General features: G+C 43.5%; 1 protein-coding gene and 1 non-coding gene across 2 annotated transcripts; both read left to right on the top strand.

Annotated features, from left to right (window-relative positions):
- Positions 1-12607: 12607 nt before the first annotated feature.
- Positions 12608-12682, top strand: Trnas-cga (transfer RNA serine (anticodon CGA)). Its single transcript has one exon. It is a non-coding gene; the product is annotated as a tRNA-Ser (tRNA).
- A 60495-nt stretch (positions 12683-73177) lies between these two features.
- On the top strand, positions 73178-129974 carry LOC126481206 (uncharacterized). Its single transcript, XM_050104807.1, has 4 exons — positions 73178-73215; positions 117663-117804; positions 128863-129042; positions 129503-129974. The coding sequence occupies exons 2-4, from the start codon at positions 117663-117665 to the stop codon at positions 129883-129885; spliced, it is 705 nt and encodes a 234-aa protein (XP_049960764.1). The 5' UTR covers positions 73178-73215; the 3' UTR covers positions 129886-129974.
- Positions 129975-144179: the final 14205 nt, after the last annotated feature.

The following is a 144179-nucleotide window of genomic DNA, read 5'->3' as shown; positions in this document are numbered from 1 at the left end:
ACCTTCTTTGCACCCGTGTTTTTCTTTCCAAATTCTGTGACTGTTCTTTTAGAGATGTCCATTCCTCTATAACTGTACTGGCTACTGAGCTATTCCTTAGAGAACTTCAAGCGTATCTCATCATCCTTAGTATTCCGTATCCCATTTCTTTGCGTGTTGATTGTTCCTGACTTCTTTCTTCAGCCTACTCTTCATCACTACCAGATTGTGATCTCAGTCTAAATCTGCTCCTGCGTACATCTTACAATCCAGTACCTGATTTCGGGGATCTTTGTATGACTACGATGTAATCAAACTGTGCCCCTTTCCAAGCTGAAATTTATTAAACAATTCAATTACTCTTTCTCCTCACTCATACCTTCTCTCAAGCCCATATTCTCCTCTAACGTTTTCTTCCACTCCTTCCTCTACAATTGCATTCCAGTCCCACATGACCTTTATGTACTGCCTTACCCTTTAAATGTCCTCATATACTTTCTCTACCTCTTCATCTTCAGCTTGTGACGTCGGGAAATATACCTGTTTATTGTTGTCGGTGTAGGTTTGCTGTCGGTTCTGATAAGAACAACCCTATCACTGAACTGTTCACAGTAACACATTCTCTGCTTTACCTTCCTATTCACAACGAATCCTACACCCATTATACCATTTCCTGCTGCTGTTGATAATACCCTATATCCATCTGACCAGAAATCATTATCTTCTTTCCATTTCACTTCACTGACTCCCTCTATATCTACGAACTATGAATAGATTGAGCCTTTCCATTTCTCTATTCAGATTTTCTAGCTTCCCCACCACGTTCAAGCTTCTGATATTCCACGCCCCGACTCGTAGAGCTTTATCCTTTCATTGGTTATTCAATCTTTTTTTCATAGTCACCATCCTGTTGGCGGTCCCCTCCCGGAGATCCTAACTGAGGTTATTCCGGAATCTTTTGCCAATGGAGAGATCATCATGACATTTTTGCAATTACAGGCCACATGTCCTGTGGATACGTGTTATGTATCTTTAATGCAGTGGTTTCCATTGCCTTCTGCTTAGTCATACCTTCGATCATTGCTGATTCTTCCGACTTTAGTGACAGTTTCCCACCCAAGGGCAAGAGTGCACTGAACCTCTGTCCCCTGCTTCACCGTCTCTGACAAGGCCGTTGGCAGAATGAGGGTGACTTCTTATGCCGGAAGTCTTCGGCCACCAATGCTCACTATTAATCAAAGTTCAAACTGTGGCCGGTTTCGAAACCGCGACCAAAGGCATTTTCATTACTACTCACAGACGCCAGCTCTAGACCATAGGTGCCTTCAGTAGACCATGGGTGCCCCATTTACTAACCCAAAACCAACTGTGTCCTTCTGGCCCATTGATAATCCCATTCGCTTACGCAACTCCCATCATCTCCTGCTGTAGAAGATGCTATGAGACTCCATAACACCGTTTCATATAACATTCACCCATACCAGAAACCACACATCCTACAACATATCTCCCTCGCAGCCCACTCCATCTTCCAGCTCAACACCATAGACATCTAGCCCCATACATATGTTTCGTCTTCGTAAACATTTGCAGTCTTCACTCACCATAAAGCACCATACACATCATAACTGTGCGACAGCATTATAGCGAAAAAAAACTATTTATGCACCCTCCCTCAACATGAAGTCCATGCCTTTATCCCCAACGTAATCTTCTTCTAGTGCAATTATACCATACGAATTTTCCTATATCCCAGACGACACAGAAAACCCACCTCCATTGGCCCGATGTAGGGTTTCTATTGTTCACCTGAAGAATACCGACATTTGTTCACAACTATTCTTGTATAACACTCCTAATGAGCATCTTATCATAACACTTTCCTTCACAATCTTAACCAGTAATTGTGTCACTATATGTGTCCAACCTAATCACCCCATTCTGTATCGTTTCTTCACCAACATAGATCGCGCAATTTCCACCTACATTATTCCCACAGACCTAAACATCCCCTGCCAAACTCCATTGATGACATAGATTTACTGACTCCCTTCAAGATGACATAGTCCCCATCCCACAACAGACCTGTCTCAAACATAATTGCACCCCAGATATTATTTTGCATTTCATAACCTCCATGCCTCCTTGAACGCTTTACTGGAGACGTCGTCGACCCAACTGGAAGGTATCACTTGCCTGTCGATTATCACCTTCTCAATACTGCACGGCCTTATATTCTCCCCAACGCCTATTCAAAAATTATCCAAGACCACCCCTGCAGGAAATGGAAGGTCTATTGCAAATCCATAGACACTGAAATCGAAAACCATACCTTAACTTTCAGATACACCGATGGTATCTCACACTCCATTTCCTTACTGCACCGTATCTTGTTAGATGCCATATCCTCTGACATTCCAACCAAATTAATCTATCCACACTTCACAACACCCCCTCCGCAAATTCTGCTCCTACTCTGTAAATACACTTATACCGATCCTATCTGTAGACTCGTGACTGTACACGCTCACATGACATCGAGTAACGCAGAGATATATCGGAAATCTACTATATCCAAAGAAACACCAGGCTGTACCAACATCAACACTACACTACCCATAAAATCCTTTAAGTACTGAAAAATTTTCTACCATATAACTAGCAACAACCTTGCTCTTTACGCTCCATCCCGAAACAATTGTTATCCTTTCCCGTCAAGCAGATATTATCATTTTGCATCCTACTTCACTGATACTTTTACAATCTTTGATGACCTTCACTCTGAATACTTCTTATTACCAACAGTCCGTTACATCATCGACACAAACGTTTAAAAAATGAGATTGACAGGAAGAGCAACATTACCAAGCAGGAATGGCTAGAGGTCAAATGTAAGAATTTAGAAGCATGCAAAGGGTAGAACGTTTTATTTTACTTTTGACTTGAGCATAGCTGCTCCATATTCTGACTATTGCTTTTTAGCAATATAATTTTACGTAAGTAACCTTTGTGAGTCACGAAAAATTGTCGTATTGATTAATGTTTTTTTGTCTTACGATTTTCTATGTGTTATTTTATAAGATTTAGCAACATTTCACTGTGAAGAAGACACCCCTAGTAGGTGTGAAAACCTAGGTCAATGTACCTACCGTCTATGTCCTACTAGTTGGCTGTTTAATACGTACTATGTTGAGATTAAAATTTAAAAACAGGATATATTCTGCTAGAATATATAAACATATAGGCGGAGGCAGCCTTCACTGACTAGTTAATGCTACTTGCAAATAGCGAATGCATGAATCAACAAATGTACTTATCAAAAGAACGCAGACAGCTGTTGAAATATTGACGTGCTGCAGATAGTTCAATTCATGACTGGATCCTAACCTGCTAGACAGAGCTAAGACTGCGGCCGATGTGACATAGGATGGAGGGGAGGGGATTGTTGTGCTTGCTTCTGCTTACCACAGGTCGAAGTGTGTTATCTAGCGGAAACTGCACAATGAAGTCGCACGGTGATTGAAAATCGTGACGCCTATACGCGAGCGACATTACTGTCTTCTTCTCAAAATAATGAGCAGGCATACTGTGTGTAGTCTGATAAAAGATAGCAAGTACCAAGACCGTCGGAACAGCCTTGCCGCTACCGTTGGTCCGAACAGAAGATGGCAAACTGCAGCTGCGCTCTGAGGTTTTCTGATTTAGGAACGTCCTCTCACTGCTGAGCTATTGATCTCAATAAATAAGGCCATTACCAACTGATCAAAAGGGCAGTGCCAACGGACTCCCTGTTGGGAGTTACTGCACCGACGACATCTTTTGTGCATAGCCTTTTCCCACCCTGCCTTGACGCCAATCGTCGTAATACATCTGTTTTAGTATCGCTGCGCCCCCTGGAGGAAGAAGAGCTATTTGAATTTTGGTCTGAATTTAACGGTTGCTTCCATCTTGAGCAAATAATTAAATCTTTTCAGAATGATGGTATTTGAATTTAGATTCTGGAATACTGTTCTTAAATATGTATCGAGTCTAAATATTATGTTGTTTTTTTTACCTCTGAATTTTCAATCATCGGTAAATTTGCATATTATTAGGGAACAACGAAATAAAATTGATGACTCGATAACAAGTTCGTTAGTGAGAGCGTCATTATAAGTGGGCACGGAATCTACAATTATACAGGGTAATACAAAAAGGTACGGCCAAACTTTCAGGAAACATTCCTCACACACAAATAAAGAAAAGATGTTATGTGGACATGTGTCCGGAAATGCTTAATTTCCATGTTAGAGCTCATTTTAGTTTGTTCTTCCACCTACGCTCAATGGAGCACGTTATCATGATTTCATACGGGATGCTCTACCTGTGCTGCTAGAACATGTGCCTTTACAAGTACGACACAACATGTGGTTCATGCACGATGGAGCTCCTGCATATTTCAGTCAAATTGTTCCTACGCTTCTCAACAACAGATTCGGTGACCGATGGATTGGTAGAGGCGAGCCAATTCCATGGCCTCCATGCCCTCCTGACCTCAACCCTCTTGACTTTCATTTATGGGGGCATTTCAAAGCTCCTGTCTACGCAACCCCGGTACCAAATGTAGAGACTCTTCATGCTCGTATTGTGGACGGCTGTGATACAATACGCCATTCTCCAGGGCTGCATCAGCGCATCAGGGATTCCATGCGACGGAGGGTGGATGCATGTATCCTCGCTAACGGAGGACATTTTGAACATTTCCTGTAACAAAGTGTTTGAAGTCACGCTAGTACGTTCTGTTGCTGTGTGTTTCCATTCCATGATTAATGTGATTTGAAGAGAAGTAATGAAATGAGCTCTAACATGGAAAGTAAGCGTTTTCGGACACATGTCCACATGACATATTTTCTTTCTTTGTGTGTGAGGAATGTTTCCTGAAAGTTTGGCCGTACCTTTTTGTAACACCCTGTATGTATTGTTTATTAATTTTCACCGGTTTCTTTCGTTGTTAGCGATCTCTCGTGAACGAAAATCTGGCTGTCCCGATGTCTCGACATCTGACAAGCCTTTCGAGGTTCGTGACGTCACAACCGTTTGGCTACACTGTCTACCACAGTTGAAAATAATTTAAAGCAACAGCAACAGACTAAAACTACTTATATATTGTACTGACGACTTGGATTTCAATCATCAACCAGCATCACACGTATCAAAGCCTTATCTGACTTATCCTTAGCCGGTCGTTGTGGCTGAGCGGTTTTAGGCGCTTCAATCTGGAACCGCGCGACCGCTACGGTCGCAGGTTCGAATCCTGCCTCGGGCGTGGATGTGTGTGATGTCCTTAGGTTAGTTAGGTATAAGTAGTTCTCAGTTCTAGCGGACTGATGACGTCAGAAGTTAAGTCCCATAGTGCTCAGAGCCATTTTGAACTCATCCATAACTTAATTTTTTACTGTCCTGCTCGCCTCTTCGTGCTCCGCATTCATCTACACCCTCCCGTGTGCATCATCTACCAAACAGTAGAGTTCCCACTGAATCTCAAATTATGTTTGAGATTCCCAAGTTTCAAATAACTGTTTGGCCGTCCTAAATAGGTTTCTCACAGCAAGTGAAATATGGGGAACGTTCATAAACTTACGGCTTATTTACTTTCCCTGCTATCTGCTTCCCTGAATAACGACGACATAACTCGACACGTATATAGGATACCCAAAACTTTTAGCGTCAAAATTATACATAAGGGACAGTATCCTAAACTGAGTACTTTGAGATAAGTGAATACTTACATTTTAGTTACATATACAACTTACCTGATAGCAACAGGCTCGTAGGAAGCGTTAAAGCTGATGAGCGCTAGCCTCAATGCGTGCTTTATATACCTGTCGTCTGTTGTGCAATGAGACAGGCAGCTAGAACGCTACCAATCAGTTTTGCCTACGATTTCCAACACCAACTACTCCATGTAATCTCATAGGAAAAAATCCGTGGATGTGTCACAGCGATCGCACTATCACCTCTTCTACCATTTCAATTGTGAAGGTATTTGTTATTCAGGTTCTCATGGATGATGCATTGTCATGTTCATTTCAGACAAACACGACGTATCGATTTTAATCACTCTAGACATTTCAGATGTTGGAAGCACTACCACAATTGAAATAGGCCTCATCTGTGAGCGATACAAACTGTATTGCACCACACTATTGTGCTGGATACTCCATCGATGGAACTCAGCTCTGGAGTCATAAGCATGCGGCCCCACCATTTGCACACGTTGTTTATGATAGACAGTTGAACAGAGCTTTAGCACTACTCTCCACATTGTATTCTTTGGAATGTGTATTTAAAGGGCAAGCTGAAGTTTGTTTATAACCATCTACCACAGGATTCAACACCATCTCCCAAAATACTTCCTTGTCAAGGACCATGGCCAAGTTTCTGTGGCTTCAAGAGTAGCAATGCAACTGGCGTTCTGGATCAAATTTGACCATTGACTCTCGGGTTGTCTACATGCAAGGGCAAACACATAAATTCATGTTTCTCCACTTTCCAACATCACACCCCTTTCCTATGACATGCGCCTACCCCCAGCTCCCAACGCCTTCTGCCTAAGTCAACAACCTTTCTCTCCCTCTCCTTTTTGTAATCCGCCTCCTTTTATTGGAAATAGACCATTCAGATAATGTCTAAGCAAACAATCATATTTAACGCAGCCACAGCTCAGTATTTTACTGACGTATCAGCTCACCCAATCAGAATCCTCAAATCCTTTCTAAGCCACGTCACATTTTTGGAAAGAGGACGAGCAGAGAATTTACTTTGGCAATGATACTCTGGTCATAACATCATACTTGTGCAGTGGTATTGACAACCATCGCCAATGTTAGATCGTTTCATCGTTTTCCTTACCCCAGTGCCTTAAAACGGTGAAACATTTTACTAAGATCAATTTTAAAAAATGTTATTGGCTTATTTCAATATATTTTCTGTTTTCAATAGAGTTATAGTGAACAATATGTGCCTAAACATATGTGTTGACCTTTGTGACTTACAGATACTATAATGCTCTAATTAGCCTTATTCCACATTTTGAAGTTTTTGAGAATGTTACACATTGAAATATGCTTTTGTTATCTCTAGAAAAAACTTACTTTCTTCATTTTATCACTTAGCCCAGCAATTTCCTTGCACATAAGAGATTAAAATGTATTTCTGAATGCAAAGTGTCCTCTGATTTTAATACATGTTTACTTAAATGTGCTATTAATCACATACACGTTTCCTACTCAAACATTTTCTAAAACAATGGCAGCAATGTATTGTCCACTTACCTCTTTTTGATAGAGGTGTTTCAGTAACGAGTATTTTAGTCCATCCTGAAAATGACTGCGTCTGTAGGTCATTTTACACTAGTGACTCTCATGTTTTGGGGAACATGTAACACTTCAGTGTTCGATTTAACAAATTTTAGGAAAACACAACTGAATGAACATTAGTTGACACTACGATCAAATGTAAACAAATAAGTGAATCAGTTTCGTGTATGATGCTTGAGACTCCACAGCAATCTGCAGCTCTGCAAGGTGGACGAAGCAGACTCAACCAACCCTGAAAACAAACATTTGGTCCCCGCGCTTTCTTTTAAGAGGTTACTGCAGAAGCTAACTTCTGAGTCAACCTAAATACTGTGTGACTCTCGCGTCAAAGAATGTAGTGTGTCAGCATGCCAATGATCTTATTGCCGCAAGCACAGAGCGGAAACAACTCATAACGCCTCAGTTTGTGCATGATGCTACTATGTTAGCTATGATGAAGGAAAGGATGAAAAGCAATTCATCTTTAGTTTAGTCTTCAATGATTTAACAGTTTCAGAGCACTAGCTTTCTCAATTACTTTTGTGGGTAGCGGATGGGATAATGATAAATATTTCTTAAAAGTACTAGAAGCAGTTTGGGAGAGGGAAACAGAATAACTACATTTATGGGCGATTAAGTCAAGGTATCAGACGTGTACCTAGAATCAGTTCTGGAAGGGTTACAGTTTGTGATTTAGGTTGGTTTTCAAAACATGCGTCGTCTTCGGCGTCTCTGCTGGTGGAAGGGGGCATGAGATTGACCCCTACTCTCCTCCTCCTCTCCCCCCCCCCCCACTCCCCCCGGCCCAAACACTTTCGTTGTTGCTCAGTATATAAGCTACTTTTACTTCAGATTATCCATGTCTACAGCTACTTTCTTTCCCTAGAGGTACGGTTTGTCACTACCAGCAGTTTCAACATACCACATCTGCCTAGGATTTTCACAATAATAACAATAACAAAACATAAAATGTTTGCTATAATTATTTTAACTTGTTAAAATCAGTGCTCAATACATCGCTATAGCTTAACATGAAAGCGATTGCATTCAAGAGAAATACATCGCTTGAAAAGTACTCGTCCCAAAACTTGAGAATCACATACATGGCGCAGCAGATATAAGAAATATAGCAGTAACAAACTTTTACAGTTTTGACGACTTCATGATTTACACGATATACAAGTGTGGTTTCGCCATTTTCAGTATTTCAGTTACCGTCAAGAAAACGAAAACAATTTTGCAGGCTACGACTATGCAAGTATTTAAATTCGGGGAAATACTATTTGTTTCGGTCGTTCTCACCTACGTTTGGGAAAATTAATTTTTTTCTGGGCCTCTTACCCTTAGTGGAAGGTCTTTCCCTTTCTGTCATGACTCACTCAACTTCCTCGTACTCGTCAATATGGCAGATTTGCCGTTGGCAATTGGTACCGTCAGCCTGTGACAATGTGCCTGTAGCTGGTCGGAATCTCTTCTACAGAAGGCCGGTCTGCCCACCCATCTCCCAGACAAGCGGTTAAAAAGCAGGTATCCTTGCCAGTTTCGAGACCTTTACTGTAAGTGCCACTTTATTCACCATACGTTGGCTAAAAAGTTTGGAAACTGACGTATGTAAATATACAGGTTGTTTAAGAAACGTATCACATGTTAATCCGAGCGGTTGTTTTGGTAAAAACTAGAAGAAGAGTTGTGATAATGATATGTTTGAATACCAGTAACTATCGAGGTATGGACCAATCTGTTCTCTCATTTCTTACGTAGAAACAGACGCTTTAGGCAGTGTTCAATGTGGTTACCAGGCATACTGACACAGTCTTCAGCTCTTCTTTACAGTGATCACGTACTCTTTCAGACACATCTTCTTTCATTCGAATGGTGTCACATACATATGCCCGTTGTCACTGGGTTAAGTATACACAAAAGCTTTGAAATGTCCCAATAGCCAGAAATTTAACGGGTTCAGATCCAGTGAATGGAAAGGCCGTGCTACCGTACCTCGTCGACCAGTCCATCGCCCATGAAACGTTGCGGTGAGGTACTGTCGCATGATCCGTAGGAAACGGCATACTTCCCCGTCATCCATAAGCCACAGTCGTTTTTCTACAAAAGTAACGTTATCTAACAGCGCTGGTAACTCATCGCGCAGACATCAATGATAGACAACACCTGTTAATCAGTTTGGCAAAGTGTATGGCCCTCTCCATACATAGGTACTGAAGAGAGCCCTGTGCCTTACCATAATTGCTCGAAGATTTGTAGCTGCGTAATTTACTGTACCATATCATTACCTACACCTCAGAATAATATACACTCCTGGAAATGGAAAAAAGAACACATTGACACCGGTGTGTCAGACCCACCATACGTGCTCCGGACACTGCGAGAGGGCTGTACAAGCAATGATCACACGCACGGCACAGCGGACACACCAGGAACCGCGGTGTTGCCCGTCGAATGGCGCTAGCTGCGCAGCATTTGTGCACCGCCGCCGTCAGTGTCAGCCAGTTTGCCGTGGCATACGGAGCTCCATCGCAGTCTTCAACACTGGTAGCATGCCGCGACAGCGTGGACGTGAACCGTATGTGCAGTTGACGGACTTTGAGCGAGGGCGTATAGTGGGCATGCGGGAGGCCGGGTGAACGTACCGCCGAATTGCTCAACACGTGGGGCGTGAGGTCTCCACAGTACATCGATGTTGTGGCCAGTGGTCGGCGGAAGGTGCACGTGCCCGTCGACCTGGGACCGGACCGCAGCGACGCACGGATGCACGCCAAGACCGTAGGATGCTACGCAGTGCCGTAGGGGACCGCACCGCCACTTCCCAGCAAATTAGGGACACTGTTGCTCCTGGGGTATCGGCGAGGACCATTCGCAACCGTCTCCATGAAGCTGGGCTACGGTCCCGCACACCGTTAGGCCGTCTTCCGCTCACGCCCCAACATCGTGCAGCCCGCCTCCAGTGGTGTCGCGACAGGCGTGAATGGAGGGACGAGTGGAGACGTGTCGTCTTCAGCGATGAGAGTCGCTTCTGCCTTGGTGCCAATGATGGTCGTATGCGTGTATGGCGCCGTGCAGGTGAGCGCCACAATCAGGACTGCATACGACCGAGGCACACAGGGCCAACACCCGGCATCATGGTGTGGGGAGCGATCTCCTACACTGGCCGTACACCACTGGTGATCGTCGAGGGGACACTGAATAGTGCACGGTACATCCAAACCGTCATCGAACCCATCGTTCTACCATTCCTAGACCGGCAAGGGAACTTGCTGTTCCAACAGGACAATGCACGTCCGCATGTATCCCGTGCCACCCAACGTGCTCTAGAAGGTGTAAGTCAACTACCCTGGCCAGCAAGATCTCCGGATCTGTCCCCCATTGAGCATGTTTGGGACTGGATGAAGCGTCGTCTCACGCGGTCTGCACGTCCAGCACGAACGCTGGTCCAACTGAGGCGCCAGGTGGAAATGGCATGGCAAGCCGTTCCACAGGACTACATCCAGCATCTCTACGATCGTCTCCATGGGAGAATAGCAGCCTGCATTGCTGCGAAAGGTGGATATACACTGTACTAGTGCCGACATTGTGCATGCTCTGTTGCCTGTGTCTGTGTGCCTGTGGTTCTGTCAGTGTGATCATGTGATGTATCTGACCCCAGGAATGTGTCAATAAAGTTTCCCCTTCCTGGGACAATGAATTCACGGTGTTCTTATTTCAATCTCCAGGAGTGTAGATTACTTGTACCAAGTAAAACGCCTCATATCTCAAACGGTATTGGTTTCCAGATATAAAGTGTCTCTCAAAAATTCTGAGGCATCCAAAAGGGAAAAGCGAAACGAAATGGAATTTCAAGGCTTGAGAAGGTAGGTGATATTACTGCAGAATCAATGAAACATAGAACCTGGCAGTATGACATCGGTTCCGATTTTTACTTTGCTTTCTCTGGCCTGGATCCATGCACTGATGAAAGAGAGTTATAAAGCCGTTATATCATCTCCTCAGGCAATCTGGCATACGTTTGTTGTAAATGGTACTTTTTACCTTGGCACTTGGGTTGGGATGGAATTGCGTCGACAGATGTTACATCGGGGAAAGATCCGAGAATTTTCCGGCCAAGGGAGTATCTCGACATCATGGAGACAGTTTATAGAGACACGTGACATTTGTGGACGAGCACTGTCCTGTTGAAAAATGGCACTATGATACTGTTGCGTAGGTGGTAACACGTGAAGATGCGGGATGTCCATGGCGTACCATTGTGCCGTCAGAGTTCCTTCAGACGCTACCAGCAGTGACCTGATTTCATACCTGGTGGCTCCCCATACCATGACGCCTCTGCAGAATACTGCATGAGTCCAGACTTTCCCACGGTCAAATACTCGCCGGCTATAGTAGAAGTCCAGAAACGCGATTCGTCGCTGAACGCTATGCGACACCACTGATCAACAGTCATGCTTCCTGGGCAGGGCACCGCTCCAAACACAGACCTTTGTGTGAAACTTCATTTAAATTACCAACAGCTGCTTATTTTTATTCTAAATGCTGCCGGTCCAGTTAACCATTGTTAAGCTGAAGCAAAGTGTAACCAGCTTGTCACTGCAACATATGAAGCAAACACTTTCGATGTGGGTGGAACGATATAGCTTCTGCTACAATACATAATCTCCAAAAGACATAGATATACAGGGTGGTCCATTGATAGTGACCGGGCCAAATATCTCACGAAATAAGCATCAAACGACAAAAACTAGAAAGAACGAAACTTGTCTAGGTTGAAGGGGGAAACCAGATGGCGCAATGGTTGGCCCTCTAGATGGCGCTGCCATAGGTCAAACGGATATCAACTGCATTTTTTTTAAATAGGAACCTCCATTTTTATTACATATTCGTGTAGTACGTAAAGAAATACGAATGTTTTAAGAATGAAATTTTCACTCTACAGCGGAGTGTGCGCTGATATGAAACTTCCTGGCAGATTAAAACTGTGTGCCGGACCAAGACTCGAGCTCGGGACCTTTGCCTTTCGCGGGCAAGTGCTCTACCGACTGAGGTACCCAAGCACGACTCACGGCCCGTCCTCACACCTGTAATTCCGCCAGTACCTCGTCTCCTCCCTTCCAAACTTCGCAGAAGCTCTCCTGCGAAACTTGCAGAACTACCACTCCTGGAAGAAAGGATATTGCGGAGACATGGCTTAGCCACAGCCTTCGCAGGAGAGCTTCTGCGAAGTTTGGAAGGTAGAAGACGAAGTACTGGCGGAAGTAAAGGTGTGAGGACGGCGCGTGAGTTGGGCTTGGGTAGCTCAGTCGGTAGAGCACTTGCCCGCGAAAGGCAAAGGTCCCGAGTTCGAGTCTCGGTCCGGCGCACAGTTTTAATCTGCCAGGAAGTTTCATGAATGTTTTAGTTGGACCAGTTTCTTCGGTTTGTGATAGACGGCGCTGTAATAGTCACAAACGTACAAGTACGTGGTATCACGTAATATTCCCCCAGTGCGGACGGTATTTGCTTCGTGATACATTACCCATTTTAAAATGGACCGTTTACCAACTGCGGAAAAGGTCGATATCGTGTAGATGTATGGCTATTGTGATCAAAATGCCCAACGGGCTGCTCAGTATCCTGGACGACATCATCCAAGTGTCCAGACCGTTCGCAGGATAGTTACGTTATTTAAGGAAACAGGAAGTGTTCAGCCACATGTGAAACGTCAACCACGACCTGCAACAAATGATGATGCCCAAGTAGGTGTTTTAGCTGCTGTCGCGGCTAATCCGCACATCAGTAGAAGACAAATTGCGCGAGAATCTGGAATATCAAAAACGTCGGTGTTGAGAAAGCTACATCAACATCGTTTACACCCGTACCATATTTGTATGCACCAGGAATTGCATGGCGACGACTATGAACGTCGTGTACAGTTCTGCCACTGGGCACAAGATAAACTACCGGACGAAATGGTTCAAATGGTTCAAATGGCTCTGAGCACTATGGGACTTAACATCTGTGGTCATCAGTCCCATAGAACTTAGAACTACTTAAACCTAACTAACCTAAGGACATCACACACATCCATGCCCGAGGCAGGATTCGAACCTGCGACTGTAGTAGTCGCGCGGTTCCGGACTGAGCGCCTGAACCGCTAGACCACCGCCGGCAATTACCGGACGATGACAGATTTTTTGCATGCGTGCTATTTAGCGACGAAGCGTCATTCACCAACAGCGGTAACGTAAACCGGCATAATATGCACTATTGGGCAACGGAAAATCCACGATGGCTGCGACTAGTGGAACATCAGCGACCTTGGCGGGTTAATGTATGGCGCGTCATTATGGGAGGAAGGATAATTGGCCCCCATTTTATCGATGGTAACCTAAATGGTGCAATGATTGCTGATTTCCTACGTAATGTTCTAGCGATGTTACTACAAGATGTTTCACTGCATGACAGAATGGCGATGTACTTCCAACATGATGGATGTCCGGCACATAGCTCGCGTGCGGTTGAAACGGAATTGAATAGCATATTTCACGACAAGTGGATTGATCGTCGAAGCACCATATCATGGCCCGCACGTTCACCGCATCTGACGTTCCCGGATTTCTTTCTGTGGGGAAAGTTGAAGGACATCTGTTATCGTGATCCACCGACAACGCCTGACGACATGCGTCGGCGCATTGTCAATGCATGTGTGAACATTACGGAAGGCGAACTACTCGCTGTTGAGAGGAATGTCGTTACGCGTATTGCCAAATGCATTGAGGTTGACGGACATCATTTTGAGCATTTATTGCATTAATGTATTTACAGGTAATCACCCTGTAACAGCATGAGTTCTCAGAAATGATAAGTTCACAAAGGTACATGTATCACATTGGAACAACCGAAATAAAATGATCAAACGTACCTATGTTCTGTATTTTAATTTAAAAAACCTACCTGTTACCAATTGTTCGTCTAAAATTGTGAGCCACGTGTTTGTGACTATTACAGCCCCATCTATCACAAAGCGAAAAATTGATCCAACTAAAACATTCATATTTCTTTGCGTACTACACGATTATGTAATAAAAATGGGGGTTCCTATTTAAAAAACGTAGTTGATATCCGTTTGACCTAAGGCAGCGCCGTCTAGCGGGTCAAAAAAAATGTGTGTGAAATCTTATGGGACTTAACTGCTAAGGTCATCAGTCCCTAAGCTTACACACTATTTAACCTAAATTATCCTAAGGACAAACACACACACCCATGCCTGAGGGAGGACTCGAACCTCCACCGGGACCAGCCGCACAGTATCTAGCGAGTCAACCATAGCACCATCTGGTATACCCCTTCAAGCTAGACAAGTTTCGTTCTTTGTAGTGTTTTCGTTTGACGCTTATTTCGTGAGATATTTGGCCCGGTCACGATCAATGGACCACCCTGCATAGGAGATATGTCCATCTTTAGATATATGTGCCTTTTGGAGGTTATTTATTGTAACAGAAGCTATGTTTTTCCACCTACATCGTAGTTCTTCGCTTCAAATGTCGTACTGACTATCTGGTTACGCTTTGGTTCTACTTGATCATGGTTAGCTGAACGAAATCCATAGCACTGAGCATAAAAATAAACAGCCGATGATCATCTACAATTAGGTTTCGATATTATTTGACAACTGTAAAGCTCCACCTCATCATAAATCCATATACCGCCGATTTTGTTGTAAAAGAGTTACCATGTGCTTGGTGCACAATACGGCGATCCTTCCTTCTGGTGGTCAGGCGTGGTCGACTGGAATGTTGATACGAGTATACCTGCCCTCAGGTTTACAACCAGTCCAAAATGGGGCCACTGTCACATCTGAGAGCGTCACAAATCTGGATACTGCATGATTCGACCGGCCGACCAAATCGAGACCCACACACTGAGACTCCTTTCTGATTCTCACAGCTGCTGGTAACGCTGTCTCACACGGGTACACGGTATCTCGCTGTCCTAGACAGTGATCAGTAAACATCTGAAGTTGTTCACACCCCTTACACACTGCCAGGCCAGATATTAACACAAAACACTAACAACACTAATGCATTCTAGTGGCCGTTCTACCTGCCTTAAAAAACTGCAACTCGCATCGCTTTCATATCCACTGATGGTGTTCATGTGTACGAAGCTACACTGACGAGTCAAAGAAACTGGTACACCTGCCTAATATTGTGTAGGTTCTCCGCGAGCACGCAGAAGTGCCGCAACACGACGTGCTATGGACTCGACTAATGTCTGGAGTAGTGTTGCGGGAACTGATTCCATGAATCCTGCAGGGTTGTCCATAAACCCCTAAGAGTACGAGAGAGTGGAATTCTCTTCTTAACAGCACGTTTCAAGACTCCCCAGATATGCTCATTAATGTTCATATCTTCGAAGTTTGGTGGCCAACGAAAGTGTTTAAACTCAGAAATATGATCCTGGAGCCACTCTGTAGCAATTCTAGACTTGTGGGGTGTCGCATTGTCCTGCTGGAATTGCCCAAGTCCGTCGGAATGCAGAATGAACATGAATGGATGCAGATGATCAGACAGGATGCTTACGTACATGTCACCTGTCATGGTCGTATCTAGACGTACCAGGGATACCATATCTCTCCAACTGCATGCGTCCCACACTATTACAGAGCCTCTACCAGCTTGAATAGTCCTCTGCCGACATGCAGGGTCCATGGATTCCTGAGGTTTTCTCAATACCCGTACACATCCATCCGCTCGATACAATTTGAAACGAGACTCGTCCGACCACAGACATTAACAGTCCAATGTCAGTGTTGACGGGCCCCGGCGAGGCGTAGAGCTTTGTGTCGTTCAGTCATCAAGGGTACGCGAGTGGGCCTTCGGCTCCTAAAGCCCATATCGATTATTTTCCGTTGAATGGTTTGCACGCTGACACTTGTTGATGGCCCAGCATTGAAATCTGGAGCAATTTGCGGAAGAGTTGCACTTCTGTCACGTTGAACGATCCTCTTCAATCGTCGTTGGACTCGTTCTTGGAGGATCTTACTCTGGTCGCAGTAATGCCGGAGATTTGATATTTTACCGGATTCCTGATATTCACAGTACACTCGAGAAATGGTCGTACCGGAAAATCCCTATTTCATCGCAACCTCGGAGATGCTGTGTCCCATCGCTCTTGCGTCAACTATAGCACCACTTTCAGACTCACTTAAATTTTGACAACCTGCCATTGCAGCAGCAGTAACCTATCTAACAACCGCGCCAGACACTTGTCTTATATAGGCATTACCGACCATAGTGCTACATTCCGCCTCTTTACATGTCTCTGTATTTGAATACTCATGTCTATACCAGATTCTTTGGCGCTTCAGTGTATATTGACATGTTTTGTGGGTGCTTCAAATTTTTTATTAGCCAGTGTGTAATTATAGGAACTTTTCTCCTGGTTTTGACCAAGACCACCTCTTGTAGGAGTGCGTGACACTTCTCGTGTATCCCCTGCATAAATTGTTTAACTAACTCGATTTTTCGAGGTGTCATGACCCGCATGACCCTCCCCTTGCGTCGGCGCTTGCAAGGAACTTACCGCCAGCAGCGAAAGGCAGAGATCCGTTGTCAGTAACTGACCCGCCTCACGGCCGTAATCAGTGTATCGGTCGTCGTTAGAGTGCACTTCCTTGTCGGGACCAGAACAACTGTGACGGTCTATCGCGTTCTGCCGGAGCGTGACCCGCCCGAATTCCGGGCAGCGAGGCGTAACATCGCGCCGCGCTGTTCTGGAAATGCCGCAGGCTACAGCGGTTGGCTGGCGCTCGACCGTAGATCTCGGGTTTCTCAATTTACGGCCTGTTCCCAGTTCACAATCTGGCAGGCCGAGGCTGCGTTGAGGCTCCTTAGAGTCTGCACCCTTCCCGCCTTAATGGACCAGTGAAAGCAACGGCGCTCTTCCTCAAACACGGTGGCGACCTTTGTTCTCGGGAGCCGATATATTAAGACCGCACGCTCTGCCATCGAGTCAGTCGCAACATACATACGCCATCGCTGTACCGAGCTAGTGGTGCTGAAAGGTCGCTGCGTTGAGGAGAACATGCAAAGTTTCCGCGTGCATGCGAGTATTATATGTGCCATGTCTGTAAACTGCAGTTTCTTTTTTGTAAAGCAATTTATCAATAACTTTAATTAGTGTGCATAGTGACATGACAACAAAAATTAGTATTTAGAAGCATAATATAAAATTAGCCTTGTGATGTATTTTGTGTTTCTTCCATCACGTGAATGAAAAGTCGACACAAGAAAGTATTTCAGTCTTACATGATCATTGTTGTAGCCTCCTCTTTTTTCCTTCTTCTTCCTTTTCTTCCTCTTCTTAGCTACAGTGGTGTGAGCATGTGTCCAGCCGTTTCTGAACTAATTCTGCATAGTTCTTATGGAATCTTATTGTTTGATGTTCTGACTCTATTTATGGGTAATAATCGTTGGAAACAGCTGACCGATCGTGAATTATGTAAGCAGCTTCGAATCCGATCATCGAGATTGCGGTGTTGGTTTTGGATCATGCGTCTCGTAGATTTTGTGGCCTTATCATTTCCGTTACATCTGTGCGATTTCGGTTGTGTGATCTACTGTTGCAAGTCTCATTCGAATGCAAGACCAGGTTTCACACGGGGCCCCGCATGTGAACCTGTGAGTTAGCTTATCAAATAGACCACATGTATGACGGGTGAAATGTTGTTTAATTTTTCTCTGTTTGCTGTTTCTTCCTTAACGATCGTATACCACATGGACAACAGCACATTACTGTGTAAATTACTCCAGATAATATTCTAGTTTTTCTGAGAGTGGGTTTCCTTTTGATAATTTTTCTTGCTGTTCTTCGTATGTACGTATGTTAAGATAAGCAGCGGATCGTGCTTCTTGCTTCCGTAGCTGAACTCGAAAAAAATGTGTTTAATATTTGTTAAGGCACTTGGTATCGTTCTTATGGCTGTAACCTTAGTGGCTCCCATCTGTTGATTAAGATCTTTATAATGCTACATTTCTCGATTCCCGTGCTTTTGTGCACGCAGTTCACCAGGAGAAATCCGCATTTTTGCCTTACCTCCGTGGAGTATAGAACACACTTAGGGTTGATAAACCAGCACAGCGCTCGTTGGATGGTGTATGCTACGGCAATAGGCGCTGGAAATATTTGTACTATGTATCTCAGATAACTTAATAATGAGATTTTTACTGTTTGCTCTTTCTGTAACAAGTTCACTTGCCTGTCGCAGTATGAGTTTCGGTCAAGTTCTGCTTAGCATGTCTGTACAATTTTGTATTACCATTCATACTTCGAAGGTGGTGTGAAAGCTTCGCGATCTGGCACAGAGATGACACAGATATCAATTAAATTATGTTTATGGTCTACATGTACGTCCGTACTCCGCAAGCCAAGTCACTGTGTGCGGTGGGAAAACTACTGGTATCGTTGTGTGTTCCCCGCTTCCCTGTTCCATTTGCGAGTGACGCATGGGAAGAATGATTTTCTGTAAATCTCCACACTGATTCTAATTTCTCAGACTTTCTCGTCGTGGTCATTTCGTGATACTTACATCGAGGAACTAATATGTTGCCCGACTCTTCTCAGAAAGTATTCTCTTAGTGCTGTCTCCTCGAAAAGATACTGGACTCAGTCTACGCAGAAAAGCACCGTACTGCCTACGTCTCAGACCCAACATGGTGAAAATTAAATACCAGAGGGGGTATACAACACGGACTATATGTTATGTATGCGCCTTTTTACACAAATAGTTCCCAAGGGGACGCCCGTCCACCAGACGTGAATATGAGCAGACACAGAGTTCCACTCAAGACAGTTCTGAGGCAGTATTTTAGACACTGTCAGCACTCATTCACAGTCTCCACCAAGAAGAAAGACACTGGACCTTATACAAGTAATGTTTGTCATCGTTCACTGGATTTACCAGCGTTTAGTAGAGATCAGTGAAGTGAACACTGAACTACAATACCGCGCACAGCCATCACACATCAGTTAAATAAGGTAAACCATCTATCAATAGATTACAGTAAATCGTTGGTAACCTATGTTGTCATTTATTTTTGTCACAGATGTTGCCTAACTCTGTTTTGCCCTGAGACGAAACTGTATAGTTGCTGGATGCAAGCAAGCCACCTCGTAACAGCAATTATTCCGGTAATTGAGGTTCTTCTACTGTGACATATAGATGTTTGACGGCACAAGCATTTATGCATTTCAATAGCAAACCTTCCCGTGATGCACAACTTCTGTCTTGTAGCGACTGCCAATGGAGTTTGTTGAACACCTCCGTAACATTCTCGTGCTGGCTATCCAGTAACGAAACGCGCGGCTCTTCGTCAAATCTTGTCTGTCTGTTCTGTTACCTGGTTAGGGTCCGACACTGTTGAGTAATACTCAAGACTCGGTCGGACAAGTGTTTTGTAAGCCCTGATTTCATGGATTAGTTACATTTCTTTAAGATTCTTCTCATTAATCTCAGTCTGGCATATGTTTTTCCTACTGTTTGTTCTATGTAAGCATTCCAGTTATGGTAGAACTGGATAGTTACTCCTAGATATTTTAAGATAGATACTGTTTGCAACAATTCGTCGTCAGTATAATTGCACCGTAGTGGCTTTCTTTTCCTATGTGTGCGCAGTATGTCATATTTATTTAGCTTCAGGATCAATTTCCAGTCACTGCACCAGTCATCGGTCCTCTGCAGGTCTTCCTGTAGTTCGCTTCGGTCTTCTGACGTCGCTTCCTTCTTGCAGACAACCGCATCACCTGCGAACAGCCTCACGGACCTTAGCACACGCTGAACAACAGTGTCCGTTAAGTGGGAACTTAATATGCCGAAGTTTTCATTATACGCCTTTTTAAAGTATTCATATATGACTCTTTCAAATGGATAAACTGAGGTAAGAGCTGATATAAAATTATTTGATTTGGATAGTTTATCGTCAATGGAAATTAATTCATAAATTTATAGAAGTCTGACCTCTAATTGTAACAATTAGTAATCCTACAGAAGTGCTCAATCTCATCGGACTTCTATCTAAAAACAATTTCGTGAAGTCCGTCACAAAACTCCAACCACAGATGGAAATACTTAAAAACGGACAATAGTTTACTGAACGCTCCGCAACTAGGAGAGCTCAAGTGCATAGGATCATATTAGGACAGGCTAACAACAGCCATCAAAAATGGTTCAAATGGTTCTGAGCACTATGGGACTTAACTTCTAAGGTCATCAGTCCCCTAGAACTTAGAACTACTTAAACCTAACTAACCTAAGGACATCACACACATCGATGCCCGAGGCAGGATTCGAACCTGCGACCGTAGCGGTCGCGCGGTTCCAGACAGTAGCGCCTAGAACCGCTCGGCTACCCCGGCGGCACAACAGCCATCGATCGTGTATAACGGAGGGTGCTGTGAAGTCACAAGATTATTTTCCTGAGAAGAGAAAGTAACAGAAACGAAAAATAGTAACTAACTCACTCGAAGAAACATGCTGCGAATAGAAAACTTCAAGAAACGTCTTTCAGGACAGGAATTATATACCGAGCGAGGTGGCGCAGTGGTTAGCACACTGTACTCGCATTCGGGAGGACTACAGTTCCGGCTATCCTGATTTAGGCTTCCCGTGATTTCCCTAAATCGCTCCAGGCAAATACCGGTATGATTGTTTTGAAAGGGCACGGCCGACTGCTTTTCCCATCCTTTCTTAATCGGGTGGGACCGATGACCCTCCCCCAAACCCGCCAAAGGGATCAGGGGTATTCTTCGGCCTCCTACATATCCACCCCGTAGAGATCGCGCAGTTAAAATATGCTCTTACGGAGAGGTACATGGAGTCATTCTTCCCATGCTACATCCGTGACTGGAACGGGAAGAAAGCCTAGCTTATAGTGCACGCATATTTAGCAGTAAATCACAGAGAACAGATTCAGCTTCAGATGAAGAAATAGTAGTAAGTATGTATGTATATGCTGATGTCATACCCATGTCAGACGAAACTGTGCTGTACATTTTACGTGAAGATTTATCTACGAGAATGTTTTCTTTGAGTTCGGTCCGCATTTGTGGAAGCTAACTATAATCCAATACGAAAAAGATTGTTCCGGCCATTTTCAAAAGAATCCAACTGAATTTCATTTTTAACTGGTCAGTTGTCGATTTATGGGTCCTCCACTTAACGCCAGAAATAGAACGCAGTCAAAGCGATGAGTGGAACCAGTTGCTTCGCGCCTAAAACGTAGAGGTGGAAGTTTATTGCTAGTGTTTCGTGGTATATCAGTGGGTTCTTTATTACAGCACAGACTGAAAGAACATTGTGAAATACACTCAAATACACTGAAATACACACTTGAATTAAAATAATAATTCATCCTGCCACAATGCTGATAGGTAAATGGAATTTACTTCTGATCCCACACCTTTGGCTGTAAATGTAGAAGTTAGGGCAGCCGAAAATGGATATTTTGCAGATCATCAAAATACCACTTTCAGCTGAAATCTGCTCACTGTAAGAAGTTGGACAAAGTGCACTGAGCTTAAAATGGAACACAGAAAAGCAAATTCGCTTTTTAACTGCAACAGTATTTCTGCGCCAGTCCGAGATATGTTCTCCTTTCTCTCATACGTAAAATAAATTGGCAAATCTGAAGCACCGTGGTACACACACGTACGAAAATGCTTGTCAATAAAGTGAATGGTTAAATTTTGAGTTCTGTGATCGATATTGTTTAGTTGAAAGAGACTGTCCTTCAGTTCCTTGACACTGATCTTCGGATGGGCCAAAAAAAATGACATAATCGAGGTAAGCCAAGTTAAGCTCATTTTATTCCAGTTAGGTCACTGAATTTCAAAGTAGCTACTGTAGATTCTTTATTGTTTACAAAACGCTGCTGAGCTCTTTTTTTCGGTTGTTTATCAAGAACATTCCATTCAGCTGAAACAGAGCACATTTCGTTCCAGTGGGGCAGGTCGCAGGACAGGTGTGCACGATTGCAGACTTACATCACGGATGCCGAAGTTTTGTATAATTAAGGAAACATCACTGTTGGAATTAAGATAGGTACCTCCACCTGTCATCTTCATTCGCTTGCACAAAGCACTTTTTACAGGTTAACTGTCACGATCAGAAAGTAAAACACATGATTGTGATAGTAGACCAAATACATGACTTGATCCAAAACTTCCTTGCAGACAAAATCCAATACGTCGTATTAATTGGAAAACGTTTCCAGTAGCGAATGTAACGCTTCCTATACGTCAGAGCCTGTGATACGTACGGTCTGAATCGCAATACACTTACAAAGGGACCTAAAAATAAAAATAAAAAATAAATTGAAAAATCGCCAGCGAATATTAGGAGATTTCCTAACGTCGCCAAGTGCAAAACATTTCGACCTTGGAACGAGATGCCAGTAGCTGCAAAGCCGCAGATGCATGCCTCGTTAGTAGCAGCTTTTTTCACTCTCAACTAAATTCTGTCTTTGTTATCAAATCAAAATGTTAATTAAGAAACATTGAATAATAATTAATACAAATAATATCTTATTTTTAACCACTAACCCGATGAATGTAAATTAAAATTTTGTACAGGCACGCGAAATCTCTATTCGTTTAATAAAAGCTTTTTACATACAACACCTTAAAAGTACTAGTCAATCTCTAGAAATAAGAAATACTTTACTTTCTGGGGTATGTTATAAAAACAGCTACCACCTACAAAACTGGTGACATTATTATTTAACACTTTTTATCGTTTCTTGTCATTTTGTTCATTACCAGATGCCTGCACTGTATGTACAGGACGAGCTGTTAACCAGCTGTTGAATGCTTTGAATTCCAAGGTGCCGGGGAATGTGTCCTAGTTGTTTCGAGGGCTTGCATTTTCCCGAGTAGCACAATCTCGCATGTTTTTCTAATAGCAGTCTCGATTGTCCACAGTTAGAAGTTTATCACTATTTGCTCTTATACACTGAGAAACTTGATTTTATACTAACATCAAATGTTCTGCATGCACTGGTAGCAAGCCTGATGAGTTACTCTCAGTGTAAGCAAACTTAACGTAATGCGTACAAACAGACGAAGTGATCTATATCTTGCATGACTGCACTGCACCACATATAAAAAGTCAATCAAAAGTAGAACTATATCACACGCCGCAACTGTAATTACAACTATTACACATATTTCGACGGAAGAGAAGATTTCGTATGAAGTTTAATTAAAATAACTAATATAAAATTAACTTATGGAGGAAGCTGCTTATAAAATTTTCATCCGATCTACCTTTGAGTATACACTGAAGGCTTTCACGACATAATGTTTTAGCTGCTGGCTAGTCTTCCGGGTTGTATGGCAGTGGTCCAAGAAAGTATTTGGTTCCTGATGTTTCGTTCAGAGCTGTGCTGGACATCTTCGGAGATGCTCCTGGTGATGCAAGATTCAGCGTCACCAGGGTCACCTCCGAAGATGTCCAGCACAGCTCCGATCGAAACATCTGGAAGCAAAAAATTTCTTGGACCATGCATACAACCAGGAAGACTCGCCAGCAGCTATTTTTGAATAATTGTCTATATATAGCACTCCTTTTTCATCAGTAATTAATAACTGGAATTAGATCAAACAGTTTCCGTAAGAAACAAACAACCAGAGTAGTGCTATCTGTAATCTTATGTACCCGTGGACAAACAAACCGAAGTGAGCTTCCCTGATTATCAACTGCAGTATCCATACTGGTTCCTAGGAACTGTTCCCTCTGCGAAAATAGGTCTTCATATTTGAATGCAAAACATATTTAATCTACTCCTAACGCCCAGTCTGAAGGCTTTCGAGAGGGAGTGGACTGCGCAAAAATATTGGTTCGTTTATTTTACTTCTCCTCACTTTTATTTCCATCGACAACAACAGGAACATTATCCATGCATCCATCATAGACTGCAGTGCATATCGTAGCATAGAAATATAGTATAAGGAAAGAGCATTGTCGTTACTTAGACTTCCCGATGAATATTAGTACGAGCGTTGCACAGTGGATGACTAGGCTTCAAAACGTAACAAAGGATTATATTAGCATAACTACACTCTCACTGAATGGAATCTTTGTTGTAATTTAAACATTGACGTCTGTACTAAGAGAGTAAAACTAGACATAACAATAATTTACTTGTACTTCGAAAATTGATCTGCCTTCTGTCTTACTATGATCTGTTCCTGCTCTGACGTGTAGCTGCAACACTATACTGATGAAAGGGATATCACCCTGTTAGGTAATTATCAGACAATATACGAGCTTGTGTTACGAAATCGAACAGTTATACAGGTGTTGTCCAAATCGTCAGAATAACAATACGAATATGTCTCATTGTCAGAGGCAGGTATGGTCGAGACATTTTAACGCTCCGTTAGAATATACATCATCCAGTGGAATCGCTATTCTTGTTATCCAAGTGTCCAAGGGATGCAAGCAACTAGGATGAAACCATATCGCACCTGAAACTCCATTTCGCGAGGGTATTTTTTGATTGTTAGTGCCTAGGCTTGAAAATGTCGCTCTTTAAGGCAATGGATGTAATAGTATCACAAATCTTCCTTTTACTTCGAAAGGTATGCACTCTGTATGCATACGGGGTGGAGTCATCCCAGGCCGGCCGGTGTGGCCGAGCGGTCTGAGGCGCTTCAGTCTGGAACCGCGCGACCGCTACGGTCGCAGGTTCGAATCCTGCCTCGGGCATGGATGTGTGTGATGTCCTTAGGTTAGTTAGGTTTAAGTAGTTCTAAGATCTAGGGGACTGATGACCTCAGATGTTAAGTCCCATAGTGCTCAGAGCCATTTGAACCTTTTTTTTTTTTTTTTTTTGAGTCATCCCAGATGTGAAACGGAGCCTTCCGGATGCCATGAAGAGCGCAGCGTGCAGACAACTGCAGGTGATGCCTCATGTCGGCATGATGTGAGTCGCTTTCGGGCGGCTATCTGAAGTGATAAAGGCTACCAGTCTTTCTTGCAAGATGAAGGCTGATCTCTCCATTTGTAGCGGATTTTTGGTACAGAACTAAGTGGAGGGTCTGAATGAGAAGCTTAAATGGTTCTGCGACCGCGTAGGCTGCAGATGCCTCGTCTTTCGCCATAATGAGGTGAGATTTCGGGTTCCGCTAAATAAGTCAGGGACTATTACAAACAGGAGGCAGCTAGCTGGGTAATTCGGCTGTGTGGAATGGACTGGGCAGCTTTGTAGGTTAGAGGTTTCGGGAAAGTAAAGAGAGGGTTTCAGTGTTAAAAGGTGCAGGGAAAACACAGGACGAGGGCAGACCTAGCAAAAGTTAGTGTGGCAGGTGTAAATGGCCGTAGCAGTATTGCGGAAGAAGCAGAGCTCCAAAAGCTTGTAGAAAGTACTGAAGCTCAAATCATTGTAGTTACTGAAAGCTGGCTTAAGTCGGAGATGAGTTCAACCGAAATTTTTACAAAGGACCTAACGGTGTCGTGAAAGTATAGATTATATACAATTCGTAGTGGAGTGTTAATTGCTGTTAGAAGTAGTTTACCTTATAGTGACATGTAGTTGATAGATCTTGTGAGTTAGGATGGGGAGAGGCTATACTTGACAATGGGAATTAACTGAAATATTCTCACTTGTATCATTACTGTCCTAACGCAATATGACAGTGCCCCTCCATCGCCTAGGAGCAATATCCGCGACAGACAATGATTCGGATACGAGTCTCCGTCAGACAAATAGTTTTATCGTTGCATGAGAAACGCTTCCAGGGAAATTTACGCCCATGCAAAAGTCTGTGAAATTTGCAGCCAGTGTTCTGCAAAACTACATGTTTACAGCCTACGTGCACCACGCAAGCCCTCGTCCATTGATAACGCTTCCCATATCTATAATAATAACAAAACGGCTTAAGGTTGCCTTTTTGATTGGGAGAAACTTAACATAGATAACTTTGAAGAGCAAACAGAAATGAGGGACAAAATACAAAGAGAGAGGCGACTCCGTGTTTTAAATGGAGACCGACGTTTCAGAAAGAAAGTTTAACGAGGAAAATGAATTTGCTACTAATGCCTGCTTTAACACTTACAATAATCTGCTTGGCTGTGCCATCCACTGCGATTTATTTATTCTACAGATGGCTGCTATGGCTGTGCCCCCAGCAACCTAAACATTCTGCTGCCTCTAGAGCGCGCCGTCAGTGATAGAAAGAAAGTTCTACTCTATGCTCTCCTACAGTCGGATACTGCACTGGTTTTAGCTGTTTTAATTTGGTAGAAAGAAAGTTCTACTCTATACTCTCCTACATTCGGATACTGCACTGGTTTTAGCTGTTTTAACGTTTAAATCCAGCTCTCTTTTACGACGCAAACCCTGGTCCTTTAAAGTACGTCAAGTTACAAAACTCATGGGATAGCGATATGCACATACACAGATGGTGGTAGTATTGCGTAACAAGCCATAAAAGGGCTGTGCATTGGGGAGCTGTCATTGGGCTCAGGTGATTCATTTGAAAAGTTGTCCGACGCGATTATGGCGGTACGACAGTAATTAACAGACTTTGAACGCGGAATGGTAGTTGGAGCTAGACGCATGGTGCATTCCATTTCGGAAATCATTAGGGAATTCAATATTCCGGAATCCACAGTATCATGAGTGTGCTGAGAATACTAAATTTCATGCATTACCTCTCAGTACTGACAACTCAGTGGCCGACAGCCTTCGCTTAACGACCGAGAGCAGCGGCACTTGCGTAAAGTTGACAGTGCCAGCAGACTAGCAAACACTGCGTGAAGTAACCGCAGAAACTAATATGTTAGGATAATGCGGCGAAATTTGGCGTTAATGGGCTATGGCAGCAGAGGACTGACGCGAGTGCCTTTGCTAACAGAACGACATTGCCTGCAGCGCCTCTCCTGGGCTCATGACCATATCGATTGGACCCTAAACGACGGGAAAACTGTTGCCTGGCCAGGCGTGTCCCGATTTCAGTTGGTTAGAGGTGATGGTGAGGTTCAAGTGCGGCGCAGACCGCACGAAACCATGGATTCAAGTTGTCAATAAGGCACTGTGCAAGCTGGTGATGGCTCCATAATGGTGTGAGCCGTGTTTACGTGGAATGGATTGGGTCATCTGGTCCAATTGAACCAGCTGTCCTCGTTTGAAACTATTCAGGGACTTCATGTTCCCAAACAACAATGGAATTTTTATGGATGACGATGTGCCATGTCTCCGGGCCACAGTTGCTCACGGTTGGTTTCAAGAACGTTCTAGACCGTTATGGGGAATGATTGGCCACCCAGATCACCCGACATGAACACCATCGAACATTTGTGTGACATAATCGAGATTTCAGTTCGTGGACAAAATTCGGCACCGTCAACATTTTCGCAATTATGGATGGTTATAGAGGCAGCATGGCTCAATATTTCTCCAGGGGACTTCCAACAACTTGTTCAGTCTATGCCACGTCGAATTGCTGCATTGCGCTGGGCGAAAGGAGGTCCGACACGATATTAGGCGCTCTCTCAATACTTTCGTCACCTCAGTGTATACCCCACATAATACATAATTTTAAAATTCGCATATTGCAGATCCTGTAGATGTGCGGCTGATCTAAAGACGTAGCAAACAGAACCCAACAGGTCGTTCTTAATCATAAGACATCGACAGATGCCAAAGCGGCATCCAGCGCATCTCAAAGACATGTGACTGGAACCTATTGTTCACAACATGCGCGAGAGGACTAGAGTATGGAAACACCAACGCACAACACATTACCACGCGTAGCAGAGTGCAGGAAAACCATTGACATTCAAAAAAGTTTCCAGTCGTCTTAGAATAGATAAATACAGCACTTGTATGGTTTTCGTGCGGTTCTTATAGAATTCTCCCTGCGAAACAGTGAAAAGTTTAGGTAGTGACGATGGAGGTGGGTAGCGCTTACTCACCCTTCTCTCCAAAGTAGTCCACAAAGGCTTAATATTATTTAATCTGGTGACTGTGATGAGGAGGAGGGATTCGACAATTACCCAAGTACTCACAAAAACAGCCCTCGAAGATGAAGCTGTGTAATCAGGGGACAAGTTGTCTTGGAACATAGCGTCACCATTTTACCATAAGATGGACCTGATCAGCCTTTATGGTGTCATAATCTTTGGCAGTAATGTGACCTTGCAGAGTAACTACGGGTCTTATGGATAAGCACACTGCGGCTGCCCAAATCATTACCGAAACTCGGACGTGATTGCTTCATGGAACTTAAACTCGGCCAGAAGCTGGGAACAGCTTGAAACAAGTCTCATCCGATCAAATGAATTCCTTCCTTGCTCCATTGGCCAGCTTTTATGGCTTCGGCACTACGTTTTACTGGCAAGGGCTTTTGCATCGCTAATGTGTGCTCTTGGAATTCAAACCGCGCTGCAGTTCCCAGCTTCTGAAGCTCCCTTCGTGTTGTTCTATTGTTGACATGGCTTGATAGCGTGACATTCAGATATGCAGTGACTTTCACAGCAGTCGTCCTCTGTTGTGACTTTACGGATAATGTTTTCCCGCTTTCGCTACATCCAATACAAATCTTCGATACAATGCCTCTTGAAACAGCAAATACTTCGGCTGCCTTGGGTACGGCCCCACCGGACTACTACCAATAATTTGCCCACGTTAGAATTCAATTAGTTTAGACACATTGCAACTGCACAGAACACTGTTGTGACGACATCTGGCACTATCACAAGTGCAATTCGTGGTCATATACAGCAGCACACTTTGTAGACTTGACTAGCACCTACATTTATGTTCAACCATGCATTTCTCCGGGTGTTTTCGTATTTTTATCCAACCGCTGTAGGTGTGTTAAAAAAACTGCCACATATGTTTCATAGGGTTGCGATGCATCAAACTGTGAATACTGTGTAGAGGATAAGCTTCATCTGTCATCTGGAACACAAGGGGAAAGGGAATCGTAGAGTTTATTTACTAGAAGTTCCCAGGAAATCTCTCTCTCTCTCACTGTATGTGTGTGTGTGTGTGTGTGTGTGTGTGTGTGTGTGTGCGAACGCGGGTAGCGAGAGCGCACACGCGCCAGCCAGAATCCCTGGAGCTTCTTCGTGGCGGCAGGGGCCTTGGACGAATGCCGCCGCGGCATTTTTCAGGTCTGGGGTTTACCCATCCCGCGGCCGCATCCCTGAACGCGAGGGAATCTCGCTCGCTGCTGCCCTTTGTAACAGAATGCAAGGCCGGCCGTGTCGATTCCTTTATCAGCGGCATCTGGCTCGCTAGAGCCGCAGCGCGGCCGCAGGGCGTCCACTGGGATCGCCTCTGACCGCGCCAGACACCTCTCGTCTCCCTGACCGAGTGGGCGCACCCCGTGGGAGGGCGATCGTGTGCACCGAGGCCTTGTTAGAAGACAGTCGCAACCGCGAAAGATGTGAAACTCAGTCGTCACCTATATGTTGTCGTACGAGGGGCGTTCCATAAGTAATGCAACACATTATTTTCTCGCCCATTTTCAGTTGAAAAAAATTAGGAATTTGCTGTGCGACATTGTGGAATACTACCGGTTCAGCCTTTATAGCTTCATGAAGTTTCTATAGTTGGTGGCCCTATAAGTAGACTCAAAATGGCGTCTGTGTTTCCAAGCAGAGAGCTGTCATTGAGGGAGTTTCCCTCTTTTTTTTCGCAGATAATCATAGGCACTTGCCGAATCTCTAAGGAGATCTGGCAGTGAAAAAAGCACGGTGAGTCGTTGGGCAAACCATCTATCTTCGTCGCAACAGGGTCGCGCAAACCTGTCCCATCTCCAACCTGCTGGCCAGCCGCACACGTATGTGACTCCTGCAATGTTGGAACGTGCGGACACTCTCATTCGAGGGGCCTAATGGACCAAATACGTCGCTGTTCAACTGGACACCTCTGTTGGTGCTGACACAATCGTCCACCGGTTGGAGTACTCACAAGGTGTCTGGCGCTGAGTTCCTCGCGACCTAACAGAAGACTGTAAAGAGCAACGGTGGACCACCTGTGCCTAATTGCTTGAGCGTTACGAGGCCGATCATGACAATTTTTCCTTGAACATAATCGCAGGCGATGAAACATCGGTTCACCACTTCGAACTGGAAACAAAACGGCAATCCATGGAGTGGCGCCACATCACTTCTCCTCCGAAGAAAAAGTTCAAAGATACACCATCAGCCTGTAAAGTCATGGCGACACCCTTCTGGGACTCTGGAGCAGTTATTCTGGTCCTCCCTCATGGTGAAACGATCAACTCTGAAGCGTATTCTGCTACCGTCAGGAAGTAGAAGAAACGACTTAAGCGTATTCGTCGCCACAAAAATGCGAACGATCTCCTTCTCCACGACAACGCAAGGCCTCACGCAAATCTACGCGTCCAAGAGGAGCTCACAAAACCTCCTTGGACTGTTCCTCGCCGTCCTCCCTACAGCCCGGATCTCGCACCTTCCCACCTCCATCTGTGTGGCCCACTGAAGCAAACATTCTCGGAAAGCAGTACGTGGATGATGGTAGCAAGACGTTGATTCCGACGTCGACCAGCAGATTGCTATCATACGGGTATACAGGCCCTAGCAATAAGGTGGTCTAAGGCCGTCCCATTGAACGAAGATTATGTTGAAAAATAAGATTTTGGAGCCCAGGAGTGGGGAATAATACGGTATATTGGAATCCTGAATAAAACCAACCTGTTTTCTGAAAAAAGTGTGTTGCATTACTTAATGAACACCCCTCATAGGTCAGACTGTCTTACTCTTGAAACTTAATGCCTGTGATGATTCGCACTTCAAACTTGATACCGAACACACAACAAGCCATAGAAAAATCATAGGACACAGCCACGGACAAATTCAATAGATCAGGCACACACCAACTTACTTGCAGCTCGTGTCAGCCAGTATGCATAGAACAGACACTTAAAAACTTGAAAACAAAATATTCATGACAGTTCAGAGCTGTAATAATTAGCAGCTAACACAGCACATTTGCAAAATATTTAACAACCCAATATAACCGTCCACCTCCGTAGCTCAGTGGTCAGCGTGTCTGCCTGCTATGCAGAGGACCCCGATTGGATTCCTGGTGCTGCCACGGATTTTCCTTGGACGGAGTACTGGAGTGGAGTACTTGAATGAGACGTAGCGGCTCCAAGATCTGGAAAGCCCTCCATACAGCATCCAAATGACGCCATTAACAGACGATGAGACGGCGGTCGTTCTCTCCCGAATGGACAGTCTGTGCCACAATATAGAGCTTTGCTTTGCCATGACCACTACCTAACTCAAATAGACGCAACATATTACAAACGACTACAGTATAACTATGGACTATTCAACACATTACAGGTGCTACACAAAAAAGACGACACATATAAATATGTTAAAAAGAATAAATAAATAATAATAAACAAGAAAAAATGAATAGGCCTATGAACATGCACAGAAACAAGCATACACACACACACACACACACACACACACGCAGAGAGAGAGAGAGAGAGAGAGAGAAGCAAAGAGACAGTGAAAGAAAGAGAGAGAGATGAAGTTCAACTGAGGCGCTTTTTGTGAAATTTCGAAGTTTTAATCTGTGAATGTATTTAAGCAAAAATACGTACCGTGTTTTGCGTGTACTCCGAAAATAAGTGAGCATGTTGATGAAGACAGGTACCACAAAAACAAATGCAAGTAACCGCAAAAAATAATCGTGAAGTATTTCGTGAGACAAAATGATTTTCATAGATAAAATGATTCGTTAACTTGTCACCAAACCTCACTGTAAGATTATTTGCTAGCAGATAACGAACTATAGAATAATATGAAGTTGATCTCACAGAACCTAACATAGTCCTAATCACAACAGACTTAAAAGTCCTAGATCTAATTTTTGTTGCAATAGTTATCACTTAAAACAAGTTTTCGTTCCAAATACCTGAATAAAAGTAACCACAGGCGATGGCGCAAAGTTGCTGAAATATGAGCATTTACAACTTTTCGCAGCGTAATGAACAGTCCATCAAATTTCGGGCAGGCAGCCGCACAAATAGAATTTCTTCCATTGATATTTCGGCCGCTTATCGTCCGGCCATCCTCAGAGTGAGTCGCAAGACTTGCAACTCACTCTGAGGATGGCCGTGTATAAATAACATTAAAAAAAAATTGTTTTGTCGAGAAATTCACTCCATATTCTCTTATTTCTCTTGATTTCATTTCTTAAGTTAAATATGTTTCGCTGGTCTATAATATCGTTGTTTATTAAAACTCCTGCAAGGGTACAACCTATTACAGCCACGAGGATATCATATCAGCCACCTAGATCTTACGTTCTTTTCAGGTGTAAATGACCCCCGACTCACACCCGATGAGGATGGCCGTCAACTTATAACACTTTATCCGCATTATTGTCCTCGTCTTCTTTTTTAAATACTTGTTTGTTGCCCCAAATGTATTTCTAATTTGAACTACTTTCTTGTCTATGCCCTTATCACACTTATATGCGACACCATATCCCAGACAATTAGAACGACTGACATGATTTCTATCATCTCTGCTTCCGTTTTTATGAGGTGCTTCGTTATAAAAATCCTGCCGTTCTCCTTCTTTAAAAACATATGATATACTCTGTATAGAGAATTCAGAGTATTCTCTTTGTCTGTTTCGATACCTACATTGAAACTGACTTTTCATCCAGGCGACAAATAGGCAATCTATATGATAAAAGTGTGATCGTAATGCTACGAGAGTCGTTCAATAAGTGATGCCCCACATTTTTTTCTCAGAACATATTTATTGTTAAGAGCCAGAATTTGGTGACAATGTACATCAGTATGTCTCGTCCATGTCCTATTTTTCTGCGTAGTGTCCATCACGTTCTATGGCCGTACGCCAACGTTGTGGAAGAGCATGTATTCCCTCCCCGCTGGTAAAGTCTCTTGTCCTGTAGGCGTAGCCATGTTTCCACTGCATAACTGACACTCTCGTCATCTTCAAAGTGTGTCCCCATAGAGAATATTTAAGGGGCCCAAAGAGATGGAAGTCCGAGGGTGCCAGGTCTGGACTGTAGGGTGGATGAGGCAATGACGGCCAACGCAGTTTGGTGATATGTTCTCGGGTTCTTAGACTGTTTTGTGGGCGTGCATTATCGTTTTGGAGCAAGATTTCCGTTAGATTCTTGTCCGATCGAACACGTCGGAAACGGTTCTTGAGTTTATTCAGAGTCTTCACGTGTACCTCTGAATTGATGGTTGACCCTCTTGCCATCGCATCCACGAAAATGACTGCATCACAATCCCAGAAGACTATCACCATGACGTTTCCGGCAGAGAGGGTTGTCTTGAATTCCTTCTTTTATGTTGAATGCGGATGATACCAGTCCATTGACTGCCTTTTTGTTTCCGGCGCAAAGTGGTGCACACAGCTTTCGTCTCCCGTAACGATCCGTGGCGGAAAGGCCTCTCCGTCGGTCTCAAAACACTCCAACAATTCAGATGAAATGGCCTTTCTTTGAACCTGGTGGTCCTCTGTGAGCATTCGTGGAACCCATCGTGAGCACCTCTTTGAATAACCGAAAGTCTCGATCACTGCAGACGCACTTCCAATGATGACCGATAACTGTCGAGTTGTGATGCGCCAGTCGGCAAGAATAATGGCATACGCACGATTCAGCATGTCTTGAGCAGTGGCTATGACAGGACGTCCCGAGCATGGCTGATCATGGAGCTCTGTTGTTGCATTTCCTGAGGCTGTAGCTTTCTTTACCCATCGCCCAACTGTACTCCTATCAACCGCAGCATCGCCATACACTGCACATAAACGATTATGGATGTTCACCACGGTTTCTTTTTCTGCACACGAGAATTCAATAACAGCATGCTGCTCGTAGCGTGAGTCGTACGTAGAGACCATTGTGACGGCTCTGCCATTTGCCAGAACGGTTCGAAACTTCGCCGGCGCACAGAACAAATATCAACTGTGAAGCACCAACAAGAACGTTTGTCTATGTATATCAATGGATTTTTAAAAAATGTGGGGCATTCCTAATTGAACGATCCTCGTAAATTCCTGTCAGACCTCAAAATCACACCAATGGCATTCCTTAAACAAGATCATAGCCGACCTTTTCTTTACCCATGCAGCTAGTTTTCTTATTATAGTAACATCGTAATTGAGGGGACATTAAATTCTAAAGTCCCTTCCTTTAGACAACAAACTGATTCCATTCATCTACTGCAATTCTCTTTCGTCTGGGTACAATCTCTACAATCTAACAAAAGGGCTTTTGATGTGTCTACAACACGCTACTCGCTTCTTTTAATTCCGACATAACTGGAACGACAACTTTCCTTTCTTACGTAAGTGCTACGGTTGAATGTTCACAGACGTACTGACGGCACGTAAAGCGGAGTTTAAAAATGCGTGCGAAAATAGACACACACGTACTGATGAAACGTGAAGCGCAAAAGTTTTGAAATGTGCGTGTAATTGCTCAGACAACAATCTGCTGGACTATGGCAATAACCATAAACAGTTGCGCCGCGAAGGAGTAAAGAGACGACCACAAAGCTTTGACAATGACGTTGCGAAACTGGAGGGCGGGACAGTAGGCACTTAAAAACTCTTTTAATTACAACGACTTCGGTCCCCCATGTAAAAAGATCGCCAAAATTAATTTCACCAACTAAAGAAGCGAAAGCAAATAAAAATAACGAATTCATTGTAACGAAAGTTCCCTCCGCTGCTGCTTCTTTCGTAGCTAGTAGTTGCTCCAGCTCACTGTTCACAGATTCGAGGCTACCTGATCTCTAACCCTTTCCAACCAAATTGTTACAGTTTGCATGCACTCGTTTCTGCACATACTCTGAGATCTCTTCATTTTGTATTTCAAATGCCCACTTAATTCTTAACTTACGATCTTGAAGGAAGTCTGTCACTTACGGCAGTAATCTCCTTATGGCTATCTTATTTTGTCCATCATTTGTAATGTTGTTTTCCCGTTACAAAAAAAAAAATAGCTCTTAGAACTACGGGACTTAACTGCTGAGGTCATCAGTCCCCTAGAACTTAGAACTACTTAAACCTAGCTAACCTACGGACATCACACACAACCATGCCCGAGGCAGGATTCGAACCTGCTACCGTAGCGGTCGCGCGGTTCCAGACTGAAGCGACTAGAACCGCTCGGCCACTCCGACCGGCTTTCCCGTTACAGACTCGCTTCATGTCTTCTACTGTACCTGTCCCAATTTTGATAGTGAACTACTCGTATGAAAGCTGTGACATCATTGTGTGTGCATACAGATAATAAACAATGCATCAGCCATACCATGCTGTAACTCGCCATTATAGTGCCGCCCTTGATGCTCGAGACCTGAAATGGCTTTAGCTGAGAGCCTACATGAAAAGTTCTGTGAATAATGTTCTTTGAAAATTTTATTGATTATAAAGACTTCATACGCCTTAACACACGAGTCAGCTAAAAGCGATAACAGTGAATATACACTGATCAGCTATTACATTATGACAACCTACCTAATAGCCGGTATATCCACCTTTGGCACGGATAACAGCGGCGACGCGTCTTGGAGTGGATGCAGTGAGGCAATGAGGCCTTGGTAGGTAGCTGGAGGGAATTAGGACCAGATCTGCACACACGAGTCACTAAACTCCCGTAAATTCCGGGCACAGGGTCGAAGAGCTCTGATACCACATTCAATCACATCCCAGATGTGTTCGATCGGGTTCAGATTTGGCGAACTGTGGGGCCATCACATCAAATGGAACTCACCAGTGTGTTTCTCGAACCACTCCATCACACTCCTGGCCTTGTGATATAATGGATTATCTCGTCGAAAAACACCACTCCCATCGGGAAACAGAATTTTAATGAGGGATGTACGTGGTCTGTAATCAGTGTACGACACTCTTTGAGCGTCATGGTGCCTTACACGAGCTGCACTGGACCCATGGATGCCCACGTGAATGTTACGCAAAACATAAGGCAGCCGCCGCCAGCTTGTCTCCGTCCCGCAATACAGGTGTCAAGGAGCTGTTCCGCTGGAAGACGACGGATTCGCGCCCTCCTATCGGCATGATGAAGAAGGTATCGACATCCATCAGATCATGCAACGCTCTGCCACTGCGCCAAATTCCAGTGACGATGGCCACTTGTCCATTTCTGCCGTAGTTGTCGATGTTGATAACATCGGAACATGCGTGGGTCGTCGGCTGCGGAGACCCATCGTTAAGAGTGTACGGTGCACTGTGTGTTCAGATACACATATACTCTGCCAGCATTAAATTCTGATGTTAGTTCCTCCACAGGTCGCCGTCTGTTCTGTTTTACCAGTCTGCCCAACCCACGACGTCCGGCATCTGTAATGAGGAGTGGCCGCCCAACTGCACGACGCCTGGAAGTGATTTCACCTTGGTTTCGTCACGTGCTGAAGATAGTCACAACAGCACCCCTCGAACATCCGACAAGTCTGCACGACTTGCAGAAATGCTCGTGCCAAACCTCCGGGCCATCACATTCTTCCCTCAGTCGAACTCAGATATATCGTGCGCCATCCCCATTCACACAGTCAGCCCACTCACAGTCACCGATACCACACGCAACGTGCGTATGTCTGACTAGCAGTCATTCCTCGATAGGTGACGCTGCTAGCGCGTGGACGGCTTTATATCGATAGTAGCTTTGTAGCCATAATGTCCAGGCTGATCATCTTATTTGAGACAAGACACAAACTGCCGCGTGACTGCTTTTGGTTACGTGTGCCAGGTGTTTTATATTATCTATTCCATGTGGCGATCAGCTGCTTCGTAAGTGTATCTGTCCATGGAGCAAATCAACAGTGCAATGCTATACTACGATAAACGTGAGCGGCACTGATACACATACGAGGGACGTTTGAAAAGTCCGTGCAAAAATAAAAACTACTTACGTGTTTGGGGTAAAACATTTTTATTTTTCGACGTAGCCTCCTTTCAGACTTCTAAACTTCGTCCAACATTGTTCTAATTTGTTGATCCCTTCCGAATAACAGGAATTGTCCAAGTGTGCAAAATAGCTATTAGTTGCTGCAATCACCTCCTCGTATGCATAAAATCTTTGTCCCGTCAGCCATTTCTTCAAATTGGGGAACAAATATTACTCCGAGGGAGCCAAGTCTGGAGAATAGTGGGTGGGGGATGTGAAACGAGTTGGAATCCTATTCCCATTAATTTTGCGACCACAACAGTTGAGGTGAGTGCTAGCGCTTTGTCGTAGGGGAAAAGGACTTTCTTGCGGTCCAATCGCCGGCTTTCTCTTGCAGCTCGGATTTCAAACGGTCCAGTAACGATGAATAATATGGACCTGTAATAGTTTTACATTTTTCCACTCGACAAGTATTATCCCTTGCGAATCCCAAAAGACAGCGCCATAACCATTGCGGCCTAAGGAATGGTCTTCGCCTTTTTTGGTGCAGATTCTCCCTTGGTAACCCATTGTTTAGATTGTTCTTCGGTCTCAGGTGTATAGTAATGCATCCATGTTTCATCCACAGTGACGAAACGACGCTTGAAGTCCTGCAGAATCTTCCTGAACAGTTCAAACCATCTTTGCAACACTACACACGGCTCCGTTTTTCGTCAAACGTGAGCAATCGCGAAACCCATCTTGCGGATAGCTTTCTCATGTCCAAATGTTTATGCACAATATTATGTACCTGTTCATTCGAGATGCCCACAGCACTAGCAGTCTCACGCACCTTAACTCTTCTGTTATCCATCACCATATCATGGATTTTATCAATGATTTCTGTAGGCGCAACCTTCACAGGGCGTTCAGAACGTTCAGCATCACTTGTGCCCATATGACCACACCGAAAATTTTGAAACCTCTTATAAAAAGTTCTAATCGAAGGTGCAGAGTCAATGTGTTTATCAAGCTTCTCTTTAGTCTCCTGAGGCGTTTTGCCATTCATAAAGTAATGTTCAATCACCACACGAAATTCTTTTTCGTCTATTTTTTGACAATCATTCGACTTCCTTGGTTCACACGAATGCAAAACACAAAGAAATAGACCAATATGGCTGCAACTTGGTGTGCGTTCTTTCCAAAGATCCTACTAATTATACATTACCTCTATACGCGCCGATGGTGCCATCTCTCGGACTTTGCACGGAATTTTCAAATGCCCCGCGTATCTGGATATAGCTGTCTTCTCACGTGGAATGCCCTCCTGTCTTTCTTGTTGTAGGAGAATAGTATTCCGTAAGTATTAGCACGATTCAGGTCGTGGTTAAAGCAAACATAATTTTAAAAAAACTGCTCTTTCTTCTCGTGCAAACTGTTGGATAAAATCACTGCATGTGTTGTTTGTCAGGTATGGCTATTATCCTTACGACTTAATGCACAATAAAGTTCGTAGAATGTTTTCTAGCCATTTCGCACAGAAATATTTCATGCTTTCTACTACATTGCCTCCCATTTTTACAGTTCAGTAACTGGATGTTCGTTTACATTCTACCCTTAAATACGTGTCTCCTTTTTCTGTTCATTCTTCAAACAAATTCTGAGAATAGGGAGCTCTCTTCTCTTGTCAATATTTCCTCTAAGTCCTCCGTAATTTCAGACAAATGCGCTGCCATGTCTGCGAGCCTTAGCATTGGTACCTGCTCCCCTTGAACTCTTTCTTATGTTCCGAAATATTTTATTTCCTTCGTTGACCTCTGAAAGAATATGTTGAACGACAGCTGAAGCCATATCTTAGACCCTTCTGAACAATAATTAGTCTTTTTTAAATTCCCAGTTTCAGTACCCCCGCTTTGTTCTTGTAGATGTTGTAGCTTACTTTTCTGTTACTGTACTGTGTTCACATTCATCTCATGCTTTGGGACGTCTTATTCCAAGTTCCACTGGCGAATTCTTTCTATAGGTACATAAATGTTTTGATATCATTATTTACTTTTATCCTCCCTATTATTAGTAAGCCCAAGCAGAGAATAGCTTCAGTGGCACTTCCTCCTTCCCAGAATTCAGCAGGTGTCGATTGCCACATGTGGCTTTTATCCTTACGGCGTACTTTACAATATAGTTCGAAGAATGTTTTCTAACCAATTTTGCGCATAAATATTTGATTCCTTCTGCTGTCTTGCGTGTTAGTTTTGCAGTTTAGTAACTGACTATTCGCTTATACTCTACCCTTTATCCCTGAGATGTATCACCTACGAATGTTGCCACTTGACGTCCTTTGCAGGGAAGGCAAGCTTCCAGTGTCTCTGTTCTTGGATAGGCCTTTATCGTCAAAATGCTGTCTGATAACCGTTTTCCCTACATTTTCACCCTCACGGCAAAAAATAGCGACGGTATCATGTCACTGACCGACTACATTCTCGTTCCCATTATACCCGTTCCCACCGGCATGCCGTAACAGTTTTCCTTGGTTTAGTCATACAAAACGGAAGTCGTAACCAAAGGCCTCTCTGTTTCTTTTCTATTTTGTTATACGTACACCTATCGTAAGGATGTACCTGCCATCCACATGATCCACGCTTGTTAATCCAAACAGTGCAGCGTTTGCCATAATTTTTATTGTGACCGGGATTTCTGGCACATGAAAGAGCTGTAAATAAGAACTGATAGCCTGATAAACTGTTGAACATTGTCCTTTGTCGGACCATATTTTCTGAAACGTCCTGTGTTGATATATGACTTTGATCTTTGCGTCTTGGTTTAAAGTAACAGTTTCTATCGGGAACAACAGTTACAATCACAAGGTAGGTCAATAATCCTTACTAACACAGTATTTATCAAGTTTGCTGAACGTCCATTTACGCCCATTATGATGTTCCGGAGCGCACATCGTCATTTCGTACGCAGCAAGAAGTTATCGAACGCAAGTAAACGTGGCACAAGTAAGTATGTTACTCATCGCAAGACACGACCGTTGCGAGGCCTCGCACAGCTGTCTGTCGTCACACGTCTATTCTAGCTTGAGACGCCGACGGTTCAAGGACAAAAAAACCCGCCGCAGAAGAAGAATACCACGTTGTCCTCTGCCTAGCAGCAGGCATAACAGTTCACTGCAAACAGAAACGAGAGGTGCGGCGAGGGTGGGGTTACAGACATTTAAGAGGAAAGGCCTTGCTGATGACAGCCTTATCATACCTCAAGGATGTTACGTTTCGTGCTCCACCGGTTGTATCTGCCATAAACTAATATGGTTCAAAATGGCTCTGAGCACTATGGAACTTAACTTCTTAGGTCATCAGTCCCCTAGAACTTAGAACTACTTAAACCTAACTAACCTAAGGACATCACACACATCCATGCCCGAGGCAGGGTTCGAACCTGCGACCGTAGCGGTCGCATGGTTCCAGACTGTAGCACCCAGAACCGCTCAGCCACCCTGGCTGGCCCAAAAACTAATATTCAAAGTTTTCAAAAAAGACACTAGTTAATTGTAGGTTTTTTTCTAAAGACCAGTGCAAGCTAGATTTTGCCTAGTACTGTAAATAAGATGACAATAATACAGAAAGCGACAGTGAATAAAACAGGTTCGACTAATTATTTAATGTATAGGATAAGGTCGAAAAGGGACCAAACCAGCTAGCGAGTGCGACGTACAGAGTCTCAGGAGGACAGTTGACACTGAGGACATAGGGTGCAGGAATTGATAGGCTTAAGATGTGATGTACCACTTGACGTGCATTTTCTCTAGGATCTTTCTTTTTAGCTTACATATTTCACCCTCTACCCAAATGAGCAGGGCAGAAGACTGTTAATTATTAAACTTGGTTCTTCTCAGCCAGACCTCAGAAAACTGGAAGTGGGACAAGAAGATTTCTAATTGGGAGTATCTGCAATGGGATTTGCCTTTACTACCAAGAAAACTCTCCCAGAAACGTTGGTTGAAAGTAATTTTTATTTCTACTGAGATAAAGCTGTCACAGACAAAATATCTTAGGTTGGCACGTAAGTTGGTAGCGTTTTTGCTTTGCAAGTCGGTATTGTAATTTTTTTATTTGTACTTCACAGTTGGTAATTGAGCACAAATATTGTAATTTTGTCATTTGTAGATAGTGAGTGCAGCTGCGGAAGCTAGAAAATGGAGTGCCAAGTGGAGAAAGCGGCACATTTCTGACATGTACTTCTGTTTGAGCTCAGTAGAGGGATGACGGCAAGGAGCCAACCAGGAACATTTACGACGACAATGCCACTGGACAGAGCGCGATGAGAAAATGGTTGTCTCGGTTTAGGCAGGATCATTTTGACGTTAATGATACTCCGCGTTCAGGAAGACCTTCGGGGTTTGATAATGATCATTTCAACGCATTAATTCACAATGATCCACCTCAGTGTACTCGAGAACTGACATATGTGATGAACTGTGATGATTCCACCATCGGTCGACATTTGCATGCAATGGGGGAGGTTCGAAAACAGGATGTATAGGTGCCCCTTGCTTTAAGCCAAAAATCACAAAAATCATATGTGCATCTCTGCTTGCTCGTCATCAATTGGCTCGTAAACAACACTGACCATCCCTATTTCGTATCATTACTGGTGACGAGTATTGGTGTATTTACGATAAAATAAGGAAAAGAAAGGAGTGTTTGAGCCTGAACAAAGCAGCAACTCTCCGTATCCACAAAAGGTAATATTGTACACCTGGTGCAACAGCGACGGTTTGGTGTACACGAATTGCTTCCCCGAAGGGTAACGATCGCTGCTGACATTTAAGGTGAACAGCTGAGATGTCTTACAGACGCAGTCCAAAAACAACGACCAGGAAGACTGTGTGAAGCGATGCTACTCCACGATAACGTCTGCCGGCATTCTGCTAGACTGACAAAAAGCAGTACACAGGAGTTGAGTTGGGAAGTCATTCTGCACTCGCCTTGTCCATATGATCTTGTGCCCTCAGATTTTCACCTTTGCCGCTCTCTATCGAACAACCTTGGAGGAACTTCCTTTCCGGATCAAAATGCGCTCCGAACATGGATCGACGAGTTCTTCAGCTTAAAACCACGTGATTTCTACAGTTGCGGAATCGAAAAGTTACCCGAGCGTTGCCAGACTGTTATAAATAGCGAAGGAGAATATACACTACTGGCCATTAAAATTGCTACACCACGAAGATGACGTGCTACAGACGCGAATTTTAAACGACAGGAAGAAGATGCTGTGATATGCAAATGATTAGCTTTTCAGAGCATTCACAGAGGTTGGCACCGGTGGTAACACCTTCAACGTGCTGACATGAGGAAAGTTTACAACCGATTTCTCATACACAAACAGCAGTTGACCGGCGTTGCCTGGTGAAACGTTGTTGTGATGCCTCGTGTAAGGGGGAGAATTGCGTACCATCATGTTTCCGACTTTGATAAAGGTCGGATTGTAGCCTATCGCAATTGCGGTTTATCTAATCGCGACATTGCTGCTCGCGTTGGTCGAGATCCAATGACTGTTAGCAGAATATGAAATCGGTGGGTTCAGGAGGGTGATACGGAACGCCGTTCTGGATCCCAACGGACTCGTATCACTAGCAGTCGAGATGAGAGGCATCTTACCGCATGTCTGTAACGGATCGTACAGCCACGTCTCGATCCCTGAGTCAACAGATGGGACGTTTGCAAGACAACAACTATCTGCACGAACAGTTCGACGACGTTTGCAGCAGCATGGACTATCAGCTCGGAGACCATGGCTTCGGTTACCCTTGACGCTGCATCACAGAAAGGAGCGCCTGCGATGGTGTACTGAACGACGAACCTGGGTGCACGAATGGCAAAACGTCATTTTTTCGGATTAATCCAGGTTCTGTTTACAGCATCATGATGGTCGCAGCTGTGTGTGGCGACTTTGCGGTGAACGCACATTGGAAGTGTGTATTCGTCATCGCCATACTGGCGTATCACCCGGCGTGATGGTATGGGGTGCCATTGGTTACACGTCTCGGTCACCTCTTGTTCGCATTGACGGCACTTTGAACAGTGGACGTTACATTTCAGATGTGTTACGACCTGTGGCTCTATCCTTCATTCGATGCCTGCGAAACCCTACGTTTCAGCAGGATAATGCACGACCGCATGTTGCAGGTCGTGTACGGGCCTTTCTGGATACAGAAAATGTTCGACTGCTGCCCCGGCCAGCACATTCTCCAGATCTCTCACCAACTGAAAACGTCTGGTCAATGGTGGCTGAGCAACTGGCTCGTCACAATACGCCAGTCACTACTCTTGATGAATTGTGGTATCGTGTAGAAGCTGCATGGGCAGCTGTACTTATACACGCCACCCAAACTGTGTTTGACTCAATGCCCTAGCGTGTCTAGGCCGTTATTACGGCCAGAGGTGGTTGTTTCGGGTACTGATTTCTCAGGATCTATGCACCTAAATTGCGTGAAAATGTAATCACATATCAGTTCTAGTATAATGTATTTGTCCAATAAATACCCGTTTATCATCTGCATTTCTTCTTGGTATAGCAGTTTTAATGGCCAGTAGTGTAAATTGATGCACTGATGCCTAAAGTCTCCGTTATGTGTATCTGTTGCGTTTATTAAACTTACCGAAAAACGCTACGAACGTATGCACCAACCGAATACAACACAAGCATGTTCTCTGTTGACTGTGTGTGTGTGTGTGTGTGTGTGTGTGTGTGTGTGTGTGTGTGTGTGTGTGTGCGTATGTTTCTGTGTGCCTGTGTATGTATTTCTCTCTGTGTGTGTGTGTGTGTGTGTGTGTGTGTGTGTGTGTGTGTGTGTGTTTGGTTGGGTGGGTGGATAGGTGGGTGGGTGTCTGTCAAAGAGCAAAGCGTACAATAGTGCCTCGCCTTAGGCTGTGGAGCGATGGTTTGTATTCCTCGGCCGGTGATTCCAGTTGAATATCGAAATCTAGGTCCCTAGACACAGCAGCATTTTCGGATCATTCAGTTCCCGCAGCGCATTCGAGGTTTGCTGTCATCTGATGTACCAGGAGAAAGAGGCGACACGAAAAGTTATGAAAGCTAATTCGCCTCTTACAATGTGCGAACGTCTATGAAACATCTCGTATCCTGCCGCACTGTTTACAGCCCACTGATGCATGCACGCAGCTCTCTTGTCATTTACTTTTTGTGTACGGCTCTAGTCCCTTAGCAGTTGGCAGAACTACACATTACACTTCGTAACGTTGTTTTCGGAACCTTTGTTTCATCCACTGGGCACTTAGACACGGTACTTAAAAAATTACTTTCCTTTTAAATTTTTGTTATGCAAGAAAAGAGTCTGAATATCTTGATACGTCTCGCAAGAGATGGACATTTGTCTTTCCACGTGTGGAAATAGGGTCTTGATCATCACCACCCATCTCTCTACACAATAAATAAACCAATCCGTCTACCCACACACCTCAGGCGCCCTACAGAGATTGCTCTACGACTAAAAAGCTGGCGATTTCACAAAAGAGCGTGACTAACGCTGATAAAGTAAGTGATTCAAATTAGGAATTAAACATCTACGCGGGGTAGTCCTAGAGTTTTAATTATTGCGTCAAAAAAATATAGTTACGTAATTGCTTTTTCTTTGTTTCCACCTTCATGTCTGTAGCCCTGGTAGACATTAAAATTCGAGTATTAAATTACCGTATAACGCCGCTAGACGAGCCAAAACAAAATGGTACAAGCCACTGATATAGAGTACCGTGCGGCAATTCGTTTTCTACATTTGTAGGGGGACCAAGCTGGAAAATTCCATATAAAGTTAGTTCAGGTGGACGACAGCAACGCATCATAGCATGTCACAATTATCATGTGCGTCAGGAGCTTCCAGTAAGGTCAGACCGGAGCGGCAGATCACCTCACTGTGATGCACTGGGAACCGCAAGAAAACTGGAGGCGCTTGTCCTCGAAGCTGGCGTATCACAATCAATATGATATTGGAAAAAGTGAAATCAGCCACTGATCAGTTTTTGATATTTTAAACACGACAAATATCGCCGTCTGCTTGGTTCCGCAACAGCGCACACCCACTTGCACCGAAACGCCCTCCGATTCACAGCAGCAGATGAAATACACCTCAAAGATAAAAAAGTAGAAACGACACACAACAAAGAATTATCCAAATGGGACGTAAATCTGTAGATATGATGTACATACACAAACAAATGATTACAGTTTTTGAAAAACTGGATGATTTAATCGAGAGGAAGAGTTTCACAAGCTGAGGAAGTCAATACGGCGCTAGTCCACCTCTGGCCATTATGAGAGCAGTTATTCCGCTTGGCAACGATTAAAGTTCTTGGATGTCCTGCTGAGGGCTATCGTGCCAGATTCTGTACTATTAACGTGCCAGGATGTCAAAATACCGATTCATTTGAAGGACCCTGCCCATAATCCTCCAAATGATCTACATTGGCTAGAGAAGTTTGAGTTGGCAATCACGAAGACAATCAGTAGAAGCTTTCACCGCATGCGGGTGGGTATTATGTTGCTGAAATGTAAACCAAGAATGACGTGCCATGAAGGGCAACAAAATGGGGCATAGAATATCGTCGATGTACTGCTGCGGTGTATGAGTGCCGCGAACGATAACCAAAGGGGCCTGGTATGAAAAGAAATGGCAGCTAAGATCATCACTGCCGGTTGTCGGGCTGTATGGTGGGTGACAGTCGGGTTGATACCCCAACGCTGTCTGGGGTATCTCCAGACACTTCGTCGTCGGCCCGGGATCTCATTGATTGGAGTAGACATGTCTTCAGTGATGTGTCCTGCTTCGAACTGAGCCCTGGTGACCAGCGAACACGTGTCTGGAGACGGCCCGGACAGTGGTGGAATACCAACCTGACTGTCGCCTGCCATACGGCCCAACAACCAGGAATGATGGTCTGGAGTGCCATTTTTTTCCATACCATGACCCCTTTGGTCATCATACACGGTACCCTTACAGTACATCGGTAAGTCAACAATATTCTACTCCCCGCCTCGTGGCAAGCCATCCTGGACTTACATTTCAGCAAAGTAATGTCAGCGCGCACACAGCGAGAGTGTCTACTGCTTGTCTTCGTTCTTGCCAAATCCTATCTTCGCTAGCAATGTCGCCGGATCTCTCCCGAGTTGAGACCATTTGGAGCATTACAGGCCGACCTCCCCAACCGTCTCGAAACTTGAAAGACATAACGCGCGAATTGGACACAGTTTGGTAAAGTATCCCTTAGGAGGACATTCAACAACTCCATCAGTCAATGCCAAGCCGAATAACTGCTTGCATAAAGGCCAGAGGTGGACGAACGCATTATTGACTTGTTCAGTTTGTGAAGCTCTCTCTCTTGAATAAATCGTCCATTTTTTCTGAACTTGCAACCATTTTTTTCTCTGTACGTGTACACTATATCTACCGATTTTTTAGAATGCTGGGCAAATATCATTATGACCAGAGAGAAAGAAACAAAACAAGTAATGCGCATGGCAAAGACCCAATCATCATGAGGCAAGGTGCCGCTCAGTGTCTTCTGGACTGGCGTGGTATAGTGCTACCAGATTATTTTCGTAAGGTGCAAGTAAGAACAGTAACAGAAGCAAATTAAGGGAATGTTTTTGCTCGACAGCAACGCCCCAACCCATACAGCACACGACGCAGCCACTCATGCTTCTCTGGGCTACAAAATTTTAACTCGATTCTGACATGACATCCAGTGACGTCTGACTCCTTCTTTGGATCCACGACAGGTATTTCCAGAATGACGACGAGGTGATTTTGGAAGAGAACATTTCTTGAGCAACCAAAATCCAGGTTTCTACACCCAAGATCTCCGAAAAGTCATACATCGTTGGGAGCAAACTGTTCCATTGAAAGGTGAATATGCTGAGAAAGCCTGACACCAACTTTCATGGTCGCAATTTGACATTTTTGAGGTGATAAGTGATACATCCGTTTCCACGGAGATATACACTAAAGAGGCAGGTAGTCACAGTATACAATTTTAAATCTCCAACACAACGTGATGGAACTGTTTTGTTAATCCGACCCAAATACATGTCTCATGGAAGGATCCATGCAGACCTACTTTCGGCACGTGACCCTGGGATGCAGGAAAAGTTTCGGTACGTCAGTTACCTCGACCGTCGCCATGCGTGGCACCTGTTGGCCTGGCCGGGACACTTTTGACGTCACCTGATGGTCTGGTCGCAGAGTTCCTGAGTTGAGAGTGCCCGCCGTGTCTGTTCGGTATGGGCGGAGCTTATGGCAACCCAAACGACGTACATGTTATGCGGGGTGCCACCAGCGCCTGATGTCAAGGGCACCACGGCAATAAGTACGAGGGTAATCCCAAAAGTAAGGTCTATTTTTTTATAAGTACATAGACCTGTTTATTTCTACAATGGTTTACATAAATTTACAGCTTGAACATTTAGCTATTTTTCGACATAATCACCATTTCTGTCGATGCATTTTTGTAGACATGTATTGTTAGGCTGCCTCAAAATTCAATGTTGCCTTTTTATGTCAAGACATCATAAATGAGAAACGTCAGATATATTTTTAAACTCTCATCTGCAAATATAGTATCACACTTCCAGTTGTTGCTAAATAGCATATTACAGCATATTCTACATCTCTAACCGACGACTTCTTAGACTCACAGATCACACAGTGAATGAACAGCATTAACACTGCAGCAAATAGGACATATATATTCCGAGTACGAAGCGATTCGCTGTTGAAATGTCGTGGGTGTGCAACAGGGAGGGTGTGACTTCGGGCTCTCAAATCTCCCATTTGGAAGCTTACACTAAAGTGACAAACGTCATGGTAAAGCGATATGAAGAAATACAGATGACTGTACTATTTCGTACTCAAGGTATAAAAGGGTGGAGTTGCCATTTGTTTTCAGGTGACTCATATGAAAAGGTTTCCGGCCTGATTATGGCCGGACGACGGGAATTAATAGACTTTGAACGCGGAATAGCAATTGGAGCTAGATGCATGGGACATTTCATTTCGGAAAGCTTTAAAGAACTCAACATTCCGAGATCAACAGTGTCAAGAGTGTACCGAGAATACCAAATTTCAGGCATTACCTCTCATCACAGACAACATCTAGGCCGACGACCTTCACTTAACGACCAAGAGCAGCGCATTTGCGTAGAGTTGTCAGTGCTAACAGACAAGCAACGCTGAGTGAAACAACCACAAAAATCAGTGTGGGGTGTATGAAGAACATATTCATCATGACCGTGTGGCGTAATGTGGCGTTAGTGTTCTTTGACAGCAGACGACGGAAGCGCAAGCCTTTGCTGACAGTATGACATCGCCTGCAGCGCCTCTCCCAGCTTGTGACCATATCGGTTGGGCCCTAGACTGGAAGACCGTGGCCTAGTCGGATGAGTCACTATCTAAGTCGGTAATAGCTGATGGTAGTGTTCGAGTGTGGCGAACACCTCATGAAGCCACCGACATAAGTTATCAACAAGTCAGTGTGCAAGCTGGTGGTGGCTCCTTAACCCTAGGATGCATATACAGGGCCTCGGAGGCCCTTGTATGTCTTCATTTTTTTTTTTAATTCTGTAATTTTTTGTTTGAATTCAAACTGCTTTCCAGTACTCTTTCACTAACACTCTGACATTCCTCCTATCAAGACTGAACCAGATACCTTTTTAAGTTTTTTATATAATTCAATACGTTTACCCATACACTGTGAATGCATAAGCAGGGCTTCAGAAGCCCTCACACATTTATAAATGTTCTTTAGCCTATATTGTCTTCAACATTTGTTTGTGAGCAGTTATTAATTCAACAATAACTGTAGTGGTATTTCCAGCAACAGGAGTGCCAACAGCAGCAGTAGCTGTAGTAGTAATAGCATAACTAAAAATTATACACACTACTTTCACATATTGGCGATGTCGGTGTATTATTGATCTTTTTACCATCAAATGTTTTATTATTGCATAGTATTGTTATCCTGTGCTGCTCTTCTCAGCCTCATTGTTACTGTAGTTTGTTTGTTGCTGCAAGGCCCATATTGTTACGAGCATGACTCGTTTAGTGCTGCACAAGCTGCTGTTAGAGACACACGCCTTTTGCTATGGCTTCGACACGCAAAGCAAAAGAGTCAGTACGTGCAAATGCAGCTAATTTTGAAAGTGTTGTGGCTCAGTGGTTTGAAGAAGATGATTCTTGCCAGGAAGGAAATATTTTTGAAGATGCAAGTAGTGAAGAATCAGCCAATGAACCTGCAGATGTGAATATTGAGGCAGATGACAGTCCTTCCGATAATATTACTTCATCAGAGTCTGACAATGACGAACCACCACAAAAAGGTATAGAAGACCACATATACATTAGTCGGAATGGAACGATTTGGAAATTAGATCCTCCTGCAACTTTTCGTTCGCCTGTCCATAATATTGTAAAGAAGGCACCTGATCCAGCCCGTGGTTTGAAAACCTGTAAATCTAAGGATGCCTGGGACTATTTCATCTCCAAGGAAATACTAGAGGAAATCGTCAACTGCACAAATATTGAAGGCAGAAGAGTGGCTGCTTTACGCGGTAAAACGTGGAAAAACGTTTCGCTTGCTGAAATGGAGGGTTTTCTTCGTCTTTTACTGCTTTCTGGAGTTGAGAAGAGTTGGGATGTCCCTTTTAGAGAATTATTCTTGGATGAAAAGGCAAGTCCTACATATAAGGCCACCATGTCAGTAAATAGATTCGAGTATATAAGGAGAACGATTAGATTTGATGGCAGGCGTACCCGTGAAGCTCGATCTGCAGATGACAAACTTGCAGCTGTTCGCTATGTATGGGAACTATTTCTTGACAAGTGTAGAAATAGAATGATTCCCAATGATTCGCTCACAGTTGACGAACACCTAGTCCCATTCCGTGGAAGATGCAGCTTGACCCAATATATGCCCTCTAAACCAGCCAAGTACGGCATAAAAATATTTTGGTTATGTGATGCTACATCTGCATATGCTTTAGACAGAATTGTTTACACGGGAAGGAAGCCCCATGAACCTATTCAGAAGAATCTTGGATTGAATGTAGTGAAAGATCTTGCTAAAAGCATTGAAGGATCATCAAAAAATATTACGGTTGACAACTTCTCTACTAGTGCGCAGCTGGCAGAAGAGATGCTTCGGAAGCAAATTACAGTGGTGGGAACAATCAAACAAAATATACCAGAAATTCCTAATAAGATGAAACCATATGCCTCAAGAGCGATTCATTCCTCTTTGTTTGCATTTAGAGGTGACATTACAATGGTGAGTTATGTTCCCAAAAAGAAAAAGTCTGTAGTTCTCATTAGCACAATGCATCACGACAGAAACATTGATGAAACTCATGCAAAAAAGAAACCAGCTATAATAAAGTTCTATAACTCTACGAGGGGTGGAGTAGATCAAATGGACCAGAAAATTCGTTATTAGACTTGCGAGAGACAAACAAGAAGATGGTCATTTGCATTATGGATGAATATGATGGACGTAGCAGCAATGAACAGTGAAATTTTGTTTTCCGCCCAACATCTGACATACCGTAGTGGAAGAAGTGATAAAAGGCGTTTGTTCCTAGGAGATTTAGCACAGGAAATGGTAAGACCACTAATGGAACTTCGTATTCAGATCCCTAATCTTCCAAAGAAAATCGTTGATGCCATGCAAAGATGTGGTGTTCAAAAAGATGTCATATTGCCGAACCAACTACTTGTTTCAAGAAAAAGAAGAAGAAGCAATTATCGTTCATTTATTAAACACAGGAAAAGTGCTTTGACATGCATTAAGTGTAAAACCAACATTTGTAAGGAACATAGTGGCGTTCTTTGTGCTTCTTCTTTGTCACATGTTGAAAACTAAGAAAAATGCAATTTTATGTGAACAATGAATAATAACTTTTTGTCAAAATATTGCCTATATACATAATATTGTGAATAACGAGTATGTTGTAATTGAAGAAATTGGTTGTAATAAAAGTTATAAAATGTAAACTGCAACTTATAAGTGAATTAATAAAATTATTTGTATATGTTGTATGCAAATGGATGTAACTGATAAAAATTCACTCTTAGAGGTTTCTTTTTAAATTAATAAAATGTGAATCAGGCCCACCAGATCCTGTTACTGTATCTTAGGAATCTTCCAATATGACAATAAATTTGACAGAAATAAATTTAACTCCAAAGAATGGTTATATGAAAAGAGGAAAATTTTAAATTATGGCAGGGCCTTGGAGGCCCTGCATATGCATTCATGTGTGTTTTCGGCACCATGCATCCTAGGGTTGGTGTGGGCTATGTTCACATGGAGGAGGCTCTGTAATGGTGTGGGCTGTATTTACATGGAATGGGCTGGGTCCTCTGGTCCAACTGAACCGACAGTAGGCTGGAAACTATTATGTTCGGCTACGTCGAGACCATTTTCAGCCATTCATGGACCTCATGTTCCCAAACAACGATGTCATGCCACGGGGCCACAATAGCTTGGCGATTGATTGCAGAACATTCTGGACTTAAACGAATGATATGAGCACCCAGCTCGCCCCATATGTATCGTGTTGGACATTTGTGGGACATAATCGAGAAGTAAGTTCGTGCTCAAAAGCCAGCACCGGAAACACTTCCCCATTTATGGACGCATTCGACATCCAACGATTTGTTGAGTGCATGCCAAGTCGAGCTGCTGCACAACTCCGGGAAAAAAGAGGTCCTACACGATATTAATCTGTATCCCATGACTTTGTCACCTCAATGTATGTGTTCGGGAAGCCAGCAGTACTTGGTAACTCGAATGTCCGGCGGTATTTAGGGCACACCTCATCACCACACCCAGTATTCACCTGGTATCATGTTACCAAGTGTTTACAGAACCGTAACAAGCACTAGAGATAAAAGGTAAGAGAAGTTGGTCCATCAACGCAATCTGTTACTGTCCCTTGAGCCATTAATCTTATTCGTGCAACCGTTTTAGTTTGTGGCGTCGACTCTTTGGGAACGTGTTCGAGCAATTATTCTGGAGCGTTACAGCGAACGACCAACAGCCTTCCAATTGGATGTAGAGGGGAGGGCATCACGGCTGCTTCGAATTTAGTGTCCTCATAGCTTCAGTTGTTATCTCAGGACATTTGCAGTCTCTCAGATCACGTAATTTCTCCAGCTTATTATTGACACAATTTCCAGCGCAGTATCGCCTAATCACAAAACGCTCAGAACTACCGTTTATTTTTCCCGTCGCAGTGTGAAACTCTGCTTCCTCGGTCTTTTCTTTCGTCAGGCATGACGTCGACTGAACACACATACATTATGGTCTGTGAATAATTAGTCTACCGTCCCCACATACAGGAACCAACGTAGAGACAGGTTTGATAACATATTGCAAAAACCACGTAATATTGATATTTTGAGAACTGCTTCACGGTAAACAAATACAAAAGGTTCAGCAACCTTCTAATGTGTAATAAATACCTTGTATGTAATGAGGTGGAGTTAAAGATAAAAAACATTTTGCTGGGCAATTCCTTATACTCCCTAGAAGAGAATTTTCATAAATACTCTTGAAATCAATATATTAGGTTACTTTATATTTAATATCAGCAGTGTAATACGAGGGGAATTCAAAGCGTAAGTAACGCATTATTGTTGCAGGCGAAGTAACTTTTATTGATTACTACACTACACTTCAAAGTGACCCAGGTACATGACGCTATTTGTCAACGTAGGCAATTAGTTCCCGCAAACGACGATCGGAACGTTCTACCATTCGTTCAGTTCCTTCATCGCAGAATCATTCGAGAGTCACTATACGAATGTCATCATCTTCGGAAAATCTCTTTCACCCAGATGTCCTTTCGCCTTGCCGAAAAGATGGAAATCGCATGTGCAAGATGTGGATTTTCCGATCAGCATCACTCATGTCTGTGCAGACTTTCTCCAGTTGTTGGCACCATTTCCCTACAACTGGACGTAACATGGCATTTGGTTCATATACCGCCAGAATTTCACGTTGAATCTGTGTACAGTTTAGATGTTTTGTCGACAAGACTCGTACTGACCCCGTATTTCAGCTTCAGAATACTTTTCCAATTGCCGTGCCACTTCATTTGCACACTATAATGCACCTGTTACCCGTGCCACAACAGAACCGTGTCCACAGGAAGCTCGGAACAGGTCCTCTCTTCTGACAAAGAAGTCCTCATGCATAATCATACTTTATAATTTTGACTCGTTCTTTCGTTGTGGTTACATACAATGCACATCTCTGCCTTCTTTCCACATCCCAGGGACTTATGTCCGTGTTATTCATGCAGGATATCAAACAGAGGCTCCGTCTATCCTGTGACGGTTTAGGCTACATATTTCTGGACCTGGGTTATGAGGGGAAGAACTGTAAGATTCCCATTGACAGGACTGAGTTATAAAGAGAAAGCAGCTACTTGGGTAGCAGGGTACGTATGTAGTGCACAGGGATATTTTTTAGGCTAAGTTATAGTTCGAGGGTCTCTGACACACGTCCACCAGTCAATAGATAGAGAACTCAGGTCGCCTACAAAGTAACGACACTTCGAAAATTATTTTAACCGCAAATTACCGAAGCATTCCTAACAAAATCCATAAATTAATGGTCTAGAGTAACATCCTCGCATTCAAATTATGCTCAGAACCAAGAACTGAGAAGTAGAAAGCTCCGCAGTGTTTAACAAGACATGGAACGTATACATTAAGGGAGGGAGCGCTCACTTCAGTCGAAAAAATATTATGCCCGTCGAGGTCGAAATTTAATCTGACTACAAAGTTCGTTGAGGGTGAGTAACCGTGTAAGTGAACTAAAATTCGCCGTCGGATGTCTTTACCGTCACCCGACTCCGATCTGACGCTTGCAGAATAATTTTTAAAAAAGTCTACTTTCAGGACTGTGGCATTGTCCCTATAATGTAATGTTATTTAACGTTAAATGACAAAGTACACTGTTTTTGTTCTACTAATTTTTGTTCATTTCTAACCTGCTTTCGGCACATTAGGCCAACTTCAGGAAACAACTGACTACCGTCTGGAAAGGATATTTCTTCTCACGTAACCAAACATAATAGTTTCTTAATGTTGAAATTATACTTTACACAATGGACAATGTTACGCACAATAAATAATTAAACTACATATTATTACAGGTTAAACGGATTTTTCGCCTGAGGTAGATACTGTTAAGCTGAGTACTCTTCATTAATGTTGTGCAACAAACACGTTTTTTAACAATGTAAACTAAACTCTAGGTAATGGACGGCATTATACACAATAATTAGAATACACAATCTTACAGTACTAGTTGGAGTAAAGTTTAGTCTGTGGTTTGCAGGTGGTACGGACAGACAGATCTGGCAGCAGTAAATTTAAACGCTTTCTCCGATAAATGTCGTTACCAGCTAGTTCTACAACCCACACGCAATGAAAATATTTTATGCCCCCTCCCTGCAAACAGCCTGATATTATCGACGATGTCAGTATAGAGACAGGGATTAGTAATCAGATGCCGTCGTAGCCATGAGGCCTACCAAAATTAGAAAATCAATCAAGAAGGTTACAAAAGTTTCTATACTGGAAAAAGAAAATAAATAGCTGTTAGCACCCTACTTAACAATAAATGGACATCATTTTGTTCAAATATAATGGACGTAGAGGAATCATAGGCAAAGTTTAAACTGATTTTAAATCGAGCTCTGGAGAAGTATGTGCCGAATAAATGGATTAAGAATGGAAAAGACCCGCCGTGGTTTAATAACAAAATTCGGAAAAAATGACGAGAAAACGGAGATTATTTAACTCTCTAATCAAGAAAGAATACAGAAACATCGCAAGACAAGAATTAGCAGAAATTTGTCAATCTAAACAGGATCAATGCGCGAAGGAAAGAACATTTTTCAACGTCTTACGTTTGCGTAAGGTCTTGCTGAGAATCCTAAAAAATTCTGGTCCTTCGTAAAATCGTTAAAAGCGTTTGACTCAACCTGTATTTACCACGACTCTCTCACTCGGTTTAGGCTATATATTGCTCTCACTCAGAGGAAAATCCCAAGCGACTAGAAAGTAACTCAGGTGACTCCATTATACAATAAGAAGGGTAAAAGAATGCAAAATTACAGACCAGTAGCCTTATCGTCGTTTTACTGCAGCATTCTCTTTAGCATATTATAAGTTCGAATGTAATAAATTTCCTTGAGGGGGAAAAGATTCAGTACGAAAATCAGTACGGTTTTAGAAAGCATCACTCGTCCGAAACTCAGCCTCCCCTCTTCCTGCACGATATTCTGCGAACCACAGAAGGACAACAGGCAGATACCATAATCGCATATTTCCGGAAAGCATTTGACACAGTGCCACACTGTAGATTGCTCACGAAAGTCCATGCACACGAAATAGGCTCTCAGATACGTAAGTGGCTCGACCTTCTCAAGTAAAGCCAATATTGTTCCTGTATGAGCCGGCCGCGGTGGCCGAGCGGTTCTAGGCGCTACAGTCTGGAACCACGCGACTGCTACGTTCGCAGGTTCGCATCCTGCCCCGGGCATGGATGTGTGTGATGTTCTTAGGTTAGTTAGGTTTAAGTAGTTCTAAGTTCTAGGGGACGATGACCTCCGATGTTAAGTCCTACAGTGCTCAGAGCCACTTGAACCATTTTTTTTCCTGGAGGGGGTAGTTGCGTGCACCAGGGAAGTATGATAGAGTCGCCCTTGTTCTCCATACACATACATGTTAATGATCTGACGTACAGGGCGAGCAACAATCTCTGACAGTTTGCTGATGGCGCTGTAATATACGGGAAAGTGTAGTCATTCAGTGACTGTTAAGATAATGTGATAGTTGTTGAACCAGATAAGAGTGAAAATAAATCAATCGCCGTGAATCATTATCTCCAAAATGGTTCAAATGGCTCTGAGCACTATGGGACTTAGCATCTGAGGTCATCAGTCCCCTAGAACTTAGAACTACTTAAACCTAACTAACCTAAGGATAGCACACACATCCATGCCCTAGGCAGGATTCGAACCTGCGACCGTAGCTGTCGCGCGTGTCCAGACTGAAGCGCCTAGAACCGCTCGGCCACACCGGCCGGCCATTATCTGCATAATTTTCGTTCTCTACTTACGTGTTACGTCCCCAGCAATGTACGTTTAACGTGAAACTTCCTGGCAGATTAAAACTGTGTGCCGGACCGAGACTCGAAATTGGGACCTTTGCCTTTCGCGGGTAAGTGCTCTACCAATTGGGCTACCCAAGCACGACTCGCGCCCCGTCCTCACAGCTTTACTTCTGCCAGTACCTCGTCTCCTACCTTCCATACATTACAGAAGCTCTCCTGGTAGAGCACTTGCCCGCGAAAGGCAAAGGTCCCAAGTTCGAGTCTCGGTCCGGTACACAGTTTTAATCTGCCAGAAAGTTTCATATCAGCGCACACTATGCTGCAGAGTGAAAATCTCATTCTGGTACGTTTAAAGTGTTATTAACGAAGTAGAAAGAGAACGTTTCAGAGTAATACCCGGATGATCTTGTCTCTGCCAGTTGCACTCGCCACTCAGTCTTCGCACCAGAAGGACAAATTATGCCACTGGAAATGGCTGCCAACAAGCGTCTATTGCGGCACGATACGCAGAGGAAGCAGTACTGTTGAAATTATCGCCGACTCGTTTAAGTAGTATTGCAGTGCTGAGTTCACACTGACTAGACACATCCAGAAAGCTTCTAGTCTGTTGCAAGGTAATGTACCTCGCAACCAACCAGTCGTGGTTTCTCCACGGCGCTAATTAGAAATTCCAGCGCAGTATTTTGATGAGTTCTGCGACAAGGCGAACAGCAGAGCGTCTCCTCAGTAATGAATTGTCCCCGCGGTTACACGGGGATCACTGACTGCTAGCGACTTGCGTCCCCGATACCACGCAGCGAAACTGTGACGAATCTAACACGCGCAAAGGCAAACGTTGTCAATTATTCTGTGTCACGAGTAATTATTTAATGAGCTCTCGAAGACTGCGTAATCTTCGAAAACGTGCTTATTCACTGAATGAAGAGCTCCTTTCTGCAGAAACAATTGACAAAATAGTATTGTGACGTATCCGTACATTACTACTTTAAAAACTGCCTCGCACAAAACTGTAGTTACATTAAAATAAATACTCTAGATGTTATCCTCAATATCTACAGCGCCAGAAGTACACTGAGGTGACAAAAATGACTGCATAGTGACAAGCACATATGCAGATGGCGATAGTGTCACGTATACACGCTGTAAAAGGGTAGGTGTTTCTACATCTACATCTACATGGATGCTCTGCAAATCACATTTGAGTGCCTGGCAGAGGGTTCATCGAACCACCTTCACAATTCTCTATTATTCCAATCTCGTATAGCGCGCGGGAAGAATGAACGCATATATCTTTCCGTAAAAGCTCTGATTTCCCTTATATTATCGTGGTGATCTTTCCTCCCTATGTAGGTCGGTGTCAACAAAATATTTTCGCTTTCGGAGGAGAAAGTTGGTGATTGGAATTTCGTGAGAAGATTCCGTCGCAACGAAAACGCCTTTCTCTTAATGATGTCCAGCCCAAATCCTGTATCATTTCTCTGACACACTCTCCCATATTTCGCGATAATACAAAACGTGCTGCCTTTCTTTGAACTTTTTCGATGTACTCCGTCAGTCCTATCTGGTAAGGATACCACAGTATTCTAAAAGAGGACGGAGAAACCTAATGTAGGCAGTCTCCTTTGTAGATCTGTTACATTTTCCTAGTGTCCTGCCAGTGTCTTCCCCACAAGAATTTCTCTGTGTTCCTTCCACTTTAAGTTGTTCGCAGTTGTAATACCTAGGTATTTAGTTGAATTTACGGCTTTTAGATTTGACTGATTTATCGTGTAACCGAAGTTTAACGAGTTCCTTTTAGCACACATGTGGATGACCTTGCACTTTTCGTTATTTAGGGTCAACTGCCAATTTTCGCACCATTCACATATCTTTTCTAAATCGTTTTGCAGTTTGTTTTGATCGTCTGATGACTTTATTAGTCGATAAACGACAGCGTCATCTGCGAACAACCGAAGACGGCTGCTCAGATTGTCTCCCAAATCGTTTATATAGATAAGGAGCAGCAAGGTGCTTATAACACTACCTTAGGGAACGCCAGGAATCACTTCTGTTTTACTCGATGACTTTCCGTCAATTACTACGAACTGTGACCTCTCTGACAGGAAATCACAAATCCAGTCACATAACTGAGACGATATTCCATAAGCACGCAATTTCACTACGAGCCGCTTGTGTGGTACCGTGTCAAAAGCCTTCCGGAAATCCAGGAATACGGAATCGATCTGAAATCCCTTGTCAATAGCACTCAACACTTCATGCGAATAAAAGGCTGGTTGTGTTTCACAGGAACGATGTTTTCTAAACCCATGTTGGCTGTGTGTCAAAAGACGGTTTTCTTCATGTGAAAAGCTTTCCAATGTGATTATGGGCTCACGACGGGAATTAACAGATTATGAATGCGGAGCAAGTCGCATAGGACATTTCATTTCGGAAATAGTTAGCGAATTCAATATTCCGAGAACCACAGTGTCAAGAGTGTGCCAAAAATATCAAATTTCAGGCGTTGCCTCTTCTCACCACGGGCAACGTAGTAGCCGACGGGCTTCTCTTAACGACCCAGAGCAGCAGCGTTTTCATAGAGTTGTCAGTGCTAACAGACAAGCAATACTGCGTTAATGGGCCATTACAGCAGATGACGACGCGAGTGCCTTCTCTAACAGCACGAGATCGCCTGCAACGCCTCTCCTGGGTTCGTGACCATATCGGTTGGACCCTAGAACCTAGACGACTGGAAAACCGTATCCTGGACAGTTGGCAAGAGCTGATGGTAGAGTTGGAGTGTGACGCAGACCCTACGAAGCCATGGAGCCAAGCTGTCAACAAGCCACTGTGCAAGCTGGAGGTGGCTCATAGTGGTGTGAGCCGTGTTCACATGGAATGGACTGGGTCCTCTGGCATGACGCTAGGCTAAAGGAGATCCGACACGATATTGGGAGATATACCATGGCTTTCGTCACCCCAGTGTATTTGGTCGTTCTTTAGGGTCCATCAAAAGCTGCCAATTATTCCGAGAGCATCACTTTTCACTTTTGAACTACATTTTAAAGTATTACAAATGCTGTGCCACAAAGAATGTCAGTGACACTCAACTCAGTGTCCAGACACTCGTGGATGACGCAGTAACTGGAATTTGACAGTGGTTAAGCAAAAGCAGAAACGCTCGTCTACTAGAAGAGATATCAAAACTCTTCCCCAGTTTACTTCTAGCACCACTCCAAACAGGTGTGTCGTAGATATGAGTGTCACTGGTGATGAGAAACAGCTGAAATTAAAGTAGAAGAAAGTTCCAGGATACGATGCAACCCGTGTCATATTCTATACTGATTTCACAACTTAGTTATTTCCCGTTTTAACCTTTACACACCATTGAACGAAAAACTGTGCCCAGTAATTGGAAGGAAGCAGAGGGCGGATCCGTGCACAAGAAGCGTAGCAGAAATGATACAAAAAAAAAAAAAAAAAAAAATACCGCAAAATCTCATTCTCGTCTATGGCGTTGTAGAATCCTAAAACATATTCTGAGCTCATACAAAATGCAGTATGTTGAGTTGCCGAGCGGGGTCTGAGGCGCCTTGTCACGGTCTGTGGGGCTTCCCGCTTCGGAGGTTCGAGTCCTCCCTCGGGCATGGGTGTGTGTGTTGTCCATAGCGTAAGTTAGTTTAAGTCAGATTAAGTAGTGCGTAGGCTTAGGGACCGATGACCTCAGCAGTTTGGTCCCATAAGACCTTACCACAAATTTCCTAATTTCCTTTTAAGAGCGCGATCTCCTCTATCCGAACCAGTATGAATTCCTAAAACTTCGATAATGAGAAACCCCTCTTGCGCCTTTCTCACATGACACCCTGAAGGTCGTGTATCAAGGAAATCTGATAGTGCAGTTTTCCTTGACTTCCCAGAAGCATTTACTCGGTGCCACACCAATGTTGATTAACAAAAGTATGATTTACGGGGTATCAAACAGAATTTGTGGCTGGATTGGAGATTTGCTGGTAGGCAGGACGCAGAAGTTGTCTTGGATGGAGCCTCACTGACAAAAGTAAAACTAATTCCGAGTTTGCCCCAGAAAAGTGTGTTGATTTTTTTTCATGTTGTACATTAATAATTTGGCAGACAATATTGATAGCAGCATCCGACATTTTTGCAGCAGATGTAGCTGGGGAAGGTGCTGCCTATTGCTCTGAACAGTGCTGCTGCCTGCCGGAGAGCGGTCAGACTAGTTCTGATTCAGACCATCTTTGTTTTCAGTGAGTATGACAAAGCAGACGTCTTCCGCTATTTTTTAGTAAAAACTTCTCTGATTTACAGTTGTCTGATATAAAGTCATATATATTATTATTTTTATCTCACTTATATGTAGAGTAGTAATTTGTTTCATTTAGTCTGATAGTTTCATCAGTAAACCAACAATGCCGACACAGCATGCGATCGAGGAAAGTGGCAACACTATTGCTCATGAAACGTAGCCAAGGTGTTTATCCATGTAAGAGCTATTTTCTTCTGTACACCACTCTTAATACTATATATTAGTTTGACTTCTAAATCCTTTTACATGGAAAATTATCGTCCATTCATTCTATCCCTTTGTGACGATTTTGAATTAATTAATTTACCTTATTTACAACCGTCTCAGTTCTGTTATATTTGGCCTAATACAAAAATAACAAGTGGTTTCCTGCAGCCACTTCGTACTGTTTCAGGTATTAGGACATTTAGATGCCTAGAAAAATGTCTGGAAACCAGAACAAAAACGGGACCCTACTGTAATGGCATTGGCCGCATTACCCCTTATGTCGGGAAAAGTGATCGTCATGTAAGCCTTAAAAGTGCATATAGTTCCTGTATAGTATTTTCTTTCTCTCCTAAAAATATTTGGTATGATACTTTACTATATGTGTAACCCGCGAACTTCTATCAATAGCCATTTCTATGATGAAAATTCAGTTTATCTCACAGTGGAACCTTCCTGACTGTTTGAAATAAAAAAATAAAAATAAAAAAACTGCACATTTACCAAGCCAGATCATGACGACGTTTCAAAGTCGTGCAGAGATTGGCAAATCGTTTTAAATGGTCAGAAACGTAAAACTGTGCCCCAAAACGCAAAAAATGGTGTCCTCTGATTACAATACAACTGAGTCACAACTAGTTAGACTAATTATAGTATATATGGTGGCATTTATACTGTCTTTCTTCCCGCGCACCATAGGTAAATAGAACGGGAAGATATCCTAATATGTGGTACCACGCTCTGACATACACTGCATAGTGATTTGGAGAATAAGTATGTGTTTGTAGATGTAGATGTAAACTGGATAGAAAAATGGGTAACAACTTGCTGCGTTTTGCACATGCTGCTATCTCTCTGAGACTGAAAAATCGAAAACTATTTAAAATCGTTGGCTGATGATAATTGAAACCCATCGTGATAAAATTCCAGTGAAACCAATGCGCAATACTTTCTTATACAGTTCTTTTCGCTTTTGGTTCTCTCTGGTACCTCTTGTCGTCTCGAAGACGAACTCAAGGGAACACACATTCGCACTTTGCTGCTACTTTCCATCATACATCTGTGTCGCCAGTCCAGCTAACACCTGTGCAATATATGTGAAAAGCTTTTCTCTGCATTTGCCACGAACTTAGCTATTCTTACGAACACCACGAAAGATAACCAGGCTAACACATCTATAGGTTTTGGAATCATCTACACTTAGCTTCAAATACAAGGTACTTCAGGAGGAGAGAAGCGCGTGGAATAAGTTAACTGTGTGGAACACTCTATTAGGGAAAAAACTAAAAAACTTATGTTTCATCCTAAGCGGTCGTCATGTAGGCTTTGCTTACCTGAAGATGCACAAAGACATGGAGTCAATGTGGTAACTGTAGGGTACAGCAGAAGGGGCGCGTTTTCTGGGCTCCAGTTCCTGGGGGGCGTAATATTGTGACAGGCGAAAAAATGAAGGAATGGCAAAAGAAAAGCGGAAAGTGGGAGAGCGAAGTAAGGATGTCGTGGAAGAAGAAGAAGAAAGAGGAGAAAAAGATGGGGGTGAATTGTGGAGCAATAAAGTATAAGGTGACGAATATGTATGAAAGAGAATCTTGAGGATATTAAAAAATTACATTAATTGCATGCAAACTTCAAAGCACTTTGTACATTTACACACTCAATACAGGCCATATACCACAACTTCTTACGCTTGAACCTTTGTGTCTGATTTATAACTGGATATCCGCTTCTTGCAGAAACCGGGCTATGCTGACATAGAGTGAAATTTTCACTCTACAGCGGAGTGTGCGCTGATATGAAACTTGTGTGCCAGACCGAGACTCGAACTCGGGAGCTTTGCCTTTAGCGGGCAGTTTTAATCTGCCGGGAAGTTTCATATCAGCGCACATTCGGCTGTAGAGTGAAAATTTCACTCTAGAAACATCCCCCAGGCTGTGGCTAAGCCACGTCTCCGCAATATCCTTTCTTACAGGAGTGCTAGTTCTGCGAGGTTCGCAGGAGAGCTGTGAAGTTTGGAAGGTAGGAGACGAGGTACTGGCGGAATTAAGGCTGTGACGACGGGGCGTGAGTCGTGCTTGGGTAGCTCAGTCGGTAGAGCACTTGCCCGCGAAAGGCAAAGGTCCCGAGTTCGAGTCTCGGTCCGGCACACAGTTTTAATCTGCCAGGAAGTTTCAATACTGACATAGTCCGTTGTGGTCAGCTGTCGAAACAGGTCCGTCACAGATGTAGGTTAGGGAATTCTTGCTCTGAACAAGGCCTTAAAAATCTTCGAGCGTTTGTCTGCCATATCATGAACACCCTGTGGTATCACACGGCAGAGATCTGCAATCTCAGTCGGGTGAACTTCGCAGTATGGAGATGGCTGAACTTTCATCCTATAAAGAGGTGAAGGATAACAGTCGCGACTTTCTTTATGCTAAGCAAAACAACACAGCGTAAGCGTAAAGAGTATATTTTGCGTTTGTTGTTTTGTTTGTTATAGTTTTGTACTGATCGACGATGAAACAATGAAAAAGGAATCACTTTATTGTTGCAAGCAATCTGACGTTGAACCGTGCGTTCTACCATATTTTGAACTGAATTACGAAAAACAATTATTGATATGTGTACCATTTACTTCACTGAAAAGTCATGATCATCAATACAAGCGAATAAACAGGCTAAACAAATACAAGTTTCAAAAAAAAAGGAAGAAAGAAAGAAACGGGAAGATGTTAGCAGGCGTGCAGTTCCGCTGTTTGACTTGGGCGCCAGTTACTGCATAGTAGAGTCTGCGAAAAAAGGCCATTGACAGCTCGCAGCGCCGTTTCCAGCTGAAGCGTAAACAGCTTCAGGCGAAAACAATAGCATGTGTATAGAGATGCGATAACATTGAGGCGTTGCCATAGAGACGTTTGCAAAACGCATTACGTAACTGTTTGAGGCAGAAGAGTGAAGCAGCCATCCCAAGCCCACTGCTGCAGTCAGACAAGGTTTTTCGCCATCTGTCAACGTTTCTCGCCGACTCTGCTGTAGTTATGCATCTGGATGGAGTACTCGAGCAGCTGGTCTTATTGCCCTGGTTGCCTGAGTTAGCAACAGTTTATTAGTACAGTTGGTATTCTGTGCAGCAATACTCCACACAGTGTTGCTGACGCGCACACATGGTGTACATTTACAGTTACTGCATGATGCTGCGATTGATCTTGTTAGAGAACACAGACGAAAATATATCAAACGAATAACAGGCAACAGAACACTGTCTGGCGTCCCTTACGCGTTGTATGAATGCGGTTCTCTTTTCAGTCTTGTGTGGTATAGAAAAACCGATGCCATCAAAATGTGAACGAAATGGAAAACATTACTAGAGTATTTGAACATGGTCCGAAAAGTAATTGTTGAAGGTACAACCAGATATTCCAAAAACAACAAAAGACACAAGAAAGATTAGCACTAGCAGCGTGTCTAGTACGTTAACGAAGAAGATAATATTAGATGTATAAGTAACTTTAATGATATATTTGTTTTACTGCCATTGTTAAGTGAGGAATCAACACTTACCCACGACTGAACTGCGGGGGGTCGTAATTCTCACACATGTCCAAATGCTAACACTACTGTATCTCGAAATGTTATTCAGCCTTGTTCTTCAGATGACGTTTAGGACAGAATTACTGATTATCAATAACTTATTGGTCGAGCTATTATAGACAATCGTCCCAACGGACAGTGATGTGAAAACTGCTTCACTATATGTTGCCGGAATACTTGGAGGATGCTCTGTGGACTTACAAGGGCCGAAATACGTGGACTATTCGGTAAGTAAGTTCCGATTGATAGCGCAATGGAAACCACTGTGAAAATCAGAAATTTTTGTTTTGCAACAGTTAGCTACAGCTTCCAGCCATTGCTCTACGCAGTCACCACTCCGACTTAGACATTTATCGTAGCGTTGAACCAACTTTCCAATACCCTCGTCATAGAAGGCAGCCGCCTGTGCTTCCCGCCAATTCTCTACGCTCATCTCTAGCTCGTTGTCTGTGCGAAAATGTTGTCTTCATAGCCAGCGGTTAATGTGAGCAGAGATGAAACACAGAGGGAGGCAATTACGGGCTGCAGTGCGGGTGATCAAACACTTCCCATCGAAAACGCTGCAGGAGCATTTTCATTGCCCCTGCAGATTGCGACCGAGAGTTGTCACAAAGTAGGAACCGTATGACAGTTCTGTAATGTGTGCTGCATAACATCAGGCGAAATCTCTCACCAGGACCTCTTACTTGGTGGGAGACAGTATTTTCTACGCGTCTTTATGTGCTCACCATGCGCTCAGAACTGAAAAGAGCGATGTGATGTAACTGACAGGCATACTAGAGCCACTGTCGAACACATATGTGCAAAGCTTTATTAGATTTTCACAGTGGTTTCCATTTCTTGACCGATGGAAATTACTTTCCGAATATCCCTCGTATTATAGACAATCGTCTGAACGGACAATGATGTGAAAACTGCTGCACTATATGGTGCCGGAACACTAGGAGAATGCTCCGTCGATTTACAAGGGCCGAAATATTACTGCAACAGACTCATGGCTGTGTCCATAGTCACTACCTGTGATACAGTACTGCCGTCAGACTGATCGCAGTTGCGCACCCGAATGTTTCCATCAGATTGTCGATAAGCAAACGAACAAAGTCAGCATACAAAAGCTGAAAACAATGGAGAAATTATTCTCCGGCGCTTTAAATATTTCTGTGCACTTTACAGATGAATATCCACATCCTCAGTTAGCAAAATAGTCTCTTACAAGTTGCAGAAAGATGTATTTTACACCATGAGTGGTAAAGGAAAATTGACAGTAGAAAACAGCATGTTAACGTCAGCCCTGTTCCTACTCGAGACTGTAGAAAGAGTTGTTGTTCAGAAACGATTGAGATAGTGCACATACACTGGTGTGCAAAATGTAAGGACGAAATCAACTTTCGCATGTAACATAGTTCGATGAAAGTTGGATCACACGTAGAAAGAAATGTCACGGTGTAATAAAGAAAGAACTGAAAAAATTACGCAATGAGACGAAAAGGAATAACACATTTATTCAAAGACATGAATCATACCAAAGCTACCGCGATTTGTAATTGTCCCCTGGACATCACAAAAGGCGGGACATGGCTTTTAATAGGGTCTGTCACCTCCATGGACAACAATGTATTCTCTACAACGTGTACACATGTTAGCCAAATTGTCGGTAAGGCTTTCTTGTGGTAGGGCGTCCAATTTCTCCACCAGTGGAGATGACAACTGCTGCAATACGTCTGCACATCGCGTCCCCCACGTGGTCGATCGGTTGTAAGTCGGAGGGCGGGGGAACAGGCAGGTCAGTCCAGCCGCCGAATATCCTTTTGTGCCAAGCGGTCCTCCAGCTGTGCTTTGCGATGTGATCGCGCACTGTTATCCATAAAAATGAAGTCAGCGCCGAAAGCACACCTGAAAAGACGCACATGGGGAAGGAGTACAGTGTCACAACAAAGTCGATCGTGTTCAAAGATTTGGAAGTCAGTACACCCATGCAACGTTATGCCTCGCCACACCATAACACCTGGACCACCCAAATGATTATGTCAACAATGTTCCCGGGTGCATTACATTAAATCTGCTCTCATCTGAGAAGAGCGTGTGACCACACTGCTCGCTGGCCCAGTCATTGTGCTCTTGGAACCATCACACACTGTGTCGCCGATGTGCAGGTCTCAATGGTATTCAACGTACTGGCCTCCAGGCAAAGAGACCACCCTATATACAGACGCCGTGCCACTGTGGAGAGTGAGATTGCATACCTTGTAGTCCTTTGAAAAACTGGTTGCAATTATATCCACAGTTCGACGAGGGTCCCTTCTTGTCTCTTACACAATGTACAGGTCATCTGCTGCTGTATTTGACCGTGGTCAACCATCCCCACTCCTCGTAGTTCGCAACGCTCCCCGTGAGCGTGAAAAAAGACTGTGAATAATATCAAACTCCTGGGCTACACCCGTCACACTTTGTCCTTCTTCCAGTTTCCGGATGATTCGTCAGCGTGTGACATCATTCAAATGTTCTCTCCAGGCCATGATGTAATGAAGAACACCACCACAGTGAACATTATTATGCAAACACTATATCGTGGCCGACCGGTGTGGCCGTGCGGTTAAAGGCGCTTCAGTTTGGAACCGCGAGACCGCTACGGTCGCAGGTTCTAATCCTGCCTCGGGCATGGCTGTGTGTGATGTCGTTAGGTTTAAGTAGTTCTAAGTTCTAGGGGACTCATTAGTCCCATAGTTGAGTCCCATAGTGCTCAGAGCCATTTGAACCACTATATCGTGGCAGCTTTAAGTGAGGAGTGTTTTGGACTGTGGTTGCGTAAGACGCCGGTAGAGGTCGGGCCTGAACTCCCACTGCCAACCGCAGGAAACAGTTGCTCTGTAGCCACCACCAAATGCCTCGTGTACAATTTACTTTGTGTTGTGGGTTGTTTGTTTTCTTATTTTGAAATGAGTGAAGAGACTAAGCCCTTCGAGATGGTGGGGGGGGGGGGGGGCTTGGTCCGCGGCAAGTCGCTGTTTCCGTTTGTTTGCGGCCACGGTATTCTTTCCGCATAATAACCGCTCGCTGATTAACTCACACTGTCTTTTCCCGTTGCTTCCAGCTGCCTCGTGTTGCTGGGCCAGCTCCATCTGGCGCTGCAGTCACGCTCACCTCACACCATTTGGCGTCCAGCTTTCTGTACGCTGCCGGGGAAACCTCTGGCAAGATGCTTGCCCACTTCCATTCACATCCACCGAGTTGTTAACATGTTATGTTGCTTTACCTAGCTGGCACTTAAGTTTTGCAGAGCAGTGTTTTTATTCGATATTTTACCAATAGATTGGGAGCTTTATTACATGCCAAGGAATAACCATTTCCTCCTGAGGCTCCTAGTATTTAAGACCACACAACGATCTCAGCACGCAACAAAGGCACGTATTATGATATTATTACAAAATCCATGAGTTACTGAGAGTCGTAACTATTAAGACCTCTATACTGTGTCACAGTCTATCGAGCCTTTCCATTGGCTTGCACGCCAAATTAATCCTCTCATAACTCTCCCCGCACGAAAGGAGAAAGAGCGCATTCGATGAATAAAAAAGTCTCCTTGATAATACGGCTCATCCTCTCTTCTACTGAAAGCCCTGTCTCTTCCCCCTGATACACAGAATTTAAAACATGCGTCATTTCACTACTTCACTGTCGCAGCCAAAATTCGTGCTTCTTCTCTTTACCGGTACCGCGATATCACGCCTCATACCGTCTTTCATGTGTGCTTTTCGACTGTCATTAAGTTAAGCTTATATCCAGATTGCACAATTCCGCTTGATTCGACGTTCATACATTGAATATCATCGGCCATTTTGTTGTGTTCATCCGCCATTAATTTTAGGTTCAGCGCCGGGTGCGCGTCGAATCCGATCCTGCTCCAACTCCCGTCTGGATCTAATCTCTGTTTTTTTTTTTTTTTTTTTTTTTTTTAACCTGTGGGGCTCATTTACCAAGTTCGCACCACTGTCAAAAATCACAGTTTATTTTACACCATACAGCAACAGCGTGCTATTTTAAATCTGAAGACGACAAAACAATTATTTAAAGGGAAGTGACTAATAAGAATACCTCTTTAAGATAGTTATATTTCCATGCAGAAGGCCCGAATGAAAATATTAAAATTATCAAAACTGTAAAAAAAATAAAAATAAAACAAAAGAAAAAAGCTTCACGATATTTTTACTGTCAGAAGTGCTAGTACAGCAAGGTATCCAGGAGGGTCTCTATGAATTTTGGTAAGAGGTTCTAGCAGAACTGAACTGAAGCTCTGAAGAAAACTCGTGACTAGTGTTCAGATAGCTCAACAAGTAAGAACACCGCTCGCGAAGGAACTCAAACCTTCTGTCAAGTAGTAACTCAGCTGAGAGTGATGGTTTACGTGTATGTGGATTTCTATGAAGGAGGCACAGTACCTTAAATCAATAAAAAGACAAGTGTAGGCAAGAGAGGCAGAACAACATACACGAAACATCACTTTAAAATACCAATATCAATATTTGCTCTCGATAATCGTAATAGATTCGCGAAACTCGTCGTGCTACGCATGTAAAAATGTAGCTAGTACAGCGGTTTATTATTTAAATAACGCTGTAGAACTTAGCTGAATTTAAAAAAATATACTGTTGCGTAAAAATATCAGAATCCACAGTAACCAGTCTGAACTTCAGACAGCAGTAGTTTCCAAAAAAAGAAACTGATACTTATGCTGGCTAACTGGTCATCACATCCCATAATCAAGGATTTTGGGGAGGCTATTAGCACCAACAAAGAGATCGTAGTAAACGTGGTTAAAGTTTCTTCAGTACCCTTTACAGGTCACGAAATGTCGTGGGTAAGGGGATAACGGATTTTGTATATTGCATATTAGCAGACGAAATAGATAAGGCTATTAGACATATACAAAAGCTAAAAGTCTAGGAACGATACGTTAGTGAAACAGATGATAAAATCGAGGAAATGTGGAGAATAAGAAACTTGCAGAATTCTTCTTTGAATTTTTGGAACAGAGAAGGTGGTACTGAGCGTCAGTGGTATCTAATTTTTAACTGCTTGCAACAATTGTGTTTCCTAAACAAGAAAGAACTCCAGACACATTACGATTTTTCAGTGGTATACCTAATTTTTACATAATTGTTGAACTGAAGCTAGAGTAATAAATAAGCTGGGTTGGAAAATAGATCTAGCATGATGAATCAACTGCGAGTTGTAGTCCAGTCTCTCTAGAAATTAGCAATGTTTCTGATTTCTATAGCAACGTTTTAGTTTCCGTTATATCATTTCAGGAAACTGGAAAATCTGAAATGTGAGAAGATTTAGATGTTTTCACCGAAAGTGCTTCTGCTGCCCTGGAAAATGATTATGTGAAACTAAACGTGTATAATGAAGCTATTTACATATGCAGATCTTATCTGAACCATCACATATTTCCCTATGAGAGATGTTTATCTGCTTTGATGGAAAAAGAACTTCGACAGTGAAACGACGAATTAAGCAAGGCTCCTACGAGATCTGGACCAAAAATTAACTGTATATTTGATTTATAGATGATGTTGTCACGCAATAAACTCACTATTTTTCTACATTTAAATCGGGTCGTAGTACGTCATGTAGTTACTACGATGTAATGGTAAATGGATTAAACTAAACTGGATTGTCTTTTACTGTTAATCTGCAGCATGTGAGCACAAATGTTAAATCATAAAACAAGCACAAGATGAAAATAATGCAAGTGCTAACCATACACCAAAACAGTCGCTCTTTTGCTTACTATCACATGCTGAAAACTCTTTTTTTCGATAGCTTGAACACTTTATGCAATATTATCACACTTTTTAGTTGTTCTGTTTGCTGGTGTAGTCATGTAATCAGTTGTCTAGACACTACAGAAGGCCAAAATTTGAATGTCATCTAGATTCATGTCAGTTTTTGTTGTACTACCGAGCTAGCACTCTGTAGCTTGACATACTGTCAGTTGTAACTATCTTCGGTAGTATTGTTGAAAGGTTGAATGATTGGACAGACTTCAAAATGTGATAGTGTCGATTATGCACACATTAGGAGAAAATGTGCTATATTGTACAACTGCTTCTGAGATTCAGTTGCTGCAAAGTATCAATTACGCGAGCGGCGCAAGTCATAGTTAACAAACAGACCAAAATCTGTTTTTTGTTGAATATAAATACAGATATATGCGGCCAGTCACTTACATAATACTTGCACACTTCTATTAACTACTTTTCGAGCCTGCACATACTGAACGTTGGCAGATTTCTGTTGGCATTGTTTGTTGTAAATGGTATTTAACAAGTTTTCTTCTTGAGGACCAGCAGCATCGTATATGCCTGGTAACAACATGATTATTAAAGTAGATTTACCAAATAGCTGCTTAGAATAAGTAATCTTTATTCACGACGGACTGTTTCGCCTTTATCGCCATTTTCAAGTACGTCTAGATTGATGTGACGTCCAAAAACGTATAGCGTGGAAATGTCGAACTACTGTCAATCGTAATTAATAGTTTATTTTCAACATGTTGACAGCATTTACCTTCTTATTAAAACAGTGACAGTTATAAGACAATTCACTAACGACGTAACATGGACGTCACATCAATCTAGACGTACTTGAAAATGGCAATAAATCCGAAACAGTCTATCATGAATAAAGATTACTTATTGTAAGCAGCTATTTGGTGCATCCACTCTATGGCCGATATGCAATTTGAAAATAAAAATTGCCAGGTGTATGCTAACACCAATACCACCCACACTGACGCAAGAAGCAACCTCCAGTACCCTGTATAACGATACAAAAAAGTGGAAATTTGTGGTAAGGTCTTATGGGACCAAACTGCTGAGGTCATCGGTCCCTAAGCTTACGCACTACTTAATCTAGCTTAAACCAACTTACTCTAAGGACAACACAGACACCCATGCCCTAGGGACGACTTGAACCTCCGATGGGGGAAGCTGATAACGATACAAGCTTGAATATGTAACTTCTGCATGTCTCTCCTGAACTAGTTAATAGAAATAAACAAATATTTCGTAAGTAAAGATGGCAGTTATCTGCATTTATATTCTGTTCTACAATATGCATGATTTGTTTCTTATTACTGTTATCACTTTTGAGACAATGTTCAAAAATGCATCTACCAACTCCACAGAATTTACAAATTCGTGCACACACAAACTTTGTTGCTAAGCGGAGTGGTCCTTTTCCTTCAGGAACACTCATATACGAGGGTCGTTCCGCAAGTCATGGCTACTACGGTATATCTTGCGATAAACATGAGAGTTCCACGATGTACATTGATGGTTCAAATGGCTCTGAGCACTATGGGACTTAACATCTGAAGTCAACAGTCCCCTAAACTTAGAACTACTTAAACCTAACTAACCTAAGGACATCACACACATCCATGCCCGAGGCAGGATTCGAACCTGCGACCGTAGCGGTCGGGCGGTTCCAGACTGAAGCGCCGAGAACCGCTCGCCCACAGCGGCCGGCATGTACATTGAACCAGTACGGCAGTGTGTATCTGAAAGTCAACGTAAAATTGAGTTTCAGTACAGGAGGTCACTTTAGAGGTTGAAATGAAACACTCGCGTTGGAACTCTGAAAATTCATTGTGCACAAGTTCAGAATGCACAAAAATGAATCCAAGTCAACTACCGTGCTTCAAAACAGTGCCCCATGTATACACACAGCGTTTCCAACGATGGGGAAGGCGTTGTGTGACTCCTGTCGCCGAAATGCCGCGAGGACATTAGCACTGTTTGAAAAGCGCCTCCCACACAATGGTTACTCCAGCTGTGGAATGAAATTCAAGTCGCATGAGCTGAGCAGGGTGGGTGCGAAAGTATCCATCTTGTAGCACGGCCAACATCACATCGAATATTTCAGGCGCTGGTATCAAACCATCCTCGCATGCGGTCGCAATCTTTCGGCTGATTTCGGTAATGACGTATTTACTGCGATTACGGTGATTTCACACGTTCGCACAATATACCATAGCTGCCATGATGGCCCTCGTACCTACCACCTATTCAGAATTTAGAAGAAAAAAAAAGAATACAGCACACGGTACGATGTGGTTATGGATTAACGTCTGCTGCGCTAACGGAGAGCACTAGTGCCTAGGCAGTTGGTTTTGTCCGCACTGAATACTGTTTGACGTTCCCTAACTAATATCAGACCCCACTCCGGTCTCTTCTATCCGTTGACTCCCTCGGGTTCTTGAACCGTGGGTGACCTTGCGGTCTTACCGGGAACGAATTTTTAGTACCGACTGACTTCCAGGAGCTCCGCCGCCGCAGCTATCCTGGTTGCAAGCGGCAGGAAGGGAGGAGGATACACGGACTGACATTGAATGAAGAAAAGTGAAAGTGCAGCTGAAGAGCTCTCAAGGTCAGGAGCTCGTGCAGACGCCGGTACTGCGGAGGCTGCCGCCGAGGATGAGTCGGTAAACTCCGCGTCGTCAGGAGGGAGGTGTGGGGGGCAGAGGGGAGTGGGGAGAGTCTAGTAGGCGGGAGGGGAAGAGGATGATCCGCGGCGGGCGCCCTCCTCACCCTCTTCCTTTCTCCCGTCTGCAGCCTTCCGCGCCCCCCACCCCACCCTATATAAACACACGACTGCGGCGCAGCGCACGGATTTTCTAACCGCCTCTCGTCCCGCGTTCCATCAAGGTAAGTGGATGCGCTAACGCGGCTGGCGTCGATGCAGTCAAAGACCTTTTTTTTTTTTTTTTTTTTTTTTTTTAGAAGAACGGCAACCAATCGCGATGTTTTTTCATCTTGAAAATTTTATTCGTCCATAAGTTACCTTCTGCGCCCCATAAGACATCAAATGCCAAAATTTACAGAGAACAACATCGAAAAAAATTTGCTATCACCGCAAAAGTTGTAATGATGATAAAGACAGACACATTTAGATGCAGTCTGATTTTACAAGAAAGACGAAAATATTTTACGACAATTTTTATTATTAGTTACGTGGCGTTGAAATTTTATGTGTCGTTTTTAACATAACATTCTCGTCCCCACACCACATAAGCAGTACTACATAGTCTGACAAATAATAATTCGTTGTCATTTCACTTAGAAGCTTCCATCTAAATGTATTTAGTACCACCAGCACAATAATATTTGAAATTATTTGCGGCATGACCACCTCCAATCGGACTAACTATAGTGAAGCGATGATCTGTTTCAACTAATGTTCCTGTTCATAACATACGTACTTTTATCGATCTCAGGCCAAGAAGATAACGACTTCGATTCACAGTTTAAAAAAATCCTACTACCCTTCCCGACTATAAATACATACTAGCGGGAAATTACAAAATGTCTTTGCTGTACAGGTTTCACGAAAACTCATCAGTTTTTTTTTTAGTTAAAGTTTAAAACAAACTGAAAAAATATTTTAACAATAGAAATCAAAGTAATGGTAAAGTCTTATTCCTTCAATGATTCTCAAACGGCGCTACAGCAATAATCAGCAACATTAATGTAATATTGGCGATGATCACGTAATGTCTGTGCTGAGGTTCTGGAGACCACTTCAGCTTTTTTAGTTAAAGATTAAAGCAAACTGAAAAAAATTTGAACAATAGAAATCAAAGTAATGGTAAAGTCTTATCCCTTCAATGATTCTCAAACGGCGCTACAGTAATAATCAGCAACATTATTGTAAAATTGGCGATGATCACGTAATGTCTGTGCTGAGGCTCTGGAGATCTCTTTAAAACAATACTACCAAAAGGGTTCGGCTATGGCTGAGCTAGTCAGCAGTGTATAGCAATGACTTAATGACAAAAAGTGAAAATACTGTTTGCTGCACCGTTTTGACTCCTAAGTTGAGAATTCTGACTTTCAGTACTGTCATCAGGGGATATAACAGTGCAGCAGGCCAACTATTATAGCGTTTGTTTACGATTCTTACACTTTCTTTTGAAAAAGTAAGAGAACACAAACCATCATTCCGTACCATTACGTTCCACATGCTTCACATATTTATTCACCCTCGGCTTTCACACGGTCCAAGTTTCATTTTCACACGTACACCGTCAAAAATTCGTTCTTCATTTCTATACGTGTACTTCGATTAGAAAATCCAGTTCCTGAAAAAAAAAATTCTTCGCCTAAACCAAGTCGATTCTGATATCCGTTATGTTTCGTTAGTCTTTCGGAATACAGCACTTCCAACACCACATTCTTTTTCTTCGCTGTTTTCCGTTTATTTCTCAGTTTTTCTGCTCAGCAAGTGTGTCTCGGCGTCGCGGTATGCTCTCACTTTCCTCCCATCAGCGCAGCCAATGTCGAAAACTAAATCCGTACCATGACCCTCGTCTTTATTGCATTTATGACACATCCACGCCTACAGCACCAGCCCAGCTTTCACACGGTCCAACTTTTATTTTCACACGTACACCGTCAGAAATTCGTTTTTCATTTCTATTTCTATACTTCGATTAGAAAATCCAGTCCCTGAAAAAAAAAAGTCTTCGCCTGAACCAACTCGATTCTACCGAGTTTACCTTTTGACACCATTTTCTGTGTGCTTTGCTTTGATTCCAGTTCATTTGTGATTTCCTCTGATACATTCGAGGCTTTGTCAGAACAGTTTGCCTATAATAGCATCAGACTGAATTGCCTGACACATCTCTCTGAGAGAATTAAGATTCTGAGTCATCTCTTCTTGTGTAAATGTTCTGCGCAAATTGAGAGTACTGCCTGCGTGTGTTTCTTGTGGATTTTTATTTACAATCGCTGCCATTACTGCAATTTAACAATACCATCTGCAAGTAATAACCATTATGAGCGTTTGGCGTTTATGTTCCCAAACCTACATCTATCAAACATTAGCCGTCCTATGCACTAGTCGAAAGTAAACAAGAGTGTATTAAGCTCTATACACAGCTCGCTTACAGAGATATGCTTTCAGGTGCTTGACCTCTGAGAGGGTTTACTAAGACACTGGAATCGTATTCCCGAAGGAAGGCGGTTCAAATCCCCTTCAAATCATCCAGAACATATTTAAGATTTCCGTACGTTCCCTAAATCACTTAAGATGAATACCTGGATGGTATCGTCAGTTTGTGACAATTGTACGGCGCGACACTTGTGCGGAGATGGAACGTGTTGACATTTCTGTGGAGGCTAAAACACTTGAGGTGGTTCTTTGCTTTCACATTCGTTGGCTTCGCCAAGCCACAACGAAACTGTCACATTCCAACCCAAACAAGCTCTCACCCGAAGCTGGGGAAAACCAGCAGGTCGCACTTTTTCAACCTTCTAATGCCCTAATTTACTGGAGCCATAGTGGCATCGTCAAATGCCACTACGACACCTGTATGTTAGGACAAGTTTTTATAAAACAGATCTGAAGATGGTCATTGCTGACCGAAACCGGTAGTCCGAGGACCTAAAAATTTGCGACCATAGACGTGAAATAAAGGAAATTTATTCAATTTTCCGGGTCACCGTTCAGTTCGCGATCATGTCGCAGCTTGTGTCCTACTAACAGGTGTCGTAGGCAGCAACACACCGTGCTACACTGCTAAATTCGTACTGTGCCTGTATGCTACCTGCAAAAGCCCGCTTTTCCCAGCAGGAGCATCAGGTTCCTCAAAAATATCACTGGTGCCACACACCGAAAGGTGTCTCGGGGAGTAAAGGTGCCTTCCTTAACCCGAGTTTGTGTTCTGTTGTCGGCGGGACCTAAAACTTTGACGTTCCTTCTTTTTCCTTGTGTGAGCGTACTGAACACAAATACTCATGTGGACTCGATTATAGGCCACGCGGTTAGAGGCGCCATCTCACCAACTGCGCGGAACCTCCCGCAGGAGGTTCGAGTCCTCCCTCGGGTATGAGTGTGTGTATTGCCCTTAGGGTAAGTTAATTTAAATAGTCTGTAAGTCTAGGCACCAATGACCTCAGCAGTTTGGTCCCTTAGGAATTCACACACATTTGAACATTTTTTTGACTCGATTATATGACTCTGATAAAGGGGTGGGGGGAGGGGGAGGAGGGAGTGAGTGTGAACATAGATAAACAACCACGCAAATGTCACCTGAAGATGGGATCGTTAAATCGCGCAACTGGTTGCGAGAGCAAAATAAACACTGTGTGAAGCATGTACAATCGACTCCACGAGGGCGTGCTGAAAATTAATGCTTCCGAATCTTTTATGTGAAAACTCTGAATCCTTTTTAAATGAAACCAGCTTTATTAACATTCTACATCTTTAATCCTCATATCTACATATTCATTTCCGAATAGTCACGCTGGCAACGAACACATTTCTCACAGTGAGAGATCAGGTTGTTGATACCGTCACTAGAGAATGTTGACGGAGCCACAATATCACCTCTGCTTGCACAGCCTTATCACTATGAAAGTGAAGTCCTCGAAAGACGCAAACGAGATGAGGCAAGTCGGGACTCCATCGACGATGATCGATGACTGTGAACCCAAGATTTCTCTTTATTGCAGATCTCGCAGGGGTCGTGTGTGGTCTGGCATTGTCATGTTAAGGAGAGGATGCTGCATGTGTGGACTAAATCTTCAAATTCTCACACACCGACATAGTTACGTTACATACCTCCACGCTACACACTGCAATTCGGAACCCTCAAGCAGCAGAGGGCTGCAAACATGTAAAAATGAAGAACGAAGAAGTAGAATGTTAATGATGTTTCTTCTATTTAAAAAGCTTTAAAATTTTCATAAAAAATTGAGAGGCATAGCTTTTCAGCACGCCTTCTTGTATTAAACTTCACCGTGAAACCTTCCAAGGTTGTGAAGACGCTTCGACTTACATAAATTATGTAATTGTTACATATAGCTTTATCACTCATCAAGTAATCGAACTCAAAAGATAGTAAGTCACCATTTAAAAATCGCCTAGTGTATTGTTTCCCATCCCCATTTAATATCGCGGGAGTGCACTGTCTTTCATTCACCGGTCGTTCGCTTAGCCCCACGGTTAACACACAGCTGCGAGGCACGAAAGCGTCCTTAACACCAATACCGAGCCGACGAGAGAGGCCGTTTCGCGCACTGAATCACTAACGTAATGACGGCGCTAACAGCAATTATCTTGGCCCGGTTCGCTTCTTACCGCCTCTTTACCAAAATATTGCACGATAAAAGAACCCGTGATCATTGCACGAGCGTCACAATGCTTCGACTACGCTGCAAGGCAGTCGGTTCAGTGGCAACGAGATGAAAATGTGGCTCTCTGCGTGGAGGTAACAATCCTCGTTGTAGGAACTTTGCCAGTAAAAGGAGGAGAGATCGCTAAAACTGTTCTCCATTGTTAAACCATGTGTTACTATCCTCAGTTGAAGCTCCAGAGGTCTCTGCAGCATACTGTGAGGAGAAAGTATAAGTCACGCTTGGTGGCGATCTGCCCGTTGGCTGGACACGTTGAACCATTTGGAAAACTTGATGTTCTTCCCACATTTCGGCATCAAGTTTCACCTTCTGAGCGTGCCTGGAAAAGTCTCGGGGCGTTCTAGTTGTTTAAGAATGACAAAGGCAGATGAACAGAACTTTACAAACACCTCTTTGGCATCAGTTTGTTGCAGAAGTATCTAGTACATCTTGAGCTAGTATATAAAGGCTTTTTCTTGCAGTGTTCTCATTTTCTCTGCACGGATTAAAGGGATTCCGTAGGCACTGACTGTGTGAAACCGACTCACTCTACTCGTTTACGAGCTGAAGAAAATGGCAGATAGCGGAGCCTAGGTCGATGCCGAGTTTGTTGACTTCTGCAGAGCTGTCGATACAGTTCCATATCGTTGTTTAGTAAATAAAGTACACGTTTACGGAATATCAGGACAATTGTAAGAAGACCAAATGCAGTGTGCTCCTGTCATGAAAACAATACGTTTTTGCCGCACTCGAGATCCAGAACAACCAGCATGATTTTATCCCTGATTCTTTTGCCGGCCGCTGTGGCCGAGCGGTTGTAGGCGCTTCAGCCTGGAACCACACGACTGCTACTGTCGCAGGTTCGAATCGTACCTCGGGCATGAATGTGTGTGATGTCCTTAGGTTAGTTAGGTTTAAGTAGTTCTAAGTCTAGGGGACTGATGACCTCAGATGTTAAGCCCCATAGTGCTCAGAGCCATTTGAACCATTTGAACCTGATTCGTTTTAGAAGTTTATGTTTTATTTGTCCTTAGTACATGGATAGCTCCCAGTATTATGGTACAGTGTTGCTCTAACTCTTTGGCATGTAGCTCACTTACAGTCAATTCGTGTACACAGACGAGGGAAACGAATACTAGGGCTTAATGTCATGCCGAAGGCGATAAAATTACAAATAAAACCGATGCTTGGACTGGGCAAGGGCAGGAAATCGATGTAGGACTATCCTCGTTAGGGTAACTGTTTCTAACTTTGGTCTCGGATGGTTTGAAGACGTCTAACTCTGGATCGCTGGTTAGGTATCTACCAGCTGAAAAAGAAATTGTTTGACTGCTCGTAGGCAGTCAGAACCATCAACGGTATAGGAATAACCACCGAGACCGATTTATACTGAGACAAATTCATAAGTGTAGACATGAGGAACTTGGAAGCCAGAATGAGATTTGCCTAGATGAATTTAAAGGGATACAATTCGTTCACGAATGTTATCTACAAATCCCTTGTTCGACGAAATCTTGAATTGTTTTTCGTCAGACTGAGGCCATTTTCAATTGAATTAATGGCAGAGATAGGGACGATTCAAAGAAGAATTGCGCGATTCGCTGTGGACCTGTTAAGTGAATGTGGGGCCATCACATGCTCAACAAACCAGAGTGAACAGGCGACAAGAAATCCGTAGTGCAAGACGGTGGATCATAACCTGAAAATTCAGAGTCCATTTTCCAGTACACAGTAATTCTAAAGGCATATTACACCTTTCAATTTAATGAATATGGCACACCATGTACCTTCCACCACACACCATACAAGACTTGTCGAGTACTGAGGCAGATGCAGATGCCGAACAACTGCATTTGAGATAACTCACTCGTACTTCACGTGAAATACAACCCTGTTTGAGTTGAGCCAACCTTCCCTAATTGGAAAGCTGAACAGCTTCTCTGAATCTCCAGTCGCTAGGGCGTAGGATCGTTTACAGCACTTGAGATTCTTTGTCGCAAGATGGCAATACGTATTAAGTGCTTCCTATCAAATAATCTGAACCGAACAAGCCAAAAGAAAATCAGCGCTTGGTTGTACTTTGTACAGATGGTTCGAGAGAACAAGCAGTCGTTGTTCCTTTGCACAGTCGTTAATGTCGACTGGAAACTTCACTTACAGTAGTACGTAAATAGTGGCTTCTTTGTGTTTACCATACTTGAATGTATCAATAGAGACGACAGAGACGTGAATAACGTCTTCTGTTGTGTCGAAAAATTGATTGTTAGATAGTAATTAGTATTCCACGTAAGTTTGCATTTAGTGTTTACTGAACGCGAGAGCGCTCCTGTTGAAGCCAAGTACTACAGTTTAAAAATATTAAATGCTGACTGGAAGGCTTAGATTGTTTCACTAAAATCAACGGGTTTGGGAAGTGCAGAAAAGCAGAGTAGAGACGAAATTATGCGAATTTTGGGGAAAATTCCAGGAAGATAATTTTAAAAACATGTATTACTTCTTCTTCTCGTTTTCGAAACATAACATACTTTGTTATCTTTGGAAGGGTTTTCCGATTTCTATCTTTTCAGTAAATGACTTTCCTAGAGCACTATAGTCGTATCCTGAAGTGACCAACAAAAATCTATAACCGCTTCCGTAGAAAATGTTGCTATAGGACACCAGCAGTGGAACAAATTTTGTTCACCACACTTTTGCCAAAAGGGGAGGAATAGTGTAGTTACGTAGTGGCTGTTCACCGCACTGTTGGGCTGTCTGCTGGAACCTCTCCCAAATCACCCAACAGCGTCTCGTCAAGTGAGGACATGTGATACTGGCTCTGATCGTCGGATGAGGACTTCAGATAAGAATTTTATGTCCCACCATTCACAAGGAGGGAGGCAAGATGAATACACCACATTTCGCTTTCCCCCTTCTCTTACCAAAAACACGAACACAATGTTTAAATTAGCCATTTATTGGCTGAGCGTGAGCAATAGTCATTTGTAACAAGAAATTTTCCTTTCAGCTATAATCACGGATATCTATTTCAGCTGTTACGTTTCGATGTTTGTCTCCTCTTCAGCTGGCCAACCTCGTTGTCTCTCTTGATCCGTCTGGGGACATCATCTGCAGTAATCTTCTGCAGCCAACCAGCAACCAGCACCTGCATGTGCAGATGCGGAAGATAACTGAAGACGATGCTGCCCCCGCCTTCCCACCCCCGTCCACCCTCCCACCCCCCCAACCCCCCACCCCTCGCCATGGACCACGATCCACAATGGATCTGGCTGTGTGGTGAAGAAGACATAAACATCGAATAATAACACCTGAAAGCGAGCTGTCACAGTCATTTCAACAGCTACATTTAAGATGGGATGTCATGCGAGGAAAGGTGTCTATGCATGAAAATGAAAATCTCCCCAATTAATGTGCCTATCCCTTCGTGTTAACTAGCTAATGATCCCATAGAACAACTGTCCTTTTTTATGGCAAGCTTTGTTGACGACTACTTCCTTACATCGCATAAAACCAGAAGAATTTCATGGTAGAGAAGCAGTGAATAAGAGATTGACAGCACCTACACTTTGCTGTTTCGAAACACAATTTACACGGTTAGAACCGCAAGCGTGGAAACGACACAGAGCGTTGGATGTAGCTCCTTCCTGGTTTCATTTTTTAGCTCATACTCGGCATTAACTGTCCCTCACGACTCAGGATATGCGTTTAGCCGCGGAGACTGCAAATTATACAACTGTATTTTCAGACTTTTACGTAATACGGTTTTACAATCCGCTACATGAATGAATATGGTACTAAAAACCTGTGGTTTCGTGTTTTAATGCGGAAGTTAAGTGGTTTCCCTCACATCTGTCTACGCTTAACTTCGTGCGTGATTTCAGGGCTTTTACCTCTTGTTTGGTCTTGTAGATGACATGATGCAGGTAGTGACATCATCAGTGGCAAAGTACTAGATCTGACACTGTTCTACAGAGCAAACAGTCGTTAGGACAGAGAAAACCACCAGCAACTTCAGAGCGAATTGTCAGCCAGACTAAAACAACATACATCCCGTGTTATTTTCCAGCCTTGTTCAGTGCTAAATTTTAAAGCCACAGTCTTCCTAAGTCATTTGTAGAACTGGTAAGAGTATTTGGAAATCCCTTTTATTTAAAGTAGGTCTAAATTTTTAGAACGTAAAACAAGTTGCATAGTGCGGGGAACTTAAGTTTTACTCTACATAAGAAGCTCTAAGCCGAACTACCAAATCGACAGTGAGTATAACTTGAAGGCAAATGCTCTGCAACAGCAAAAATTCTATGTCAAAGACATTTTTCATTGCAAACAATCTCCTACTATCCACCGCATATATTATGCATGGACAGTGAACCCCAAGCGAGGTGACACAATGGTTAGTGCATTCGTGAGGACGACAGTTCAAACCCCCTTCCGGTCATCCTCATTTAGGCTTTCCGTGCTTTCCCTAAATCGATTCAGGCAAATGCCGATTTCCTCCCCCATCCTTCCCTAACCTGAACTTGTGTTCCGTCTCTAATGATCTCGTTGTCGACGGGACGTTAAACTCTAATCTGCTCCTCCTCCTCATCGACAGTTAAGTATTACGTAACTGATGAACCTGTCCTTCTGTCGCCCGCGTCTCGTGGTCGTGCGGTAGCGTTCTCGATTCCCACGCCCGGGTTCCCGGGTTCGATTCCCGGCGGGGTCAGGGATTTTCTCTGCCTCGTGATGGCTGGGTGTTTTGTGCTGTCCTTAGGTTAGTTAGGTTTAAGTAGTTCTAAGTTCTAGGGGACTGATGACCATAGATGTTAAGTCCCATAGTGCTCAGAGCCATTTGAACCATTTTTTGTCCTTCTGTTTGGTGACTTTGCAGATATCGCGCCTTTTCTAGTACATCCTCCTCGAGGTGATGGTTAGTCATAATACTTTAGCTTTACAATACTGAGAAGAAATATCAAGGCTTTTCTCCTCTCGCGCATGTCCCGTTATCTGCAGTTTTGCTTACTGAAAGTGCAGAAAGTATCTTACTTAAGGCTCGTTCCTTCAATTATGCGATTTTGCTCAAGAAGGATACAGAGAAACGTGTTCTTAAACCGACTGTTTAAAATAAAGAAGAAACAGATCCACGTCGTGAAAGTTGTAGTGCACATGGTGGCGCTAGTTATTGCATCAGCTCACCAAACGAGATTTCGGAAAGACAGCAGCCAGTTAACTGCTACGTCCACCATCATCCAAGCTAGGACTACGTCTGTGATTATCTTGTCGACGATGTGACGTTAAACACAAATCTTCCTCCATTTCTCCATTAACATACCAACTTCGGACGCCTGTTGGCGTTGTGGGCAAGTGAATCAGTAGACTAGTAGCGATGTTTTCACAGAGTTTTGCACTTAATTATCGCTCAGCACGTACACACATGAGAAAAGAGCTCCTCGCGAGGTCGTGAAAGTCCGACGGATCTCTACCGAATGCATGTCATTTTTTGTCCTGGGGTGTCATGCAGATGTGGTTTGGAGGGGCATGTGGTCATTACACGACTCTCCCGGCCGTTCTGCAGAATGTCCAGGCCGTGGAGCCGCTACTATTCTATTCAAATAGCTCCTCGGTTGGTATCACAAGGCCGAGTCCGCCGGTCCTACCACCCACGAAAAATCCTAGGCAGTACAAGGAATCAAACCATGGTCCTCCGCATAGCAGCCATCGACGCTGACCACTAAGCTACGAAATCGACTTACGTACACACATATAGCCTCGCAAGCAACTAGTGCTGTCGTATGTACCCTACAGTTTGTGTGAGTACTAAATCCGAATGAGTACTAAATCATAAACCCTTCCATCGCTAAACACAGTGATGAGCCAAAACATTGTTACCGCCTGCTTAGCAGCGTGTTGGTCCACCTTTTCAACGCAACACAGCAGCGATTCTACGCAGCATAGTTTCGATAAGTTTCCGGAGGTATGTGGCAGTAGATACTTACGAACAGGCCACACGTTTCACGTAAATTACGGGCCGGTGGTATGCGGACGTGGAGCTAATGCTTGACAGCGTCCCAGGCGTGTTCCAAATGGTTCAGATCGGACGAATTTGGTTGTAAGATATCAACGTGAATTCATTATTATGTGCCTCAAATCATTGTAGCATGATTCTGACCATGTGACGCGGACAGTTACTTTTCTGGGAGAAGCCACCATCGTTGGGGAAGACGCCGAGCATGAAGGGATCCAAAAGGGCCACAATAATGTTCACCTGATCCACAGCTGTCATGGTGATTATTTATTTCTAGTTTCTGCTACCAGTCACTTTTTTATTTTATGTTTAATCTAACATAATACAAAGCGTTTCGAACATGTTCTGTCCATCTTCAGGCGTTTATACACACATACATACATACAGAGAAATGGTACTTAAAGTTAAACAGTCTTAAACTAGATTAATCTAGAACTCTTTGTCCATTGTCATGGTGCCTTTGATTACCTCCACAAGTCTCATGTAAGCCCAGATGAGCGTCCCCTATAGCATAAAGCTGTCTCCACCGACCAGCGTCCGTGGCGAGGTTTATGTATCGAACAGCCGTTCGCTTGGATGAAAACGTGATTCATCCGACCACGTGACGTGTTCCCTTTGATTCACTCTCGATCTAGACGATCCTGTAGCCATTCCACCCTGTCGTCAGATGTTCCACAGATCAGCAGAACCTGTCCGTCTCTACAGAGCAGGCAACCCTCCGACCTCCACGTTATGTGATGAGTTGAGGTCCAACACCTCATCGCCTGTTCGTGGTTTCAGACACTTTGCATAGATACTCAAGGCAACAGAATGCGAATAGCCGACGGCCTTATCTGTTTCCGAGAAGCTCGTTCCTAGGTGCTGAGCCACAACACTCTGTCCTTCAAATTCGCTCATGTCAGCGAATTTCTCCACCTGCCGCCAGTTTAGTCGCCAGAATGTTTCCCCACTTGTCAGTGGCCTGTTTGTGTACTTCCCTTATGACACTTCACGCGCCCACAGTGAAACCAAGCGGCAACCAGTCTTGCGACGAGCAGTTGTCGTAATGTTTTGGGTGATTACTGTATCTTAACAGCGAAACAAGTAAATCATTCTGAAACGTTTGCAACGTCAAAAATAGTCCCCAAGGAAATATAAGGGGCGTTCAATAATGCAGCTGGTTTTATTCAGGATTACAATACACCGTATTATTCCCCACTCTTTTGGGTAAAAACCTTGTTTACCAACACAATCTCCGTTCAATGCAACGGCCTTACGCCACCTTACTGGGAGGGCCTGCATGCCTGTATCGACCCACTGTACTAGTCGACGTCGGAGCCGATGTCTTGCTGCATCAGTAACATCCGCACCATCCACTCCGTTGGAGTGCATCCCTTTCATTGGGCCAAACAGACTGAAGTCGGAAGATGAGACATCCTGCCTGTAGACTGGACGAGGAAGAACAGCTCAATGAAGTTCTGTAAGCTCCTCTCGGATGCGCAGACTTGTCTGAAGCCTTGTGTTGTCCCGAATAAGGAGAAGCTCGTTTGCATTTTTGTAGTGACGAGTACACCGAAGTTGTTTCTTCAATTTCCTGAGGATAACACGATACACCTCAGACTTGATCGTTGTACTATTAGGGAGGATATCAAACAGAAGGACGCCTTCAGAGTTCCAGAAGGCTCTCGTCATAACTTTTCCTATTGAGAATGCGGCTTCGAATTTCTTCTTCGGAGGAGAGGTGGTGTAGCGTCATTCCACGGATTGCCGTTTTCTTTCCGGTTCGAAGTGATGAACCAATGTTTCATTGTCTGTGGCGATGCACGACAAAAGATTGTCACGAACAGCCTTGTAACGCGCAAACAGTTCCGCACAGAAGGTCCTTCGTTGCTCTGCTGTTGGGCAGCGAGAAACCCAGAAACACGCCTTTGAATACCTCAACTGGTGGACGAGTGTGACAGCACTACCAACTGACACGTCCAGTTGCGCAGCGACGTGTCTGATTGTGATCTGTCAATCACCTCGAATCGCAGTGTCCACGTTCCAACATTGCAGGAATCTCAGCTGTGTGCGCCCGGCCGCCACGCGGGAGGTCGGACAAGTTTGCGAGACCTTGTTGCGATGATAAGAGACGCATCACCCACAGACTCACCGTGCTTTTGTTCACTAACAGGTCTCCGTAGACATTCTGAAAACTCCTACGAATATCTGCGGCGCTCTGGTTTTCCGCCAAAAGGAACTCAGTGACAGCTCTGCTCTGTTTGTGTACTTCCCTTATGACACGTCACGTGCTCGCAATGAAACCAAGCAGCAAGCAGTCTTGCGGCGAGCAGTTGTCATAATCCCTTACAGACTCCATTTTGAAGGGTACGTATAGTGCCGGCACCTATAGGAAATTCATCAAACTCCAGGGGCAGAGTGGGAATATTTCACGACGTCCCACTGTAAATGCCACATTTTTTCAATTCAAAATGGGCGTGAAAGAAAATGTGTTGTATTACGTATTGCGCGCCCCTCATATATAGCAGTAGGCTCTTGCAGCAGCGGCCTCAGACGTTACTGTGCTAGCCAGGCCTCGCCTTTGCTAGAAGCTCGCAGTAGACGCGCCTCAAGGTAGCGTCCCGGCCTGAGGCGCAGTCTTGGCAACAGCCGGCGCGCACTTTCACCGCCGCGCGTGACGCAGCCAGCGACGCCGTGCGTCCCGTTTGCGGACGCCTCGCCACGACGCCCACCGCAGGCGCTTTCGTAACGGCGCCGCGTCCGCCGCTGCTGGGGTCACTAGCACCTGCCGCCTGGCTCGATCCTGACCCCCATTTTCAACCGCCGACACTCGTCCCCTAGCAACCGGCCCCACTTTCAGCAATCGTTTTGACTCACGCGCACCTTCTTATGAGGCTTTGACGATAGCGTGCCGTCAAGTCACATTATTACTTCCACGTAGCAAGCATACAGAGCAGCCACCGTGGACACCACACCTACGGGAGGAATGACTAAAATTTAATCGCGTTTTACTGGCCGTGCAGTGACATCCCAACAAAATCTTCTTTCGGGCCAGTGCTCTTACCCGATATTTTTCAGGTCTGTGAATTCCATCCCAGCAGCTCACTTTTGGATACTCTACAAAACACTAACGAATGGCTGCCACATGCTTGCCATTGCACTCAAAATGTTTTCGAGGAACAAATTTCTGTAGACGGGAAATCAACGTACTTTTAGCGCGTACCAAATATGACGAATACCAGCCAGGATAGAAGAGCGCGTTAACAGGCCGTTTCCGGGATTCGGGGAGATTCGCCGGCCCTATAAAGACGACCTGGAAGATTAGCGACGGGGGCCGGGGTACCGCCCATACTGGATGTGGTTTTTAGGCGGTTTCCCATATCCGTCTAGGCGAATACCGGGCTGGTCAGTCCTGCTTCGATTCCTGGTACTTCTAAGGAATTTTCCTTGGTGGTACGACTGGTACAGGGTAAACTCAGTCTCGTACAAACAGAACTGCTCCATTTATCATGTAATATTACTGCGAAGCACTTACCAATTTTCCAGAAACAAAGCTTCGTATATATGTCACACCGAGAAATTTCCGTGCTTCCATTCGTTCCCTACATCGAAAACTCAGAGGAGATTTCGAAAAAAAGAATCAAAGTCTTTTCAAAGGTGATAAAGCTTCTAAATTGACTGAAACGGGGATTCTGGTCCAGCAGTAAAGATAAACGTAAGAAACCGTAATTCTTCCATCGTATTCCATTCGTTTTCTTATCAAAGTAATCCACGTAAGAAAGTTAGTTGCGCTAAAGAACAACGGAGACAGTCATTATTGTTGACAAAAAAGGGAATTGAATCACAGCTCAACTAAAAAAGAAAAAGAATTGAAAATAATTAGAATCAATAACGAAAGCCATCTGCCAAATTTTCAAAAAAATGGCTCTGAGCACTATGGGACTTAACTTCTAAGGTCATCAGTCCCCTAGAACTTTATTTATTTTATTTATTTATTTATTTATTTATTGTTCCGTGGGACCACATTTAGGAGAAGTCTCCATGGTCATGGAACGAGTCAATACATGAAATTATAACACGATTGTAGAAACAGATAAAATGAAACAAGTCGTTAGTTTAAATAAAGAAAATCAAGAATGTAACACTGGAATTTGCTTAATTTTTTATCTCTTCCAGGAGCTCCTCGACAGAATAGAAGGAGTGAGCCATGAGGAAACTCTTCAGTTTAGACTTAAAAGTGTTTGGGCTACTGCTAAGATTTTTGAGTTCTTGTGGTAGCTTATTGAAAATGGATGCAGCAGAATACTGCACTCCTTTCTGCACAAGAGTCAAGGAAGTGCATTCCACATGCAGATTTGATTTCTGCCTAGTATTAACTGAGTGAAAGCTGCTAACTCTTGGGAATAAGCTAATATTGCTAACAACAAACGACATTAAAGAAAATACATACTGTGAGGGCAATGTCAAAATTCCCAGACTATTGAATAGGGGTCGACAAGAGGTTTTCGAACTTACACCATACATAGCTCGAACAGCCCGTTTTTGAGCCAAAAATACCCTTTTTGAATCAGAAGAATTACCCCAAAAAATAATACCATATGACATAAGCGTATGAAAATATGCGAAGTATACTACTTTTCGTGTTGAAATGTCACTTATTTCAGATACTGTTCTAATGGTAAATAAAGCGGCATTTAGTTTCTGAACAAGATCCTGAACATGGGCTTTCCACAACAGCTTACTATCTATCCGTACGCCTAGGAACTTGAACTGTTCCGTCTCGCTTATAACATGCCCATTCTGTCTGATTAAAATGTCAGTTCTTGTTGAATTGTGGGTTAGAAACTGTAAAAACTGAGTCTTACTGTGATTTAGCATCAAATTATTTTCCACAAGCCACGAACTTACTTCATGAACTACATTATTTGATAATGTTTCAATATTACACACAAGATCCTTCACTACCAAGGTGGTGTCATCAGCAAACAGAAATATTTTTGAATCACCTGTAATACTAGAAGGCATATCATTTACATAAATAAGGAACAGCAGTGGCCCCAGCACCGACCCTTGGGGAACGCCCCATTTAACAGTGCCCCATTGGGACTGAACATCATTACCACTCTCAATATTGCGGAGGATTACCTTCTGCTTTCTGTTCTTAAAGTAGGAGGCGAACCAATTGTAAGCTACTCCCCTTACTCCATAATGTTCCAACTTCTGCAGTAATATTTTGTGGTCAACACAGTCAAAAGCCTTCGTTAAATCAAAGAAAACACCTAACGTTCTCAACCTTTTATTTAATCCGTCCAAAACCTCACAGAGAAAAGAGAATATAGCATTTTCAGTTGTTAAGCCATTTCTAAAACCAAACTGTACGTTTGACAGCAAATTATGTGAATTTAAATGCTGCAGTAACCTTGTATATACAAGCCTCTCGATAACTTTAGCAAACACCGATGGCATAGAAATAGGTCTATAATTGTCAACATTATCCCTGTCTCCCTTTTTATAAAGTGGCTTCACTACCGAGTACTTTAATCGGTCAGGAAACCGACCACTGCTAAAGGAAAAGTTACAGATATGGCTAAGTACTGAGCTAATATACGTGGAACAATACTTCAGTATTCTGCTAGATACCCCGTCATATCCATTAGAGTTCTTGGTCTTTAGTGATTTAATTATTAACTCAATCTCCCTCTTGTCAGTATCATGGAGGAGCATTTCAGGTAACAGTCTCGGAACACTTTTTTCTAAGAGCGCTATATGATTCCCTGTTGGGACTAGGTTTCTATTTAGTTCACCTGCTATATTCAGAAAGTGATTATTAAGTACTGTACATATATGCGACTTATCAGCAACACGGACATCCCCACTACGCACTGATTCTATATCCTCGACCTGTCTCTGCAGACCAGCCACTTCCTTTACGACTGACCATATGGTTTTAATTTTATCCTGAGACTTAGCTATTCTATCTGCATACCACATACTTTTTGCCTTCCTAATAACTTTTTTAAGCACCTTACAATACTGTTTGTAATGGGCTGCTGCATTTAGATTTTGACTGTTTCTAACGTTTTGATATAATTGCCACTTTGTTCTACAAGATATTCTTATCCCTTTAGTCAGCCACCCAGGCTGCCTGTTTGTGCTAGTACCCTGTTTTAAACGTTCTAACGGAAAGCAACTTTCAAAGAGCACGAGAAAAGTCTTGAGGAAAGCATTATATTTATCGTCTACTGTATCAGCACTATAAACATCTTGCCAATCTTGTTCCTTGATAAGGTTTACAAAAGTCTGTACAGCAACTGGATCAGCTTTCCTAAAAAGTTGGTAACTATATTTAACATGTGTTGAAGCACAAAAATCTTTTAGACTTAAAATTTGTGCATCATGATCTGAAAGGCCATTCACTTTTTTGCTAACAGAATGCCCTTCTAATAATGACGAATGAACAAAAATATTGTCTATGGTTGTTCTACTGTTCCCTTGCACTCTCGTTGGAAAGAATACGGTTTGCATAAGATTATATGAATTAAGGAGGTCTACCAGCATCCTTTTCCTTGCACAATCACTTATACAATTAATATTGAAGTCACCACATATAACTAACTTTTTGTATTTCCTATAAAGTGAACCAAGAACCTCCTCTAGCTTTAGCAAAAATGTTGTGAAATCGGAGTCTGGGGATCTATAAATAACAACAGTAAGAAGTTTAGCTCCACTAAATTTAACCACACCTGCACAACATTCAAACACCTTTTCAGTGCAGTACTTTGAAACATCAATTGACTCAAATGGGATACCGTTTTTCACATACATGGCTACTCCCCCACACCGCAAAGAGCTCCTAGAAAAGCTGCCAGCCAACCTGTATCCTGGTAAAGGAAGCCTCTGAATTATCTCCTTATTTAAGAAGTGTTCAGATATACCAATAATTTCAGAGTCAACATCTATAAGCAGTTCACTAACTTTATCTCGAATACCTTGTATATTTTGATGAAATATACTAATTCCCTCATTAATCGGATACCCAAGCTTTGTAGAAAGTGGTTTCTTTGTTAGACAGACTTCCCTTAAGCAGGAATACCTATCAGCTGACTTCAATCTAAAAAAGGTACAGCTCTAACACCCACAACTACCGGAATTTTCCCATGAGTGATCCCACCACCCCCACCTATGCTGTCACCTATAAGTTTTGCCAACCTCCCCTTCCCATACCTGTTGAGGTGCAGGCCATGTCTAGTGAAACCCGTCCTACTGATAGACTCCACCGACACCACTGAAATGTGAACTTAGAACTACTTAAACCTAACTAACCTAAGGACATCACATACATCCATGCCCGAGGCAGGATTGGAACCTGCGACCGCAGCGGTCGCGTGGTTCCAGACTGTAGCGCCTAGAACCGCTCGGCCACCCCAGCCGGCCCAAATTTTCAGAAAACTGCCGTATCACTTACACAAAACACACGCAGGAAAGAAACTACTCTTAAATAACCAGGGCAACAGGACAAACAACTCACTGTTTACACTATCTGATAACATCCTAGACAATCATTCTGATAGGTAACCATCAATCGCTTTCCTTTCCTTACTCCTCCCCAAAAAAATCCAGTCAGCCACCAATCTCTTACCACCCATGTACCTTCGAAAGGTACAATATACTTCTCACAAACACATATGCTATCTTAACCCCCCCCCCCCCCCATCATCTCTCTTCTATGGATATAAATAAAAAAGCTCAAACACGCAGACAGACACACACACACACACACACACACACACACACACACACACACACTTGCATACACAGAATCAGATAAAGCTAACACAAAGTCAAGACTGTTTGCACTACTTACACAGATAAACGACACACCAAAGACCTCGAATAAAGGATGCAGTTGTGTTTACTGTTAAAGTGACGCCAGTCACAGTGAATTTAAAGTGTAAATCACGGTATATGCAAATAATTTAGTGAAATACGAAAATTTTTCCATCAAACGTATTAAGAACATACAAAATACCGGAAAAGTGCGACTTTCTAACTGTTACCACATGAGTGAAAGCAGTTTAGTAATCAAGAAGTGAGAAATACTTTTAATTGAAAGTACCCCTGCGTTTTAAATTAAAATATATGAGTGAATTTTTTTTTAATCTAAACTGAATACCTGTAAACCAATACCATATTACATTCCAGTTTAACCACTGATGACCCCTTGTTAATACAGGCGAAACGCGACTGGGTGATTAAATGCATTCAGCTGCAACGTGCAAAAGGCGTGTTTAAAAATGGTTTGTCCAAATTTGAATCTTAAGGCTAGCCTTTTCTGGGATACAAAAGATGGATTACCTTTCAAAAGGTGAAACAATAACTGTTCGGGACAAACAGCGTGGAAAAAGAAATCGTGAGGAGGTCCTTTAGTTTCATATAAATGAAATCATCTTTCATCAGGACAATGCACTTGCTCACACAAAGACATTTCAAGTATAAAGTACTGCAACATCACCTTATTCGCCCAATTTGGTACAATTTGAATTTCAGCTGTTTCCACGTCTAAGGAAATATGTGGTTGAAAAAAATTAGTACAATGAAGAGATGAGTAATTTTCCAGGCCTTGGTGAATTTCATTTTAGGAAAGGAATCTACGCACTGCCAAAACTGGGAAAAAGAGCCTTGACCTAGAGGGTATTTTAAAATTCATGTTGCACACTTCTAGAAGCTATAGAGGGGACTTAGTAGATCATGTTTTATTTAGGAACCCATGTCCAGAAACGTCATCCAACAGGGTTACAAAACGTCAAGGTTATAGGCCCCAGCGCCTGTAAATGTATGATTATAGGGTGAGTCACTAACTGTTGCTACCAAGAATAGCTCCGAAGGTATGACAGGGGCTCAAAAGTTTGTGGGAGAAAAGTTGCACGGGACATGCATATGACGGTGGTTTTTTGTTGCTGGGTGGGGTCGCTTCCGAGATATGAATGTCAACATCGTTTTTAAAAATGATATGCTATAGTTTGGTACTAATTTTCTAATAGCCGCTATCGAGATGAATCCAATGATGTGCAACAGTAAGGTCTTTGAAGGTCAACGAAGGTCACAAAGGTAGCGTGAACGTCCATTTACAGAACGTGTTCGAAGTGATGACCATTGGTATCAATTCAGTGCATCAATCTTACTATCATGGATTGAGTGGTATTGCTTATCACATCGGCACTTATCGAAGCACATGCTCTGACATTTCTCTCTGGCATATCTTCAGGTGAAGTTGGAACGTCTTTATAAACAATGTCTTTTACGAATACCCACAAGAAAACATCGAGAGGCGTCAAGTCGAACGAGCTGGCCACGACACATCTCCTTCGCGTCCAATCCAACGATTTGGGAAATGTCTCTGCAACTCATTTCTAGCCGTCAGCCAAAAATGTGCCGGGATCTATCGTGTTGATATCACATTCTGTCTCTTGTTCCTAATGATATTTTTTCCAATAACAGATCTAATGTTTCTTGCAGGAATGTGGTGTAATTCCTACTATTAAGATTTCCTTAAATGAAATAGGGGCCTATAATTCTGCCCTCCAGAATCCCACACCATACAGTCATCGACCACGGTTTTTTGTGTGCATCTTGCCGCAGCCAATATGGATTTGCAATTGTCCAGTAACGCATATTATACAAATTAACATTTGCATGGTTCGTGAATGTAGCCTCGTCAGTAAATAACATCAAATTAATAAACCTCTGAATCTGAAGTTGAGCCCATCGGCAGAATTCATTGCGACGCATACAATCCGTACCAGTTAATTATTGGTGGAGACTGATATGGTAAGGGTGATATTTATGGTGCTGCAGAACACGAACAACACTACTCTGGCTCATGCCAGATTCCCTTGCCATTTGGCGCGAACTAACACAAGGATCTCGACCCACAGTGACAAGCTTCTTATTTCAGTTTCCTTGTTAGTAATTTTTCTTTGCCGGATATGTTTTCGATGCGGTAAAGATCCAGTTGTTCTTATTTATCATACACATATTTAAATGTACGACCTGTAGTGTGAGTACGTTGAGGATATCTTTCAGCGTATAAGTCTTTAGCTCTCACTGAATTTCGTTGGCGCTCTACGTAAATGAGAAGCATATCGACTTGTTCTTCGAAGGAATACGTCATTTACATTCGCCTGATTCGACGATACTAGTCTTACCGTTCCCATTAGTGTTGTATTGCGAAACCGTCGAATGGTGTTTACATGTCAATGGCACGTTAGATGGATATGCCGTATTCGGCGAATATTTACTATTTCCACAACATACGAGAGAGAATTGTCAGAGCATGTGCTCTGACAATGTCAGAGCAAGTGCGGAAGTGATAAGTAATACCATTCAGTCCATGATAAGAAGATTGCATTGATACCAATGGTCATCACTTCGAACACCTTCTGTAAATGGATGTTCATGCCACCTTTGTGACCTTCGTTGACCTTCAAAGACCTCACAGTTAATGTCATTGAATTGGTCTCGATAGCCGCTATCAGAAAATAAGAACCAAACTAAAGCACCCCATTTTAAAAAAAAATAAAGTTGATCTTCATATCTCGGATGCGCCCCCACCTAGCAACAAAAAACCAACGTCGTATTGTAGCTCCCGTTGTCCCATGCAACATTTGTCCCACTAACTTTTCAGCTACCATCATACTTTCGGGGTTATTCTATGTGGCAATAGTTAGTGACTCACCCTGTGTGCAGAGTGATTCAGTGATGATGTTACAAACTTTCAGGGGTGACGGAGAAGGATAAATTTATCAGTTTGAGGTAAGAGTCCCTGTATCGGAAACGAACGAGTTGCAATTTATAAGCGAAAACCATTCCGTTACGGCTGGCATTACTGTTGTTGCTATCGTAGGGTAGACAACTATCAGCGGTGGTGGTGTGGAACAAAACAAGGCAAAAATATCCACTAAACATGGGCTCTAAAATGTATACCTGAGGAGCTGTGAGCACTAGTTCATCTTCGCTACTGTGAAACACATCTCCTCTACTGAGGATATACATTTTAGAGCCCATGTTTACTGGACATTTTTTCCTTGTTTTGTCCCGTGCTGCCACCTCTGACAGTTACATACCCCACGGTCTTAGCAACAACAGTACCAGTACATGTGTTCATTGTCAGAGGTATCAGAACGGTTTCAGCTCACAGCTTGCGACTCGTCCGTTTCCGGCAGAAGGGCTCTTATCTCAAATTGATATATTTGTCCTTCTCTGTCGTTCTTGAAAGTTTGTAACTTCATCGCGGAATCACCTATACACACATACACATGCGCCGGCACCTATAACTTTGATGCTTTGTAGCGCCGTTGGATGACATTTCTGGACATGGGTTCCTCTTTTAAATATGATCTACTAAGTCCCCTCTACAACCTCCAGAATTGTGAAACACACTGTAGAAGGATTATGTCAAAAAACAAGTGCATTCTTTACGAATTAAAAAACAGATCTTTCACTACCGGGCTGAGGAATATTTTCCGAGCCATCTAATGTGAAATCTGTGTTGACACAGCGCACTCACTGCCTTCTAGCACTGTCTTCCGGAGACAGCAGTTAAATGGTAGGCAACTGGTTCCCAGCTGACAGGGAACTGCACACGTTGTTTTCTCCGCGGCGCGGCACGGCGTCGTAAAAGAAAGCAGTGCTCTTGTTGGCTGGGTGCCATTGCCCTCGCTTCCGCGGGAGCACGCCGGAAGGCCTGCGGCAGAGCGTGGGACCCCGGAGCGGCACACAGCGCTGGGAGGGTCGCGGATTCGTTGCTTAGAGTTATCTCATAAAACGCGATGTGGGCGTCACCTCAGCGGCGCCGGAGAAAGTTAATCGACAGCTCAACGGCGCTGGCGTAACCAGCAAACGCATTTGTCGCGTCTCGTTGCTTCGCTAACAGCTCTCCACAGTTAGCCCATTATGCAGCGAAAGTCCGCTGATTGTATCTCTCTTACAGCGGTTACTCCCTTCGCGCGAATATCTGGTTTCCAAAAATAATGAAAACACTTGACAATATATAAATACACTAAGACAAAAAAAAACGAAGCATCATGAATGAATTATCCGAATGTGACGAAAAACGGTAGATGTAATAAACAAGTACTGACAAACAGATTGTTAAAATGTTAAAAAATGGATGATTTATTCAAAAGAAAGAGCTTCACAAATTGACCAACTTAACAGCGCGTTGGTCCACCTCTGGCCCTTACGCAAGTGGTTAAAAAAATGGCTCTGAGCACTATGGGACTTGAATGAGATTTTCACTCTGCAGCAGAGTGTGCGCTGATATGAAACTTCCTGGCAGATTAAAACTGTGTGCCCGACCGAGACTCGAACTCGGGACCATTGCCTTTGGCGGGCAAGTGCTCTACCACTGAGCTACCGAGTTCGAGTCTCAGTCGGGCACACAGTTTTAATCTGCCAGGAAGTTACTATGGGACTTGTCGACCGCTGTGGCCGAGCGGTTCTAGGCACTTCAGTCTGGAACCGCGCTGCTGCTACGGTCGAAGGTTCGAATCCCGCCTCGGGCATGGATGTGTGTGATGTCCTTAGGTTAGTTAGTAGTTCTAAGTCTAGGGTACTGATGACCTCAGATGTTCAGTCCCATAGTGCTTAGAGCCATTTGAACCATTTGAACTATGGGACTTAATATCTGAGGTCATCAGTCCCCGAGACTTAGAACTACTTAAACCTAACTAATCTAAGGACATCACGCACATCCATGCCCAAGGAAGGATTCGAACTTGCGAGCGTAGCAGCCGCGTAGTTCCGGACTGAATCGCCTAGAACCGTCCGGCCACCGCGGCCGGCGCAAGTGGTTATTTGGCTCGCCATTGATAGGTTGTTGGATGTCCTTCTGAAGGCTGTCGTGCCTAATTCTGCCCAATTGGCGCGTTAGATAGGCAAAATCCCGAGATGATTGGAGGGGCCCTGCCCACAATGGTCACAAACTTCTGAATTGGGGAGATATTCGGCGACCTTGCTGGCAAAGGTAGGGTTTGGTAAGCAGGAAAACAAACCGTAATACACTGGCTGTGTGCGGACGGGCGGGCATTTTCTTGGCGAAATGTAAACCCAGGATGGTTTGCCATTAAGCGCGACAAATCGGGGCGTAGAATATTGTCGCTGTACTGCTGTACTGTAAGGGCGCCGTGGATGACAATCAGAGAGGTCCTGCTGTGACATTAAATGGCATCCCACACCATCGCTCCTGGTTGTCTGGCCGTATGGCGGGCTACAGTCAGGTTGGTATCCCATCACTGTCCTGGGCATCTCCACACACGCCTTCGCTTGTCATCGGGGCTCACTTCGAAGCGGGACACGTCACTGAAGACAGATTCCATGCCGAAAACGTTTCTGGGGACGCCCTGGACCCCGGTGGGATACCAACCTGACTATCGCCCGCCTACTTCCCGATAACCAGGAGTGATGGTCTCGGGTGCCATTTCATTTCACAGCACGACCTCTTGGGTTATCATCTGCGGCACCCTTACAGCAGAGCTGTACGTCGACGATGTTCTGCTCCGCGTTTTGATGCCCTTCACAGCAAGCCATCCTGAGCTTACATTTCACCAAGACAATGTCTGCCCGCACACGGCGAGAGTTTCACCTCTTTGTGTTCGGGCTTGGTAAACCCTATCTTGGCCAGCAAGGTTGCCGGATCTCTCCTCAATTAACAATGTTTGGAACTTTACGGGCACGGCCCTCCAAGCATCTCGGGATTTTAAAGATCTAATGAGCCAGTTGGATAGAATTTGTCGCAATATAGTTCAGCAAGATACCCAACAACTCTATCAATCAATGTCAAGCAGAATAACTACCTGATCAGGGCCATAAGTAGGAAAATACGTTACTGACGTGCTCAATTTGTGAATCTCTCTCTCTCTCTCTCTCTCTCTCTCTCTCTCTCTCTCTCTCTCTCTTCAATAAATTATCCGATTTTTCTTAAATTGTAATATTTGACTATTCATGTACATCGTATCTACCCTTTTCCGTTCCATTCGGAAAATTCTTTCCTGGTGCTTCGATTTATTTTTTCTTTGCTTAAAGCTAAATAATTTTCTTCGTGCCTACTACCAACTAAGAAAACGATTGAAATATATGCCATAGATTCATAGGTTTAGCATAGTACATGAGAAATGTGATTGTCTCAAGTAAAATATTGCATAAAGACGTTATCTATGTTAAGGGCTAGAGGTAGAAGTTCTGAAGATAATTGTTATTGCAATGAAATGAATACCCCTAGCTGCGTACAGGCGTTGATATAAGTCAACGGGGACAGTTGAAAATGTGTGCCCCGACCGGGACTCGAACCCGGATCTCTTGCTTGCATGGCAGACACTCAATCCATCTTAATTTTTTTTTCGATGTAGTTCGTTGTGTTTGGTCTGAGCGGACGTCACAAGTTGATCGTTGATTCCTTGACTCAGCTTTTTTGTTACAGAGAGCACTCAGCCCTCTAACCGAACGCGCTGAGCTACCGTGCCGGCTTTCATTATCTGCTCGAAAGCTGCCGTTTCTTCTGTTTGTTTTTGACTATATATATATATATATATATATATATATATATATATATATATAATTATTATAGTTATTTAGCATACAACACACAAATGTGATGAATGTAATCTACATCTAGGCGTTTCAGGAGTCAGGCTCTCATTATCTGACTACCTGAGTTCAAGCTGTCAGATACACGTACTTAAGAAGCACAATCTAGCCATAAAATAAAATAAACGTATTCAGACAAGAAAGTCCTTGTCTTACTTTAAAATCGACAGCATCTAATCCGCTGTTTTGCTTATTTCATGACAGCTTTGTACTTTAGGAGTACGTAGCTTGAACGCAGCCAACCAGATGATGGGAGCTTGACTGCCGAAACGGCTAACTGTGGTTAACGTTCCTCACATTTGTGTGTTGTAGACAAAGTAACGACGACAAAAATACTCTACAAGTTTTTCATATCGGGCGCCATAGCCACAGATTTATTAAAAGAGGTCTTCATTTTGCACTTTGGTTGTTTTATGATGACATTTACTTTCAAACTGTCAACAGATATCGGCGATGTGCCACTTTCAAGCACTTCCTTGTATCCTTTGTAAAATTATGAGAAAATGTGGAAGCACCTGAAAATGGCACAACGCCGAAATCTGCTAATAGTAAGAAAATAGATGACTCTCATCAGAATACAGCCAAAGTGGAAAATAGATTGTGTTTTAAAATGCTAGTATCTGTAGGATCCACGAGTAGCAGTCTTTTTATTATACGTTTCATTCTGGCAGTTCGACTGATGGCCTATTGTAGTGTGAGGGACATTCGATTCAAATATCAAGAGGACCGATAGTTGTGTGAGTTCCAGTTCGCAATATTTGGGATAAAACATTTCCGGCATCTACCTTACAACCACGGGAAACCTAGTGAAAACCTTTGCCAGAACTTCGGGTGGAAACTATTTTTAATTTAATTCGAGTCAGTACAACCCAGGCGAAAAATTTGGTAGCTGAGTGAATCCGAATTCGTATGTCTCTGCCACTCTTATTGTGAAGCTGCTATGACAAAGAGGACTCCGAGTATCAAGACGTCTCCAGAGAGCACACCAAGCGTGTTACGTCAGAAGCAGTGTGAGAGATTCGTGTTGCCACTTCTGCAACAAAATTTTGCAGGTAGTTACACAGTGATAAACGCAAGCAAGGAGACGATGTCAGCTGCACAGTAGCTTGTCGCACACTTCCTTCACATTCTGCTTGCAGTGGTATCTTCAGTCTTTCACTCGGTGCTCTATGCTAGTCTAGACGTACCGGAGCGGATAAAGTGCGATCCACGGAATAATTTATCCGTCTCCCCTGATTCTCCAAGCGCCCTTCACACAATTTGGCAGATGGTTTTTTCAATCATTCATCTTTCGCCTGTTTTTGATTTCTATAATTTTGCCCCCTTACTTTGCTTCCTGTGTCAGGTTAGCAGACTAGTCATCAATATTCCATCGCAGGTTCCCTATCTAATGGGTTCCAGGGGAAAAACTAGTGATTTACGGTGTTTCTTAAAATTATTTGCAGAATTTTAAAATGTAAAATGCTGTCTTTTCATTAAGAGGTATAATTTTATGTTAAAGGTTTAACACAATAACTCAAATATGAAAGTTAAAAACTGTGCTTATGTTTTGAGGCAGCGAAACACGTGGCGTCCAAGTTATCCAGACTACATTCATCTAGCATTTGAGAATGAAAGCACAGAGCGACTTCCAACAAACTTTACAAATAGTTTCAAACCTTTTCGAAAGTTCTTCTTCCTGACATCCCACCTTCTCTCCCACTCTACCCCACCCCCTCCCCCCACACCCACACACACGAAATAATGCAAAGAAAAATTTCATTGCTTTCGCTGTTCGTGGAGTAAAACTACAGCATCAGGCATGATATTTTCATTTATTGCTTCTTTACTAGTAACTCCACTCGGAACACATTTTACTGACAGTATCAGCGGATAGCGCTAAGTATCCTTGCGAAATTTTATATTTGTACAACACACAGTTCAGGACGTATGACATCATAAACACTGAAATGAGTGAAAAAATACATTTTTTATGTAAAGGAAAGAAGCACAAATTACACAGACTGTACTCATCCAGGTTTTGGTAATGGGAGCACTTAGCAACCTCCGACAAACTTCAAACAAAGCTTTTCTAAACTTTTTCTCGCTTTCTTCGCTGAAAAATATTGAAAGGAAAACAGTTTAACGCTTACTAAATGTATGCTATTCCTGTCGTAAAATTACAGTTTTGCGTCTTTAACCACGAGGGTTTTACTGCAATTAAATGTTTAACACATTAAGTCATCTGAAAAGTACTCAAACTTGAAGCCCCACACTGTCCAGTACCCTGGATAGTCGTTACATAATGGTCAGAATGGTGTTTGGTGTGTAATTTCAGGACCAGTTGTGGTTTGATCACTCTGTAGAAAAGAACGTTTGTATTTACGTTCAATCCGCGAAACACACTAGTCGCATACTAGAAACAGCGCGAGTGTCAATGACACCCAAGCGTACTTCCTAAAAGCATAAAGCGCCACCATTGTCCACAACATGGGTTGTTTGCTGTTAGAGACACCCTTCCACGAAGTGAGCTCTGTGTGAAGGAGCTGCCCTTGTAGAACGAAATCACTGCCTACTCCGTCAGGTGTGGAAGCGCATGTCCAAAAACTTGATCTTCCTTGTGGAAGCGCTAGTCACAGTACCACGTGGAACAACGTAGAGATCCAGGACACACACACAGTACTGTCTCAGAAGAACCCCTTTCACGTATTTTTGGAGGATTATAACGAGCTTGTAGTTATCACCAAGTCGAAACATCTCAGTTGCCAGTTTATGTGAGGTAACAACCCCTCCAGCAACACAGATTTTTAAAAGCTATTTATTTCAAGTTATTTTTGTTGTGACTTGGCAAGACAGCCAAGCCACTAGGAGGTGAAGCCGAAAGGCACGCGTTTAAGCTCACGCAGGCTGGCGTGAGGTCTGGAACAGTTAAAGGAGGTGACACTAGTAAAAAAAAAAGGTACGTGGTTTCTGGAATACTTAACTTTAATCCATAATTGGTGAACATCGGTCTGACGGTACATGCATCACAAGATAAATAGCAATTGATAATGGCGCCTTGCTAGGTCGTAGCAAATGACGTAGCTGAAGGCTATGCTAACTATCGTCTCGGCAATTGAGAGCGTAATTTGTCAGTGAACCATCGCTAGCAAAGTCGGCTGTACAACTGGGGCGAGTGCTAGGACGTCTCTCTAGACCTGCCGTGTGGCGGCGCTCGGTCTGCAATCACTGACAGTGGCGACACGCGGGTCCGACGTATACTAACGGACCGCGGTCGAGTTAAAGGCTACCACCTAGCAAGTGTGGTGTCTGGCGGTGACACCACAATTTTGCAGAACAAGCGAACCGTATCTTGAAAATCAGCCCAAGGCAAAACTGTACCAGAAACTTTAGGGAACTCCTTCCTATAAGTTAGACCGGAACAATATCATGCAGAGAATGACAGTACAGCAGACCTGCGTACGTGTTCGCATGTTGTTGCGAACATTTCTCCCTACGACGAGACGTCATCTTGATTCACACGTGGGGGAAGCCTCGCACGTTCAAACCACCTTGATGCAGCCGTTTGCGCACAGAACTTATAATATCCCAGTATATTTATCGCTATCAAGGTAAACCGTAGTTGGGATGGCGGTGTCCATTCGGTATCACTGTGCGTCGCACACTTCGCTTGTTGATGATTAAACAGTTTTATAATAATAATGTAAGACCAATCGAAGGACGAGCATGTAACTACCTTGTCAGCAATGACAGGGGTCGTCCTACCAACGTGGCTGTCACACCTGTCTTCCCTCACTCCTACGACTTCAGCTGCGGTCGTGCTCCAAAACATAAAAATGCCTTCCCCGTACACAATTTTGCAGCGACGTTTGTCTGTATCTGCAGTTACCTGCAGCACTACTGCGACTAGAGCGTACCCAGTTTTCGTGAAAGCTGCTCTGTGTTTCCACACGTTTTGAAATCAATATAATAATCTCAGAGAAACCTAATTCTAATTTTTCACCATAAATGGCTATTGCGATCGGTTCTAAAGAGGTCAACCCATACTTTTCAATAAAAAGAAATCTGAATATCTGTGACGCAGTTTTAAAAGGTGGTCGAAACAAATGAGCATGGTTTTCCGGCGTCTCGAGGTGATAATCCTTTGAAAAGTATAACTAGATACATAGCGACAATGAAGCAGAGATATACACTCCTGGAAATTGAAATAAGAACACCGTGAATTCATTGTCCCAGGAAGGGGAAACTTTATTGACACATTCCTGGGGTCAGATACATCACATGATCACACTGACAGAACCACAGGCACATAGACACAGGCAACAGAGCATGCACAATGTCGGCACTAGTACAGTGTATATCCACCTTTCGCAGCAATGCAGGCTGCTATTCTCCCATGGAAATGATCGTAGAGATGCTGGATGTAGTCCTGTGGAACGGCTTGCCATGCCATTTCCACCTGGCGCCTCAGTTGGACCAGCGTTCGTGCTGGACGTGCAGACCGCGTGAGACGACGCTTCATCCAGTCCCAAACATGCTCAATGGGGGACAGATCCGGAGATCTTGCTGGCCAGGGTAGTTGACTTACACCTTCTAGAGCACGTTAGGTGGCACGGGATACATGCGGACGTGCATTGTCCTGTTGGAACAGCAAGTTCCCTTGCCGGTCTAGGAATGGTAGAACGATGGGTTCGATGACGGTTTGGATGTACCGTGCACTATTCAGTGTCCCCTCGACGATCACCAGTGGTGTACGGCCAGTGTAGGAGATCGCTCCCCACACCATGATGCCGGGTGTTGGCCCTGTGTGCCTCGGTCGTATGCAGTCCTGATTGTGGCGCTCACCTGCACGGCGCCAAACACGCATACGACCATCATTGGCACCAAGGCAGAAGCGACTCTCATCGCTGAAGACGACACGTCTCTATTCGTCCCTCCATTCACGCCTGTCGCGACACCACTAGAGGCGGGCTGCACGATGTTGGGCCTTGAGCGGAAGACGGCCTAATGGTGTGCGGGACCGTAGCCCAGCTCCATGGAGACGGTTGCGAATGGTCCTCGCCGATACCCCAGGAGCAACAGTGTCCCTAATTTGCTGGGAAGTGGCGGTGCGGTCCCCTACGGCACTGCGTAGGATCCTACGGTCTTGGCGTGCATCCGTGCGTCGCTGCGGTCCGGTCCCAGGTCGACGGGCACGTGCACCTTCCGCCGACCACTGGCGACAACATCGATGTACTGTGGAGACCTCACGCCCCACGTGTTGAGCAATTCGGCTGTACGTCCACCCGGCCTCCCGCATGCCCACTATACGCCCTCGCTCAAAGTCCGTCAACTGCACATACGGTTCACGTCCACGCTGTCGCTGCATGCTACCAGTGTTAAAGACTGCGATGGAGCTCCGTATGCCACGGCAAACTGGCTGACACTGACGGCGGCGGTGCACAAATGCTGCGCAGCTAGCGCCATTCGACGGCCAACACCGCGGTTCCTGGTGTGTCCGCTGTGCCGTGCGTGTAATCATTGCTTGTACAGCCCTCTCGTAGTGTCAGGAGCAAGTATGGTGGGTCTGACACACCGGTGTCAATGTGTTCTTTTTTCCATTTCCAGGAGCGTATATTAGAATCTAAAGCTAACTTTTTGCCACCTTTACCGTATACTAGTTAACAGCGCCGATTATTCTAGAGTCTGTTCAGAATAGCTCTCTAACTGTTATTCAGGAGACGAACGTCGAATGTGTACAATCAAGTTTCACTTCTCGACAGCTGTCGGTGTAACACTCCCAAACTTACCGATAGATAACGCAGTGAGATAAGGTACAAGGGTCTCGAAAAATGTGTCGCATTTTCCTACAGATGGTAGTATTGGTCGAAACTAGAATAGAATTTCCTAGAATCATAAGTCTGTCTGGCCTCACAATCCCATCTTTATATTAACCAGAAGTAGACACGAGATACAACGCAGCATGTGGTTATCACGCATCCTGGAACATCTTTCAGCCCTTCTTCGCATTAAATCATGCACTCTTTCAAACACACCTAGCTCGATACGGTTTGCGTCATATACATTGGTCAAACGCTCCTGTAACATCTTCACGTTCTCGATGGGTTGTGCATACACCAACGCCTTTAAATATCCCATAGCCAGAAGTCCAAAGAATTCACGCCTGATGAACGAGGAAGCCTTGCTACTGGACTTCGTAGACCAGCCCATCATCCATGAAACCTTGTGATGAGGTACTGTTGCGCGATGAGTAAAAAATAGGGTGGTTCTCTGTCATGCAGAAAACCAGTCATTGACTTTCTGCAAGGGTAGCGCTCTCCAAATAGCGCCGATAATCGATCGCGCAGAACTCAGTTATAGACAGCATCTGTTATCCTGTTTGGTAAATTGTACAACTCTCTGAGTCTGTCGTGGACAACTGCTGCCCATACACTGTCTCTGAAGCGACAGCTATGCCTCGCCTCAAAGACTGCTCGAGGATTTCCGTCTGCCCGCAAGTCAGTACTGTCGCAATTTTCCATGCCATATCTTGTGAATCCTACCTGTACGTACACATTACTCGACACAAGTAAAACGGCCCATCTCTGAACACGTATTGGTTTCCAGACATACAGGGTGAGTCAGCTGCCCCCACCGCTGTCGATTTATGCAACCCGCCATGTTTTATCTGGTCTTCACAAACCACGCGCGAGATTTTCATATTCTCTCGCTCATATGCTTCAACTATTAGCCATAAAGAAGAAATGAGCAGGATATTTTTGCAGGAAATTTAACGTTTTCACTGAAGGCCACGGTTTTCGAGTTTACAGTCGCAAATATTTGTTCTGTGGTAGGAAGGAGAGCCATGAACAACATACTAGAAATCCTGACCAATGGGGGCCGAATGCGGCAATGGCGGGAACAGTGAAGGAAACGTTTCTACGTTTTTCTTGAATAACTCGGAAACTACGTATCCCAATACAACATTTAACTACGTAAGTTTGCCACAAAAATATCCTGTACATTTTTTTCAGTAGGACTAGTAGTTTACGCGTGGCAAGCGAGAGAATATGAAAATCTCGCGCGTGGTTTATGAAGGCTAGCTATAGATTGCGAGTTACACAAAACGACGCGGTGAGGGCAGCTGAATCACCTTGTATAATTATCGGACTTTCTCTTCTAGTCTTGACCAATGCTATATCCTGTACGTACATGCGACACATTTTTTAAAACACCCTGTAGACCTTGTTGATCCTACAGCTACAGCACTGAGGTACTTAACGTCTCCAGAGTGGCTCTTTCATTCTGCAACGAAGCGTGCGCTGTCGTGAAACTTCCAAACAGATTGAAACTGTGCGCTGGACCAGGAGTAATCTTTCCTTGACTCATGACTCAACTTCATATCGTCAGTCCTGGCAGAACCTCTCTGAAGCTGTGAGGGCTGGTGCCGCTAAAACGGAACCTTCTAATGACTCTTGAAGCAGAGGCTAAAGCGAAAGGACCATGTCATACAAAGAGTGCAGTGTCACGGAGCATCTTGTATGCTAATTACTCGGTGCTTTCTTCGGTGACTGGCTTTTTCTCTTTTGGTCACTTTTTTCTGTTGTTTACAGCAGTAGGAAGAGAGGAAGAGACATGGCGTAAGCATTATCCAGAAGAGGGAGAGAGGGAGGGGAGGGGACAATCTTTAATACAACGGACTCTTGCCCATCATCGAGCGAAGCGGTTCAGTGCTTAACACATTGGACACGTATTCGGAAGGATGGGGGCTCAAATCCGTGTCTGGCTATCCAGATTTAGGTTTTCTAGGGTTTCCGTAAATCGCTCAAAGCTAATGTCAGAATGATTCCTCTGAAAAGATGTCACCAGTTTTTGTTCCTAACCCTTTCCCAGTGAAAGCCTTCGCTCAACCACTAGTGATCCAGCTGTAGCTCGAATGCTCACCCCTGACATTCCTTCCTCCTTCGGCTGAAACGAGTTTCAGATTCTCGTAGCGCTATTGCGTTGGTTGCCTAAGTCTCTTCATACGAACGCTGGGGTGGTTCAACAGGCCACAGCCAACCGTATCCCAGTTCTCATTCAACTGAGCTATTTCTCTGATGCCTAATACGCTGATCTGCAAAACTCAACGTCGAAACTAATTTTCACGTGATGTGTCACTGCTAGGTGACAAAGCACGATGAAGCTTGGGTCATAGTAGAAAAAACTGCCACAGTGTAGTACAGAAGGCAACTGAAAGAAACACACAGCGACACATTTATTTCAAGACAATAATGGTAGTTCAGTAACAGCGATTCATGAAGGTCTCCCGGACGTTACAAAGGACGGGTGATGATTCTCACTAAGGTATCAGATCACCACACAGGGCAAAGCAAGTCCTGCATCGCGTTTCCATGCTGTTCACATGGTCGGTAAGTACCGGGTGATCAAAAAGTCAGTATAAATTTGAAAACTGAATAAATCACGGAATAATGTAGATATAGAGGCACAAATTGACACAAATTGTTGGAATGACATGGGGTTTTATTAGAACCAAAATAAATACAGAAGTTCAAAAAATGTCCGACAGATGGCGCTTCATCTGATCAGAATAGCAATAATTAGAATAACAAAGTAAGACAAAGCAATGATGATGTTCTTTACAGGAAATGCTCAAAATGTCCACCATCATTCCTCAACAATAGCTGTAGTCGAGGAATAATGTTGTGAACAGCACTGTAAAGCATGTCCAGAGTTATGGTGAGGCATTGGCGTCGGATGTTGTCTTTCAGCATCTATAGAGATGTCGGTCTATCACGATACACTTGCGACTTCAGGTAATCCCAAAGCCAATTATTGCACAGACTGGGGTCTGGGGACCTGGGAGGCCAAGCATGACGAATGTGGCGGTTGAGCGCACGATCATCACCAAACGACGCGCGCAAGAGATCTTTCACGCGCCATGTGTCGGACATTTTGTGAGGTTTTTTTTGTTCTAATAAAACCCCCTGTCATTCCAAGCATGTGTGTCAATTTTTACCTCTCTATCTACATTATTCCGTGCTTTATTAAGTTTTCAAATTTATACTGACTTTTTGATCACCCTGTATTTCTTGTGGTGGGGCTTGCCATTCCTCCACCAGCGCTGCTGACAGCTACTCTATGGTCACTCGTGCATGTGGACGAGCCGCAATAGTTTTCCAAACCCATTACACATGTCCATATAAGTTGAGGAAGGGGAGGCTAGTGCATTCGCCGAATTTCCTCTCGTTCAAAGAGCTGTTCCACCTGCGTAGTACGATGTGATCGCGCATTGTCATCCACAAAACTGAAGTCATAGCCGACTGCACATGACATACATGGGGAAGGACTACAGTGTCACAGTGGCGTTGACTGGTGAGCGTACCTTGTTGAAAGATTTGCAGATCAGTATGCCCATGCAGCATTATCCCTTCTCACAACATAACAGCTACGCCAGCAGAACGATCAAGTACGACAATACTGGACGTAACCTCATGCGGCTAGAGGCAGGGACGCGTGATGTACCAAGGAGCATTGTCGAATATGATCCTTTTGGTGATTCAGGTGTTATAGTGTAGGGAGTCATGATGTTTCGTGGGCGTACTGACCTCCGGATCCAATTAGAGCAGGACGCACTCACCAGTCAATTCATTGTGTCACTTTACTTCTTCCCTGTGTGCGTCTTTTCAGGGGTGCATTCGCCCCTGACCTCATTTTTATGGATGAGAATACGTGACCTCATCGAACAGCGCGGGCGGAGATCTTGGAATGGACTGGCCTGCCATCCTCCAACCGAGCATGTGTGGGATGTAATGCAGAGACTTATTGCAGCATATCTACATGCACGAGCGACCATCCAGCAGTTTTCAACCAAGCAGATGAAGGAACGGAACGCCCTGCTGCAAGAACTCTTAACCAGTCTTCTGCTCAGCATGGGAGGTCGTTGCCCTCCCTGATGATCACACACCCTCTTAAGAACCATGTCCGTTCATCTTTGTTATCCAGGGGACCATGCTGAATGGCGGTGACTTCAGTGTAATTGCTCTATTTGAATATAAGTGTCATTTGCGATTGTCTCATTGTGTATTTCTTTCGATTACCCTCAGTACATTACTGTAACAGTTCTTTCCATTTATGTTGCAAGGTTCATCGAGCTATGTTACTGGGCAGTGACACATCACGCGGATATTACTTTCGTCCTTCACCCTTAGCTATTATGGATGTTGTCAGGAAGACAATTACTTTTATTTTTTATGTATACTTTTATTTTTTATGTATAAAACAACTTTTTTGGTGAATATATATTTACATGAATTCCTGTTATTCGTTGCACTTCTTGGAAACAGACTTTCTGGAAAATTGCATTTTTTAAACAGTGCAGAATTTAAAACACTTTCAAAACTAAAACATAGAGAAATTTACAGTTTATTTTTATTTTATGTATTACTAAAATAACAGCACATAGTTACCTCTCTAGCCACTCACAAATTATCATCAGGGACATGTTATTACAGATTCGCAACAAAACTGTATGGAAAAACACATTTGAGTTATGATAAATTTTATGTGGAATCAGCTTTGAGTTCACTACTCATCATTTCAGCCTTAGAGCGATTATTCCACCCCATAATTCTATCAAGGAAGAAATTTCGCCAAATTTTTATATTACAAATCGAGAAGAAAGTATTCTTCTGAGGCGCTGAATAAAATTTTGATTGCTTTCAGCCTGCATGCATTTCACGCAGACCCTCCTACAATTCTCCAGCCAAATCGGAACACCATACTTTTGACACGGATATCTTGTTTTGCACTTCAAACAAGGACAACGCAGATACTCACGTCTCCTAAGCAGTAAGTTTTCTCTGAGACTTTTAGGAATCAGTTGCAGTCCACGCAGCTGCGAGACAATGTTGAGCTGCCTTGCTCTTACGTTAGGTAGCGGGTTCTGTTCTCTCCATCGAAAACATCTTCCTGTTCTTACCGAAGAATTACGCTTCTCCATCGTCGTAACCTATCACATCTTCATCACTTTTAGTTTCCTTCTCATAATTAGTACCGAGATCTCTAAATACTCAAAATCAGGGCCATTACCACTGTCATCAATGTCTTCATCTGTTGTGCCATGCCGGCCGCGGTGGTCTCGTGGTTCTAGGCGCTCAGTCCGGAACCGCGTGACTGCTACGGTCGCAGGTTCGAATCCTGCCTCGGGCATGGATGTGTGTGATGTCCTTAGGTTAGTTAGGTCTAAGTAGTTCTAAGTTCTAGGTGACTGATGACCACAGATGTTAAGTCCCATAGTGCTCAGAGCCATTTGAACCATTTGTTGTGCCATGTATTTTGCGGAATCGATCTGTCTGAAGAGTAGCCATGAGAATTTGTGTGACTACCATGAGAACACCCACACCAGTCTCGCATAGAAAACGTTACATAGAAGGTGTAGCTTTCCTCAACCACGGAGAAACGGTAACGTTCAACAAAAACATGACACACAAACACTGTGGTACGTCTGTGAGATCACTCAAGGCCCAATACGAGATTTCTGGCTCGCGTAGCTTGCCATCCTATAGGAAGGAACACAGAAGAGTTAACTTCACCTCACAGGGGTTCGTGAAATATCACGAAAAAAAAAACTGTAGCGGTCTGAAAGACAATCCATAGTAGTCAAGGGTTAAGTTTTACACACCAGCCCATTTTTCTGTCGATGGGAAGCCAGTCTTTAATCTCGCTTTTGAAACTAAAGTAGCGTCGACAGAAGTCATTAGGCGCGGTATCTCAGCAGCTCACTGAGCATGCCCCTGCACAGACTGACCCACAGTGCTAGACCCTCCGCTCGCGGTGCGGTCGGTCGCGTGCAACGGAGCACGGCTCACCTGCAGCCTTCCCTTTGTTCTCCCCTCGGAATGCGCGCCGCCGAGGCGCGCTGGCCCGTCCACGAGCATCCAGGCGCAGATCCGGGGCAGGCGATAGTCGTTTCAACACAGGCCATCCAGCATTTCACACAGGCCGCCTTTCATTTAGCGGACACGAAGACGGCAGCGTTGTGAAACAAGCGGGGAGATAGCATCGTGGATTCCCAGCTGGCGGTGCGCTCTTGCTGCAAGCGGGATGGATAGCAACGCTTTTGTTCTGACAGCCGCGCATAAATTGTAGTTGCAAACAAATATGGCTCTTCAACGGAGTCGTTTCCCCTCAGTATCGATGATTCTCTCGCAGACAGCACCCAGTGCGCAAACGATAAAAGGAAATGAATGTGCCGAGAGCCGAAGCGGTACGCTCAGCGTTTCTGACTAATGAACTTCTTCTGCACGTCATCTTCTGAAGCCGACTAAAATGTGTCCAGAATTATAACCCACACGAAACTAGTAGTGCTTGTCCTTGAGACATCATGTTTGTAGTCGAGATGATTAATATCAGTTGAAAAACCATTATCATGTAGGGGAGTATCGGCCGCATTAGGCTTTTTGACTTTGCAATGTAACTGTGGCGGTTAATCGGAATACTAATATACTATTCTCTTACCTTGAAACATGTTCTACGAATATTACTGCGTAATAACTTTTTATATTTTTTATTTGTAGTAGTTAGTCGAAGGGCAGGAAAGGGAAGCAGTGATTGAGAAGGGAGTGAGAGAGGGTTGTAGCATATCCCCGATTTCATTCAATCTGTATATTGAGCAATCAGTAAAGAAACCAAAAGAAAAATTTGGAGTAGGAATTAAAGTCCATGGAGAAGGAATAAAAGGCTTGAGGTTTGCCGACGACATTGCGATTCTGTCAGAGACAGCGAAGGATATGGAAGAGCAGTTGAACGGAATGGACAGCGCCTTAAAAGGAGGATATAAGATGAACATCAACAAAAGGAAAACAAGAATAATGGAATGTAGTCGAATTAAATCGGGTGATGCTGAGGGAATTAGATTAGAAAATGAGACACTTAAAGTAGTAGATGAGTTTTGCTATTTGGGAAGCAACATAGCTGATGATGGTAAAGTAGAGAGGATATAAAATGTAGACTGGCTATGGCAAGGATACCGTTTCTGAAGAAGAGAAATTTGTTAACATCGAGTATAGATTTAAATGTTAGGAAGTACTTACTGAAAGAATTTGTATGGAATGTAGCTACGTATGGAAGCGAAACACGAACGATAAATAGTTTAGACGAGAAGAGAATAGAAGCTTTCGAAACGTGGTGCTACAGAAGAACGTTGAATATTACATGGCTAGATCGCGTAACTAATGGGGAAGCACTGAATAGAATTGAGGAGAAGAGGAATTTGTGGCACAACTTGTCCAGAAGAAGGAATCGGTTGGTATGACACATTCTGAGGCATCAAAGGATCACCAGTTTAGTACTGGAGGGAAGCACGGAGAGTAAAAGTCGTAGACAGAGACAAAGGGATGAATACACCAAGCAAATTCAGAAGGATGTAGATGCAGAAGTTACTCTGAGATGAAGAGACTTGCACAGGATAGAGTAGCACGGAGAGTTGCATCAAACCAGTCTCTGGACTAAAGATCACAACAACAACAGTAATTAATTACATCAAACTAAAAGAGCTACTATTAAAAGGCTTGTAGACAGTTTCTTGTAATGTCGTCCATTGTCTTTTCTGTTATAATATCCGTTGTTAATAGTACACTGCGTTGATACTTATAGAATAATAATAGAACACTTAAGCATCAGAACTTATTGTTACCATTTCAGCTCAGTTCACTAATGTTTAGCTCAAGGTTTTACAGATATCGCAAATAAAATACGAATGTGACCAGACTCTACACTTCATACACAGCATCCAGTTTTTCTTCAAATGACTTCAAACATATAAGACACTTATCGCTGTGTTCTGTTGACCCGTTATTTCCAGTAAATTACTCCAGGTTCCTTCGCCGCTTTGTAATTGGCTTTCCGGGCCATCCTTCGCATGTTTATTTTATTTTGGAACACCCCAGCTTTCTTCAACTCTCTTTCAGACTTTTTTTGTCTGCTTTTAATCTCTTCTCCTGGGTGGCGATCTTTTTCTTCTCTGATTGTTGAAAACGCTTCAGCTGCTTCGCTCACTGTCATTTTGTCGTAAATAAACTTATTTTCAGGCACTCTACATTCCATTTTATCTCACTTTTTTCTCATTTTTCGCCTTTGCAAGCTGGAAAGAAGCAGGGAGAAGAAAACATAATTTAAAAATTGAAATTATCTTTTGGCCGATACTGAAAGACAATGAGGTGGCCGGTTCTGCACGACACGTAGAGGATCTTGTCACATTGTACGTTCCTTTACACAAATTATCATGAAACATTTCTTAGAAGTAATTCTTCACATACCATAGATAACCGAAATATAGCAACGAAATTTATGACTTGCCTTAGAAACGGGTACTACAGCCTCAAAACAACTCCCGTGCACTGAGAGCTATAGCAACACCATCAAGCACTCAGAGCAGACAAAACACTGAGAAGGGGAAGAAGATATCCGACTCCAGTGCAGATGGATACCCAAGCTATCTTCTGCTTATTGTACACTTCTGTCATGTGGACGCGGAAAGGAAAATCACATTAGTGGCCAGTTCTGTGAGCCGGCCAGTACTGCAGGACTTTCCCCTCCGTTAAGTAATATTACGTGAGGAATTAATTTTTCGCCTGCTGGAAATTAGTAGGCTGGTAATGAAAATAATTCGTTATAGGTTAGTGAAAGAACTATTCGAGTAGTCACACGCATTAGCACGTCGCTTCCGGGACTTGGGAAAGTGCGCCGGTCCCGGATTAACGACTAGGGCCTGGATGTGATTTTTAGGCGGTTTCCCACATCCGAGTGGGTGAATGCCGAGCTGGTACCGACTTCCTGCCTTAGTTACACGATTTTCAATTATTTACGAAACGTTCGGGCCTTCGGACGTCCCCACGTGGAATAATAGTAGATACAGAAAGTTGGGATGCACATATTCCGTCCGGGGGTGAAGGGGGGAGGGGGTTGGGGGACTGCGACGAGGAGGAGGAGGGGTGGCTACAAGAAGGGCAAACTATCATCCTCTACCACAAACATTTCCAAGTCCAAAAATTAACATATCGACCCCATGAAGGTCAGGGAAAACAAGAAGACCGGTTATCTGAACAGCTATATAAAGAAAATACTTCAATCTAGAGACTTCGCAGTAACATTCACTCATTTCGTTTATGATGACTGTCCTTTATTTCTGGTGTCTACTCACCGTGGCAGTTCTACGTAAAGATACACTTTTTCGCCTATTTCACTCGGTTGGCAACACAACTTTGTATCAATTCAGCTTTTTAGGTAGTCATCATTCTATGTTGGGCGTACATTTTTAACTGTTGTGTCCGGAAGCTACGTCAACATGATACACAACTTAGTTATCGTCCGTTCTCTTTTCGTCTGTTAGCGTCTCAATCTTTTCTCGGCGTCTCAGCCTTAATACTCGTCTCACTTTTTGTTTCTTGTCTCGTTTTCCCTTCCTGACTTTCACCTCCACAGCTGAAATCGGTAACGCATGCCATTCGTGTGCTATTCATCCCTGAGGACGCCGACACAAATTCCACTGTGGGAAGAAATTTTCATCGGAAGTACGCAAATCATAAAATGTTTTGCATCACCTAGGTTCCGAGAGTTCCGGAACTTTTTATTGCTCATGAAAACCACATATTGCATGTTGTAGGGCCATAAAGCGAGACCTTCAGAGGTGGTGGTCCATGTTGTCTCACTACTCAACTGCGATTCAGCATAGATCCCTCCGAGTGGTTGGTGGGTCACGTCGTCCATAAACTGCCATTTTGAATATATCGTAGACATGTTCGATAGGGTTCATGTCTGGAGAACATGCTGGCCAGTCTAGTCGAGCGATGTTATCCTTAAGGAAGTCATTCACAAGATGCGCACGATGGGGGCGTGAATTGTCGTCCATGAAGACGATACGCTACCGATATGCCTGCTCTATCGGTCGGAGAATGGCATTCACCTATCGTACAGCCGTTACGGCGCCTTCCGTGACCACCAGCGGCGTACGTCGGCCCCACATAATGCGACCCCAAAATAGCAGGGAACCTCCACCTTCCTGCACTCGCTGGACAGTGTGTCTAAGGCGTTCAGCCTGACCGGGTTGCCTTCAAACAGGTCTCCGACGATTATCTGGTTGAAGGCATATGCGACACTCATCCGTGAAGGGAACATGATGCGAATCCTGAGAGGTCCATTCGGCATGATGTTGGGCCCATCTGTACCGCGCTGCATGGTGTCGTGGTTGCAAAGATGGACGTCGCCATGGACGCCGGGAGTGAAGTTGCCCATCATGCAGCCTATTGCGCACAGTTTGAGTCGTAACACGACGTCTTGTGGCTGCACGAAAACCATTATTCAACATGGTGGCGTTGCTGTCAGGGTTCCTCCGAACCATAATCCGTAGGCAGCGGTCATCCACTGCAGTAGTAGCCCTTGGGCGGCCTGAGCGAGGCATGTCATGGACAGTTCCTGTCTCTCTGTATCTCCTATATGTCCGCCGAACAACATCGCTTTGGTTCACTCCGAGACGCTTGGACTCTTCCCTTGTTGAGAGCCCTTCCTGGCACAATGTAAGAATGCGGACGCGATCGAACCACGGCGTTGACAGTCTAGGCTTGGTTGAACTACAGACAACAAGAGCCGTCTACATCCTTCCTGGTGGAATGACTGGAACTGATCGGCCGTCGAACATGCCTCCGTCCAATAGGCGCTGCTCATGCATGGTTGTTTACATCTTTGGGCGGGTTTAGTGACATCTCTGAACAGTCAAAGGGACTGTGTCTGCGATACAGTATGCACAGTCGACGTCTATCTTCAGGAGTTCTGGAAACCGAGGTATGCAAAACTTTTCTTCGATGTGTGTATTTGGCTTGCAAACATGGCGAGCCCGTGAAGATACTGGATAAGTTATGGAGTATGTTTATCAGTAGGCTTTTCACCAATCCCATGCGTTAAATGTTCGACAACGTTCCTGGTTGCACTACGGATTCCCACCTCTCGCCGTATGAGGGTACGTCCAGCGCTGTCGAAAATGATCGTTTTGGTGCGGGGAAGTACAGTGTTGCAGAAGGATTCTGACCGCCAAATCTTTTGAAATGGTGCAGACACAGGTGAACGTGCTCGCATTTGTGGTCCTTCCCCACGTTCGGCTTTTCAAAGGTGCATTCGGTCCTGACTTCATTTTTACTGCATCGAATAGCGTAGATGGAGGTGCTCATGGAACGATGCGGGGACTGGCCTGCCCGCGTCCCCCGACGTAAATTCCGTCGATCGCGTGAGCGAGGCGCTGGGGAGTCGTACAGCAGCACGTTCCGCGTGCATCAGCAGTTGTCAGCCGCGCTGTTGCAGGAAGGGAACACCCTGCCATAGGAACTCCTTACTACCCTTGTAACCGGGGTGAGAGAGCTTTATAGAGCATACATTGCTGTCCGTGGTGATCACACACCCTTTTAAGAACCACCTCTCGCCCTTTTTAATGATCAGGGAACAATCATGAATCGCAGTGATTTATTGCCTTTGAATAAAAGTGTGATATCTGGTCGTCTCATTGCGCATTTCTTTCATTTACCTTCTGTACTATGCTGTAGCAGTTCTTCCTATATACTATTCAAGTTTCATCATTACTTGTTACTGAAACATAGAAGAAAATTATGGACTACGCACAAACTCAGCCGGAAGAATATTAGCGAATAAATCGGCGACAATCATTGCAAATGAAGTATCTCGGCATTGGGTTGCAGTTGTTTAGGTAAAACAAAGAGTTCCTCAACCAGAGTGGCCGGATATGTATTGCAACATCGCTCCAACTAAATGTGAGCATAGTTATCCATGCAAGTCTGTTCCTATCTTTACTACTAAAATATATTTCGACGTCTCTTACGGGGTAGCGTACTCTTTATGACTTCGTTTCCATTTTTTTTTAACTTTTGGCTGCACAATAAGAACTTGATCCTATTTGCGGAAGCTGAAGCTGAAGCTGACAGACAAAAGATCGAAAACATATTCGTGAGGTCGGTTCAAAATGGTTCAAATGACTCTAAGCACTATGGGACTTAATATCTGTGGTCATCAGTCCCCTAGAACTTAGAACTACTTAAACCTAACTAACCTAAGGACATCAGACACATCAATGCCCGAGGCAGGATTCGAACCTGCGACCGTAGCGGTCACGCGGTTCCTGACTGTAGCGCCTAGAACCGCACGGCCACACCGACCGGCCGTGAGGTCGGTGACAGGCAAAAGTAATACGAGTAACGCTTTCCTATTTATGCTTTAAAGTGTATGTCAAGTTGTACGTGCAACGTTTTGTTGTTTATGAGTCGTCGCTATGAGCAGGTGACGGAGGGTAGATAACTTAATCAACATAAACTGCCTGCAGAATGGGAGACGCCGAGTTTCATAAGAGAAACGTAAGCATAGAAGTTTACCCGACGAAGGACAGAGAAACAAAAAAAATCGAGATAGACTCCAAGGTAAAAATACTGGCAACAAAAAACGAATAATCGAATGGTTCACTTAAGTGATTTCGCTTATTCTTCGTGAGTATAATCCTTTTCATAATTTAGCACGTTTTCGTCAATCACTTCACTAACGCCTAATGAAGTAAAGTAACTTCCATTCCTTTCCAGCTTCATTTAAATACTATATGTTGAGACAATATCATTATACTAGAATTGGCCTCGTGGTGTTACCCGCGGTTAAATTAAGTGTGTGCAAAACAGTGCCAGTAGGGATGGAACAGGGTGAGGACTGTGTAAGCGAGTACGTTGGCTAATACGGTGAAGTTCAAAATTCGTAGAGAATATAGCTTTTTCTAAGAGGAGTAATTGTTGCACATCGCCCATTATGTTGAGATACCTGCCAACCACAGTCATCCACTTCCACTTAGCACCGTATGGATGAAACACGTTGAGGAGTCTAACAGCATTACGTTGTATCGTGAACGAAACAATAAAAACATTTTCCCCGGAAATGTTATTGAGCATATCTGGGATGTCTCACAACGTGCTGTTCAGATGAGATCTCCACCCCCTCGTACTCTTAAGGATTTATGGACAGCCTTGCAGGGATTTATGGTGTCAGTTCCCTCCAGCACTACTTCAGACATTAGTCGAGTCCACACGTCGTGTTGTGGCACTTCTGCGTGCACGATATTAGGCAGGTGTACCAGTATCTTTGGCTCTTCAGTGTAGATTGGTAGTGCTTATTCAGGGTCCTCTTGTAGCATTTACCATTTCTGTCAATGCAGAATGTATGGATTTTTGTATTTCCTGAAGTGATAACACTAACCATACAGCGCATTTGTCTACTGCATGATTTAGATGATGACATTTACAGACTTTTTATGTTGTGGCTGCGTCGCTCTTACAGTGGTGGTGTGTGCCTGTTGCAGATGAGGGTGGCAGTGTGCATGCTGGCGGTGTTCGGCTGCGCGCTCGTGGTGGGCTCGCCGGCCATCAGCGAGGTGGGCCAGCAGCGGCAGCCGCGGCCCGGCAGGTTCCTGTCGCTGCCCGTGCCCGCCAAGTGCTCGCAAAGTGAGGACACACATACACACATTTCACACACTGGTATCTTTCCTCTCACATCAAGTATTCTAATCAGACAGCGGAAACCGAGATAATTGATCGCGTATTAGAAAAGCAACTACAGTTGCTTTGTAATGGAAAGGCATGTGGACCGGATGGGATACCTGTAAGATTATACGAAAGAACTTGTTCCCCTGCTGGCATCAGTTTATTGTGGTCAACCAGCAACGAAGAGTAACTAGCAACTAGAAAAAAGCAGGGGCAGGTCATTCCCGTTATCAAGAACGGTTGAAGGACACACTTCCAAAGGACTGCAGGAGGTGAACTAGTATATGGAAACACCATAAGCAAAACCCATTCCCATGCCTAACACAGCGTAGGAAAGCCGTTGGCATTAAAAACGGCTTCCAGTCGTTTCAGAATGGAAAAAACAGATCCTGCATGGTTTGCAAGGGAATCTTACACCACTCTCCCTTCAAAATAGCGTCTAGTTCAGGTGACGAGGATGGATAGCGATCACAGACACTTCTCTCCAAAGTAGACCACAAAGGCTCAGTAATATTGAGATCTGGTGACTGTTGTCGGCATAGCACGTGCGACGATTTATCCTCGTACCGACAGCACGAGCCCTGGATCATGCGAATTGTGTGAACGGGGACCCTGTCGTCTTGGAAGACAGCGTAACCATTGAGAAACAAACATTGTACCATGGGATGGACCTGGTCAGCCAAAATGTTCACGTAATCCTTGTCAGTAATGCGACCTTGCAGAGTAACCTTGGGGCCCATGGAATTCCACGATACGGCTGCCCAAATCATCACCCAACCACCGGCATGTTTGACTCCGGGAACGTAAACTCAGTCAGAAGTTGGCAGCAGTGTGAAACAAGTCTCCTCCCAAATGACTTTCTGCCATTGCTCCACAATCCAGGTTTTATCGCTTCGGCGCCACGTTTCTTCTGTTACGGTTTTGGAATTCCAGGTCGCGCTGCAATCCCCTGCTTCTGGATCTAATTTCGTGTTGTTTTGGTACTGACAGAGTTCGCGAGCGCGACATTCTGTTCTGCAGTGACTTTTGCAGCTGTCGTCCCCTTATTTTAGGTCACAATCCTCTTCAGTGACCGTCCTTCACGATCACTCAACACACATCGTCGGCAGCATTGTGACTTAGCGGGTGATGATTTCCCGCTTTCCGTGTTTGCGGGAGGACGGCGGTTCAAACCCACATCCGGCCATCCTCGTTTAGGTTTTCCCCGATTTTCCTAAATCGCTTCAGGCAAATGTCGGGATGCTTCCTGTGAAGGGAGACGGCCGACTTCCTTCTCCGTTCTTCCCTTATCCGATGAGACCGATGACCTCTCTGTTAGATCGCCGCCCCCGAATCAACTACCCAACCAACCCTGTAAGAGCTATAAATCTTCGGTACGGTGCTTCTGGAAACACTAAATACTTCGGCATCCACGATATGAGCTCCAACAATTCGGTCAAATTCCAGTGCACTGAAATTCGATAACACTCACTCACAACTACACAGAACGCTGTTCTGACCACGACTGACACTTGCAACATATTGACGACGTTGCACAGGTACTTTTGTGCTCAAACACAATAGCGCAACATTTCTCGAGGTGTTTCCATATTTCTGCAAAATTATAAAGCATGTTTTGTTTGCGGATATTATGACGTTTTTGGAGAACGAAAATCTCCGCTACAAAAGTCATTAAACATTTGGCAAACAGAGATCTTCTTAAACTCAGCTCGCTCGCTTCCCTCATGAGATATACAATGCTGTAGATATCTGCGCCCAGGTTGATGCTGTGTTCCTCAAACTCAGGAAGCATTTGATACAGAACCGATTACCGCCTCCTCCCTCACAGAAAAACTACGAGTTTATCGAGTGGTGGACCAGGTTTGTGGCTAAATTCAAGATTTCATTGCTAATAGAAGTCAACGCAACAAAACTGAAAGATGTAGGGGTAATTTCAGGAGTACCCCAAGGAACTGTGATAAGGTCAGTGGATAACATTGGGAACATTCATTAGCTTAGTTGCAAATGACGTGATTGACTGTAAAAAATTAGCAAAGTCAGAAGACTGTAGCGAACTGCAGGAAGATATGCAGAGGACTGCTGAATGGCGCAGGGGCTGTTAGTTGACCTTGGACGTAAATAAATGTGACATACTGTGTGTACATGAGAAACAAATCCGCTACTGTACAATTATACTGTTGATAACAAATAGCTGAAATACCCGAAGGAACCTGAAGTAGAAGATTACATAAAACGGATAGTAGGAAAATCGCATGCCAGAGAGATTCGTAGGAAGAATTTTAAGGAAGTATAATTCATCCATGATAGAAGTGGATTGCAAGGCGCTTGTTCGAGTGGTTCTTGAGTATTTTTCATCAATCTGGAATCCTTACCAGGTAGTACTGATAGAAGAGAAAGAGAATATCCAACGAAGATCTGAACATTTCGTCATGGGTTTAACGACAATCATGCTTCCCACACACCACACAAGAAAATGAAACAGGGAAAAAGGGGATAAGATAGTGCCGCCAGAATTACCCTTCACCACACAACGCCAGGTGGTTTGTGGAATATAGCTGTAGACGGCTAGGGTGAGGTAGCAGAGAAGATAAATGGTAGACTTTGGTTTATATTAGGAATTTTATGAAAGTGTAGCTCATCCATAAAGGAGGCCGCATACAGAACATAAGTGCAATCTGTTCTGAATACTATACGAGTGCTTGGGCTTCCCGTTAGGTCGGATTAAAGGAAGAGTTCGAAGCAATTCAAAGTTGTGCCGTTAGATTTGTTACCAGCAGATTCGATGAAAACGTGAGTGTTATGGAGATGCATCATTAACTCAAATGGGAAACCCTGGAGGCAAGACGACTTTCTTATTGAGCAACATTGAGAAAGTTTAGAGAGCCGGCATTTACAGATAATGGCAGAACGATTCTAATGCTGCCAACTTACATTTCGCTTAAGAACCGTAAAGACGAGGGAAGAGAAATTTGGGCTCGTATGGAGGCATATAAACAGTCGTTTTTCCCTCGCTCTATCTGCGAGCGAAAAACGACTGCCTATATTCCTCTGTACGACCCCGAATTTCTCTTAACTCGTTTTCTTGAGACAGGAAACGACTGCAAGTAGTACAATGTGCCCTTCGCCATGCACCGTATGGTGACTTGCGGAGTACGTATGTAGATGTAGTACGAGTGGCAAATTGTGTTAAATCATTTCTTCAGTATTTCTCAGAAGTCGAGCCTGTTGTACATATTGATACGGAATGTTGATTTTGACCCGTGGCGTAACGCTGTTGCAGCGTGTGACCCCATACACGCGCAAACTGATATCGAACACACGACTGACGAAAGAAAATCGGACTAAATGGCTCGTATAAGAAGAGAGTCTGCAAGTTTCTCCAGGTATGCCACATCCATCTGAAGCCACTCCCTGATGTTTGGATACAGTTCAGTTAACAAATTGTGGGGATCTTTGTTACTATATTTCATCTGTTGTTCCATGTAGTCCTAGAAATTTTCTGTGATGTTAAGATTAGGCGATTTAACAGTCCAGTCGACGTGCTACAGGGTGCCCGAATGTCCGTCGAACAAGAATGTATGCCCCTTTGTCACGGCACCACCCCAAACGTGTCCGTTTTTGTTGTAGTATTTACTGCAGCCTAAGCGAGGGTCGCGAATTTCCAAGTCCAGCTGCTGATAATCTCCGATCAATGATGATGACGACGTCCCGTACTCCGAGGAGCGTAGGGGTCGATGCGGGAGACCCGCACCGCCGTACTAGGCAAGGTCCTAGCGGAGGTGGTTTGCCATTGCCTTCTTCCGACCATAATTGGGATGAATGATGATGATGAAGACGACACTATAACACCCAGTCATCTCGAGGCAGAAAAAAAAGCCTAACCCCGCCGAGAATCGAACACTGGACCCGTGCGTGGGAAGCGAGAACGCTACCGCAAGACCAAGAGTTGTGGACTCTGTTCAATCGTGCGTAACAATATAGAATGTTGCAGAGAGTCTGTTACTTGTTCTTGGGTAGTAGGCGCAGATGAAAGGTGGTTACGATGTACTTGGTGCACAATACGACGATACACCCTTGTGGTGGTTAGACCTGGTCGAACGGAACCTTGTACTTTTTAACAGTCGTTGATGATGAAGAAAATTCATTGGTCACCACTTTGTGCAAGAAATGAGGAAAACAGTCGATTTAAGTGACTTTGGTAAAAGGTAGATGATGATGAGTCTGCGTCTGACAACTCGAAACGCCAGAACGATAATTACTCGACTGATATTGACATCCTGCGGTCATCAGTACGCATCGAAAGTTTGGAAATGGTTGCGAAATCACAAGTAAACAGTGAAGCGTAGGGTGATCTGGCTCATCCAAAAAAGTAAGCTTCGTTAGATACCCCACACACTAAGACTTCACAGGTAGGAATCTGTGTCACAGGTTGCAGCGCAGCAAAATTCTGCGGAAGGAATAAAAGTCTCAGAGAGCACCGTTTGTGACACACTATTGGCAAAGGGGCGTGCGGATAGGTCGGTGGCGAGGTTAAATCATGATAAGACAGCGGAATAATGTCTACTAGTAACTTTAGGAGACCCTCCAAGGTGGCCGCTGTGACCGAGCGGTTCTAGGCGCTTCAGTCCGGAACCGCGCTGCTGCTACGGTCGCAGGTTCGAATCCTGCCTCGGGCACGGATGTGTGTGATGTCTTTAGGTTAGTTAGGTTTAAGTAGGTCTAAGTCTAGGGGACTGATGACCTAAGATGTTAAGTCCCATAGTACTTAGAGCCATTTGAACCATTTTTTTTTCTAATTTCGCGCAGTGTCTTCCCTCCATGCAAACATCACAATAAGTATAACCATTAAGGAATGATGGGAACGTCAGCATGAAGCTGACATATAAAACTATAACCAACCAAAAAATAAATTTTTTCCCCGAATGGTTTCTGTAACATCACTTAAGAAAGATTGTAGGGTGCGCGCCTCGATTCTGGGGGGCAAACGCTGTAGACGCCCCCCCCCCCCTTCTGAACAAATGAATGAACCCGTCCAGCGCTTTGAAGAATAGGTCACTGCCCATCAGCCACCATACCCTGTGCAGTCCCTAGAATACTGGGAAAAATCAGTCAGTCTACGAAGGAGATTGCTTACAAAGCACAGATGTGATGCATCACAGAACATTGCTGCGCCACGAGGCTGCTACGGTCGCAGGTTCGAATCCTGCCCCGGGCATGGGTGTGTGTGATCTCCTTAGGTTAGTTATGTTTAAGCAGTTCTAAGTTCTAGGGGACTTATGACCTAAGATGTTGAGTCCCATAGTTCTCAGAGCCATTTGAACCATTGCTGCGCCAACACGATATAGGATTAGCAAGGGATATTCAACGTATAGAAAGAAAGACAGTACGAATTGTCATAGGTTTGTTGACCCGTGGGAGAGCGCCACACAGATGCCAAAACACCTAAACTGGGAGACGCTTGAATGCAGAAACCAACTATTTTACGCAATCCCGCTTACAAATTTCAAGGATCAACTTTAAGTGAGTAGTCTAGGAATATGCTACAGTCCCTTACCTACCGTTCCCTTGGGTACGACGAAGACTATTAGGCTAATTATAGAGCGCATAGAGGAATTTAAGCAGTCACTCTTCCCATACTCAACACGCGAATGAGATGAGAAAATGCACTAATAAGCAGTACAACGAGAAGTACCCTCTGCCATGCATTTAACAGTGGTTTAAAGAGTATAGATGTAGATATAAACGTAAAAAGATGCACTTTTCCGTTCTTCCTACACCGTGCCTATGATAAGTTACTATGTCTAACTAGCGTCTCCCACATCAGGAGTTGATGCATGTGTTTGCAGATATGTAACATGTCAGTGAAACTAAAGTGTGAAAGAGAAAGCACCGCCTTGGCCAGCTTCGAGCAATCGCTTCAAGAATTCTCAATAAGACGCAAGCGGCGTGCGCCAGCGGCTCACGCTGATCCGCATTCTTTAACTTGACTCTTTCGACAGAACAGGCGACAGAAAGTAAAAATCTCCCCTTTCACAAAACATGCTTCTAGAATCCGTACCTCAAAAACTGAGTCGGAATAAATTGACACCTAGCAATAGATTGTGTGCTGAAGGGAAACTTTCTTACATGCAAAAACTGTCCCTTTAATATTGATTAAATACAGAGGTGCGTTTTCGTATTAGGCTACACTGTCAGTGACATTTCATAACGGAGCGTGTTCTCTCTGTTAACCATCCCATACCAATGACCTACCGGCGCAAATTAAAAATACACAGCGGACGAACCCGCCGTTAACTTGTTGGACAAACTATTACGATATTCGCGTGAGATGATTTAGGAAAACCACAGAAAACGTTGATCGTGTAATTCGGTCAGAGGTTGGAACTCTACACCTCTCGAGTACCAGTGCTGTCCCTTATCTACACATATTAATAAATTAAGGTTTCCTGCCGCACTTTTTCCTTCTGTGTGTGAAGGCTAATCTCAGGAACTACTGTAGGGATTTTGATACGGTTTTCACTAATAGGAACAGAGATTCATTTGTACATATAATTTAATACCGCTACGTCAGACAAGTCGTCCAGTCGTAGATACCTATGTGAAGGCGGGGCTGGTCGCTAGTTAGTCCTATAGTCTCGTCTCTCCTCCGTGTAAGTCCCATGCCTTCGCCAGCTTGCGTCTGAGGCACCAGGTTACGCGTTTCATGTGATCAAAGTACAAAAATACTAATAAAGTATATAAATCGATGTACACCCATTCACTGTGTTCTTCCACCCATCACCATGATATACCAGGGTCTTCTCTTGTTACGAAAGATTAATCTTATAGCTGCTATACCATTATAATTTAACTGGATATTTAATGCTGTTCTGTTAGACCTGTGTGCTTAATATGTTATGACAAGTCGAAACTACAATAGTCCAGTAACAGCTGTCGGTTCTTTAATTGCTCTGCGAGGTTGCTCATCTGAACTACAACACTTTATTACGTGAATGATAAAAAGATTCACTTAATTTGATACAATCCTTAGCCACAGTAGTGCTTGATAATTTACTACTCTCATTGACTATTAAAGCATCACAAGATGCATACAACTACAACCCTTCCCTTGAGGTAAAATGTTCAGGATTTATAAAAGTACATTTGCGTTTGAGACTTGAGTAACTCTTTAGTCATACTCGATGATGTTGACTGTTTCAGCTGACATCATGAACTGGGGCACAGCGCTTCCATGCTCGGCTCTATATTGGCCTACGTGTGAGGGCGATGCTGTGTTGAGAGAGAGGGCGTGTCTTCTTTAGCCCCCCACTCGTCTTTGCGGTTTGCAACGAGACATCCCTAGTGTCTGTAGTATCAATGCGCGTTGCCAGCTGTTGTATAACACCACGATCTTTGGATGATACGACATAATCAAACTTTTCATTGTTCATACCACACTATTGAGTGATTACATGTACACAGAAGACACTTCAATGAATAAAAATGTGGTCAGTTTCATTTTACAGGGCGTTACAAAAAGGTACGGCCAAACTTTCAGGAAACATTCCTCACACACAAATAAAGAAAAGATGTTATGTGGACATGTGTCCGGAAACGCTTAATTTCCATGTTAGAGCTCATTTTAGTTTCGTCAGTATGTACTGTACTTCCTCGATTCACCGCCAGTTGGCCCAATTGAAGGAAGGTAATGTTGACTTCGGTGCTTGTGTTGACATGCGACTCATTGCTCTACAGTACTAGCATCAAGCACATCAGTACATAGCATCAACAGCTTAGTGTTCATCACGAACGTGGTTTTGCAGTCAGTGCAATGTTTACAAAGGCGGCGTTGGCAGATGCCCATTTCATGTATGGATTAGCACGGGGCAATAGCCGTGGCGCGGTACGTTTGTATCGAGACAGATTTCCAGAACGAAGGTGTCCCGACAGGAAGACGTTCGAAGCAATTGATCGGCGTCTTAGGGAGCACGGAACATTCCAGCCCATGACTCGCGACTGGGGAAGACCTAGAACGACGAAGACACCTGCAATGGACGAGGCAAATCTTCGTGCAGTTGACGATAACCCTAATGTCAGCGTCAGAGAATTTGCCGCTGTACAAGGTAGCGCTGACCAGGTCACAGTATGGAGAGTGCTACGGGAGAACTAGTTGTTTCCGTACCATGTACAGCGTGTGCAGGCACTATCAGCAGTTGATTGGCCTCCACGGGTACACTTCTGCGAATGGTTCATCCAACAATGTGTCAATCCTCATTTCAGTGCAAATGTTCTCTTTACGGATGAGGCTTCATTCCAACGTGATCAAATTGTAAATTTTCACAATCAACTTGTGTGGGCTGACGAGAATCCGCACGCAATTGTGTAATCACGTCATCAACACAGATTTTCTGTGAACGTTTGGGCAGGCATTGTTGGTGATGTCTTGATTGGGCCCCATGTTCTTCCACCTACGCTCAATGGACCACGTTATCATGATTTCATACGGGATACTCTACCTGTGCTGCTAGAACATGTGCCTTTACAAGTACGACACAACATGTGGTTCATGCACCATGGAGCTCCTGCACACTTCAGTCGAAGTGTTCGTACGCTTCTCAACAATAGATTCGGTGACCGATGGATTGGTAGAGGTGGACCAATTCCATGGCCTCCACGCTCTCCTGACCTCAACCCTCTTGACTTTCATTTATGGGGGCATTTGAAAGCTCTTGTCTACGCAACCCCGGTACCAAATGTAGAGACTCTTCGTGCTCGTATTGTGGACGGCTGTGATATAATACGCCATTCTCCAGGGCTCCATCAGCGCATCAGGGATTCCATGCGACGGAGGGTGGATGCATGTATCCTCGCTAACGCAGGACATTTTTTACATTTCCTGTAACAAACTGTTTGAAGTCACGCTGGTACGTTCTGTTGCTATGTGTTTCCATTCCATGATTAATGTGATTTGAAGAGAAGTAATATAATGAGCTCTAACATGGAAAGTAAGCGTTTCCGGACACATGTCCACATAACATATTTTCTTTCTTTGTGTGTGAGGAATGTTTCCTGAAAGTTTGGCCGTACCTTTTTGTAACACCCTGTATATGCTAGCTGCTCTGAAGGATGGTAGCACATGAACTGCATCACAAACGCTTTGAGCAAGAGGTAACCTGTGTCTCTGTATGCAGTTCTTCATAACCAACATCATCCTTATCCTCTAAGGATTCCATGTACTGAAAATGAATCCGTAATTGAGCGAAAGTAAACTTCGCAATATGCCACACTCATCTGTTACTGCTGACCTTCTCTTAAAATTATTTCCAGAGATTCCACTAAACCACATTGTCTAAGGCATTGTACCGTCTGTTCTTGTATGGAAGTGAACACCGTCACCAGTTTCCTATTCATTTGCATTATCTTACGTTTTTCCACATATATAGAAAGTTGCCATTCATTTCACCAAATATAAACCTGTAATGTTCGAACACAGTAGTATTAGTGTGCTACTTGTCACAGGCACGTCGAATAAATATCTAAGCTGCCGTGCTGATAGCTTTGTTACCAGTAGTTTCGATCAACACGCGAATATTACGGAAATGCTAACTGAATTCAAATCGAAATCCCTAGAGGGAAGAAGGCGTTCTTTTCACGAAACGCTATTGAGAAGGTTTAGATTACTGGCATTTGTGACAGACTGAAAAACGATTCAATACCAGCAACATACGTCTCGCGTAAGAACGGTGGCATATAGACTAAATAAGAGAGCTCAGAACTCGTACGGAAGCACATAGACAGCTGTTTTCCATTGCTCCCTTTGCGACTGGAACAGAGAAGCTATTGGCTAGCAGTGGTACATGGAACCTTTCACCAAGCACTTACAGGGTATGACTGTACATGTAGACTTGTTCCACGGAAGGACAAACCACGTTGTTGGTAAAACTTCATTGGCAAAGTTGAGTTTACCCAGTCCATTTATCAACGTTCACTGCGGTGCGTGACCGTATTGGCTTGGACTGTAAAACCTTGGCCCGATTTCATTTGGCAATAGCTGATTGCAGGATTTGAGTATGGCGCAGACCCCACAAAGCCATGGTCCAAAGTTGTCGTGGCCCAATGATGACGTGGGCTGTGTTTACATGGAATGGACTGGGTCCTCTGGTCCAACCGAACCGCAGACAGTCATGGACTTCATGTTTACAACAACGATGGAATTGTTACGGGTAACAATGCGCCGTGCCACCGGGCCATAATTATTCGTGATTGATTTGAAGAACGTTCTGGACGGTTCGAACGAATTACGCGGCCACCCAGATCGCTCGACATGAATCTCATGTTATGGGAAGTAATCGAGAGGTCAGTTCGTGCACAAAATCCTGCAAAGCCAACACTTTCGCAATTATGGACGGCTGTAGAGGCAGCATGGCTCAATATTTCTACAGAGGACTTCCAACGACGTGTTGAGTCTGCCATGTCGAACTGCTACACTACACTAGACAAAAGGAGGTCCGAAACGATATTAAGAGGTTCCCATGACTTTTGTCACCCCAGGGCAGTGTGGGGTAATGGTTCCTCTCTCCACTACATGTTCAATTCTGGAAGAAACTAAGAAAAAAATATAGGTATTCCTACGTCCGTGACTTTGTTGTCTTTTTTAATCATGCAAATTTCTTCCAGGGTAGCTTTCGTGCTTGTATATCACTTTTTCTGTACTTCGGCGTATGGTTATTGGTAAAATGTATTAAAATTTTTACATGGATACATCAGTAAAAAATGGATGGCTTATTAGTGCATAAAAGAGCTCCAGAAGAGATATAAATTTTAAGACCAAATAAAAAGAGCGTAAACTGTCATTTACATACATGAAGCTAAATCTGTTGGACACAGTCATTGTGATTTGAAAGGATATTTAATGTAGATCTGTAATAATTTGTTTGCATCATAAAACCTATAATTGCTCTTTAAATGTGACTTAGTGATTATAAACTTTAGTGGACTTTGTGTGAATGCAATTTACTTTTTTGTTTCATTTTGTTACAGGACCAAAGCAATTTTTCTTCAATGGTCATAATTACTTCTTCAGCGGTAATGTACCTCAGTACCGCAATAGTCGTGTCGACTGGCTAGACGCTCGAAACATATGCAGAGAATACTGTATGGATCTGATCTCCATGGAAACTCAGGAAGAAAATAATTTGGCCTTCAGGCTGATACAGCAAGGTACGAAGAGACATTCCTGCACATAACTGACTACATTGGTAACTTATTACCAGACTTTGAAAGGGACGGGAGGAACCTGTGACAGGTTGAAGCTTTGAGTCAGCTTCGGCATTCTTGGTTGGCGCAGTTGGTGACAGGCTGCCTGTGGGACACAGTTTTAGCTTCTCACACATAACCGACACACCCTATAATCTGAATGAAGTAAAAGAAATAATTTTTAATTTGTAGTGCATTTTAGATTGGAGAATTTAATAACATAGAACACAACAGTTGAATGATCTAAACACAAATAAATTTCTGTGGGATGGTGACATCCAGAGGCTTTGAGTTTTGTTAATGAGAAACAACTATAATCACAGTTTCTGGGAATTTGTGAACTATCGTTACTCGAGTCAGTCCCTACATTTAACATTTGAGCTCTTACTTATCGTATATAACGATAACATCTTTCTCCTTATAGGTGACGTACCCTACATATGGACAAGTGGACGTCTTTGTGACTTCAAAGGCTGTGAAAACCGCCGTGATCTTGAACCAAAGAGCATATTTGGATGGTTCTGGTCAGCAACACGCCAGAAGATGGCTCCTACGAATCAGATTCCTCCCGGCTTCAGTTTCAACCCTTGGAGTCAAACTGGTCACAAGAAATTCCGCCAACCTGACAATGCAGAATTCGACATCAACGGCACTAACGAATCATGCCTTGCTATCCTCAACAATGTCTACAATGATGGCATCGCTTGGCATGATGTTGCCTGCTATCACGAAAAGCCTTTCATCTGTGAAGACAGTGAGGAACTTCTCAATTATGTTGCTTCTACAAACAGAGGCATTCGACTTTAAAATAAATTCTTTGTTTTAATTATTTTTGTATTTATTGTAAATTAGTGTATGTGTACAAATAAAACAATACAAAATTTCAAAAAACATTATTCAGATTCTGTATATTCATTGAAAATAGACTGATATATGCCAAGCATAACTGAACCTCTTAACCAACAATACTACAAATAAAATCATGTAAACTTTTTTGAATGCTGCTAGGTTAACCAAGCAGCGACGACACGTACAGTGAATATCAAATGAGGTTATGTGCAATGAAATATAAAACTGAGACGTGCAGTTGACTGAAAACGTATAGTACATTCACTTAACGTTTACTCACAAAGTCCACAATGGAATGCGCTGAAGGTGTCTAATATGATTCAATGAAACATGTATAATAAACATAATAATAAACATTCAGTTGCAGAAGATTGATAACATTTATTCTTATCTACACGAGAGATATAACAGATGAAGAATCACAGAGTTTCCGCCACTGCAAAACTAGTTACGACAGCCAAGACATAGGACACAATCCTTTCCAGAGTGACATGACATCGAGGCTGCGATTGGCCGCAACGAATGCCCAAAAATACATCAAGAGACGTCCTAACATTCTCCACTCATAGGCATTGGCACTCTATTCTAACGAGACAAATCCTGAAAGCTAGAGAAGCGGCAGCCACTAAAATGCCATTCCAGAAAAGCACTACAAGAGATAGGCATTCTGCACAGAGGGCACTCAGGAATAAGCTGCAAAGACCCTGGCAAGATGATAAACATACAGGCGGGGAATTTATGCACACACTGATAAATGAATTGGTAGTTGCAGTCGTTGTAATCGGAATCAATTAGTACCAATCATTTTTACTTGAAGCAGGGTTAACACATAAAACCACTTGCAAATTGAATGTCGACATGTTATGCCCTTAGAGTCATCAATGTGTTACAGTCAGTGTCTTTTAGTTACTTACTGTACATTTGTACACTCAGTTCCTAACTATGCAATTCTTTCCTGAGGAACAAATCCACAAAACACGAATACAGTTTTCAAGCTACAGGAAAGGGGCCTAAGAATAATTACCAAAAGTAGCAGTTGAAACCACTGTAAAGACCTGTTCAAAACACTGGGGATTTTAACTACATTTACAGATCAGCTGTACACATCAAAAATAATACTGATAACTACTGCACAAATGGCTCTGCCCGTGACCGTGGAACAAGAGCAAGATTGAACTTACTTCGTACATTCACATTTCGCATAAAACTCAAAACAGCATTTTCCGCAACGAATAAAACTGTATAATAAATTACCCAAGGAGATGCGATTACTAAAACAGACTTATTTAAAAAGGCATTTAAAATAGCTGTTAAGCAATACGTCCTATATACTGAAGGATTACTTAATTAACACAGAGAAGGGGTCAGATATAAATATGTAAGACATATAAATGATAACAACAATAATAAAGCATATAATTTCACATTAAACTTTCACAGTATGTTTCTGCCTTCTTTTTTCCTTTTCCGGAAAAAAATTATTCTGAAAGCTATGCAATGTTCTGTATAATATTAACACTTTTCCCTCACTCTGAATTCAACGTTTTGTCGTTATCGACGGATGCTGACTCAGTTTTTCAGGCTAGCAAACGGCAAGTTTGCGATACGCAGAGTGGAAAACGGAGGTCGTCGCTAGCGTCCTGATATCAGCTGACAGTGTGTATAATGTTACAATACGGAACAATGTGCGTATAAAGTATGTAGTGTTCGCAGTGTTTAGGATTAAGAAGTGAATGTACAGTGTAGCGCTAGCCTTTTACATTGTTAATTAACTTCTTTGTAAAACATTATTGTACACTAGGGATAAAACGAATGAGGTAGTACTGTTCTATACAGACTGGCCTCGTATTCGGGAGGGTGGAGGCTTCATTCTTCACCTGGCTATCCTGATTTAGGTTTTCTTTAAATTACTTCAGACAAATGCCTGGATGGTTCCTCCTATAAGACCCTCCTTGTCAAACTAAACCTATAAATATGTAAAAGAATTACGTTATTTTTGTTGTTCTTAAATTGTAATATCAGTACATGTCCAATATTCTTGTAAAAATGATCTGCAGATGAATAAAACTACTACTACTATACCACCAAAACAACCTTGGGAGAGAATACATAGACTATAGATTATACTGGATCCTTCCCACCATTGATGTAAATAATCGTTGTAGATGCCTTTTACAAGCTAGATTTCCATACTTGATCCAAAACCACAATGATAACAACAACAGCAAAAGCTATTATTAAATCATTTGCTATAGAAGGGCTGACGAGCTTTCTAAGGTTGTTTTTAACGGATAACGGCCCCTCAGTTTGCACCAGAGAAATTTTCATTATTTTTATATAATCGGGATTAAGAGCTTTTTCAGGCGTTTGTTTCATCCACACTCCAATAAAGAATGTGACGGCATGAAAAAACCATTTAAAATCCAGAAGAAGGCTGTGAGTGAAGCATGATCAGAAATAACTGTGACACTATTACATAACCTCTTAACACTTACCGTCAAAGTCTGGCGGATATCCTTCATGGGTGCCAGTCATGGATGCTGCTGCAACTCCATTTACCAGCACGGACAGCAGTACCACGGTGGTTCGGCAGATACCTACCGGGTACGCCTCTTTGGTTTCGAACATGTGAACTGCAGTGGTGGTCTCCGAGACAAATGTGTAATAGATGCTGGCACACCCATAGGCCGGACCTACCGGCACCAGATTGAAACACTTCTCTCTCATTCCCCAACCGGTGGATTTCGTAAGCTGCCCAAGCAAAGTGGCACAGTGGAGCCTACACTAGCAGTAGGAGGAGGCAGAACAAGGTGGTGGGACCGGCCTGTGTTCCCTCCTCCCTCACAGGAACGCTTCACAAGGGCCCACACCTTAGTCTAAGTGGCAGTTACCAGAGGATCAACTGGACAGCAAACTCTCACAGGTGCCCCTGTAATCACCCCTATTTATGTGGGAAGTCTAAATGGACAAAGCTTACGACTCGCCGATCTGGTGGGCAGTTGGGCAGTAGGATACCAGCATGTCTTTCACTCTTAGTGACAAGTTTGACTGTTTACAGCTGTGTGTGGCAAGTTTGGGAGAGAGACGTCTTATATTCCAGCCAGAAAGACTGCAGAACACATGCGGACAAACCAACATAGTCAGTGGTGTCAATACAGTCATTGCCAACGGCACTCTGCCGGCGAGAACGCGCCCCAGGACGTGGACAAACAACGTGACCAGAGGCTAGCACACAGGACCTGACACCTTTGTTCTCCAGCAATTCTCTGTTTATGCATTGTGTCAGCTACTGCATGATATCTGCACATCGTATTCTTCTGACTGGCTTGTGTTACTGTACTCTAATTTTTGTTTTTCCTTGCTTCACTGTGTTTGTGCATATGTCACTGACAATTCTCTGCTTTGCACTGTATTATTGGCTCGCACAGACTTTGCTTGTGGACTTGTTCCAGCTGAGCTTGGAATGATCTCTTATCAAAGTCGTGGTTAGTAATTTAACTGTGACAGTGTTTAAGTGGGTGTATCTCATTCGGTGTAGTAAGGCAGTTAAATGCAGCATAATAAGACAATTAAATACTGATATAAGAATCAGTACTAAGAGTACACGTGACAGGAGAAGAGAATCTATTTAACTATATTTCAACTAAGTATTGGAATGTATTGCCACTAATTCAGTTTTGACTTCCATTTTCATTGGTAATGTCTGTAAATATTGAATTCAGTTTTTCGAGCCGTGGCCCCCCAGTGCTTCAGAAAGCCTACAGAATTAACTGAAGCAAATTTCCTGCAGATGACACCACCTGCTTGATCACGCACGTGAAAGAAAGTGTTACACGCACCATTCCTGCAACACACATTGGGGCTTGAACATAGCACAGCTGACAACTGTTGTCGCTATGTACTCCTACATCGACTACCTATCTTTGTTTCTACTAGCACGGAAACCTATAACTTGTCATTGATCATAGATTTACTTATTATCGTCATACTTGAACAGATTGTAGTGATTTATACAATGATCATCTCATGTATCGCAGACTTGAGACGATTTTGCTACCTAAATATTTCTCATTTGCAGTGATCTAGTTGTGCAGGGTGGTCCATGGGTTTGAAAACATCCTTCTAAACTGAAAGCAGATGCATAAACCGATATTTATAAGCGAGTGGCGTGAGATGGGAGAGGAGGAAAGTCTGTGAGTTTATGTCATCAACAAGGTGGCCATTTTGGGAGCCGTCGTCTTGGAAGTAGCTCGAAATTTTCAAATAAAAAGGGGATCATGTGCCATATCAAACAGATAGAGAACTACACGAGCAAAACAATGGTGTCTTTCATTTGAGCAAAGCATCATTCATCCTCAAGTCATGTCACACTTTCTCCACAAGAGGTGAAATACTAGTGGAAATACATAAAAGCAACAATATGTACTTAACGTGGTGTCCAGCATCCTATAAGTTTGTTGTTACCCGCCTCACCGACTCCCCGTGAACTTTAACCAACGCATGTACCAGAATGCAACACAGACATCAAGAATACGCTCTTTGAGGTGTGCAAGACTTCTGATCTACACCACACACATAACTGCCTTCACATGTCCCCAAAGACAGAAATCTAAAAGAATCATATCTGGGGAGAATGGTGGCCAATCCATCGGTCCTCTACAATATACCCAACTCTGGGGAAATTTGATATCCAGTTAGCCCAGGCAGCTAACCCGCAGTGAGTTGGAGCACCATCGTTCTGTAACAAAGTTGGAAATGTCCTATTTCCAAACGGCAGTGACGACAGTACATCTGTGTCTACTAACTACAGTTAACGGGCTGATGTCAGTGTAACCTGAACAAAGAAGGGCCCAGCAATACGAGAACCCCCATTCTCACCAAACTATGACTTCTAATTCTCCAACAACCTTGGATAGATTCAATTATTGCGGTTTGATACCTCAGTAGTGTCTCTGGTTCTGTTTATTAACCTCTCCATTCACATAGAAATTACACTGTCCAGTTTCATTAATGTGCTCACCAGTCAGACACCTGAACAACCACCACGGTCCGCTACGACGCGTGTAAGAAGAGAGTCAGCGCAGTTGTGAAATGTACCGACAGCGATGTGGAGCCATGTTGACTCCTGTACCGTGACCAGCTGCACCAGGCTTCTCGATTGAGAATCCATGGCGCGAACAGCCTGATTGAGGTGGTCCCACAATTCTTGATTTGGGTTCAAATCCCGGAAGTTTGGAGGCCAGGGGAGTAGCGTGAAATCATCCTGCAGCTCTTCCAATCACGTAGGTAGACTTCAAGCTGTGTCATACGTTGCATTGTTCTGCAGGCAAACGCTATCGTGCCGATGAAAAACTAACTGCATGTAGGGGTAGGATGGATGCATTCTTGTGTGGATCAGTTGTGTCTCCCAGAATAACGAATTCACCCAGGCAATCCCCAGACCATCACGCTATCTCCTCGGGCCTGGAACCTTCCAACGATTGTTGCAGGTGTTTGCTTTCTGGCGTTTCACGCCGTGCACGCCAACGGCCATCTGTCGTATGAAAGACTACCTGTCGCCACTCAGTTGCGGTACTGGCATGTTAATTCCAGCCTTCGTCGCCGATGAACAGCAGTCAGCATGGGTGCATGAACCACGCACCTGCTTTGGAGGTCCACACGCAGCACTGTTCGCTGAACGGTCGTTCAGGAGCGGTGTTCGTGCCCCTTGGTTCATCTGGGCGGTCACTTGCTCAACAGTTGGACGTCTATTCGCCCATACACATCTCTGCAGCCGTCGTTCACCCCTGTCATTTATGACCCATGATGTACCACAGTTGCCTCGGAGCCGGATTTGGATAGCGTCATTTTGCCATGCAGAGTGTGCTTTAACCGTTACAGCACGTGAACAGTTTACAAATTTAGCAATTTCGGAAATGCTTTCACCCTTGACACGAAAGCCGATGACCACACCCTTTTGGACGTCAAATAAATCGCTCCGTTTCCGCATTACGAGAACGACTGCACCGTTTTCCGCGTTCCCCCGGCACCCTATTTACAGACCTATACCATTGACTGCTAGTGTTGCCACCTGCTGTCTGTAAGTGGAATTGCACCTTGACGTCGAACATATGCATTAAAGTAACTTGATCATGTAGCGTCGAACAGTGCGGTGATGGGTAAACGGCGGTTTTCGTTTAGGTTGCTCGTCTCACATAATGTAAACTGAACCGAATAACCTATACCATCCTCGATGAGATGTTGTAATATTTGCATTTTGTAAGGGTGCCATTTATGTGCGACCAAAATTCTCACTATTTATGTACGGATGACCCCAGTTTCATGCGAGATACGGCGGGTACCACGTCCTGCACTCCTACTGAGCTATGCCACAAAAGCGATTAATGCTTCTTCATCTGTAACCGGTTTTGACCATCCACATTTCAGTTTGTCTGCAACACAGACGGTTTCAGTTATCTTCCGGAAAAGTTTTACAACCACACAATGGGTAATCGGTAGACTATAGCGGTGTCGTTGGTTGAAACCTTCTGCGATAACATGTGTACTCCTCTCTCCTAATATCGGGACGATCTCAGCGCATTCTTTTTGTGTTACTGCCATCAGCTGTCACGTCACCTGTAAGTAAGAAACGTCTGCCATGACTATGACTCAAAAGCGAATAATGCTGTGCTTAAAAGAAAGGCACTATTGTTTCTCTTTTTTTTCGGTCATCAGTCTTCTGACTGGTTTGATACGCTGATACGGCCCGCCACGAATTCCTCTCCTGTGCTAACCTCTTCTTCTCAGAGTAGCACTTGCAACCTACGTCCTCAATTGTTTGCTGGATGTATTCCAATCTCTGTCTTCCTCTACAGATTTTGCCGTCTACAGCTCCCTTTGGTACCATGGAAGTCGTTCCCTCATATCCTAACAGATGTCCTATCATCCTGTCCCTTCTCCTTATCAGTGTTTTCCACATGTTCCTTTCCTCTCCGACTCTGCGTACAGCCTCCTCATTCCTTACCTTATCAGTCCACCTAATTTTCGACACGCGTCTGTAGCACCACATCTCAAATGCTCCGATTCTCTTCTGTTCCGGTTTCCCCACAGTCCACGTTTCACTACCATACAATGCTGTAATCCTGACGTACGTTCTCAGAAACTTCTTCCTCAAATGTTTGATACTAGTAGACTTCTCTTGACCACGAATGCCCTTTTTGCCAGTGCTAGACTGCTTTTGATATCATCCTTGGTCCGTCCGTCATTGGTTATTTTACTGCCTAGGTAGCAGAATTCCTTAACTTCATCTACTTCGCGACCATCCATTCTGATGTTAAGTTTCTCGCTGTTCTCATTTCTATTACTTCTCGTTACCTTCGTCTTTCTTCGATTTACTCTCAATCCATACTCTGTACTCATTAGACTGTTCATTCCTTCAGAAGATCATGTAATTCTTCCTCAATTCCACTCAGGATAGCAATGTCATCAGTGAATCGTATCATTGATATCCTTTCACCTTGAATTTTTATTCCACTCCTGAACGTTTCTTTTATTTCCGTCATTGCTTCCTCGATGTACAGATTGAACAGTATGGGCGAAAGGCTACATCCTTGTCTTACATCCTTTTTAATACGAGCACTCCATTCTTGGTCGTCCACTCTTATTATTCCCTCTTGGCTGTTGTACATATTGTATATGACTCGTCTCTCCCTATAGCGTACCACTATTTTTTTCAAAATTTCGAACATTTTGCACCATTTTACATTGTCGAATGCTTTTTCCAGGTCGACAAATCCTATGAACGGGACTTGATTTTTCTTTAACCTTGCTTCCATTATTAACCGTAACGTCAGAATTGCCTCTCTCGTGCCTTTGCCTTTCCTAAAGGCAAACTGATCGTCATTAACGCATCCTCAATTTTCTTTTTCATTCTTCTGTATATTATTCTTGAAAGCAACTTGGACGCATGAGCTGTTAAGCTGATTGTGCGGTAATTCTCGCAGTTGTCCGCTCTTGCCGTCTTCGGAATTGTGTGGATGATGCTTTTCCGAAAGTCAGATGGTGTGTCGTCAGACTCATACATTCTACACACCAACGTGAATAGTCGTTTTGTTGCCACTTCCCCCAATGGTTTTAGAAATTCTGATGGAATGTTATCTGTCCCTTCTGCTTTATTTGACCTCCAAAGCTCTTTTAAATTCTGATTCTAATACTGGCTCCACTATCTCTTCTAAATCGACTCCTGTTTCTTCTTCTATCACATCAGACAAATCTTCCCCCTCATAGAGGCTTTCAGTGTATTCTTTCCACCTATCCGCTCTCTCCTCTGCATTTAACAGTGGAATTCACATTGCACTCTTAATGTTGTTACCCTTGCGTTTCATGTCACCGAAGGTTGTTTTGACTTTCCTGTATGCTAAATCTGTCGTTCCGACAATCATTTCGTTTTCTATGTCTTTACATTTTTCCTGCAGCCATTTCGTGTTCGCTTCCCTGTACTTCCTATTTATTTCATTCCTCAGCGACTTGTATTTCTCTATCCCTGAGTATCCCGGATCATTTTTGTACTTCCTCCTTTCATCGATCAATTGAAGTATTTCTTCTGTTCCCCATTGTTATTCGCAGTTACCTTCTTTGTATCTATGTTTTCCCTCCCAACTTCTGTGATGGCTCATTTTAGAGATGTCCATTCCTCTTCAACTGTAAGGCCTACTGAGCTATTCCTTATTGCTGTATCTATAGCCTTAGAGAACTTCAACGATACCTCGTCATTCCTTGGTGCTTCCGTATCCCCCTTCTTTGCGTATTTATTCTTCCTGACTAATGTCTTAAACTTCAGCCTTCTCTTCATCACTACGATATTGTGATCTAAGTCTATGTCTGCTCCTGGGTACACCTTAAAATCCAGTATCTGATTTCGGAATCTCTGCTTGACCATGATGTAATCTAACTGAAATCTTTCTGTATCACCCGGCCTTTTCCAAGTATAACTCCTCCACTTATGATTCTTGAACAGAGTATTCGCTATTACTAGCCGAAACTTGTTACAGAACTCAATTAGTCTTTCTCCTCTCTCATTCCTTGTCCCAAGCCCATATTCTCCTGTAACCTTTTCTTCTACTCCTTCCCCTACAACTGCATTCCAGTCTCCCATGACTATTAGATTTTCATATCCCTTTACATACTGTATTACCCTTTCAACATCCTCATACACTTTTTCTCTCTCTTCATCTTGAGCTTGCGACATCGGCATGTATACCTGAACTATCGTTGTCGGTGTTGGTTTGCTGTCGATTCTGATAAGAACAAACCTATCACTGAACTGTTCAGACACAACGTGCAGACACAACCAGCTGTTAATAACAGATAGGGTCGGCCGGGGTGGCCGAGCGGTTCTAGGCGCTACAGTTTGGAACCGCGTGACCGTTACGGTCGCAGGTTCGAATCCTGCCTCGGGCATGGATGTGTGTGATGTCCTTAGGTTAGTTAGGTTTAAATAGTTCTAAGTTCTAGGGGACTGATGACCTCATAAGTTAAGTCCCATAGTGCTCAGAGCCATTTGAACCGTTTTTTGAACTGTTCACAAGAACACACTCTCTTCCTTACCTTCCTATTCATAACGAATCCTACTCCCGGTATACCATTTCGCTGCTGTTGTAATTACCCTATACTCATCTGACCAGAAATACTTGTCTTCTTTCCACTTCACTTCACTGACCCCTAATGTATCTAGATTGAGCCATTTCCCTTTTCAGACTTTCTAATTTCCCTGCCACGTTCAAGCTTCTGACATTCCACGCCCCGACTCGTAGAACGTTATCCTTCCGCTGATTATTTAATGTTTTTCTCATGGTAACCTCCCCCATGGCAGTCCCCTCCCGGAGATCCCAATGGGGGACTATTCCGGAATCTTTTGCCAATGGAGAGATCATCACACACTTCTTCAGTTACAGAGCACATGTCCTGTGGATACCCGTTACGTGCCTTTAATGCAGTGGTTTCCATTGCCTTCTGCATCCTCATGCCGTTGATCATTCCTGATTCTTCCACCTTTAGGGCAAGTTTCCCATCCCTAGAAGAAGAGAGTGTCCTGAACCTCTGTCCGCTCCTCCGCCCTCTTTGTCAAGGCCGTTGTCAGAATGAGGGGTGATTTCTTATGCCGGAAGTCTTCGGCCGCCAATATTGGTTATTAACCAAAATTTAAGCAGCGGCGGAATTCGAACCCGGGACCGAAGGCGTTTTGATTATGAATGAAAGACCCTACCCCCCTTTTTTTTCTTCGATATAGTTCGTTGTGTTTGCTCTGGGCGGACGCCACAAGACATCCGTTCAAGTTCATCGTTGTTTCCTTTACTCAGTTTTTTTTAATTCAGAGTACACAATGAGCTACCGTGCCGGCATCCCAGACCACGGGTTTCTCTATCTATTTGATATGTCCATAACCGCTTTCCTTTTGAAATTACGAGTGTCATGCAAGGTAACGGATTCCAAAAGGGCTGCCATGTTTGTAACGTATCCTTGCAGCCCCCTCTGCCATCTCATACTACTTGATTTTAAATTTCTGTTTATCCACCTGTTTTTGTCTTAGAAGGATGGTTCCACCCATATGGCCCATCATGAACCTTGCCGACAGCATTCTTAACACGGCGCGGAACCGAGTTTGCTGAGCTTTCCGCTGAGTCACTTTGGCACTTGGGCTCTTGCAAAATGTACAATGTTCGGCTAGTTGCCTCGAGGATCAAACACTTAATTTGACCAGTTACTGAAGGACCAGATGAATTCTTACTTTCGTATGATGTCAGGCGCACTGCATGGCGACGTTTCCGTGTTATAAATAACACACTAGATGATTCATTATCTATTCCTCGCGAGATTTTTGCTGCTGTGGACAACAAAGCTTTCTGAAAACAATCGCTGTGCAACTAGTCCCTCCTCAGTTCCCTTTTACTTTCTTGTCTCGTTTGACTACTCGAGACAAGTGAGTCTACTGCAGCTCCCCTGGCGTTTTATTCGTGTACGGATTTTCGTCTGTTTCGAGTGGTCATTCTCGTTTACACGTCAGCGCCAAAATTGCGCGTATTTTTCGAGCTATCTGCCGTGCAGTTTTGAAGGTGAAAGGTGAAACTGAAATTATGAGGGCCAATCCATTTTACAAAAAAATTGAAATCAATAACAAAATCTAGGAAGAAGAAGTGATAATAGAGTTTATTAACACCTAAAGCAAAAATCATAGCAGACATTCTTGTCAATGGTCGTGTGGTAATTGAAAGAATAGGAAAAGTCTCATCCAAACATTTCGGAACATATACATCTATTTGCTGGAGAAAGTATATACTTGCAGACCCATTAAACAACATCTAGAACGCAGTAAGTAGCGCCTTTTTTCTTTATCCTTTGCATCTAGGTTTCCTGCTAAGTTTCAAGTAACATCAAAATTATTTTTCTTGTCACATAATTCTGACTTTTTCACTGCTGAAGTAATTTTCATTAAAACAGGTTTATCTATTTACGTTGTTATCTATGCATAGTGCAGACTTTTTCTTTGTAAAATTTAAATATCTTTTTGGTTTCAGGCATTTAGTCTCTCTTGTAGGCGAACACTAGTATGAAAAAATACCAGGGCCTTGTGCAACTTTTCACTGTGTCACGAAAACAAAGCAAGCAACACAATAAAGATTAAGGACCTTGTGCAACTTTTCAGTGTGTCACAAAAACAAAGCGAGCAACACAGCAAAGATTAAGAAGACACGAAAGCACAACATTTCTAACATAGGACTGAGCTCGGCTAGAAAAGTTTAACTTCCCATGTTAACAGACCTCTTCACAGTCCTTCGTTTCTGTGTATGTGAAAGGGTGCAGCATGCTAGTTAATTTATTATTCCGTACTCGGCACAGTCATTGACGTCATAGACACACTCGCATCGTGATTTGTTGCTGATTTACACGCAGTTTCGAAAGGTGCGCGCACTTCGAGTTGTCGATTTGGAACGTAAAGTCACACTTGTATAACGTGCCTTACACAACTGTAGCTTTCTCTAACTGATCGTCCTTTGGAGAATTTCTTCTTACCATAACACGGCCGTTTACACTCTAGCTCAAGAACCGTCAGGTGGTGTACTTACATTTTGTTTCCATACTCAGTTCAGCGGCAGTTCCCGAGAGAATCTTTTTCTACGGTAACGCCTGTGTGCTATGTGGCAACTACTACACCGCCGTCGGACGGGTAGCCGCCCGGAAGGCGTGCCATTACGCACCCATTTATAGTCTAAAGCATCAAGCGCAGTCGCCATGAGGGACTATCATTTATGCAAAAAAAAAAATCAAAATTAGGAACAAAAAGGATGACTGATGTAAACGACCAGATAAGTAACAAAGTTGACTTTTTGTCAAAGGTGAAAGATTTGACCGTATCAGTGAACAAATATACCGGGTGATCAAAAAGTCAGTATAAATTTGAAAACTTAATAAACCACAGAATAATGTAGACAGAGCGGTAAAAATTGACACTCATGCTTGGAATGACATGGGGTTTTATTAGAACAAAAAAAAGAACAAAGTTCACAAAATGTCCGACAGATGGTATTGGACAGCAAAACGTCAGTAACTGCTACCGTGACGGGTGAGAGATACGCCGATATGTTACAGAATCGCATCATCCCCAGCCTGGCTGATAAACACCTTCTGGAACGTGCGATGTTTATGCAGGATGGCGCTCCACCCCATATTGCTAGATGCGTGAAAGATTTCTTGCACACGTTGTTTGGTGATGATTGTGTGCTCAGCCGCCACTTTCGTCATGCTTGGCCTCCCAGGTCCCCAGACCTCAGTCCGTGGGATTATTGGCTTTGGGATTACCTGAAGTCGCAAGTGTATCGTGATCGACCGACATCTCTAGGGATGCTGAAAGACAACATCCGACGCCAATGCCTCACCATAACTGCGGGCATGCTTTACAGTGCTGTTCACAGCATTATTCCTCGACTATAGCTATTGTTGAGGAATGATGGTGGACATATTGAGCATTTCTTGTAAAGAACATCATCTTTGCTCTGTCTTACTTTGTTATGCTAATTATTGCTATTCTGATCAGATGAAGCGCCATCTGTCGGACATTTTTGAACTTTTGTATTTTTTTTTTTTTTTTTTTCCTAATAAAATCCCAAGTCATTCCAAGCATGTGTGTCAATTTTTACCTCTCTATCTACATTATTCCGTGGTTTACTCAGTTTTTAAATTTATACTGACTTTTTGACCACCTGGTATATTTGTGCTTCACAAACGACAGTGATTTCCAAACTTTGAATTAATGGGCGCCAATAAACAAGTATGAAATAAAGTAGTTGGTTGTATTGATTTTTTCAATGGAATTGCTGAAAATTCCATCCATACATTTATATTGGTCCTATGATACAAGGTTATTCGAACGTTCCCACGAAAGGCGTTGAGCAGAGATTGTTTTGAAATTCCATTGAGAATTCCACATTTCGCAGACAGTACAAAAGTCAGTGCTGTAGATCGTGTCTCATAAGTGGATTTCACAATCGACGAACTGAACAAAATATACACAAGTATGGCTGAAAAATGTTTAAATTGCGCTGCGATAATGGATACAGCTACAGTTTTCGAATTTACACTGGTAAAGTACTTATAAAGAAAATACCACACCGACAAATGCGATGAATTTGCATCAAGACGTACTCCGTAAAGACCAAACTTCATGTGCGTAATTGGCACCGCATTTTACGGAATATAAGGCGCTACAGACTACAAGACACAACTTAATTTTTAAGCAACTTTTTTAAATAACATTTTTACCATTATTAGATTATTACCAATATTAGATTGCAAAGTCAGACTAAGAAAATCTTTGTTTATAAAACCAAATTGACCTTCAAAATCTTTATCGTCTGAACTTTTTTCTCTTTCTTCATTTTCTTCTTCTTCCTCATCCTCTTCGTCGTCATCGTCGTTCTCCTTACATACAAAATGGTCTTCATTACCATCGATAGTGTTACTTACGCCGCACTTCTTGAAATATTTAACAGTAATGCCTCCTCTCACTCTATAGCACGACTGTATTATCCAGTGACACACTTGTTTGATTGTAGGCTGTTTTAAAGTTCCCTTTGGCGTGAATTCATGTTGGGTTTCATCCATCATCCATTTGTTCCATTCCTCTCTCATATACACTTTAAATGGTCTATTTATCGAGACATCAAGAGGCTGTGAAGTAAGTCCTCCCGGAATAACAGAAGTTCTGTATTTCCCTATCT

The sequence above is a fragment of the Schistocerca serialis genome, chromosome 5 (assembly GCF_023864345.2).
Source record: "Schistocerca serialis cubense isolate TAMUIC-IGC-003099 chromosome 5, iqSchSeri2.2, whole genome shotgun sequence".
Lineage (NCBI taxonomy): Eukaryota > Metazoa > Arthropoda > Insecta > Orthoptera > Acrididae > Schistocerca > Schistocerca serialis.
The sequence above is the reverse complement of the archived record's forward strand: the minus strand, read 5'-3'. Positions and strand labels throughout refer to the sequence as shown.

Excerpts from the sequence above, each read along its gene's own strand:
- LOC126481206 (XM_050104807.1), top strand. The coding sequence starts at position 117,663 with ATGAGGGTGGCAGTGTGCATGCTGGCGGTGTTCGGCTGCGCGCTCGTG. Across the intron at positions 117,805-128,862 it reads GCCCGCCAAGTGCTCGCAAA|GACCAAAGCAATTTTTCTTC; the intron begins GTGAGGACACAC and ends ATTTTGTTACAG. Across the intron at positions 129,043-129,502 it reads CTTCAGGCTGATACAGCAAG|GTGACGTACCCTACATATGG; the intron begins GTACGAAGAGAC and ends TTCTCCTTATAG.